Raw genomic sequence first — 144179 nt, 5'->3', positions numbered from 1 at the left:
AAGTTTTCATAAGAGTTTACTACGAAATAAAAATGTTTATTGGAACTTAAATATAATCATTTATTCCCGGTCCATATAAAGAATCTTCTTGGGTGAAATTTTTATCATTTGTTTGGTTTTTCGTCCAATGTTTATACCGATGGTAGGCATAACTCTGAGGAGTCCCATTGAGACTTCGTTAAATACGCAAACAGCCAGAAAAGTTTGGATGAATTTTGCGCTACTATTAGTGCTTTTTGGGCTATCCTCCAGATAATATTTTTTAAGCTTTCGTTTGCATTTTATGTATATCCACCAAGGCAACGTTCCAGCAATGTCTCATTGGAAAGATCCTGATAAATAGGGCGGATTGTATCTAATACGGTTTGCGGTAAGGGTTTGTATGATTGTTCGTATGCGTCCAGTGATTCATCTGCTTTCGCTTGTTGCCACTCACACCATGAACTAAATCTAAAACCTTGAAGGAAAGGTGATGTTGCGAGTTTTCTTTTGTAGAGCTATAATGGTAAAAAGTTGCCCATATCGCATCTCGCATTTTTCCACTGAATCGAAGTTTTCATCTGATAGCTAAGCCACAATATACTGTAAGCTCATCATTTTCATTTTCATATACTGTAATCTATCATTTTCGAGGTTAATTCACCCTTTCCACCAATGCCTCTCTTTTACATTTTCGCAACCGAGAACCCATACGCTTCTGAACTTGCCAAATGCATTCCTGTTTTAGTACTTCCATTTCGTCTCCGTATGAACTAGGGTTGGGAGTACCGCCAGGATTTTTGAGAACCGGTATTTCGGTACTGGAAGGATCAGTACCGGTAATACCGGTACTGGTACCGGTACCCAAAGTTTTAAAAAGAAAATCCTTGTTCTTTGAAAAATCTGCTAATACTTTCATTTGAGGTCCAATTCTTAAGTCACTTCACCTCACCTTGCAGTTACCATTTCATTTGTACTGTCACTTAGATAACAGGAGTCACCCAGGTACTTTCAAAATCGCTAATTGTATTCTCATCCAAGTTCTATGAGAATAGGGCCCTTGTAAAAATGAACAAAATGAACGATTGCAAAAATTGGAGTGATTCCAAACGACATCTGGCGAAAGTCGGGAGGCTGCGATGGGTCGGCAATGTCGCAAGGATGTTGGATAACTGTGCACCGAAATCTGTTCTTTTCAAAAAACCCGGCGGTACCATAAATAGAGGGGCCCAACGACCAGGTTGAAGCCGACTTCGAGAAGATCAATGAATTGGTGACAAGTAGCCTAGGACCAAGTACAGTGGAGATAAGTTTTTGATACAACACGACCCTCCGGTTGTATGCTGCTAGAGGAGAAGCTTGCAAAATTCAACTTTAAGATGCACAGAATATTCAATGCACTGTTCACCATGCGAAAACGAACCTGCCAGACGCTGAAAATACTTTCTCAGCATGTATCGCTGAAGGACAGGCTGTACTCAGGGTACCGAAAAGCATACTTGCTCTTCAATCCTTGAGTTACATCGAAGCGAATTCATTCCGCAGAGTGTTTTGGTGTACAGGTATAATCGAACTTCTTAAAGCTTGAACAGCTATAGGCGACTGAAGTCCGTTCTAATTTTTCCTTCATGATCAGCTAGCCATATTCATTCCAAAAACTAACGCTCAACAATTTCCTCAATCTCGTTACTGGTGTTAAATCGTTGTAGTTACTCATCCGCTTGCTTTATCAAACTATAGCGCGTAGGTTTAGAAATTATTTTAAAATTTTTATCTTCGATTTTACGGCCGAATGCTAGAAAACATGCATAATTGATCAGTACCGAAAGTACCGGTTTTCTCTTGGGCCAGTACCGGTATTTCGGTACTGGAAAATCAGCCGGTAGTACCGGTATTCCCGGTTCCGGTACTCCCGGTATCCCAACCCTAGTATGAACCTCATTCCACAAGCCCTTTGTACGATTTTGTATCACTGTCACCAATGTAGTATTTGTATCGTACTCCGTATTCTTCGATCGATCTCCTGAACATTTGTTTTACGGAGTCGATCTGCATTCCCCCGGCGGAAGCTTCGTGATTTGCTAGACAAGTTACCTTGCGATCAACTTCCCATTCCTTGCATTCTGCAGTGTTGTTTTTTCCTTTCCAAACCTCACAAGCTTTACAGTACAAAAACTTGACGTTAACGTCGATTATCTTCGGCGACAGAGTTCCGATGAGGCTGCACACGCCAAATAACAAAGAAAATCCTCATTTGTGCCATGTTCCGTCTATCGAAACAGCTATGTATATCCTTAGCATGCTCAATTTCCTCTTCCAATGAAACCCTCAGCAACTCTTCTTGTACCGCATCTTTCCTCAGAAGCTTAGCAACCGCGTTGGATGATGTAAGAATGTTGGATTGAATGAAGCGTTGTGTGTTTTGACGTAGGACTACGTCTTTCAGGAAGCTAGCTGGTATAGGGGGTCATTCCAAAAAATCTTTCTCGAAAAGTGGTCAGGTTTTGAACGCTAATAGCTTAGTGGTTTCCCGAACGATTTTCAATATTCACCAATCAATCGGAAAATCTTCTAAGAATTGGCCCAAATGAAGAAAAGTACGGATTCTTGATGTTGCACTATTGAAAAATTGAAAATAATGAACCTATGTTTTACCAGAATTCTCGCTTCGTGATTGGTTGGAAGATTTTTTACGATGATCTAAATCTATACCAATTTGATATCTGTGCTTGGGAAGTAACCCAAAACAAGTGACAAAGTTTCCTCATTTCAACAAAATTTCTTAACACCGCGATTAAACCTGGACCATTTTGATTTGCCGTTTCATTAGAAGTGTAATAAAAATATTTGTTTATTTGTTTATTTGTATAAAAAATATCAACAGGCCTACTGGCCCTACTGATACACTTAACCTAGAATCTACGTGCTAGTGCCAGGAAACGAGTTTTCAGTACCTCGCGGCTGATGTTTAAGTCGAAGCTATGTGTGAATCGATTGAAATGGCGTTGCAGACCGATGATTGTGCTAAATGTGCTATAGTTGGTTCGCCGATGCGGTACACGCAGAAATGGACCGTTGCGTAGAACACGACTTTGGGCGTATATGTTGAGGTTCGTGAGTAGACATGGGCAATCCACTCTCGAGGTCAGCATGTCGGCGACTGCCATTGCTCTGATCACGTCGCGACGAGTGTTCAACGGGTCAAGATCGATGAGTCTGCAGCGTTGTTCATAGCAGGGCAGCTGAAAGGGGTCGTTCCAGGGCAATCTTCGAAGTGCAAAACGTATGAATCGGCGCTGCACTGACTCGATTCGGTCAACTCCATTTTGGTAGTATGGACTCCACACAGGAGCACAGTACTCAAGGTTGGACCGGACAAGAGCACAGTAGAGAGCTTTGAGGCAGTAGATGTCGTTGAAGTTCTTGGCGATCCGCATGATAAATCCCAGATTCCTGCAGGCCTTATCGACAATATATGCGATGTGCTGTTTGAAGTCGAGCTTAGAGTCAAGCAGTATTCCCAAGCCCTTAACACAATTTTCGCGGCGTAGATGCACGTCTGATAGAATGTAGTCGAAAACGAGAGGGTTCAATTTCCTTGAGAATGTAATTATTTCACATTTGTCGGAATTTAGCAGCATGCGGTTGTCTGTGCACCATTTTGCAAAAATCAGCAGCTGCTCTTGCAGGAACGCGGCGTCGGACGGACTATCGACTTTAGCATACAGCTTCAGATCGTCGGCAAAAGAGAGTCGCGGGCATTTAAGCAGGAAGTTGACATCGTTGAAGTAGATGAGGAAAACCAAAGGTCCGAGATGGCTACCTTGTGGAATTCCAGAACTAGCAGTGAAAGGTCTGGAGGTGAACCCGTCGATACTAACTTCTAGGTGGCGATTGGAGAGGTAGGAATTAAACCATCGTAGCAACGAGCCTCCGATTCCGAGTTTGTCCAGTTTGGCGATGGCGATTCGATGGTTCAATTTGTCGAAAGCAGCGGAAAGGTCCGTGTAAATAACGTCCGTCTGCGACCGGAATATGTGCTGTTGATAAAATAGGATTGAATTGCTAAAATTCCTTCAACGTGGGGAACCATGGGTAATAAAAACAATCTTTAATTTCTGTAAGGTAGCAGGAAAGCAATAGTTTGTGTTCTTGATTTTGTTAAATTGTTTCCAAATGTACATAGAAATAACTCTGAAATCTTTTGAGGATTGAACGTATGCAATGTTACTACTTTCATAAATGTTACATACAACGCATGTAGCATGTATATATGTTGCATATAGCATGTATACATGAAGAATCGAATGACTACAAGCATGGATACATGCTACTATCACTACAAAGAGACTTACGTCGTTCTGCGTCACCTAAATGCGGTCGTGTCTTGTACACAACCTCTCTGATTTTTTTGACTAACGGCTGGGGGTAGATCCATGAGACCGCAAAAGCGTCTTTCTGAAGACGTTCCTTGCCCTAAGTAAAGCATTGTAAAACTGAATCGCCGGTTGATTGCATACGCTGATCCTATTTTAGGACAGGAAACAATGCCAATTGCCATTGGCTGGCAAATGTCACAAATAACAGCGAGTTTAACTCCAAGTCCTCTAGTACTATCTATTTGAAATTTCACGACTCCGTTGCATTTTGCATATTACCTGTGCTAGTTCAATAAATACCGAGAGAAAATTCAGAATTCTATAATCCAACGTTTCATTATCCGGCACGATCACTTCCTCCAATAACGTTGATTTTAATGTATTTGTTAAATGTTTTGTCATTTCTTTTTCTGTTACTTATCTATTACGTGGCCCTGGAGATTGGTCGCAATCTTTACGGAATATTCCAATTTTTTCGTGTATTTAGCAGAAGAAAAATGTCAACTTACTGATAGTTAAGCTCGGCTCCTAAAATCGACATTACGCAACCAATACTTTAACTTAATTCTATCACTAATACTTTTTTTTGTTCTATGCGTAACATTTTCGCAAATAGTCTTTCAGCATAGCGTGTATCAGACAATCGTTTCTTTCGCTTATTTTATTGTAAATACGGTAAAATTATATTTTTATAGAAAAATAATTAATAGACTAGCGATAAACCAAATAACAAGTAGGCATCAACCATCAAGAGGAGAAACTAAAAGCGCTGGGTAACGCTGTATGGTTTATGTCACGCTTGGTACAAACAGCTGTAGCTTAGCCAATTTTCAAAATTTCTTGAAACGGTTTGGATTACATATTCTCAAAATGTTATACTTTCAAAATAATCAATAAAAAAATCAAATTTTTTTAGTCAAAAAAGTACTATGTTACCTTAAGTACATACGAGATTTATAATTTACTTCATTTAACTCAATTTGTGGCAATACGTAGGTTGCTGGGTCAGCTAGTTCAATATACAAACAACATTAACTCTAGAATAGTCAATGCTGAATTTAGAAATCGTCACATTTTTTACATTACAGTGCAAATTGGATCATTAATACTTAAAATCTACCTTCTTTTGAAATAGGACTGTCTTACGGTAAAGTTGGCATTCAAAAATGTCTAAATACGAAAAGTATTCAGATTTTCAGCGTTAATAGTTCAGAGATTTTCCGGTCGATTTTCAATATTTTTACACCGATCGATCAGAAAACCTTCTACGCATTGATTCGAAAGGATAAATAGATCCCAATTAGCAAGTCACTAATGTAATAAGCAAATATCAAGCACTATCAAGAATTAACTAATTAACCTATCACATATAAGCATCGTTTTGCTTCCTATGATCGTAACGACAGATTTTAGAAAAAGCTAACAGAATCTCCCCGTCCAACATATCACAAATTATTCGTTTAGGTTGTACCTAGATCAAGGTCATGTCCTGAAAGTAAACAATTTTTTGAAAGTATAAAACATCATATCATTTTAGCTCAACCATTTTTTTTCGTTTGATGTCCTAGATCAACTTGAGGTCCTGAGGGTATATTGTGGTAAAATCCGTTTAAACCGGTGTGGCGCAAGCTTTTGGTCGAACCTAAAGTCCTCCATGAAAAAGTAGTTGACGGAATATTCGTGCATGTGACATAATACGGAAATTCTCCAGAATTAGCGAATTACTTATCCGAAAATAGATTTCATCAGTTAGTTGGTCAAAACGTCAAATAAAGTTTTTGCTGTTTTTGTTTTAGTTGAATCCAAAAAGCCACATCTTTCAGTGGCAAATTTAATATGAATAGGTAGTATTGCAGGATAAAGATTTCAAAATTTGGTAAAATATCAACTTTTTTGAAAACTATCTGACTCGGAAAATCAAGACACTTCTAGTTCTCACAAAAAAATTTATCTTGTTTTTACGAGTTCCTACGTTAGGCAAAAGATATCAATTTATAAGTTGGCCAACTGGCCTGTTGGTACACGAGGTATTTAAAATCAATTTTTCAACCAATTTTAAACAATCAAGAATAAAAATTTCATTATTGTTACAAATGTTATCCCCGTTTCAACGATAATCACATTTAAAAAATAATTCAATTCTGACGGAAAAATTAACAAATATTTTCGTAGATTTCCTTTGAAAAAGAGCGAAACGTGGGATTTCCAACAAACAATCGTTTTGATATTATTTTGAGGCTGCAAAAACCGAATATCCAATCCAAATACCATCCATAGTCGAAACCAATTCGATGAAAAGTCAAAAGTAACTTTTGGTTATTCCAAAGTAATTTTGTAATACGCTCATGTTTTATTCCGAACTACACAATAGAATTCGATCATCCCCACGCAGCCATCAGGTATTTCCTGTGCGGTTCGCCCGACCATTCAGTGGTTAGCTTCTGTGTTTATGTTCCGTTCGCAAAGTCAATCAATTTGCTGCTGAACCAAACAACCCATACATTCGTACCGATCTGTCTGTTTAGTTTTTCGTGTACCATCGCATCGTATCGCGCGCACTTCAACCAACCAACCAACCGCGGCCGCCTTTACCAGTGCGAGCGGCAGCGATCAATGTGTGTGGAATTTATAAATACGTCGCACTCGATCGGCTCGTCTCTCAGTTCTTGCTCGTTACCCGGTTGGTTGAAATCAACGCTGCTGCCTCGTTCCGTACGAATTGTTTCGCCTCGGCTTCTGATCATAACCGTCAAATTATTGTTGTAATAAGTGAAATCGAAGCCTGCAAGTTTGTCGCACTTTTGTGGAAAGTCAGTTAAAAATTACCCTTCGCTTGTTGTTTCTATGAAAAGCGAAAGTATAGTGAACACGGTACAAAGTGAGTGAGAAGCACTGTTTTAAAGCCAACAGAGAAATTAACTATTGATGAGTGAACTAAATAATTGAAAAGTGAACCAAATAAAATAAAGCAACTAAAACGCGTTACAATATTAATTAGTGCTGTGGACTTTAATTGAACATCAGTTGATTTTGTGACTGGAAATTACCGCAAGCTGATTGGAAGTCACCCATAGAAGAAGAGCATGTAAGTTTAAACAGATTACTTTTTTGATAAGACAGGTACAAGGTCCTTTTTCTATGGTGTGGAATTTGCCCCACTAGTACAGTGGCACTAGTTATTAAAATCCTTGGTTATCAACTAGCATTCAGGCCAACGAACGACTGTCTATTTATTTATTCTCCGTTGCCTTGTAAGATGTGAATGAAATTTCGCGTGACCGGCGATCAATGCCAACATCATAAAGCACGGTTGCACTAACGTTCAATGTTCACAGTCGGTGGATTTTAATGCAGAAAACATGCTAACCTCTAGTGTGCATGTAGGTACATAGCTTGAAATATCATTCGTATGTGTTTGCCGCGAAAATCAAAATAAACACCTGCCGCCGGGCTTACAGTTTTGCAACAATTGAATATAGACTAGTGCACAGAAAAGAATTCTGCATCAATGTTACCTCTAAATATACCCACCGAAGTCGATGACTTTCGAAATTAGACAACATTATCATTGTATCCGGTAGAGAACTTTTCATCGAATTAACTGCCCCGCGTTGCTATTATTAGTTGCATGGTGGTAGGAGATGTAATTATAGCCTGTATATCGTACTCGGGTAGTGTAATTGAATCGTCCATTCGAAATGTTGCTCGCCGCCTGTTGCAGCTGTGGCGTGAAATGTAGGCGCCTAAGCGCACAATTAGGCGCGCAGCGCGAGACGGCTGTTTGTCACAGATTTTCGCCTTCCTTTTGCTTGAAGGAAATTTTTACATGTAGAATACGCTGCTGTGAGGATTTAGCAAGTTTGTTGCACACGGCAGTGTTCCGGTGTTGTCCGTTGGAGGTCAACTGAGCTATTTTATTTTGATTTTTTTTTGGTTTTGTGTTGGTGCATACTGCATAGTCATTGAATGGTTCGAGTGTTTGTAAGACGCAATAGTTGAGCTGTTCGAATTTTCGGGTTTCCCCACCATATTGTAAACACGCTAGATTGTCGCCTAATGTGGCCGTTGTTGTGTGGTATTCACTCTTAAGGTGTGATTTCTTCGACACCAATTTGACCAAATTGAGTCATGTTTGAGGTTTCACAATGCCGCCAACAACGGCACCCTCTGCTCTGGCAACACTTTCCGGTGAAGAAGAATGCAAATCACGCGCTCAGACTGCTAAATATTTCTCTCGGTTCTGACGCACGAAACCAGCCTCTTGTTTTCGGATCTTTGTGAACAGCACAAAATCATGTGATCGAGCTAGTAGGTTTTTAACAAAAAAGGGGGTTTCCTTCCCCACTATTTTCGCAGCTGTTCAGTGAGACGACGAATACTAATACTTATGAGAGATTGTCCAGCACAGTACCGTATTCTTCCGGAACGAAGTGCTCTTAGAATACGCAATTGATAATTATTACACGCAATCAATTTGCGTTGTTGTCCGGTTAGAACCGGTTCGAACTTCTACTCGATCAACCGAATCCCACAGTACCCGCGAGCAGTTCGCATTGCCTTGTTCCAGTTTTCATCAAAAGGACTTCTTTATCTGGGCGCAGCATACAGCGGCAATACCATACCAACCGCAACCCATTGATTAATTTATTGTTTCATAATTGAGTTCCTGCCAGTTGACACTGGCCTAAACCGGTCAATTGCTGGTGCTAACTAACTCGATCCTGCTAAAAGTGCACTGCGCACTGGCGCAAGTTACTTTGTACAGAATGACACGGAACGGTGAATTCCCATATCTGCACCGTCCACAACTCCCAGAACCGGGGACAGCGGGACTGATTGGAATCAATTGCTGAATTGATGCCTTTTTCGTTGTGGCCGGGAGCCGTTTTCTCATTCTTGCCTCAGCTCTTGGTGGACTCTGCAGTGCGGGTTCTCCAACCTAGAAATTAAGTTTTCTTATACATTAATTGTTTACTTCAGTTTATTTATTTCGGTGAATCTTATTTTACTTTGTTTTTGCTGATCAGCAATTGTATCACTAATCAACTTTAGGATTTTCTATAAATTAAATGTATTCACGGAATAATGCAACTACTTTTCGCTATCGCTATCATGAAGGGTTGTTGCACAAGAAAAAAATTAATTGTTTTCCGTTCATGCTTTTCTTCTGTAAACTGCATGGGGAAGAGAAAGTGTTCGCCTCAAATTGATCAAGCCAACTGAAAGTTAATGAAAAAATGAAATGGACGATATTATAACTTATATGTTATTTAAACAATTCATAGCTTGAGCTGCCATTTTCTCTTATATAACAGAACTTGAAATTGTTATTTTAAGCTTTTTCAGCTTTTTTTGGGAACTACAGACGTTTAGCCAAACAAAGCAATACATGGATAACCGCTTTAATCAAATGTGAGCTGTAGCTCTAGCTTTTTACTAACTTTTAGACAACTGTTTGTCACGCAACCGTTTTGCCGGTTGAAACCGAGCATTGTTTATTTTCCATGTCATCGTTCCATGGCATTGTAACGGAATGGAATTTTTTCGCGACATGTTTATATACTAGTTGATTTAGCAGCTGTAGAACCTGTCTCGAAAAGATGCGCTTCCACCGGCGCTGTGCCAATGTGAATTACCGTAAAACGGAGCGAATAGAAACAAAATTTCTCGCGAAACTTTTCAATAGGACCTAAGTAACAATGAGAGATTCTTTTCGGGTCTCTTCTTTTTCGCTTATCCCGGCGATGCAAAGGTACTTTAAGGTGATACGGTACTGAATCCCAACATGGCCGAAAAAATGGCATCCTTGTGAGTATATAGGATGTCCAACCATGTTGGATTCAGTACCGTTTCACCTTAATACAACCGCTTCATGAATCGGTTTCTTCGAGAAAACTTCGGTTAAAATGCAATTATGTCGCCGCAATAATGAGAAGAGAGGGATACCAAAGAGAATCTCTCAATTTCCCACACAAAGAAATATTCACAAAGAAATATAAGTTCGTCTTTCGTAGGCTGCTTGAGTACTGTGGCAATACGTTATTTGAATAAGCAAACAGGAAAAAGGATTTTAATTGGTGACAATCTTGCATCGCATTTAACGCTAATAAAGTTATAAAGTTGTGCTCCGAGAACATTAGTGTAATTGTTCTCCCAGCAAACCTCTACCCACCTAACATAACCGTTAGATGTAGCATTTTGTGCTCTGAAAACTTTCCCAGGTCAAACATAAAGCATCTTTGCCCGAGAACAGATTTCTTAAGACTTTTAAGACGACTGATGAACGGCATCAAAGTTCACGTTCCAAAATATGCTGTTGGAGTGGGATTTAAAAGCTGAGGAATTGTACTTTTAGACAGATCCCTTGTTTCAGGAATGTTACCCTCGGTACCAAACCCAGCAGAAGATCAAGTTCGCAGTCTAAAAGTTCACAAAAGTTTGATTTCATTTTTGCGAAACGCTCCCGCTCGGTATGGGTCAACAATTGTTTTAACTAACAATTCAACAACAGATTTATTTAGTTTCTATCGACAATACCAGTGGTAAGTAATACCCAGCATTGAGAAACGCGACTAACACATTGACGAACAAACAGCATGTGCCTATACAGTTTCGTCGTCCCGTCAGTAAAACGAGTTAGATCAAACTTCTTAGTTAGTGGTTTGATTACAATGGACGTGGAGAAAGGCACAATTTATGTGTAAAATAACTAAACCCGCCAGTGTTGGATGTTTAAAATACGTCGCACACTTGATAAGGGGGTTGTAGCGTCTACTTTTTATCCAGTCCGCTATGGTTCAACGGTTCACTAATATCTGCGATCTGCAGGACCTGATGGGAAGAGAAGTGGGTTCGGTAAAAGAGAACGGTACGCAAACTTATTAAGTGCTGATGCAATGACCCTCCCTTGCCTACTTTTTTGCTCTTTGCCTTCATGCCTTGTCCCGTTCTGTTTAAATACTATCAACATCTACTTTCTAACGGGAAGGGACGGTAGACCCTCTTTCGATTGTAAAGAACTACCGTTATAAAAAATTAATGCCCATATTTTATCATTATTGAATTAACTCTAGAGACGAACATTTTCTTTGTACAGCCTAAGATATGTTGGAACTTGTTTCTATTCACCACATTTTACGGTACCCACCGCAGGGCCCAATGTATTGATTCTGAAACTGGTACGAACTAAAATTGCCGATAAATCAAGCGCTGGTTTCCTATTCTCCTGGCCAAATCCATGTAAACTTGTTTAAAACAAGGGCTCGATTGTGAGGAATATTGCTGCATGCTGCAAAAGAACACACACCAATGAATGCAAGCAGACCAAAAATGCGGCCGGCATTAGGGGCTTCTAGAGCGGAACCAAGCGGCATTTTTCCCAAAGCAGCACAATAATGTAGCAACTCATCTTAATCTGTGCTGAACTGTGCCAGTGATTTGTCAACCCCCCGACGTCTTTTCCGTTCGAAATGATGAGACCCAGCACCCAATGGTTACGGTTTTCATATGCATGTGTCGCTGTAATGTGGGTCAGTAGTTCGCATACAAACCAGAACTAAACTGTGAACAAAATGCAAATGCTATGGATTCATTTCTTAATGCCCACTCTCGCGCATGAACTAGTGTAGCCTAGCCGCGTTGTGGGACTGATTGGAATGCTGCGGAGTTGATTCATGATCTCGATTTCGCGCCGCTCAAAACCGTGAGAGCACATTAATCGAAACGAGTGAAACCAAGATGGCAATTAAGCTAATTGATACATTCTTCGGTTGCTTTTCTTTTTCTTTTTTTCGACGCAAAATCACCTCGATAAAGATGGGTATCAATTAGACCCCGCATGGGCGGGTTCAATGGCGCTAGTGACTTTGACACTTCAATAGTTGTGCTTTGTTTTGAAGCAACGCCTTTTAATTGATTTCGCCGCCTTACGATGGACGCGTGCGCTGGTCTCATACGCACGAGAATCCAATTAACCTGCCACGACCGTTGAGCATGCAAAAGGCAGGAAGTGTGGTACCGATCGTAAATACTTGCTGGTATGCCGCAATACGCGCAGACCTTTCGGCTAGGGCGGATAGAAGAATTCAACTGAAAAACGAAACCAAACTGGTTCACAGAGGTGTTTCCGGTCAAGGGAAAAAGCTTGCGCCGTGTAGGTTGCCTTGAGCTAATCTCGTAACTTCGGTTGCACTATATGATCAGTAATCAGTCAGTAATGTTCTTCCTGGATCAGAACTACACATTACATACTTACGAGGGTTGGTTTTGAGAACCTGAACTTGATTGTCAACAACAGGTTTTAACATAAATGTTACCTGTTTAAACTAGAAAAGTGAAACAACTTTAGGTACGACAATTTTATGCACATTATTGTGGCGAGAATAATACAATTTTAAACTCTCAAAATGTAACGAGAAATTTCTCGTAAAGCGACTGCAACGAGGGCCGGTGCAGATTGCACCCATTATCGAGTTAAAAGCGCGTCACTCACTCAACGGCTCGATTGCAGTATGAATCCCGTACTTTGTATGGATCTTCCTGAAACGAACTGCACCAGCAGCGCTGGCACATTGCAGTAAATGTGCCGCAGCTTATGAATGAGGTGAAAGTATACCCGTTGACGGGTACCATGATTATCGCACTACTAACTTTCATCTCGGAAGTTTTTTGTTTTGTTTTTGTATTGACCAGGAAAAAGTGCAGCATCACATCACGTTGTAAATCATTGCGGTGTTTCCGGATTGTTTTGCTCCAACTACTGCGGTGCGCGGTATAATCGCGCACATCAATTCCCGACGAAGGGCACAGTTGTCACAATATTTTCGAACCGCTCTTATTTTTAACCGTCGGAAGAGTAGAGCAATGTCGCGTGCTGTGTGTGTTTGATTGTTTAAATCAATTTAGTTCTGAATCTATTTTTACGAAATTAAAAATCAAAATCATTATTTTAAAACAGTGCTTGCACTGTAATACTGTAATTAGAGGTTAAATGGTTTTCCTAAATTGCCTCATGTTGACCCAGGAGAAATTCACTGCGCCACACGGGACACATCCGACAGCAGATTTGGTGCTTTACTAAATTCAACGCAGTTCAAACGATTACAATTATGAAATAACGTCCGCAAAAATGCACGATAACAACGCGATTGTTATCCATTTGACGTGACGATAAGCTGACTCTTTCCCAGATAGTCGTTTTTTGTTGTATAATTCTCCCGTTAAGTGTCAGATCATCAGATAAGATGGTATGACTGCAATTTCGTTTTAATCTGAAACACAAAAAGTAAACAAATCTAGCAAAAAGGTATTTCAAATTATTTGATCGATTCGTGAAAACGACAAATCATTCATGAAAATTGCAACACCTTTTGCTATAACTGATGAGTTTCTATTTTGTTGCTCAGATACATGTATTTTCGTCTTATTTAAAGGTACTTAACCTCAATTCTGAAGCTAAAGGTACAACCAAACGCAGTTTTGTGCTCAACTTATGGACCTAAATAGAATGCACATCACCAATCAGCACAAATCGCCTCTCATTAGCGTCGGCCTGTTTGCCTGCAACCGCATTTCACTGCCTTCCACCGTCCGGAGTCCGGACAGGGGCCGCACGCGACCCGAGAAGTAACTTGTCCGATCATCTCGCGCCCGTCTGTCATTGATAGTCTGCGAGCACGACAAAGCCGTCGACGACGATAGTAGAATCTCATACATTATGCGGCTTGTTTACATAAACAAATCAAACTGCTGCGAACGCCCCGTTTCACGTGGCCAAATCATGGACGTGATAGCGGCGTCTCATCATGACTCTGTCGCGCCGCCGCCGGTCACCGACACGAGGCCAGCACCGCCCAGTCACACCTTTCCCGATAACACACACTCGCGTCCCTTCTGGCGTGATCTTGCGGAGTTTTTCGTGCCACTGGGGCACGTCACCTTGAATTGATCTGCCACAATTTACCCATCCCTCGACAGTCAGTGCCGCCGCGTTCCAGTCGCGCGAAGTCAGCTCCAAAATGATGCAATGCCACGTGAAGGTTGAAGAAATCGGACTCAATGAAATGTGATTTATTTTCTATCTCACTAAGGCTGAAAGACAGCGCGATGAAATGCAATATATTGGTCTGTTGGTTGCATGGTCCGAAAGCACAGATAAGCAAGTCAGGTTTGGAACAGCTGATGAATCTCCTATCGCACTTCGTACCGGTTCAGTGAATGTGGACTAAAGCCAACGAATACACACCCCCTTCGGAATGGACAGGTCACAATGATACGATAGGAAAATCTTGTATCACTATTACGATGCAAAATTTACCCCAATTACAGCCTCCTAACCACAATCGCACACCTAAACTACGTGATTCATACCTGCTCAAACAAGCGTTTAATCTACCTATTATTAAACAGTTACCATCACCTTATTGTTGCCGTATGTAGGAAAAATCACGCCCAATTTACATGATTCTTCTAATCGCCATGAGTAGCGGCCGGGGCAGTACCAGGCAGCGGGGCGGGCATGTGTGTAAATTTTACATCATTCTAACAACAGCATCGTCGTCAGTGGATGGCCTTGTCTGCCGCAGGCTCCGGCGACTGTTTTATAAGTTCTCCGAGCGTTCCACGTGGCGCCGATAACGATGCGAAAAAAAGTGCGGCTTCTCGGTCAGACACAGCAGTGAGTGGCGTCGCTCGACGAACTTACACAGCTACAGCAACTACGGCGGAGAAAGGGTAATCTCGGTCGCGACGCGACAGATTTAATCGGTAGTTTCGTGATAGCTTTCTGCGTACATTCGAAGTAATGCTCGCATCGCAATAGTTCGAACTTTGTTGTTTGGTTAAACAAGTAGGTTTCCAATCGAGCATGGCGGTGCAATCAAGCGTCAAGTTTTATGATATTGATTACCTTTACATACCGATCCGTCAGTAATGTTACGCTCGTCAATATAGCCAATACCATTTTAGCACAACTCAGCCACCATTCGATTCGCTAACCACAACCTGGGTATTGTGTATCATTTAGAAGTTGAAGTACTCTATTAAATCTTTTATAGCCACTGTTGTATGTACCTAGCTGTCTACTAGACTGGCATCGATTACCTTGTCTCAAGTCTAATCTAGAGTTATAATTAACCTGGCCTCTTTTTTCTTTCTTTCTCTACCCGTATTCCAGTGCCATCCACAATGTCCGTTGCCAGCGTACAAGCTCCCCACATGACTGAACTGTGCAGTTCTCTGAGGTAAGTTTGCACCACTTATTACACTCGTCATGATATATCAGTTCATTGATCTTCATCTAGTTCTATCTCGTTTGCTACCGGCAGCAAAATTCATGGCTAAATCGTAAAACAGAAGAGAATAACCCTGGCGCTGGCGTCTCATCAAGTCGCAAGCAACAATCGTAAAACGGAGTGACATATTCACATGGTCACAAATCCTAGTTAAATGAGTCAAGGATCGTTGACGTTGGTTTTTCCGCGTTCTTGGGCAAAATTGTGAAAGAGAAAAAACAATTGGGTTTCCCAGTCTAAAATTTGCCATGATAATTGAAAAATCTTCAACTCGGTAATTTTTCCTTTGGGGAAAATCGAATCGAATATTCCGTATGGGAAGGAGACGTTTTAATACAATTGTATGTAAAGCTACGCCATCTCATCGTGAAATCATATTTCTTCCAGGGGGCGTAGCGTACCAGTACCATAGTGAATAGCTCCATGTTCTGAACAGATCGGATTACAAATAATTTTTAATTTTTGACACCGATTTTCACTCATAGACATAGGATTCTCGCACACGCTGCATGGAAAACTGAGAAGGCCCTTACGATAATTGAACAACGTGTTTTGATCAGAAATGCTACTTCTCTACATAGTTTTGCTGTCAGTCAGGTTTTACCTCCAACCAAACTAAATAAACCATCTGTGCATAATCATCCGGGCAAAACAATACTATTGGAGGAGGATGAGTATTGCAATACTCATACCTACAATATTTAATGAATCAATCCTGTAAAGTTGGTTTTCGCATCGACGCGAAACGTCCAAGAATATCCCTAGAGCAATACGTAAAGTTTTCTCGAAGAACAAATGCCATTTGGAACGGCCTACGGTGTTGTAAACGGACCTCTTTATTTTAAAACGTATTCAATCTGGATAAAACATGTGGCGCCAATAAAGAATTTGGTTTTGTCCAAATGTAGCGTGAGATCCGTGCATACATTAAACACCAAATCGAAATACGAGAGTTGGAGGGTTGCCTACACTAACTTGTCATGAATAAATTCTTATTTTTAATTTTCTAATATGAATTTTTTACTGTCCATAATTAGGAACACTTTTGTCCATAATTAGGAACCCGCTTTTTAAAGTATCCATTACAAGGAACATGAACCCGTTGTTGGTTTACAATTTTATGCATTAAGTCAGGCGTTCGGTGTAAATGATAAATGATAAAAACTATTTATTTAACTTAGTATATTTAGATTTGCTTAAGCGTACAGAATATGGTACATGCATGGCACTAGTTAAGAAATCGCTAAAGAAATTTATTTCTTGAGCAAAAGAGAGGTCAAGATCGTTTAATCTATTTCTTTTCAACCCCGGACTCCACTTCACGCAGAACATATCCTCCGCATTACAAGTTACTTGAGTGTACTATGTTGAAGTTTAAAATTATGAGAGATTTTTTAGAACTGAAACCAATGGTTTTCTTTTACGTAATGTTTTATATTACAACATCTTTTACGCAGAACGCCGGCATTTGCGCCGAATAGTTCGGCTATACGCACCAGTCTTCGAAAGGAACGGCAATTCTCAAAAGTAAAAAATAAACTTCAAAAACCTTTAGAACGCCTAAAAAGGCAAAACACGACCTGAAATAGCTGTAAAACCGAAAAACGACTGATGCGTTTCACACGAATTCGTCGTAAATACATTCGGAACGAACTGACCCGATTCGGCTGACAATGAATGTACCAACATAACCGACATATTTAAATCAAGCGCCAAAGACGTCATTTCGAGACATCAGTTCAACAGCATCAACAGTATGCGGTACTGCGCCTTATTTTAACAACGTCGTTTGAAAAACTGAAATGTATAAAGAAAGCTCCAATTTTGGTATCACACACGTTGATAGCTGTTTGTCGGAGTTAAAATCTGCCGTCGACAACGATGCAACGTTCAGTCTACCATTTTGAAACAAATAAACAACGCAATCGTTTTTAGTATCGAAACCTATCTCAGTTCACCAGAAGTACGGTATTGTTGATCGTTATGGTTTGAAAGTTATACAAAATAGAATCATGACTTTCAGATTGCATCTGCTCGAACCAGTTACTTGAGGATCCAAACAAGCTGGTTCTGCAAACTTTAGATAAAAAAAACTGCACGTAACAGGTCGTTAGTTCTACACCAATAATTCAAAAACAAAAAAATTACTCCATTGTGCAATTTTTACAACTGAAAATTAATAAAAGGATATTTTTGATTATTTTCATGATTTAAAACATATTAGATGCGCAACTAAGATCCCGCTGTTTGTCAAAAGATGGCTCCAGTAGTAAGTGCTGGTCGATTTCGACCTATTCAAAACGTCATTGAGCATATGATAAACATGCATAAATCAACGCGATGGCGAGACTGTCATCTCATACAATTTGAGTGAGCCCAAATTTTATTCCAGTGCTCCAGTTTGACAGCTTGTCTTTCAGCTAATTTCGCTAAAGCCCTATTCATGCTGAAACATCTGCTAGACTTGTACCAGGTAATTGAAATGTTCTCCGGTTTTCCGAAATATTTTGAGGGACACTAAACACGGCTTTGACGCATTAGTGAGCTGATTTCTGCGTTATATACTTTTGGCTTGCACGAGTACGGTTTTCCGGACAAACTGTCGCGGCTGGTCAAAGCTACTCTGGAACGAGTGATGTGCTCTCAAGTCCTTTCGAATCGCACAGAGGGTGACAGCAAGGGGATGAACTGTCCTGTATGTTATTCAATATCGCTATTGAAGGTGTGATCCGGCGATCGGGCATCGAAACGAAAAGAGCGATCTTCAGCAAGAGTAGCCAACTCCTAGCCTTTGCAGACGACCTCGACATCATTACTAGAAACCGTGGGACGGCGAAGGCAATCTACGCCAGACTAAAAACGGAGACTAGAGGGATAGGGTTACAAATTAATGCGTCGAAAACCAAATATATGGTAGGAAAAGGCTCCCGAGAAAGTAACGTTTGCCTCCCACGGACCGTGACTGTTGACGGCGATGAACTGGAAGTGGTTGGTGAGTTCGTATATTTGGGATCTCTGGTCACCGTCGACAATAATACGAGTAAAGAGATCCAACGACGCATTCAAGCTGGAAATCGGGCCTACTTTTCCCTCCGTAAGACGTTTCGATTTAGGAGCATACGCCACCGCACAAAGCTGACGCTGTACAAAACGCTAGTAAGACCGGTAGTCCTATACGGACTTGAGACAGTAACTTTGCTTACGGAACACATACGTGCACTTGCCGTTTTTGAACGAGAGGTGTGGCGGACTATTTTTGCGGAGTACAAACGAAAAGCGGAGAGTGGCGACGACGTATGGATTACGAGCTACAGGCACTTCTTGGAGAGATTCCCATCGTATACCTGGCGAAAGTTGGGAGACTACGGTTTGTCGGCCACGTCGCAAGGATGCCGGACGACTGTGTAGTGAAATCCGTTCTCTTCAAGAACCCCACCGGCACCAGGAATAGAGGGGCTCACCGTGCTAGATGGTTTGACCAGGTTGAAGCCGACTTGCGTGTGTCGAGACGCGCAACGAATTGGCGACGAGTAGCCCAGGACCGAGTACAATGGAGAGTTCTTGATACTGCAAGAACCCCCCGGACTCTCGGCTGAATTATGTAATGTAATATGGTTTTGGCTTGGTGAAAGAGATGATTTTCTTCGTTTTATCTCTCAGCCCATGAACATGACTACTGACTTTCTCAGTTTACTACCCTTCAAAACCATTCATTCATGAATTGTAGTGCTGAATGATTGCTTGACTAACCCGTCAGTAAATTTTCTTGCTCTTAACTGATATCTTAGATGTCAAAGTTTATTTATTTATACTGCCTGCTTTTTAAAATCAACCAAAACCTGACTGAAGGAAATTAATTAATACTTCGGAGCAATGTTTACGTTCACTGTGATTTCGTATGCCGCTCTCAGCAGTTTAAAATAAATTCATATTTGATTTCAGTGTGTGTCGAAAATGAATGAATGTAGAGAACAACACGAACATGAACGCAAGTAATTCGCTCGAATCGTTGGTTTCAGATTGGCAATGCTGAGTTCATTTCATCTGTACAAGAAACAGCAAACAATGAGCAGTATATCATATCATTTCAGGTGTATTGCAAAAATTGAATATGAGATCATAAATACAATCGAAAGTCGATTATTTGCGCGTGAATGATACGTCGCATTTGTGTAGGCTACGTACGCTAGCTAATTCAGATCATCAGCATACGCAAGTTTAGAGTTATATCACTGATGAACTGACATGACACATAGAAGAAAATCCTAGCACCCTCTGTTATGCATGTTGCGGAGTAGCTTGCATTTGCTGGGTTTTATACTGTAGGGTTTTTTTGTATGGTTTATGGTTTTATACTTTTGCATGGCGTTTGTATGGATTTATACTGAAAAATCGAAGCAACACTCGCGCGCCGCGGTGTGGTCATGTTACGAAACATGTTTTTTTGAAAAATGAGTGGTTTTTGATTGGACGATGGAATTAATGCGAGTGTCTCGTCTGTTTGTCTGTGGTTACATGATACCAGATATCGGTAAAAAGAGCCCAGGTTGCTTCCCTGTAGTACTCCTAAATTGTTAGTAAAGCTGTACGATCGACATGAACCAAGCGTGATACTTAATTTGCGATTCACCGAAATTCAACGAAATCTGTAGAAGCATCCTAGTCTGGTGATCAACACGGTTGAAGGCTACCTTACAGTTTGTGTAAATTGTGCCATGATTGTAACTGATGTTACGTCTATCTCCTTTTTTATATACAAGAAACATTACTGATTCTTTCCCATTTCATTACTGATCACATTACTGATTCTTTCCCATTTCCCGGGAAACTTCGCGTGAATTGGTGATGCATTGAATATTATGGTCAACGGAATTGCAATAGCCAAGTAACCAGTAAGCATCAACATAAGCAGTAAATCAGACGCTTATTGGCATATCTGGCATTTTATATTGCACGTTGCTGTTTATTAGCTTTTTGACTGCATCACTGTTTTAAATTGGCATCTAAAATTCTATTCAAATTCTTCTTGTCAGTAATCAGCTGTAAATAAGCATTGTTAGCACCATAAGAGGGTTAGCAGTTAAGCAGCCGCAAATTTTGCCAAAGCAGTTTTTAATTAGTATTTAAGGTGACTTAAATGCTTATTGACTTGCACTTGAAGTGCATGAATAATGTTTATTGGTTACCTAGGTTGAATCAGCAAATCTGTTCAGCACAATCGAAGGGATTTTAGAGTTCATATGGCAGATAGAACGTCTTCACCAGTAAAGTTGATAGCACTGACATCAATAGCGTCGATGGGCACATTAGACTCAATGCCAAATTTATAGGTTGCTCACAGGCAAAACCAGGCTTTAAATACCCCATAAAAGTGACCGGCAAACAAAATGCAGATCTCCTCGCGAGTCTGAGCTACCTTAGCATTTGCAAACAGTTATCGGGAGCTCACTTGTGTTACGTTTCTCGACTTGTCAAACGCTTTTTGGTTTATGCTTACGCCAGCTTCCTTTCGCTTAGCGTAGTTTGAATAAAGGTGGTAATTTAATAACGATGTTAAATTCCCCCTTTGAAACGAGTTGCGATGATTGTTGTATCTAAGTGAATGCCAAATAAGGGCACACAATATTAAAATACGTTTTCAGACAGCGTAAAAATGTTTAAACCATTGTCGAAGATTCACCTTACACACATCCCATGTTTACCTTAGTTTCAGGCAGACATTCCAGTAGACGTGGTAACATCCAGCAAAGTAAAAGAAAATATCTCAGGAATTTTGCGCTTCCTATTCCGCTTCTATCATTATAAACAACAATGAACAAAATGTAAACCAGCGGATCGATAAAACTGCTGTTGATCTAATGCTATCCTGCATCTGCACAAAAAAAATTACCGATACTACCGCGTGGGCTAAATGGTATGCACAACGCGGGCGGAAAGTGATTCACCGCCCGCCTGGTCTGCCGGCTCAAACGGACGATAAAACAGCTAAGCAATAATTTCAACTGTTTATAAAAAGCTGAAATTGCTCGTGCGTAAGATCGGTACCAACTACGTGCTTCGCCATTTGTTCAAATAGGAAACGACAAGAAACTCAGACGATATTATGTAAACCAATAATGGCACAACAAAAAGTTAATATTAATCACTCTACATTGCACAGTTGGGTAAAAGATCCAATATTGAAAAAGAAACCGATCACAGTTCGTTGAAGTGTTCCACTTTTCTTCCGATCTATTCTACCGAGATTGCACAATCAAGTCAATCTCTAGTTACCGTCACTAATTAACTTCACCCTGCGACGTAGGTACAAGGTTACTACGAGGAATATCTGACACGGGGACACGCTTACACACACAAATACAGTTTAATTTGCTGAACTTGACCTTGGCAATTCCTTACTACGGCAAGCCATACAGTTCATTCATTACGAACTATTACGACAATAAGCAACCATAGTACAAAGTGTCGCTTATGGCTTCGGAGATGGTGTAAAGAATCCCACGCGATAACCCCTAGGGTGGCTCCCGATAGCAAACGAAACAGTCCTGCGTTCAGTCACTCTCTTAACGCTTTGGAACCTCCCGAGTTTCATCCGTCCATTCAGTCAGCACACACGTGCGCGCCATTGGACATCTAAACGTTGTGGCGAGCTGAAACAGCTGATAACCAGTCTGTCATCCGCAGTTTCTCACTACCCGACGTGCGGGAGATGGGTGGTAAAACGAACCTTAATGTGAATGTTTGGAAAGTATTAGAATTTACGCAATATATACTATACTAGTATATTTAATATACCGCAAGTGGGTACACCAAAAAATCGAAAGACTTTTTATACCCCATTATGCCTCCTATAAGTTCCCCAAGTTGCAACTAATTCAAAATTTTCTAAGCTCGACAATAATGAGACATCTAGACGGAAAAAACGTTGACAGGTACCCTACTGTAACAGCGTTGACAGTCGGCGCGTGATAAAAATAACCAATCGACGCAAAATGCGCTGTTCCAACGACAATTTCGCAACGGTCGATTTTTTCCACTCTGTCGAAACAACTTTACTAAACCGGATGCATGTTTTATTGTTTTTCAATAAGCCCACTACACATTCCTACCATTCCGCAAACCGGATTCTGGGCCTCTTATCTCACCCGCCGATATCACGCCATCATTGTTTTGCCTCAATTTTTTCTACCAAACTGATCGTTAATTTTTTGCTTATCATCTTCTCGTCTTTTTTCCTCTTTTTAGCCGCACCAGTCTGAGCCTATCGTCTTCCCTGTCAGACCTAGTTGGCAGCCCGTCGCTGGCGATGGCCAGTTCCGCTGCCATGGCCGCCGCCGCCCTAGAGGTCAGCTCGGAAGCCGTGCTCACCATCGAAGAGCTGCGCGCCCAGTTGGGCTCCTGCTTTACCTGTGGCGTCTCTTGGATCGACGATCAGGTCTCGCTGGACTGCAGCGAGTGCGGCGGTTACAGTATGGAACGGCCCTGCATGCTCTGCGATGGCATCTGCGGACAAGCGTGGAAACGCGACTTCACCATGGTAGGTTCTTCACAACCGTATTACTCACCATCAAGCAGTGATTAATTGGATTCTTTTCTTTTTCAACAGAGCCGTGCTTGCAGTAAAGCACGCTGGCAGGGAGTTTGCACCAAGTTTACTACTCCCGTGATCCAACTGCAATCGGCCCCGCTCAGTAGCTGCACCAGTTTCAGCAGTCACCACCAGCTAATGCAGACGGCGCAACCGGTGTCCACCTGTCACGGTACCGCGATGAACCAGCAGTTACTGCAGCAGGAGCTGTGTGCACGCCTGGAAAAACTTTCCGCCAAAGCTCACAACTGAGAAACGGTCGTCTTCCAGCTATCTGCCGGAAACCGGTCCGGTGCCGGCGTTCGCGTTTAGGCTAGGGTCCTAGCAGTTAAGCAGCGTATCGATGTCGCGAGATATCCGAATAGTTACAGGTAACAGGTTTACTCCGAGAGCTTACAGGCCCTACTCAAATTAATGTGCTTAGTTATATGGACTATTGATTTTAAGTTCCTATTCGTTGATAAACTGATACACAAGATTCAGGCCACAATCCTCAAACAACAAGACATACAAAACACAAAAACACAGAACGCGTTCTGAAACCATTGCATTTGGAGAACTTTTGCGAAGCGGGTGTACCGCGCAAAGCACCCAGAGCTTCGAAAAGACAGGATCAACGTAGACTCATAATAACAATATTTAGATTATGTAAACTGTGTCTATAGAGGTAGATCTGAAAAAAAAGTATAGGATTTCTTAAGACGAAGTGCGAAGATTTAGCGCACATATTTATAAAAAAAATCGTGTGAAAATTGTATCTAATATTTAAATTCTAATCCGGAGGCACAATTCCGAGTATACCTGGCTAGAAATTTTGAGGTGGAAACTATTAATTTTTTGCAAAGTGACATGATGACATTAAAGCCTAAAATTATTTGTATATGTTTTTCTGTGAAAAGCATTTACTTTAGCTTTTAGCTTTTAGATATTATTATTATTGCCTTAGAAAATTTGAAAAAAAAAAAAAGAAAAAAAGAATTCGGCGCGCTAGCTTGTAAGTTTTTCTTTTCTATTGCGTTAATTCTTCGTGGTATGTAGTATTTCTTTTCTTATCAAACTTGTATTTGTACATTTTGTTTATTTAATAAAACTTGGAGAATCTTAACAATCATCTATGAAACTAAGTGTGAAAGCATCAAATTTGGATACGTCTTTTAGAAGAAAAATCTCATTTTCCTAGCACAATATTTTACTTTTTCAAGTATTGTATGAAGGTAGAAACTTTCCGTAGTAAAAACCCTCCAGTTGAGAAATCACAACGTGATTGCTTTATTGTAGTAGTAATAATTGCTACTCTACTGCTATGGAACCAAAGTGTTTTAATTTCCCCAGTTTCGTCTAGTGGACGCGTTTATTAATTGGTTATGAATCAGTTTTGCACGAAATGCTGTCAAATTGAAGCAAACAGTTTCACAGCATTTTAGAACAAACTCGGTAATGCACTAAAAATTTTCAGTGCAGTTTAACTTAGTAAAGAAACAAAAGTCAGAACTATTTTTGATTACATTCTTTAATAAATTGAATAAACTGTTTGTTTTATTCTGACAGATACGCAGTTCATCAGCGACTTGCATGCGGTAGATGAAATCAGTATCTGAATGAAATAAGTAGTAGAATATAATTATAATCACAAAAATTATCGACTTTTCTTTCTTTAATTTTTGTATTCTGCCAAATTGCTTCAGGCAGCAGAACAGCTTGAAACTCCATTAGTTCACATTCAATGGAGGTGCTTGGTATATCTGTTTAATAAATCTTTTTTTCAATATCATGTTTTGGAAAAAGTTATACATAGGTACTATGGCATAACATACAGCGAGTATTTTGTTGAATTTGAAGTATTTTTGTATTTAAATCTAACAAAATTATTCACATTGAAGAAAGCTCCAATGAAACCGCATGAAGCATGAACCAACGATAACTCAGACCAACCACCGGAGTGACAAACAGATGTCGCTTTAGTCAAAGGCAAAAGCTTCGTAAACCATTTGATACCGATTACGAGAATGTTCGTTGAAATATCGATTCAAATTATCGATATGTATTAAAAGCTTGAAAAAAAAATTTTTTCAGTTAGCTATTTATCAAACTAATGACTATTTTTTCATGAAAATACCGAAAATACACTCAAAAGTAGGTCAAGTTTTGATTTTCATACAAAAATAATGATCGAACGAGCATCGGGTAAAAAACTTTTTTATGTTTTTCATGTTCAATACTCTATACCCAAGTAACATTTTTGTTGTACATACCAAATGAGAGCTCTTGCTAATGCTAAACTTTACATTAAATTTTATTGAAAATAAACGAGCAGTTTCAAAGTTAGCCTTTAAAATCAATTTTGACTATGCCCAAATGATTGCCTGTTTCTCAGAGATTGCCATACCGATTTATGCGCTATTAGTCTCTTTTGAAAGGTAATATAGCCTCATAGATCATTATTGAATGACTTTTTGATTGGACGTTTAATTTGAAAGTTATGAGCAGTCGTGTACAACGTATCAAAATTAACAATAATTTACAATGATTTTAACCAGGATAATTTATCTAGTTTCAAATATTTTAGCATCAAACGAAGGGTTTCAATACTGCAAATATATTTGCGAAATTTCATAAGAATTAGTTTTGCCGGACCAAAGATATTTAAGAATAATTGGTGAAATGGAACATGAAATTTTTGACCTGGCATTTGCCCGAAGTCAGCCTTGACATAGGTTTCATCAGAAGACACGCGTCGAACTTGGTTAGCACCCGGTCGTATAGCTTTCGAGCACGGAATTTGGCCACACTATTCTGTTTTATGATTCGGTTTGGCTGTCTGCTAGCTCTATACGACTTGATTCCTTCCCGGAGTCGAATTTTCTTCACGGTACGATGTGCAGCACCGAATTTTCTGGCCAAATCACGGTCCGATAGATTGGGATTCCTCTTAATGGTCTTTAAAATCTTACCACGCAGTTTCCGGCCGACAGTTCCACTCCGATGATAAGTTTAAGGCTTCCGAATCGTCGTCAATGTTTCCTTATACCGTTTGATAACGCGCCATACGGAATTTCTGGGCAATTTCAACTGTTTAGCTAGCCTAGATGCAGACCACAATAGATTTTCCAAATAACTGTGCACAACTTTTTCCCTTCTTTCGGCTTCCATGTTGTTTGTTTACAAAATACAGTCGTTTTGCGGAATGTCAAAAATACATAGGAGAAGCCAACAAAATTTCCGACACGTGGGTGCCAAGAACTTCCAATTCCGTCTACCATGTAAAAAACCGTGTTATTTCGAGAAACCGTGCAAAAAAAGTCGAGCAAAAAAATTCCGCGTAAAAAAACCCGTGTGAAAAAAGAATTGAGTGTACAACTGTTCTTCGCGAAATTTTCGAAAAACCGTGTTATTTTGAGAAACCGTGCAAAAACAGTCGTGCAGAAAACATCCGTGTAAGAAAACTGTGCAAAAAAGAATTGGATGTACTCTTTTGGGGCAGATTTGGCGTATCTGAAAATAGTTTTTCTCGAAAATGTTTACGGTGATGGATAACTCCAAAAGAGGGGGAAAAATAAGTTCTAAATGATGAAAAGCTTTGCAGATTGTTGTTGCTCTTTGATCATGATCGGAAAACTCGATTTTCATAAATACCAACTTTCATGCCTCATAAACCAAGGATTATGGAGCAAAAATTTGTTATCTAAATGTAGGGTAGATGCTCCAGTAATAGGGGACTTATGTCGGAAGATAGTATTTAAAAACAAGACTAGAAAATTTCGGATTTGCCGATTTGTCGTTTATATTTTGGGTTTGAAAGACGGGCGAAAAACTCGCCAGTTTTTTGGCCATTACTCCGGAATTAACAAATAATAATAATAACAAATAATAATAATAATAATGGGTTGTGTGTGTCAAAAGATACTTTGCAATTTTTTTCAAATCATAGTGTACATTGTCAATCGGTTGCTAACGTTGCGTTGGTACAATAACGAATTTTTCCTCTAAGTAAGAAAAATGAAGTCCTCGAAGCAAGACGGAAAGTCTATGGAATCGTCACAAAAGGACGATGATTTCGTACGTTTCAATCATAAAGGCAAAATGTATGTTCTTCCTCGATGGATGTATGAAAAACCGCTGACAGATGAGGTATATTAACATTTTTAACATTTGCCAACTCGGCTACTAACAGTTTGTTAACCTTTCTAGGATCATGCAAGAACCGGATTGAATCGCGGGACGAAAACTACAACCGCAAATTGTTTTAACAAGTTTGGAACTCCAACTGCTACTGCTCAACAGCCCATAAAGAAAACCCCTCGGCAAAACTTGATCAGTAATGAAGAATCGTCTTCGCCTGAATGGAGAAAACAGATTGAAAAAAGTCAAGCCTATTTGGACCAACTAGCGAACAGTTTTTCAAAATCGATGGTGAACCAGAATGAGCCAACACACTCGCAGAAGCAGGACGCCGTCGTCGCTCCGGAAGAGGAAGAACACAAACTTGAACATATATACACGCTAGAAAATATGGTCGAGAGTCGAGAAACGGTTATCGAGCAACCCGTCAGGAAGCTACGTTCCTTGGAGAGCAAGATTGCGTTTGAAGATTTCCCAGAACCGAACACTTGTAAATCAACAGCCACCCTAGCAGCCAATTCTGCGGAGAGTCTTGATTCAAAGAAATGTCTCGAAGCAACTGAAAAACTCTGCGAGCTCAAAACAGCAGTGATTAGTCTAATCGATCAAGCGATTAACAAGCTCGATACTGAAGAACACCTGGGATATGATGCAGCCCTTCATCCTAGTGGCGACGGTTCGAAGCAAATTCATCGAGTTCAAAATTTACAAATATTGAAGACGGACTCATTTGCACATAACAGGATTGAAATCAAGAAAAAACTTTATGCAGAAATTGAACAATTAATCGGCCGTTTAAAAGACATTGATTTACTCGAAAAAAATTCTTAGATTTGTAAGGGCGTTAATTTATTTTATTTCATAATAAATTTTTCTGCTTCACTAGCCAAAATCATATTCATTATGGTAGCATGTAACCTATATAAAAATAGGGTGAATGTCCGAACGTAACACGAGTGGTCCGAATCAACAAATTTGATCAATTTGCTATCATGCAAGCATACACACACACCCTTCATAATAAGCACGTGACAAATAGATGAATGAGCGGAGGGGGTAAGCTTGAAAAATTGCACTGCTCCCCGTTCCAGTGATAATGCATGGTATTATGTATGCAAAACATAGGGGGAAACCCGACGACGACAAAAAATTGAGCCGGCAAAGGCGAAAATAATGGCACGATATGCCCAATCTAGTAGCGGGTGAAAGTGCTAGACCAACAAACCCTATAGGATATTATGGTTCAACCATATTCCTCAATGTTGCCGTAAAGAGGAGCACAGCCCATGTGAGAAATTTAATACTTTATGATATTAACATGAATGTTCTTTTTATTGCATGCACAACCACATATATAAGAGAATAGAAGAACGTAATTTGTGAAAGAACTTTTTCCTTGTCGTATGCTGATGTTCTGTGCGTCGGTATCTGACACACCGGCTGCGATACTACCGGAAAAATATGGAAATGTCTCATACGCAGTATCATAGTACTTAACTATAAAAGAGCTCAAAGAAATAGTTTTCCACACTATCATTGTAGAGTACATAATAATATAATACAGCATAATAACGCATTTACTTTTCTCTGTGGAGCAAAGAACATGAGATAGTGTGTGTTCCATATTTAACCCTTTATAAGGCAGTGGCAACCAGGGATGGTTCGATCACTTTGACAGTACCGTCTTAACGGGGCCAAATATGACAAAATTATATATGGGACATTTGTAGAACAGGTTATTATCTATAATTTTACTGAATAAAGTTTTGCTGTATCTTTTGTAGTTACGGCGCTACAATGCTAGTATGTTGTTAGTGACTAAATGAACGTTCATTTAGTCACTGATGAGTTACTAGCGTTGTAGCACCGTAACTACAAACGATACAGCAAAACTTTGTTCAGAGAAATTGTAGATTAGAACTAGTTCTACAAATGTACCATATATAACATTGTCATATTTGGCTCGGCTGAGACGGTACTGTCAAATGAATCAAAATTGAGTCAAAGTGATCGAACCATCCCTGGTGGCAACTATATTGCCACCAACAAAAAATTTTTATTTTGCTTCTATAATTATATTGATGTCATTATAGACGCAAAACAAACATTTTTCGTTGGTGGTAATATAATTGCCACGGCCTTATAAAGGGTTAAAGCAATAATAACGATGAAGGATTTTTTTATATTATTTTTAATATTCATTTATTTATTTTTGTAATAAGGCTTTCAACCGGTAGTTGGTTCGTCCCAATTATTTTCAAAAAAATGTTTTAAAATATAAAAATTGCACAAGATTATAAAACACAAATCAAGGATATCTTTCATCAGAAACCTACCACAAAACTCTGTAAACAACTCCCCGTTTTCACTCATCTCTCCTAGATTGTGGCGTCCCATGACGCGTTCAAGATCCGCGTTGTTTGAGAGTAGAATCAATATATATATATAGAATGCCAGTGTCGCTGCTTTTCTACATGACTCATGGTGGTTTGCAATTCGTGGCTATCCAGTTATTTTTGTACACCAAGGAACTCAAAATCCCGAAGAAATCTTTGATTTTTCGGGTCGTGGTTTTTGGATAAAATTTGGATCAAATGGGTATTCAGGAACGATTGTGTTTTTTTGGCGTAATGCGATGATGCTCTATCCAGTCAAAACACGTATTGTTCATCTACATGATGTTTTTGTAGAAACGCGATCGAAATTTTAATTGATAGCCAAACCAGAGGGCTTGTTGTTGAAGAAACGATATGGTAGACAGTCAAAGCCGCAACATATTTGCTTTTTAAATGTTGTACCGTATACTTTTTGCCGAGATCTTTGTGCAATTCGTAGAAGTGTACAACGCGCTCCCGAAATGCTTCTTGCTTCGACGCCATTTTTAGCGAAACTGGGCAAGCATAAACAAAGCAAAAAATATTAATAAAAAATATTAACAAAAAGAGGAGAGAGAGCTAACACATACACACTCTGATTTCTCTCTGAGCTCATTTGTTGTCGAGCATAAGGACTGCGAAAAAATTCCAAAATTTTAGTTGCCACCCGTTACCCTTCGGAATTTTCTCAACCACGTTGTTCAGCTGACTATAAAAACTCTCTTTCTACCCCAGGTCGACAGCATGACACTGGATTGCAGTAAGGTTTCTAACCCGTGTTCCAAATCTGGCAACGATTTTTCTTTTCTTTGTCGATTTTCACTTCATCAGAATCGCATTCGCCCCTGGTGTCTAAAAAATTTGATTCCCCTTTCTCTCTAGAGCTACATTTTTACTGGAGAGAGTTGAGTTTCTATCCGGTCAACGGACTAGTTTCAAGCGGCTAGCTTCCCTTATAAGTTGTGCCAGTGTACCCTGCTCGGCAAGGTTCATTACTTTTAAGCTAAAGGCTAATAATCCAGATCAATTTCTTCTTTCAATTTCTATAACTTGGTAAAGCTTCGGATACAGTAAGCTGTTTGTCTAAAGTCCCTAACCCGCCGATGGGGCTACAATCTTAGAACGAGCGAAAGTCGCTGTTTTGGAAGCACCTTCACCTGTTCACCGTTCACTCATAAACAGTTACAGCTAGAGCACAAATGAGCCAGGATATATGGAGTGTTTAGACGGGCTCTCCCTACCGAAGTAATACTTAACAGTGGTTCAAGAAGGTTTAGGGCCGAATTTTTAGTAAGTTGGCGGAACTTTTGAATTTTGCTCAATGCCGCAGACAGGTAGGTATTGTTTTTCGAAGATTTGCTCAAACCTGCTTCATAAAAAGGCATACCTCCTGCAGCGCTACGACGTCATACTTGCGTCGTACTTCAATACCTTCGCATTGGCGTAGCTAGAGGGGGTGCCAGGGGTACCAGGCCCCCACCAGAATTCTGCAGGCCCCCTCCAGAAATTTTCCTCATTGGAATTGGAAACCGGGAAAAAATTCAGTGTATATGTTCCCGCTGTGTAGATATTTTCTTTTTCACTGGGCATCGCAAAAGCGTAGTTGTCGTTGTCAGTAGCTTAGTAGCCATCCCGATTCATGCTGTTTCAAGCGTTCGTCTCCATTCAACTACATCTTGGGCCACTCGTCGCAAATTTCCCACTCACAGAAGTCGCAAATCACTTTCGACCTGGCCGAGCCATCACGTTGAGCCTTCCTGTTCCTGGCGCTGGTGCAGTTATTAAAGAGAACTATTTTCGTTGCACTGTAGCCTATTGACTTTCGCCAGATGACGATGGCAATCTCTCCAAATAGTGCTTGTAGCTTATGATTCATACGTCTTCGTTACTCTCCGCTTTCAGTTTGTACTCCTCCAAATATCGTCCGCATTATCTTCCGCTCGAAAATCACGTATGGCTAGCGTTTTGCGGAGGGCTAAGGAAGCCTAATTTCCCGCTTGAATGCGCAACTAGATCTTCTTACTAGTGTTGTTGTCCGTGTGCACCAGCAATACCAAATACACGAACCCGTCTGCCACTTCTACTTCGTTGCCATCAAAAGTTACCGTCCGCGAGAGGCACACATTTGTTTCCTTTGAGTATTTGGTCTTGGCCGCATTTACGTTTAGAACATTTGTCCTAGATTCCGATTTCGTCGAATCACCCCTTCAAGTGCAATGTTGAATAGCATGCAAAATAAGCCGTCACCTTGTCCCAACTTTCGCCGCGTCTCAAAATAACTCGAAAGTATCCCCGAGATGCACACGGAACACAACACTCTCTCCAATGTAGCTCTGCTCAGTTGCGTCAGTTTATTCAGAAAACCGTTTTCGTGCATTATCTGCCATAGCTGGTCTCAATCGACTGTATCGTATCTTGCTTTGAAATCAATAAAGATGTGATGCGCGGACAGGTTGTATTCACGACATATCTGGTAATTGCGCGGATCCTCATCAAGTTCGCCTGGTATTTTCCTACAAAACCTTGTGCTATCGGTGACAGCCAGAGTAACAAGATCATAATCAAAATTCAAATTTTTGGAAGGCACCCCCTAGGCCCCCTCCAGGGAAAGTTCCTAGCTACGCCAATGTACCTTCGTCGTACCTTGGAAGTTGAGTTATGGGCAGTCCGACTTCCTGAGTTTCCAATCCATCCATGTTTTGCAAGGCTCTAACATATTAAGTTAGATCATCGAAAAATGGGTGGGAAGTGGCCAAATATTCACGTTTGTCTCACGATGACAAACATCAACGTGATCATAATGTATGCAGGTTTAAATAAGAACAATCACGCCACCTATCTTGGTAGATCCTGCTCAACGGCTTTCAAATAATATGACACTTCTGTATAATGCAGGGGATTCTTCGGTCGCAAGTAGCAGCAAGGGTCGGATTTATATTTCTAAAATTAAAGTTAATGATCATTATAAACGATGGATTACCAGGAAATGCACAGTGAGAATAATTCTCTACTCCCGAGCATCACACTGATGGTTCTCTGCGTAATTTCATGATATTAAAATCTTAAGCAACACAAACTATCGCCGGAGGTTTTTGGCGTTTGTCCTCATGCACACCTTAATAGGATCTTTTATAATGCCAAGATGCGTATCACAAAATATTCTCTGTGCTAGAAAAACAATTGATTTTTTTTAAAATAGGTCATTCTAATTAGGAGCCCTATTTTAGAAAAAAAAAAGCCGATAGGTATTATTATTCCCAGCTCACCTCATTTTCACTCGAACATGACATAAATCCAGAAGAAAACCTAATAAGTTCACACACTGTTTGTCACTCGAGCTAGGCACATGATGGCCAACCACAAACAGTCGGATATCCGCAATTTTAAGAGTAACTGCCTCCATTTGCGTGCTCTATATTTCCATACCTACTGGCATTCGCATGCTTATCGCTGCTTATCACTTTGAAAAGCTAGCTAGAAGCTGGGAATACCTTCAACTGTCCGGAGGCTGTATCGATGCGCCGGCATTTCATCCTTGGAAGCATCATTTCATAAGTTAGCTTTTTTCTCGCTAGTTTAGTTAGCTAGATTCTTTGCAGAAAATTGTGCATAACTTGTGCTTCATAGTCATACGTACCTACATAGAAAATAATGGCATTTCTCGCTAGTGAGTGTGGGTTACGGAAGAAAAAAGAAAAACGATAGGATGCTAGTCGATAAGGAAAAACAACGCATAGGTCATGGCTTTCCGCACAAGCTTGTTGCATGCTGTTTTTCCTCTACACTGGTCTGCCATTCTATATTCATAGGTGACAGTAATAACGAGTACATATAACATTATGGTCGAATTTAGAACATTAAACGTTTTAATAATTGTGAAATGAGTACTTCAATAGGTAAACATACGAAATGGACTTCACATCTGGAAAAAAAATTTGCTTTGAAAATTGCTGGAGGCCGCATGCAAAGCAAAGTACGCGTTGTGACATAAGCTGACGGGCAAGAAATGAAGCGCACGCACGGTATCAAGTGGCGAATGGAAATTTTCCCTTTTGATGCATCGTCTTTTGTCTTTTGCTCCAGTTGTTGGATGATCTGCATGGCAGCAGTTAGATGCCGGAGGCAAATTTGTACTCCGATGGAGGAAGGCTACTAACAGCAAGACTATTTGAAAAATATTTCATACCCTCGGAACGTCCGGTGCATAATTATTTTCCTATTTCGCTTTGGTTGCATACTGCTTATGAGAATAAATGCAGTTTATGTCTTATATCGCTTCAATCCATACGTTTCCTATATGAGGAATTTGGATTTGAATTTCGTTTGATGTGGATTGACATTCTTAAATGAACTGAATAATATGGTAAATTTATCGTTTCGCTACAGTCAGTCACAGTTGCGGTACAGTTTTAGGCATGCAAAAACTTAACAGAATTCACTCGAGTACCACCTACACACTTAAAAAAAAGTACAGAGTTCGGTACAATTTAGTGTTTTTGAAATGCATAGAGACTACTGGACAAGACATAGGCGGGCAGCTGCGGAATGGGTCATTACACAATGTGCCAAAAGATTCGGTTCTACTTGCACTCCGATTGTTTACGGAAGCTTCGATGAATTGGGTACTCAGCTCTTTTGAACCAATAAAATCTTCGGGTCCGGATGGTATTCTACCCATTTTCATACAAGAAACGGACGGGGTTATAATGTCCGAGCTTATCAAAGATCGAACCAGTTTCACTTTGAGGTATATCCCGGAGAATTGGCGGAAAGTAAGGGTGTTCATACCTAAGGCTGGCAAAAAAGACAAAACCATGCATAAAGTTTTCAGACCGATAAGTCTGACTTCAACGCTTCTTAAACTGATTAAACGGAGAAAATCACGAATAACTATATCCGCAATTAGTTTTTAAAAAACTCTCTGTTACATGTAAATCAACATGCATATCAACACGGTAAATCGTCGGAAACCTCACTGCACTGCTTAGCGACGTTAATTGAGAAATCTCTCAAATATCAAGAGATCACTTTGTGTTTTTCTTGATATTGAAGGCGCCTACCAACTTCAGCTGGCGCTTGCTTGAAACATTCTGTTCAACAAATGAGACCAGTCTCTTCATGTATGATGCGAAGGTAAGAGAAGGTCAGCGTCTTTTCGACTATGCCGGGCCTTGGTTTAGAACGCAAGAAAATTTGCGGGGCTGGTTGAACGAACTTCGTCGTCGTCGTCAGCAGCTTACACCCGGGGTGGTTCGTGCTGTTTTAAGCTTCATTCAACTCGATCTTGGGTTATTCGTCGCCGCGTTTCTGAAGTTGTAGTCCACAAGGGCGCGTATAACCTCAGTGCGCATTGTCAAATCCCTAATCCTATCAGTCCAGAAGGGAGTTTATACATTGTCAGCTTCGTACGGCGGCTTATGCCTCTTGATCGTGCCGTTTTACGAAGTACGCTTGATGTCCTGCTTGAATACGTTGCTGGATTTCCTCATTTGTGTTGCTGTCCGTGGCCACCAGCGATCTCACATACACGAGCTCATCTACCACTTCTGGTTCGTCGCTGCCAACAATTGCCGTCCGCGAAAAGCGCAGGTTGCTCTCGTTTGAGCCTCTACCATACATGTATTTGGTCTTCGACACATTTATTAAACCCAATCCTCCTAGCCTCCGCTTTCAGTCTAGCGCAAATGGTCTCCGCCCTGACAAAGTTTCTGTTTTTAATATCAAAACGCGTAGCCTGCGCAGTTTGCTACATTTACTGAAAATCAAACTTCTTTTTTCGATATCCGCTCGTCAAATTACCCCCTCAAGAGCGATCTTGAAAAGCATGCAGGATAAATTGTTAGCTTGTTTCGACCCTGGCCGCGTCTCGAAGAGGCTCGACCCTATGGACATTTACAGCCTCTCCCAGCCGCGATTCGAACACACAACATACCTCTATGCCAACTGACAGGCAAAATTTTAACTTTGTCTGATTTTATTTCAATTCGGAGAAATAAAGAACACTGAATTGCAACCTAAATAGCTTTTAACTGAAATTAATTTCCCATTTCTTGAATAATTTCATTTCATTTCCCGTGCGGACCGGTCGCAACTGCGACGAATTCGCTGCCAAACACTGCCTCTTTGACCTCTGCAATTCAAAGCTTCGTTTTCTTCCGGTCTTTTTGCGGGTTTCAACAGATCCCGTCTCGACAAATCTTTTTACTGTATAGCATGCAAATCCTCTTTTTATGCCGAGATGTTTGAGGTCATAAAAGATTGTGCCACATGTAGCACCGTTTCGGTTTCGGTTTCGGTTTATTTATTATCAACGACTGTAATTCAAACATTGGTACGTTCATACCGAAAGATACACACTACGAAAATGAAACTACGTCAATTGAGACTTAAGTCATGATGACACACACACGGTATTAGTTTGATTGTGTTAATTGTATATGCCGTTGCAAGCATTGAATGATTTTTGTTTGAATATATATGTGTCACACTGTACAGCGCCGAGTATTAAGAAGCAGCAAATCTACGCAGTTTAACTTTTCAAGCTCTGCAATGAATTTGTTGGAGTCCTACCTCGATTAACGAATGCAAATTGTTTTCTGTGAAGACTCACAGTCTGAAGTAGGTTACTGCACCTCCGGTGCGCCACAAGGTTCCGTGATTGGCCCACTACTGGTTTGTTGCTACGTGAATGATTTGCCAACAATACCTCGGCACTGTTTCATTCAGCTTTTTCGGACGATGTACAGTTATATGTTAGCCGCCTTGCAGTTTGTTCACGAGATCTCGTCGATTTGGTGAATACAGATCTCACCAGAATTGCAGAATGGTCACTAAGAAATCAGTTGCACATTACCAAGCTAATAGTAAAGTTATGCTTATCCGAGGACGACGCAGGAATACTACGCAAATGGATTTGCTGCCGCCTGTTATATTGGACGGCCAAGCCATTAACTGGACGGATCGAGCGATGAACCTTGGTTTTTGTTTCAAGCAGATCTCCGATGGAATGGTCTTATCAACCAGCAATGCGGAAAAATCTACGCATGCCTTCGTTCGCCTCATAGTTGTGCACCTGCAGCTCCCATCGACATACGGCTCAAGCTGTTCAAGGCCTTGATACTGCCTCACTTCCTTTTCGGGGATATATTGCATGTCAATCCAAGTGTTAGTTCCAGGAGCCGATTACGTGTTGCCCTTAACTCTTGTGTACGCTTCGTGTATGGACTCAGCCGCTATGCTCATGTGAGTCACTTACTTACTTTTTACTTATGTGTCCATGTCCGCCGGTCCGGCAGAACAAAGGGATGAAATCAGAGATCTCCACTGCTGACGGTTACCCGCCATGGCTTTTACCAGTCTCCAGGACAGGTTCTCGTCTACAGCCCGGATGTCGTTGGCTAAGCTCCGTCGCCATGAGCCTCTGGGTCTGCCTCTTCTACGCTGTCCTTGTGGATTCCAGTCGAGTGCTGCTCTGCAAACCTCGTTCGCTCCTTTCCTCAAGGTGTGTCCGATCCACTTCCACCTACGTTCACGAATTTCTGTGGCTATCGGCCGTTGATGACACCGACGATGGAGTTCCTCATTGGATATCCAATTATCAGGCCACCAGGCACGAATAATGTATCGCAGGCACCGGTTAATGAATACCTGCAGTTTTTGCGTTGTCTCCGCTGAGACGCACCACGTTTCGCAGGCATACAGCAGTACGGATTTAACGTTTGAATTAAAGATTCGGGTTTTCGTACGTAGAGTGATCTGGTTTGAGCGCCAAATGTTTCGCAGACCTGCAAAGGCACCCCTGGCCTTCCTGATCCGTGTGGCTATATCAGTCTTGGTACCACCATCGGGCGTTGTTTGGCTACCAAGATATTGAAAGGCGGCTACCTGCTCAACTTGTTGTCCCGCTACTGTGAAGTTGGTGGCATTGTCAGTGTTCACTACCATAGACTTAGTTTTCGCTACATTGACTGTGAGACCTGCTGCTTGGGAGCTCTCGGAGAGGTCATCTAAATTGCTCTGCATATCGTTCGGCGTTGTGCGAGCAAGACAATGTCGTCGGCTAGGTCGAGGTCATTTAGCTGCTCCATCGTTAGAGGATTCCAAGGCAATCCTCGATTTGGTCTACTGTCAATTGTTCCAACTAATATCTCATCCATAACGATGAGAAACAGAAGCGGTGACAAAATGCAGCCCTGTCTCACGCCAGCAGTAACCCTTATGGGGTCGGACAAGACGCCGTCGTGCAAAACCTTGCACGAGAACGCCTCGTACTGAGCCTCGATGAGATGGACTAGCTTATCTGGAACTCCTCTACGCCTAAGTGCGCCCCAGATGTTTTCGTGATTGAGTCGGTCGAACGCCTTTTCGAAGTCAACGAACACCAGCAGAAGAGAGTCCTGGAATTCGTTGATCTGCTCCAATATAATGCGGAGCGTTGTAATATGGTCTACACATGATCGGCCAGCACGGAATCCAGCTTGCTGCCGCCGGAGAGTAGCGTCGATCTTCTCCTGGATCCGGTTGAGGATTACCTTACAGAGTACTTTGAGAGTAATACAGAGCAACGTGATGCCACGCCAGTTACCGCATTCCGTTAGGTCTCCTTTCTTAGGGACTTTGACCAATATGCCCTGCATCCAGTCCACCGGAAAAGTTGCGGTTTCCCAAATATTGCTGAAAAGCTGATGCATCATCTGGGCTGACAAAGATGGGTCAGCTTTGAGCATTCCGGCTGAAATACGATCTATCCCTGGCGCTCTATTGGATTTCATACTCTTGATGGCTGCTACAATTTCATCCAGCGATGGCACCTCCGAGTTCACGCGATTTATTCGACGAACTGTAGGCGTCGTACGCTGCTGGTTTTGATGGTCTCTGATATTTGAAACTCGGAAGAGTTGTTCAAAATGTTCAGTCCATCGCTTAAGCTGTTCTGTACGGTCAGTCAATAGCTGACCAGACTCCTTTAGCGGCATCTTTGTATTCATCCTGGCACCACTAAGGCGGCGAGAAATATCGTACAACAAACGGATATCACCATTGGCAGCGGCGGTTTCTCCTTGTTCGGCTAGGGAGTTAGTCCATGCTCTCTTGTCCCGCCTACAAGCACGTTTAACAGCCCTCTCCAGTTCGGCGTATCGTTGACGGGCAGCTGTCTTAGCCGATCTGGTCCTCGCTCGCTCAATGCCGGCTTTCGCCTCTCTCCGCTCGTCGATCTTCCTCCAAGTTTCATCCGAAATCCACTCCCTCCGCCCACTGCGCGCTTTGTCGAGGGTTTCATCACTGGTCGTGATGAAGGCGTTCTTGATGCCGGTCCATTGCTCTTCGACGGTTCCACCAGGTGGCAACTCCGAGGCTCGAGATTCAAGTTGTTCAACAAAGGCCCTTTTCACCTCAGGATTCTCCAATCGGCGGACGTCGTAGCGGCACCCAACTTTCTCCTCCCGTCGTTGGACACGTGCGACGCGCAGACGTATCTCAGCGATAACAAGATAATGGTCGGATGCAATGTCAGCGCTGCGTTTGTTGCGTACATCAAGAAGGCTCCTTCTCCATTTCCGGCTGATGCAGATGTGGTCGATTTGGTTTTCTGTTCGGCCGTCGCGGGAAACCTACGTGACTTTATGTACTGGTCTATGGGGGAAGAGCGATTCACCAATGACCATGTCGTTATTACCACAGAATTCTGTAAACAGCTCCCCGTTTTCGCTCATCTCTCCTAGGCCATGGCGTCCCATGACGCGTTCAAGGTCCGCGTTGTTTGAGCCAATCTTCGCGTTGAAGTCGCCCATGTGAATTTGGATGTCCCCCTTCGGGATTTTCTCAACCACGCTGTTCAGCTGGCTGTAAAAGCTCTCTTTCTCCTGCAGGTCGGCAGCATCTGTTGGCGCATAGCACTGGATTGCCGTAAGGTTCCTAACCCGTGTTCTGAATCTGGCAACGATTATTCGCTCATTTATTGGTTCCCACTTCATCAGGGCCGCATGTGCCCCTGGGCTCAGTAGGAATCCAACTCCTCTTTCTCGAGTAGCATTTTCACCTCGTATGCCAGAGTAGAGCAAGACTTGCCCGGATGATGTCCTGTGTTCGCCAGTACCCGGCCAGCGGACCTCGCTCAGCCCCAGGATTTCAAGCTTCAGACGGCTAGCTTCCCTTGCAAGTTGAACCAGCTTGCCCTGCTGGGCAAGGGTCAGTATATTCCATGTTCCGATTCGTGTCCGTGTTTTCATGCTAAAGGTCGTTGCCAATAATCCGGAGAGATTTCTTCTTTCATTTTCGGTAACTTTTTGTATGTTCTTGTACAGTAGGCTGTTAACCTAAGGTCCTTATCACATTGTGAATAAATTGTGTTCACCACAAATCAGGGATGGTTCGATCACTTTGACTCAATTTTGATTCATTTGACAGTACCGTCTCAGCGGATCCAAATATGACAAAGTTATGTATAGGACATTTGAACGTTCATTTAGTCACTGATGAGTTACTAGCATTGTAGCACCGTAACTACAAAAGATACAGCAATTTTTTTCAGCAAAATTATAGATAATAGCTAGCTCTACAAATGTCCTATACATAACTTTGTCATATTTGGATCCGCTGAGACGGAACTGTCAAATGAATCAAAGTTGAGTTAAAGTGATCGAACCAACGCTGCCGCAAATACTTTCCCAGAGGCTGATACCAGCTCAAGGACTTCGCCTCCAAAACCTGATTATTCCGCGCAATAACACGAACAGCTACTCTAATTCACTATTCGTACGAGGTGTTGCAATTTGGAATTCTTTACCCACTGTGATCAAACAATCGACAACGGAAGCAGATTTTAAGAGGGACTGTCTAGAGTTTTTTTAACCGTCGTTAAATTAAATATTTAGTATGTAATATATTGAGGATGTAATATATAAGAATTTATAAAGATGATCTACGAATTGTGACCTTCGGAGATAGCAAAGGTTTACCTTACGCTATCAGATACATAAATAACTAAACTATTGCATCTTGCAGCAATTTTACGAGTTCTACGCAAATTCATTTTTTAATGATAATTATCCTGTACTTACTAAATACATTGAAAATATGCTTGTCAAGCAAGCAGGGGTGCAGTGGAGAGGCAATAACAGAAAACTGATGGTTCAAATGCTAACTTGCAAACATGTGTGGTAAACGCAGAAAATAACCACGCTAATAATTTTTGCGTGGGACTCTAAATTGGTAGAAACTCTGCAATAACTAAATAACTAAACATATCTACCTCAGTGTCGCCCAATCGAAATTTTCTAAGGGAGTTTTAGCTCCTTGATATACAAAACTAACTGCAGAGCCACGAATTGCATTTGATTAGAATCAAGAGATGCATTCGCAAAGTTGATATGATGGCCGTACAATAACTCTTCTGTTCCGATATCATGTCCAATTTTGGTGACTGTTTGAATAAGGTAACTGACACTTCTTGGAATGTTTTTCGCCCCGTTATTATCTGTTCAACTAATACACTTTCGCGATAAATATATGATAAAAATCACAAAATACATAAATCAGTTTAAAGTAAAGTGCCTGCACTACGAATTTCATTTAAGAGCAATCATTTAAATTGAATTCATATAGAAACAGGATAAAGATTCACTCTGAATGCGTACTATAATGAATAAAGGTGCAGAATGAGAATGTTCCCGAATAGAGCAGTCCGAGTACGTTATATTCTTATATAGTAAACAAACCAACGAGCAGGAGCGTGCCACAGACCAATTTGCAACATAAACATGATCGAAAGGGGAGTTCTTATAGAATTTTATACTTTTTTCTAAGTTCTCTGCAGCGACAACGCAGCTAAATTTGATGACTCTATCATGACTCTCTTACGGCAAACCACATCCTGAGAGTACATTAAAGGTGGGTGTTGCACACTGATTCAACACGATGATTTTCAATATTATTATTATTATTATTGTTATAGAATAGTCTTAATTTTGTTTCTTGATTAAAACAAAATAGAGTGTAAATAAAAGTGTAAACCTTAAAATTATTTATTTTAACCATATATCGCATAATGCACAACCATGGTGCATTTGTTTAGATACGCACTACGTTAGGGTGAAAGTTTCAGCCAGCCACCCTTCGTTCGGATGCACGCTGTCGCTCTGCCGGAATCCAATCACGTATAAAAGGGTGCCGAAAATGGTCCACAGTTTGGCTATTTGATTAATTTGTTTTATATTGAGGCAAATAAAAAGCGTACTATATCATGTAGACACAGGAATGCAATCAACCAACTATCCTATAGATTAAAAAGTTTCCTAATGCATCCGATCCAATGTCCACAATTAGATATATGTTTTACCAATACAATGTAAAGGCTTCTATATCGCATAGATGGACATTCAAATTCCTTCACATAGTTGACATAATTTTCTTGTGCTTCAGGAAGAATACTTGATGCTACGTTTTGTTCTCCGAGTCGTCTCTGTTTCATTGCCCACATCAAGGCACAAAGCATAATGGGTCATATCCTTGCATAAAATTCCCACTACTCCGTACCGTAGTTCGAACTTACCCGTCCCGAGGCGTGCTTGTTATGCCCGGTGCCTTGTCGATAGAGAATTATCATTTTTCCTGCACAACCGAAGACGCCTCCGACAGAAGGCTGGTTGGACTTGTCCCATTGACATTCCTAACGGAAAGAATTTCACAAACTAGAGCCGATATTATTTACCCTACTGAAGCTTGAGCGTCGTAGGTCCATTGCGAATGGCCTTCTGAATCGTTCCAATTAATTATTCCACTCATGGCAATGATAATCTATCGTCAAGGTGATAATAAATCATGTCACGTATTATTGCTGGTGAACCCAAAGCGGAACATGTGTTAACACACATCCGAATGCGGTTCTTTGGTCCGGTCAAGTATGCTACGATATTACCCAAAACTGTTGATCATTCAACCATAATTACAATACATGATAATAATATTTCAAATAATCAAGTGATGAAGTATTAAATTGTGAAATAATACACAAATTAAAAACACAAATATGTAGTTCTTATAACCCTTTATATTACAAACTATTTATATATTCAAACTAAAATTACTGGACATTGGTATTCTGTAGGTCACACGAACAATCTTAAGTATTTTTTACAAAAACATTCACCTACGCAATTGTGTGAATGAGTGCTTAAACATGTTTTACGTAAGCCACAAATACTGAACGAACACAAATCAATAAGTTTCAAGAAAAAAAAACACAAATTTTCTATTGAAAACTGAAAAAGAGGCACCATATATCCAAAAACTATGAAAAAAATACACATTGTTTGTTTATTTATAATCCTTCTTAGAATTTTCGAAACACATTGTAATATATCCGTAGATGGAGAAGGTCCACTAATCAAAGGTCCACTAATGGCGACATTGCATTAATAACCGTATAATGGACTCTCACTTGTTGAAAATGTTGATTTTAAGGCATTATCAAAAGTAACTAAAATTTTATAACCTTCAATGTGTGTTATGTTCAGTACTTCCTATTTCATGTCATATATCCTCGAAAATAAGAAGTAAAAGCTGAAAAACTTCCCGATAGTACCCAAAGTCGATTATGGGTAAAGGGTCCACTGTAGGTTAACTTACCCCAATTTGGTTCTGCATTAAATACTAAAATATTTTAAGCAGTTTTTTATCGTCGAGGAGTTTTGGAATTTTAAAATGACATTGGATTTTTTTTGTTTGCACAAGGAATTTGTATAATTGCTATGATTGCACACAAAATGCTAATGTCTTAAGTTTAAATCTAATTATAATAAATAAATAATCGTATGCTTTATTTAAACCGTGGTTCAATGACCTCCAGCAAATAACATACGAGTTCACACGATCTCAATCAGTTGACTGTGGACAATGGCATTGACTTTACTAATTCCAAAATCGTCAACTAACTCCGACACTACTGGTATTACATTTGAATTATACCATACAATATCGCTTATCCAATTTGCTCTGAGAACAGCAAGGTCATTTGATTGGCGCATTGCCACGTTTCAACTGCTTGGTTCAAATTTAGTGCAACGAGGGCTTAGCTAACGTGATTGGCATACTAATTAAAGGACCGACCTGTGCTCATGATGATTAAGTGATATGCGATTCTCAGCACTTTCGGTTTCATTCAGCCACGTACGTGAGTTGGGTTACCGAGTTATCGAACCACCACCCAGTCGAATAGTAACAGGTGAATCAATTCTGCTGTATTAAGGTATAAATATTTATCCAAACAAACCTGAAAATATCATCAGTCCTTTAAGTTCTCTTCTAGTGTCAGCAAGCTACAGTAAGCAATACCAACTTTTAAAATGTTCACCAAAGTGGTAAGACCTAATCATTTCGAAAAACTCAAACATCCACTAACGAGAAATCATTTCAGATCGTCCTTGTTGCCGTTGCCATCGCTTGCGTTAACGGAAAGCCACTGGTTGCGGCTCCACTTGTTGCTGCTGCTCCAGCGGTAGTAACCGCCCAGAGTTCTCAGTACGTTGCACGCAACTATAACGGAATCGCTGCTGCTTATACCGCTCCAGTTGCTGCTGCCTATACTGCCCCTGTGGCTGCTGCCTATACCGCCCCAGTAGCTGCTGCATATACTGCTCCATTTGCCGCTGCTTACACTGCTCCAGTGGCTGCTGCATACACGGCTTCTCCGTACGCTGCCGCCTATACCACCTACGCTGCCTCCCCATACTATCCTTATGTTTTGTAACTTGCCACAAACCCTCTCCAATAAACACCGTTGTTGCATAATTTGAATCCCTTCTTTTCAATTTGCCCTTTCGAATAGTAAATTGGTGTAAATTGATGCCACGTGCCAAATGATGACATGCGAGTCACCCCTCGTCAATGTCCACCTCAGCAACGGCTGGCTAGGGTATGCAGGTAATCTGATAAATATTGCTCTATTAGGTATGAACTTCTTTTGTTCTATGCACCGAAGGGACGCGGTGGCGTTGACAACGAGACTCATGTAAACAGCACGCCCGGGGCAACGTATCGAGTTTCCAATTTAAAGACGGGCTGGGCAGAATGCATTAATCCCGAAGCCGGCCTAGTTAGCACGTTTAGACAGAAATTGATCTAACAAAACGATGATGCTTGACATACATCAACCAAGGTCCTATAAGATCTGTTCGATTCTTAGCTTCAATAGAATTGAAGGGATGCTTTTGCTGAAGAAATTCATCGAATGAATGAACTTATTTTTGTGCTTTCAAATAATGTAGAGCAACTACTATTTATAGCACTATATACTTATCGACATGTGCATATTAGTCTGTAGAGATAATTCCATCATACTATCCAGTATGATTGTATGTAGAGTTTGTCAGCCGTAAACATATAGTTTTAGTTCCTTAGTTTGTTTTGAAAGATCATGGACTCAATTAATGATAAAATTATATTTGATGAAAATCAGATCTTGTCAGATTTTGAAGTAGCTCAAACACATCGGCGTCAAAGAGAGCTTTAACGTCCGCGCCATAAAAAGATATGAAAATACGACTAAGTATAAAAGACACAGACCTCTACCCACGGTTCAGACCAAAACCGTGATAAAACGAGTTAAGGAGTGGAGTCGCCAAAACCCCGAAACATGTTTTCCGGCCGGCAGGAAGGATCTGCTTTAAAATTTCCCAAATTCGTTTAACTTGTAAATTTTCTTAGTACCAGATTTAGCTTTATTTTTATTAATTTTATTTCTTATCCCTTAGAGAATATCTCCGGTTTCTTGAAACAACGCGTCATCGAAAGAACTTCCATTCATAACTCTCAATCGTAATTTGAAAGTAATTCCTATTGCTTCGAGCACTGTATTTTTGTTCGACGACTAAAAACCCAGCGACCGGTTGTAGAAGTGTAAGTTATCTAATTCTAGATTCACCTGATATATTTCTCCATTGAATCTTATGTTCCAGAAGTCCTTTCGATACCCTCTCCGGACCCCCCCCCCCCCCCCCCCCCCCCCATTCGATTTGCGATTATCTGTCGAAATAAAATTAATAGTGGAATGTAATTTTGAAAATAGTTTTGACTTTTCTTTCATCCAACTTTCATATTCTAACTAAGAGGCTCAAAAACAAACTTCCTCCTAGTTTGTGTCAGTCTGCTCAGGTCTCGCCTAATTTTGTAATAAGTTATTGATTCTTCTTTGTGTGTCCGCAGGAGTTAATTAGTTAGCAACTTTCCGGATGCTCTATAAAACTTTTACCCAGGAAGCGATTTGAAGTCTACCTTAACGTAGGTTACGTCGTCCATCACCATGCAATCGAACTTCGTCAGCACCGTCGTGTACATCTTTCGGGATCGTGTTTTGGCAGTCTCGTTTTATCGTGATTTCAAGTTCAGTCAGTACTTACTTAAATGGTTATGGCTGGTAAATAGTTGGATAACGCGTAAAACAGACCCCATTGTGGTCCCTAGCCTCTTATGTAGCAACTCCTACCCCTACCTCCACGTGGTACCAGCTGGATTACGAACAACCTTAGCGGAGATCGGGTAACCAACCCCGGTGGAAACTAAGGTCGTATACCAACAGGGGAGGAGGCACAGTGTGTCTTGACACTGCAAGATGGCAGCCCCATCACGAGACTCGGTAGCGTAAGCCCTAGTACGGCTACCTATATAAACAACAAAAAACTTACAACAAGAGTCAAGAACTATCTTCTCGCAACATTCGGCATGGACCAAGGCGACGAAATAAGGACATGGAATAGAGACTTGGTACCTGGAACTGCAGATCGCTAAATTTCGTTCATGGCGACAGGGTGCTGCTCGATCAGCTAGAACCCCGAAAGTTTCGCAAGGGCGAGAAGGTGTGGAGGATCCGTGGAGGCAGAGCCCGATTTTTCCAGAGTGGTGGAGCTACCAACGAGCCGGGAACGGGCTTCGTAGTGTTGGGCAAAATGCAGGATCGCGTAATGGATTGGAAAGCGATCAACGAGAGGATGTGCGTGTTGAGGATAAAAGGCCGTTTCTTCAACTACACCATCATAAACGTGCATTGCCCACACGAAAATAGATCCGAGACGAGAAGGAAGGGTTCTATGCGCAGCTGGAGGCAACGTACGACAGCTGCTCACCACGGGACATCAAGATCGTCATCGGGGATATGAACGCCCAAATCGGCAGAGAAGCAACGTATAGACCGGTGATCGGGCCCCATAGCCTGCACACCGACACGAACGATAACGGCCAGCGATCCATCAATTTTGCGGCTTCCCGAGGCTTGGTGATCAAAAGCACCTTCTTTCCTCACAAAGATATCCACAAGGCTACCTGGAGATCACCTGACCAACGAACCTTGAACCAAATCGACCATATTCTCATCGAGGGCCGGTTTTTCTCGAACATCACCAACGTACGCTCCCTACGGAGTGCGGATATTGACTCGGACCACTACCTAGTAGCAGTACATGTGCGCTCAAAACTATCGACGGTTTATACCTCACGACAAAGTCGCCCTCCTCGGCTAAACATTCGGCAACTAGACAACCCGCGAACTACCGAAAACTACGCGTGCGTACTGGATGAAGCTCTGCCTTCTTTTGTGGAGCTAGATGCCTCGACCCTCAAAAACGGATGGAGTAGGATACGCTCGGCCGTTAACGAGGCCGCAACCGCGGTGCTAGGTGTGGAAACCTCGAGTGCACGAAATGATTGGTTTGCCGGGGAATGCCAAGAAGCGATAGAAAGGAAAAAAGAGCTTGGGAAAACTATCTGAGCATATCCACCAGAGAGAATTTGGCCAAGTATCGACGAGCGAGGAATGAGTTGACTACGATCCTGTGAAGGAAAAAGCGCCAGGAGGAGGACAGAGATCGTGAGGAGCTTGAACAACTATTCCGGGCTAATGATACCCGCAAGTTTTACGAGAAGGTGAACCAAACTCGCAAGGCCCAAACACCAATTCCTGACATGTGTAGGGACGAGGGAGGAGATCTTATCACAAACGAGCGGGAGGTGGTCGACAGGTGGAAGCAGTTCTTCGATGAACACCTCAACGGCGATATAGCAGCAGAATGCCAGTGTCGCTCTTTTTCTACAGGACCCATGGTGGTAAACATGATGCTAACAATCTGTATCAAGTCTGTGAATCGGGAGCTTCATTGTCAAAGTTGCTCATTGTTATTTATCTGTTCTTTATCTGTGCCCTGGTTGATGCTATCATCAGTGCGCTCATCGCTGGGTTGTTTTGCCAGCGAAATGTTTTTAAACGTTCTTTTTCTTTCGTCCGGATGAATTGAATCCCACAACTGCGCCCTTTTGCACCGATTTTTTCAGAAATTTGAAGCAAGCGAAGTTTCCAATCACATTACTTGGCAGCCATATTTGAAATTTTAAACTGGTTGTCAAAGTTTGACAATGAGATTCCCCTTTTGATGAATCTCAGGCACACACACATGCATATATAATGTATATACATTATCTGAGCATGTGTGATGTTTACCACGAGCACTGCAGCGACACTGGCATTCTATATATATATTGATTATACTAGCAGAAGACGCAATGGAAGTTAACCTCGGAGTATCTACAAACGACAACAGCGTACCGGCTCCCGATCTGGAAGAGATCCGACGACGTCTGTCCCATCTACAAAAAGGGCGACCGGCTAGACTGCTGTAACTACCGCGGCATTACGCTGGTCAACGCCGCCTACAAGGTGCTCTCCCAGATTTTGTTGCGTCGTCTATCCCCAATAGCAAGAGAATTCGTAGGGCAGTATCAGGCGGGTTTTATGGGGGCCCGTGTTACTACGGATCAAATTTTTACTCTCCGACAAATCCTTCAGAAATGTCGAGAGTACAACGTGCCCACGCATCATATTTTCGTGGATTTCAGAGCAGCATACGATACCGTTGAACGCGAACAGCTATGGCATATAATGCACGAGTACGGTTTTCCGGGCAAACTGACGCGGCTGATCAAAGCTACTATGGAACGAGTGGTGTGCTATGTGTGCGTTTCGTGAACACTCTCAAGCCCTTTCGAATCGCGCAGAGGGTTACGGCAAGGGGATGGACTGTCCTGTATGTTATTCAATATCGCTATTAAAGGTGTGATTCGGCGAGCGGGCATTGAAACGAAGGGAACGATCTTCAGTAAGAGTAGCCAACTCCTAGCCTTTGCAGATGACCCCGACATCACTACTAGAAACCGTGGGAAGGCGGAGGTAATCTACGCCAGACTAAAAACGGAGGCTAGGAGGATATGGTTACAAATTAATGCGTTGAAAACCAAATATATGGTAGGAAGAGGCTCCCGAGATAGTAACGTTTGCCTCCCACGGACAGTGACTATTGACGGCGATGAACTGGAAGTGGTTGATGAGTTCGTATATTTGGGATCTCTGGTCACTGCCGACAATAATACGAGTAAGGAGATCCAACGACGCATTCAAGCTGGAAACCGAGCCTACTTTTCTCTTCGCAAGACGTTTCGATCAAGGAGCATACGCCGCCGCACAAAGCTAACGATGTACAAAACGCTAATCAGACCGGTAGTCCTCTACGGACTTGAGACAGTAACTTTACTTACGGAAGACATACGTGCACTTGCCGTTTTCGAACGAAAGGTGTTGCGGACTATTTTTGCGGAGTACAGACGGAAAGCGGAGAGTGGCGGAGACGTATAAATCACGAGCTACAGGCACTGCTTGGAGAGATTCCCATCGTACACCTGGCAAAAGTTGAGAGACTACGGTGGGCCGGCCACGTCGCAAGGATGCCGGACGACTGTGTAGTGAAATCCGTTCTCTTCAAGAACCCCACCGGCACCAGGAATAGAGGGGCTCAACGTGCTAGATGGCTCGACCAGGTTGAAGCAGACTTGCGTGTGTCGAACCGCGCAACGAATTGGCGACGAGTAGCCCAGGACCGAGTACAATGGAGAGGAATTCTTGATACGGCAAGAGCCACCCCGGCTCTCGGCTGAATAAGTAAGTAAGTAAGCAGTACTTACTTGGAAGTCGATAATAAACGTGCCGGGTTATATGATTGTTAGCTGATGCACGGTTGGTAAACGGCTGGGTGGTACGCGGTACGCATCGGTGCCTTGCGCACTGGGTATAAATAAAATAAACCTCACAGTGCTCCACAGCCTCTTACCCAGCAACTCCTACCCCCTACCTCCTCGTGGTACCAGCCAGGATACGAGCAAGCTCGGTAGAGATCGGGTAACCAACCCCGGTGAAAACCAATGTCGTATGCTGACAGGGGAGGAGGGCTCCTTCGTTGGTCCTCCGGCGATACTGGGGGGTTGGTTGCGGGCTTTGCAAGCCTGAACCATCAAAAAAACAAAGCAATGGACTCCGTAAGTAATAATAACTGGAATGTGTCAGATTAAGAATCAAGAGCCGATTCTTTAATATTAACATAATTAACGTACACAGCCCTCAACTTGGAAGTACCGATAATGACAAAGACGAATTTTACGCGCAGTTGGAGCATGAATACGACCGCTGCCCAAGACATGATGTCAAAATTATCATCGGGGAATGTAATGCTCAGGTTGGTCAGGAGGAGAAATTCAAATCGGTGATTGGACGGTTCAGCGCACACTCACAAACGAACTGTCGACTTCGCCGCCTCCAAGAGCATGGCCATACGTAGTACCTTCTTCCAGCATAACCTCTACCATCGGTACACCTGGAGATCATCCAACCAGACAGAATTACAAATCGACCACGTTCTGATAGATGGTCGGCACTTCTCTGACATTATCGACGTCAAAACCTATCCGGACGCTAACATTGATTCGGAACGCTACCTAGTGATGGTAAGGATACGTCAAAAACTATCTGTTGTGAACAACATACGATACCGGCGCCTGCCACGGTATAATCTAGCGCGACTGATGCAACCGGATGTCGCTGAAAACTACGCGTTATCTCTCGAAACCGCGCTGCCGGAAGAGATTGAGCCGGATGAAGCCCCTCATAGGGACTGTTGGAATGCCGTGAAAACAGTCATTAACAGCGTAGCGGAGAACGTCCTAGGCCGTGTGTAACGTAACGTAGCGTCAGAATGTGGAGTGATACAAACAGAAGCGGAGACCGCAACCCAACGAACATTGCTGTTGAATAACAGCTAATCAAGCGCGTGTTACCCGGTAATTAGCTAGACAACGGTTGAATAAGCTACTATTCAAGAAAAATGTTTGTTGGGTAACCCGACTCTTCAAGGAGAAGAAGCGCCACCAAGAGGAGAAGGAGTGCGAAGAACTCGAGCAGCTGTACCGCTTTTGCGACGCACGGAAGTTCGATCAGAAACTCAACGAATCTCGCAAAGGCTTTGTGCCGCGGGCCGAAATGTGCAGAGATAAAGATGGAGGTATCTTGACTGACGACTGTGCGGTGATCGAAAAGTGGAAGCAGCACTACGATGAACACTTGAATGGCGTACAGGTGGAAGACCATGATAGTGGAGGAAGTGACCACATTAGCACAGAACAGAAGTGGAAGTAGGAATCCAAACACGTACATGCTACTGTCTACAGATATTAGCGAACCTGGCGGTAGCGAGTCACTTTTTTCCACGAAAACACACGAACGCATACGAATGCACACGAAAGCATGTGAAAGCTGCTATGCGATTGGCAGCGAGCGTTCTGCTTATATTGCTGTTATTCGCTTCTATGCGAAAACCTTCCCAAAGAAAAATAAAAACAAAAAAGACTCTGTTAGCAGTTTTGATCGCCGAATCGTTCGGACTTCCACTTCTGTTCTGTGACATTAGTGTAGCATGCAACGAAGATGTGCGTAAGGGTGGAGCGGAGGGCATATTTCGACTCAAATTGTTTAGGTTTAGTACTACAATACATTAAATGTATTGTAATGAATTTAAGTCGACCAAGTGTTGATCGTAACACCCCTAATTTTGGCATTGGCATAAATTAGTATAATGTCAGTTGAACAGTAAAATAATTTTTTTTCAAATATTGTCAATTGCAAGGAAAATTGTACCATCCAAAATGCGATATCGCTCATAAAAGTGCTATTTTAGCTAAAATCGTTTCGGTCTCTTCGGCGCACTTATTGCTTGGAAGATAACGAAAAAGTGCGCCGAAGATACCGAAACGATTTAAGCTAAAATAGCACTTTTATTAGCGATATCGCACTTTGGATGGTACAATTTTCCTTGCACATGACAATAAAAAGATCAGTCGGCATATTTATTTACAGAAAAGCTCATGTAAGTACTTTTTTATGCTTGCAGAACATAAGAGACAGCTTTTGTGTGAGAATGGGAGTGACAAACCCAAATACTCACAGAATAGATCCAATTTGAAAATGTTTAATTGTACATATATATGTGTCAACTTCATCAATGATAATTAGATTTTGGACCGGTTTCCAATCCGATTTCTTACATAAAACAAATCAATCATAAAATTGATTGAAATAAACAGCAATGTTTACAATGGAAATGTATTGGATAGATAAAAACTTTCTTTTGTGCGCGCATCGCAAAAGTGCAACACATTTTACAGGTGTACAGCAAACAACCGATACAGATTCAAATTTTCATATGAAGTTGAAGCGTGTTTTTTTCTGAGCGACAGAACAGTATAAAAATAAAGATATAGTATTCATACATATACATTCATACATACAACAAATAATAGATTATTATTATTTAATATGTATTGGATAATTATATGTATATTGCTTGAAGATGGTAGAAGATCCAAGCCTTTTTTTTTTTTTTTTTTTTTTTTTACGAGTTGGGAAATCTGCTGAGCACCTTAGAAGATACGGTACTATCAGACACCTGAAAAGATACCTCAGGGAGTGGGGTTTAGGTATCCCGACCCCCCTAATGGGGCGTGAGGATCCCGACCCACTAAAACCCTACTCGAGTCTCCAGCCTCAATCCCCCCTGGCACCACCTTATCGGTATTACTTCAGGGAGGGGCTATTGTGCTTAATGCACTCGCTTAGATAACTACTGGACTATGGTAGTTAGGCTGTTTATTTGGCGTTGATCGGCTCTCCAGTGGTTTTGTAGCTCGAGTACAATCTGGGTAGCAGCCGCATTGACCGCTCCCCAGATGTCCGAGCTGGAACACATCTTTTGGACTAGGTTATCCGGGGTAGTGTCCTGTCCGCTCACTGCCATCATGCTGCTTCTCGCGCCCGCGAAACGAGGGCATATGAAGAAAGCATGTTCTGCCGTTTCCTCAACATCCACGCATTCGGGACACGCGGGGGACTCCGCATGCCCAAACTTATGCAGATACTGTCTGAAGCAACCATGCCCTGACAGAATCTGTGTCAGGTGGAAGTTGACTTCGCCGTGGCGCCTGTTGACCCACCCAGATAGTTCCGGGATAAGTCGATGTGTCCACCGACCTTTTGTGGAATTAGACCATGCCCGCTGCCATGTGGTCATCGAGGCCGATCTTGTGGTACTCCGTATGCCTCTAGTTCCACGTTGGTTGAAGCACTCTACGTCTTCGCTGATGATAATGCCAATAGGCATCATACCTGCTAAGACGCAGATTGCGTCATGTGAAACTGTGCGATACGCACTCGCCACTCTCAAGCACAAGAGACGATAGGTGCTTTCCAGCTTGGCTAGATAGCTTTTGGTACCTAACGCCGATGACCACACCGGTCCGCCATACCTAAGTATAGACTGGACCACGTTGGCTAATAGCCTTCGCTTGCTGCCATATACCGCAGAGCTATTAGACATCATACGAGACAATGCCGAAATAGCTGTGGAAGCCTTCTTGCAGGCATAGTCGACGTGGCTCCCGAACTTGAGCTTGTCGTCGACCATGACTCCCAGAAGTTTTAAGGACCGCGTTGACGAAATAGTGCAGTCCCCGACGCTGATCTTTGCTTGCTGTACCGACTTGCGGTTGTTCACCACGATAACCTCCGTTTTATGATGCGCTAGCTCCAGTTTCCTGGATCGCATCCAATCTTCAACAATGCTTATAGAGTGGGCAGCCGTCAACTCAACCTCTCTGATAGATTCACCATAGACTTCCAGGGTGATATCATCCGCAAAGCCGACAATCACCACCCCTACCGGGAACTTTAGCTTCAACACCTCGTCATACATGACGTTCCACAACACCGGGCCCAGTATGGAACCTTGCGGAACCCCTGCGGTGATTGGAACGCACTTCTGACCCTCCTCCGTGTTGTAGCATAGCACACGATTCTGGAAATAATTTTCCAGGATCCTGTACAGCGACACCGGCACTTGGACGTTCCGAAGCGAGTTGGCTATGGAGTCCCAGCTAGCGCTATTAAACGCATTTCTCACGTCAAGCGTGACAACTGCGCAATAGCGGATACCTGTCCTCTTGCGCTGGATTGCCACCTCGGCTGTCTTAGTGACAGACAAGATTGCATCCACCGTAGATTTGCCTTTTCGGAAGCCGAATTGATTCCTTGACAGACCGTTTGTACCCTCCGTGTACTGTACGAGTCTGTTAAGGATAACCTTCTCCAGCACCTTACCGGCAGTATCGAGCAGACAGATCGGCCTATATGACGAGGGAACACCCGGAGGTTTTCCCGGCTTCGGCAACAGCACGAGGTTCTGTCGCTTCCATCTGTCCGGGAAGTGGCCAGCTTCCAGGCATCTCCTCATTACTGCTCCAAATAACTCGGGAGCCTCTAACATAGCCGCTTTAATGGCCATATTCGGGATTCCGTCTGGCCCCGGTGCCTTGCTCACCTTTAGGGATTTAGCGATCTCAATGAGCTCCTCATTCGTAACCGTCACTTCGTCCCCGACCGCCAAACCGCCGTCGCCCACGTTACTTTGGATGTTCGGCTGGGAGGCCGACCATCCTACGCTATGGTCTGAGATACTGGAACGTCGGCCGTGGGACGACTCAGCGGCTTGGGGCCAGGGCCTTGGCTCGTGGCGCGGAAAGAGGCCCTCGATGATCCGCTCCAGCATCTCTGGCGATTGCTCTGAGGGCGCCATCACTCCCTTGGTCTTTGCCATTACGACCCTGTAGGCATCACCCCACGGGTTCGCATTGGCACTAGCACATAACCTTTCAAAGCAGGCTCGTTTACTAGCTTTTATCCCACTCTTAAGCGCTGCGCGTGCAGCAGCAAGTGCTACTCGACATTCAGCCCTGCCTTCGTCCGAACGAGCTCTTTGCATAATTCTCCTCGCACGAAAGCAGGCTCCGCGGAGTTCCGCAATTTCATCTGTCCACCAGTAAGCCGGTGACCTGCCATACCTAGGTCGACCTTTCCTAGGCATGGTAGCGTCACATGCTCGCGACAGTACCTCAACCAAATGATCAGCGTTCGGATCGGGCATACCACGATCACCGCACTCTCTTCGGATTGCTTCCACAAATACTTCGGGATCGAAGTATGAAGTCTTCCATCCACGGGTGGTTGGAGTGTCGGCTCTACTCGCCGCCTGCCGTCTCGTTATCTGACCGACACCATAGCGGACCGCCTGATGGTCGCTGTGAGTGTAGCCATTGTCTACCCTCCAGTCTCCTATCAGACCAGGACTGCCGAATGTCACGTCGATGATAGACTCCGCACCGCTCCTACTGAAGGTACTTGTGGTGCCGACGTTGACCAGATCTACGTTGAGCTTTGCCAGAGCTTCAAGCAGAATCCGGCCCCTGTGGTTCGTGCGACGACTTCCCCACTCTACCGCCCAAGCGTTAAAGTCGCCCGCCACAACCAACGGCCTTAGACCAGTCAGCACAACTGATACTCGGTCTACCATCCGCGTGAACTGCTCGATAGACCAACTCGGCGGAGCATAGCAGCTGCAGTAGAACACTCCACCCACTTTGGCAACCACGAATCCCTCGTCTGCAGTTGACACAACATCTTGAACCGGGAACCTGCTTGTCGTCCATATAGCCGCCGTCCCGGACCTATCCGACACCCAGTTACCGTTTCCGGCAGGGATGCGGTATGGGTCCGAGATGATTGCAATGTCCGTCAACGACTCAGTAACTGCTTGGTACAACAGCTGCTGAGCCGCGTGGCAGTGGTTCAAGTTCAGTTGCGTTACCTGCACTACGCCCGGGTTTTAGTCGCCAGCGCGCCTGCCGGGCACTTCGGGCCTCCTGTTGTGTGCTTAGCGTCCCGTTGGCCGGTACATATCAGGCACTTGGGTGGCGCAGTACAGTCCCTCGCTATATGACCCGTACCGCCACATCTCCTACACAAGTGGCTTCGGTCTGGCCCCTTACAGCTCCAGGACCTGTGCCCTCTCTCAAAGCACCGGAAGCAGGCCTCCGGCTGCTGGAACACGCTCAGTGGGCACACGGACCATCCCACCTTCAGCTTAGCCACTTTCAGGGCTGCATTTCCGTCTTCCAGTGGAAGTCTTATAGTTGCTACCTGGGTTCCCGCCGGTCCCTTACGCAGACGAACTGCCTCGGTAGTCACCACCACTTTGCATTGCTCGTTGAGAGCTCGTGCTAGTTCGCCCGCTTGGGTGATCTCGTCCAGGTTTTTAAGCTGGAGAGTCATCTCGGGCGTTAGTGCGCGGATCTGCACGCTATCGCCAAGGACCTTTTCTGCCAGCACTTTGTAAGCGGAACCCTTTTCAGTGGCGTTCTTTTTGAGTTCAAGAATCATGTCGCCTGTGCGAGAGCGGCGGATACTCCGCACATCCGCGCCAAGACCCTTCAACTGATCATGCCCTCTCATGGCCTTTAAAACTTCCGCATATTTCGGCCCCTCAGTTTTGAGGATAAGGGCATCGCCTTTGCTCCTTTTTTTCCTAGCCACTTTCGGTGGAGCTCGATCCTCCTCTTTCTTCCTGGCCTTCTTCTTTTTGACCAACTCCCACTGGTTGTCGGACGCTAACAGCGTCTTGTTACCCTCAGTAGGTTCTTCAGTTGGCTTACGACCCTCTGCTATCATGCGCTTCTTTGGACCCGTGGGGGTTTCTTCCCCTGGGGACTGCCTTGCGCGTTTGGCGGATGCCTTGTCGTTAGACTGCTCCGTAGTCGCGAGTGCCACGGAATGGTCGGTCATTGACGGGCAGGCATCTGTTTGTGCAGACCTTGATACAAGCGTCTTCACTTTCTCTGCAACTTTTACTCGCGCTTCGAGTTCGCTGTGCTCCTTCGTCGCAGCACGCATGGTGCTCCGAAGCATGAGCAGACTTTGTTTCAGGTCCTTCGCTAAGGTGCTGCGACCTGCCACGAACTCGATAATGGCATCGAGTTGATGAGACGCCGCTACCACTCTTGGTAGCATGTCTCTCTTGCCTGCCACTGCTTTTATTAGCGACGGGCCGTTCATTGCTGCGTCCGGCGTAGATGCAGTTGGAGCGACAGGTGTGCCGTTTCCTTTTCCGCTTACGCTGGCGCTTCTACTGGTATCCATCGGCGGAGACCTCTGGATACCACTTCTTGCGAACGGATTGTCTAATCCGTCCGCGCTCACTGAAGTTATTATTTTATTTTGATTGCTCATATAGAATCCCACGAGTTGAGGGGAAAGAAGAGTCCGCCGCATCAGAGCCCCTCATGATGCGGTAAGGGCTGTTTACTGTGGAGGGCGCTCTGGTACTCCACAGGCTCCGTTTGAGGCTGAGTATTTATGAAACCCCCCCCACCATTCATCCCTCGGCACGGGTCGCATGACACCTTGGATTAGGGGTTTATCCATTCTTGTTTTTACTTTTAGCCATGGATAACAGCTATTAAAACCATCCTCCTTTGGGGGCTTTGGACCCTCTGCTCAGGTTCTCAGTATTTTCAGGTTCATCGAACATGCTTCTACTGAGATCCGTCATTTGCAGGCGGAGAGTTTACACTCAGCCTTCGCGTGAGTGCCCCCTTCTCTGTCCGCATACGACCCTAGTTTCCACCGGTTGTCCGATTTCCACTAAGGAACGTATCCCGGATGGTACCACGGGGAGGTAGAGAGAGGAGTTGCTAAATAAGAGGCTGTGGAACTTCGTGGTAGTTCTGGAGCGCATTATTCAACCATTTACCATCCAGAAGATCCAAGCCTGCCAACAGCCAACATTACAATGTATCTAGCTTGCAGCAATAAAGCTAGTGAGAAACTATTATAAAAGAGGAATATCCAGTAAGATTCTATCGGCATAATAAATAATAAAAAAATTATAAAAAAAAACATTCGAATAAAAGCATAATCACAGTTTTTAACATACCGCGTGAGCTTGAAACCACCCATCATCAACCGGCGGCATTGCAAATTCAAAGAGACCGCATTATCGAAAGCTCTCTCTCTAATCATTACATTATTTTGTCCTGACGATGACGAAAGAGAAATGTAGAGAGAAAGCCAGAAACACATTAGCAGGACGCAGCCATCCTCTTGATAAAACTGAATACGTTAGAAAGAGAGCGAAATAAAGCTAGCCGCAAAAACCGACTCGGGACGGGACTCGGGAGTAAACGAAACGTGTGTCATCAAAACATCAATTTTGCCAAAAGAAGAGTAAAGCACATTGCCGCTGCCGACTGGATAACAGACTTGCGGACGCAAAAGCATCATACAGTTGTCTTTTATCACTCGTCGGGTACGGTGTTGAACGAAGTTTTCGCGAGTAGTGTTGTATTGTTTTACGTTTGGAAAAAAGATTACCATTTTAAATTTGATACAAAAGTGTTCCGTTGAAAATTCATGGTTGACGTTTCCTTGCGTGAGAACTAGAACCTAGTCAGCAACCACGGATACAGGTGTTGTTCGTCCAGGAAATTTTATGCAAGTGCTCTGATTACATTGTGTTTGACTGCAATTGGGATTTAACTCGTAGTCTAATTGGATTCTGTGTTTATTCGGGAGAACACTACAGTGATTTTCATGAATGAAAACCAATACAATCGTAAGTATAACGGCTTTTCCCAGTGAACCTCGTGGTTTCTTTGGTGGCAAATTTATGATTTTTTGTGTATTGTGGAGAAAATTTATGAATGGATAGAATGCCGCACCAATGATTGGTGTAATTTTTCATGAAATGAAAACGGAATTGGTTAATTTTACGTTCGAGTTGTTTTTGGTCATAAAATTAGATTCTGCGGCGTGAAACAGGAGCTTAAATATTTGCATCGGATAACCGTGAGCTTATCTATCATGAGACAAATTTGTTTATTTTAATTTGTCTGTTACCATGTGACACTACTACTACTAGTAAATGAAGCGGTTCTGATTTCTCTTGTCTAATGTACAGTTATTTATAACGGAATTAAACCGTTAGAAAATATTTTCCTATGCGAACTACAATTAGCGTTAATAAATTATTTCATGCAAATTTCGACACTATTTGAAACAATAAAAGTAGTACAAGGCTCGTTTTAAAACAAAAAAGATATTTAAAAAATAACTAAGCGTCATACAATTTACTTATGTTATATGTTCATACACAGACTTCAAATTTGGGTTTTTAACGGCGTAATTGCACTGATATTAATGGTCGCTCGTTTACAGAAATATCTACACTCTTAAATGATTCTACCTGTAAATAGGTCAGATTTAGTTAAAGCTAGGTTGAAACTACTCAAAATGCCCTTAAAGTGTACAAACTCAAACTTTGGGTAAAAATTTCAACCAATTTTGGCTACTTGCTACCGATAATTGAATTATTCTCTATGACAAATAACGCACTTGTAAGTTCCTACTACCAATTTTTTGGTTAAAAAACTACTCAAAATCTGAGTTTGTACACTTTAAGGGCATTTTGAGTAGTTTCAACCTAGCTTTAACTAAATCCGACCAATTTACAGGTAGAATCATTTAAGAGTGTAGGTTAGTGAAGCAGCGTTTTTTCAATGAATAGTAGGTTCAATCTACGACATTAAATTATTTTTCTACTCCGAGTGATCTGACTTAATCGTTTACTGCGATTACTGATATTAGTCGGTACATGCATATAGAGACGACTAATCATCTGGATTATAAAAAGATTAACATTTCGAATTTCGAAAACTAAGTCGTAATTTCGATTTGATTTACAGACAGCAATGGTTAGCCTGTGAACATGGCCCCCAACAATATTTATAAACGCTATAACTTTGTTACTATCAAGCAATCGGTTTGTGGTTTTCCCAGAAGTATTCTTAATTTGCAATCTTTGCAGTCAAATATTTAAATTAACAAAATTCGTGTTGTAACGAAAATTTTATTGGCAACTACCAAAAGGCCAAATATTCCCCTACTTTCGAGGAACATATCGGCCCCAGCTTTTCAAAAGCGCCAATCTGCAAGATGTAAACAAACCGAGTGAGGGTTTCTTTCCCTATGCTAGTCCAGCAGAAAATAGCCGTCACTCGGTTAGTTTACATTTTGCAGATTGGCCCTTTTGAAAAGTTGGTGCCGATATGGTCGGTGTTAAGTCAGATCGGACCGAGTCGCAATTTTAAAACAATGAATTAATGACGAGCAAACGAGCAAGGAATTCCTAAGCTACATTTTACTCTAATCAGCTTACATAGATGTGGCAAACCACCATTGATATGAGATGATTTCGAACGATTGATAGCTACTGTAGTATAGGACACAGGGAGCAAAGGACCACAGGAACGAAATACTCTTGCTTCTGTGTCGGTCGGCCTCTGATATACTAATGAGATATATTTTCAGTTTGTATAATATAACAATGTTGCGATAGATACCATGCTGCTAATATTGCGATGGTTACGACGCTACTAGTATTGCGATGGTTACGATACTACAATTACTTCCTTTTTAATTTTTTTTTTTTTAACTAGTTTATACTACACATAATCTTGCAAGTACGATGGTTGACGAACTACACGCTTAGTTCTGGATTCATGGTCAGATTCATCATCACGTTCAGCTTGCCACCACATTTATTACAGCTTTTTCCCCTCGCTGGACATTTCTCATCTCGAGCCAGATGACCAAAAAATCCACACCGGTGGCATTCCGCACGTGTTGTAGAAACAAATTGATTGTTCGATTGTTGTCGATTCGTTGATACTTCAATTTTATTAACTTCGTCGATCACCCCATTTGGTTTGTTGTCAATTAATTCCGTTACGAAAGATTTCTCCTGCAAAGCGACAGTTTCAAAAGCCTTTGCCACCCGTAGAGTTTTTTCAAGATTGATGTCTCCTTTCTTGAGAAACTCTCTGCGCAAAATAGCTGACTCACAAGTCTGTATAATTTGATCCTTAACATTTTCTTCGATCTTGCCACCAAATCCACATCGTTCAGCCTGCAAGCGAAGTCGAATGGCAAAGGAATCGACGTTTTCGCCAGATTTCTGCTTCATTTGTCGTAGCAAATGTCGATCATAGGTTGAATTCCCTTTCGGAAGAAAAAACATGTTGAGTTTCGCGTTGAGATGGCCTCTTCGTAACTTGTCATGTTTGGGGTGTAGTTTTCCACATTTACTAACGGCCCTCGTAAATGACTTGCAGGTACGTCTGGCAGTGCCTCAAACAACTGTTGTACATCAGGTCCAGCGTAGTGAAGTAACAAATCTTTCTTCCATTCTTCGTCGTTCATTCTACTTGCACGTATCATAGTTTGAAATGATCGCAACCACTTACTCCATTCAAATGTACAATTTTCCTTTCTAACAAAAGGTTCAATCCAATTTCCAACCATTTTTCTCTTTTAAACCGGATTTTTTTTTTTTTGGAATCCCTCAAATTTCCTTTTTCCTTTCTGCATTTAAGCATCTGATCTATTTCTAATTTTTTTTTTCATTTTTCAGCCCTGCTCTAAGCAGAATAGAATCAGTCCATTTTCTTCCTCAACCTGCTCTTAGCAGAATAGAATCAGTCAAATCAAATACCACATTTAAGTGTCTGATCTATTTCATTACTTTTTCTACTGTATTTTAATTTATATTTTTTTTTTCAATAAGGTAAAATACTTGTTTTTTTTTTCTTACCCAATGATTTTTCCATTTTATTCCTCGTCGCCAATGTAGTATAGGACACAGGGAGCAAAGGACCACAGGAACGAAATACTCTTGCTTCTGTGTCGGTCGGCCTCTGATATACTAATGAGATATATTTTCAGTTTGTATAATATAACAATGTTGCGATAGATACCATGCTGCTAATATTGCGATGGTTACGACGCTACTAGTATTGCGATGGTTACGATACTACAGCTACAAATATCGCAGAGTATCTAGGAAACTTTTTACTTCGTTTTTCTCGAATTCAGAATGTTGTCACTTGGTTTGGTCCTATACTTACTATGGTAAGAACTAAAGAGCGCCCAGCGAAAAAAAAGGATTTTTGAAAAATTAGTAAGTAATGGAAGCGCATGGTGTTTTTTTTTCTAAACTGCAAGAAAACGGAGATTTCTATCAAGGAAACATTGAACATTAGGTACTGGTTAATTAAACTATAGACCTTGTTGCGGGACGTATCCTTTGACCTGTGTTACAAAAGTCAAGATTCGAATGATAGTTCTGCTTCGCTTCAAAAAAATGTCAACTTTATCCATTAGAATTATTATTTGAAGTGAGAATCGATACAGTAAGGTCAGGTTCGAGATTTTTGAAAGAATGCTATGAAAATTCCTTCCATTTTTTCCTTCCACGAAATTGATTCGGGAAACAACACGGGTGAGCGATTTCTATTACGACAGTACACGTGGGTATACCATGCGAAAAAGATTTACACAAATAAAATCTACAGCGACGACCTTTCCACTGAAAACTGTTGTTTGTGTAATTTATATTTCAACTATCTGACCCGACAAACTTCGTATTGCCACAAATTAAACTGTGTTGTACATAAATCGTGAATCTCGGATGACCTTTGTCACAATCTTGAGTTTTGCAAGTTTCTGGGGAGTTCATGGGTGTTTTAATATACAAATTTTCCACACAGTAAAGTAGAAAACAACTCCCCCTATTGCTTAGCCTGATAAAATAAAGCGGATAGCATTTAAATATTCGCCATCATTACAAACCATTTCTCCGAATACCATTTTGCGGAACACCAATCCTCGGTTGATCATAATGCGGAATATACAGTTTCGCAGGGTACCATTTCGCGAAAAACCTTACGCGGGATGTACCATTTCACGGAAAATCTTTTCGTAGAAAGTACCATTTCGCAGGGGTGACCCAGCTGAAGGAAAGTAATAGAGGTCAGTAGATCTAAAAAAAAAAGAAGATCTAGGAAAATAAATAAACCCAGATAGAGGTGATCTCTACGGGGGATTGCCCCCCGCAGTGGCCGGTGCTTCCGACGGCAGGTCGCCTGCAATACTCGCGGCTTGTGGCCGTCTCGCACTGAATTGTCTAATGTTACTATTGATAGTTTTTGGTGGTCTTGTTATTGATTAATGTTTTATGAAAGAGTCTCAAATATCTCGAGCTCGATTAGTTTTTGAGTTACGCAAAAAATTCTGTTTTATTTGTATGAGAGTCCTTATCTCCCTGGGGGGAGGGGTCTCTAACCATCATAAGAACCTTCCTGGCCCCAAAAACCCCTATATGCCAATTTTCACCTCGATCGGTTCAGTAGTTTTCGATTCTATAAGGAACATAGGGACCGACAGACAGGCAGAAATCCATTTTTATAGGTATAGATAAGTATTATCGCATGAATGTACAATACAGATCGATCAGGAATTAGAGAGTAGGTGTGTGACGGAATAAAAAGGGGTAATTTAAAAAAGGGTTTAATGAGAATATTACATAAAATGATATTTAAATTTTTTTAGGAAATGTTTAGTTTATTTTTTTCATATAGTATGGCAAGTAAATATAAATTTTAATAATTTTAAGAAATCAACTGCAGCTGTAAAGCGATCTGTGACACTTCGTATGGTGACGCTCGAAAGGCTTCGAGTGTTTATAGACGCGATCGCAATTGGGCTCCGGACACTTGAATTTTTTATTAGCGCGAACATAATTGGGTGTTGCCTTCAGTATCGAAGCCACCGTAGGAAAGGTCTTTCCGCACATGCCGCAACGGTGGGAACGCGGCTTACCATGGTGAATCTGGATATGCTGTATGAGCTTGCCTTTCTTTCCAAACTCCTCGCTACACAATTTGCAAATCACGTTCGTACCGAAATGGATGTAAATTTTGCATGGTTTTTCTCTGCTCGTTTTGGACGCGATTTGGTTGGCCCCAGTTGTTGACAATGTGGATTTCGTGGAGTTATCCAAGACTGGCTCTTTAGTGGGTTTTCCTTTATTCATCCTAGCATTATTCGAGCATAAAGCAAACGTAGACACGCATTCCGCTGGGCTATGCTCTGAAGAAGCTTCTGAACTTGACGTATTATTAATTTCAGACATTGTTAATGGTTACAATTAGCTGTGCCTTGGAATACCTAACTATCGGAATGATCGTTTTATTAAATTAGATAAAATGTCGTGAGCTTGAACTGAGCTAAATGAGTCTTCTCGGTGACTATAGCAGACTGATGCTCTGCCATGTTTCGGAAAGCTCATTTAAGTATAGACAGAATTGTATACCTAGGAAGCTCTATGCTAGGTACTAAGTTAGGTACCTTGCTTTAAGTACCGAAAATCCAGTGTGCCATTTGGATTCACCAGTTACCTATTTTTTCATTTTACCTAAGCGGCAATAATGATTCCTAGAATTCTAAAGTTTACTACATTCTTAAATGAGTTTACCTGTAAATTGGTTGGATTTAGCTAAAACTACTCAGAATGCCTTAAAGTGTACTAACTCAGATTTTGAGTAGTTTTTCAACCAAAAAATTGGCAGTAGATAAAAAGTGCGTTATTTGTCAAAAAATAATTCAATAATTGGTACCAAAAAGCAAAGCCTAGGTGCTACATTCTGTTATCGAAACTTGATCTTCTGTTTTTATACGACAGACTTCGCAGCCGGCTGTTAGAGTACAGGACAATTGCAGAACCAGTTGCTACGAACCTATTGACTCTAACAGATTCTCCCAGTCGAGATTCGAACATACGACGACCGGCTTATTAGGCCAGCATCATACTTCGAAATCAACTGACTGGGAGGCTCAATAGAGCTTGCTAATCTGCAGTTGTGTTGGTGGTTTGTTTTCCCCCAGTTTGAAAAACGTCATGTAAAAACCAACAGCAGCAGCAACAAATCGCGTGTATGTATACGCGGCATAGTGTGCGTCAAGTGAATCAAAATTGAGTCAAAGTGGTTGGACCATCCACGTTCAGAGCATATATTACAATACAGTAAATCAAAAATTTTCCAATTTTCCAAATTTTATTTCTTCGGAAGAGTGGCCTGCCTCTTCGCCTGATTTGAATCCTCTTGGTTTGCGGTTTTTTCCTTATTGGAGACCTTGAACCGCTCTGACCAGCGGTCTTTGATCTATTGTGGTGTGTCCTCTTTTGCTGTATGCCTTTACTTATGAACAACTACTATGTCATTTAATAATTGTGATTTTAATTGAAGGTATCAACTCAACATGGTAGTATGTTGAGAATAAATTTTACTGCTAGCCCATATTTACGAAGGAAATTTGCGCCTTTCAATTTTGCGACATCTATCATTAAGCTTTCCTATTACCTTCAGATTATATTTACTTGGATAATGACCAGTCCGCTAAAAGTACTCAAACCTTTCTTTGAAAGATTCAATAGCTTTTGCGTGATTGAGGCATTTTGCATGACGGACTGTTAGAGTACTTATTATTCCAGTTCAACATGACCTGATTTTCTTCCCATTTTTTTAGTTCCATCTTGCACGTACCCAGATACCCCACAAAAAGGGTCGGTTTCTAGAAATTCCAAATCAGATCCAGATCTGGCTAACTCGTCTGCTCTTTCACAGTGCTATACAACAGTGCCCGGGAACCCAAAAGAGGTTCATCACCCTATTGTGTGTAGATAGACGTTGAAGAAGTTTTACACAGTCTAATAATGTTTAGTTAGTGAAAATTGCCGGTCGTCATATGTTCGAACCTCGGCTGGGCGGTGCTTGCTAGAGAGAGTTAGTAGGATCGCTGCACTAGCCCCGTAATTATCGTTAATAATAAATACAACAAACAGCCGGCTGCGAAGTCTGTCGATAAAGAAAGATCAAATCTTAGAAAGACGATTAAGCCCAATGTTTTGCTTTGCTTTTGGGATGAGATAGCAGCTGAAATCAGTGTCATTCAGACGGAATTCTGAATAAAGTACTGAAAATTTGGAAATCAGGCTCCCCTGCATACTTTATTCAATAAATCCCTGCAACATGGATATTTCCCCGGCTGCTGGAAAATTTCTCATATTGTTCCTATTCACAAAAAGGGCAACAAATTGAACGCAGAAAACTATCGTGGAATAGCCATTTTATCAGCCATTCTAAAATCATTTGAACCCCTCGTTAATGATCACCTTTATCTATGGTTGGAATCAAAGATTAAAGATCATCAACACAATTTCTTAAAGAAACGATTAATTGTAACTAATCTTTCAGAATTGTGTCAAGAAACAAGATCTGGATGGTAAACGGTTATCAAGTCGATACGGTATATACCGACATGTCAAAGGTTTTTGACGCTGTCAGCATCTTGCTCAGTTTTCTATGTAAATTCTGGAGTTCCGCAAGGGAGTCACCTTGGGCCCATGTTTTATTGTTTTAATGAACGATTAACCTGAGTACATCGATGATGCGTCCTTGTACGCCGATGACGTGAAAATGTTTTACCCGGAGTAGAACAATATTGAATGCTGCAAGCTCCAGGCTGATTTGGACAACTTCAAGACATTTTGCGACATATTTGGTTTGATGTTAAACACTTCGAAATGTAGCGTTTTGACTTTTTCACACATGCTATCTAATGTCATACATTACTACCACATAGGAAATTTCGATTTATAACGATCGGACACAGTTCGCGACCTGGGAGTTATTATGGACAACAAACTGTCTTTCCACGCACATTTCGATGGAGTGATTTCGAAAGCCTTTTCAATGTTAGTAAAACGTTATACAAAAGATTTTGATGATCCGTATACAATTGTGACAGTGTACACAGCTCTGGTACGATCAAGTATGGAATACGCAAGAATTGTTTGTAAACCTCAGTATAATATTCACAAACAGCGGTTGGAACCATGGTAGCGTTGGAACCAGCGATCGGTATAGTCTGCTTGCTTGCTTTTCGCAGACGAATTCTCCCGACCTGGCTTTTGCTGGGATTTGCAATCAATAATATTATCCCAAAATTCAAGCTACCCATTGCTGATCGTCTTTAAACTTTCTAGAAAGAAACAATTGACTTTTGCGTTTGCAAAAGGGAGTAACATTAAGGTTTGAACAAGGAAAGTGGAATTGCGTTGTTATGATTTTAATTGTTGATTCATCTTCAAATTTATGCCACCTAATAATAAAACATGACACGTCGATTTTGCGGAAAATCACAATTGCACCAGCTATGGATGGCTACAAAGATAGGAAACCAGTCAATTACCAGCTTTCACTGATTTTGTTTTACATATGGCTCACTCGGCAATGCTCATTACTTTATCTACATAAATAACAACTTTATAGCCCTATAATTCCATTGCTTTCGGAAGTAGATAACACCACAAAAAAAGTTCAAGATAGCCATTTTACTGGCTTCGACGACCTTTGCTGAGCGCAATGTACAATTTGAAAATGCGAAAAATGATGCTTAAATTGGTATATTGCATGTTACTTACTTTACTGAAACCCAGCAACTATAATCAAAACAAGCAAAATGTACAATGAGTATCAACTAGTACTTTTATGGTTCTAACTATCGCTAAGTATTCAAAGAATGATTTATTATGCACTATCCCAAAAAGCTCGCCGTTTTGTGAAACCGTTATTAACCAAATGGTTTCTCTAGTTAATACACGATCCATCACCGCTGCTGGGGCAATCTGTCTCATAGAAAGTTAACACTCTGTTGGTTATCGGGCGACTCCCGCACGCTTTTACGAGACTTTGTCTTCTGATAACACGATTTGCTAATTTATTGCACTGACAAAACGAGCAGTATGAGTAACTGTAGGTAATAGAGCATGGTTGGTGCTGGATATACATCTCCATTTGTGATGATTAGCTGTCCGTAATAAGCTCAACAGTGCGTACACTTTGAGTGAGATAAGGGAAAGACAGGTACAGACAAAACACGGCAAGCGAACGATAGATAGATCGGTGCTGAACAGAACCGAAAGCAAAGTGGCAAAGATGTCACCTCGTGAACTGTGAAACTGATAAAGCGAACCGTAATTTCTTTTGCGGGAATCCATGCGCGGTCATTGTTTTGAAATGGTTCAGCATTCGGTTTGAACTTTAGACTGTTAAGCACGGTTACGTTACCCGTTATTGTCTTTTATCAGTTCCGAGTTCGAAACAAAATGAAACTACGGATTACCGCAAAAGTGTGACGCACTGATTGGATGTGTGGCCTTAAACACGTGCAGATGATGACAGTGAGTGGCATTTAATTACGGAACGTTACACAAGCTTCAGAAGAGCGGGAATTTAAGTTCATTGTTTCAAATGCTTACTTGGTAGGTTCAATCGTGCACAAATTAAAATGGCTTGGTTCGACCCATGCACCTTCCAGCATTGGACAAAAGGTATGAGTCACAACGACAACTTGTTAAGCGTAGCTACCTATTACCCCCCTTCCTTTCCACTCTTTCCCCTCCTTTCCCAAAAAAATTTTCATTACTTTCCCCTACCGTCCCTCCATCAATTGTAGAACCATCGTTTCAAAAAAAATCACCTAATTGTAAACAAATACTGGGCTTAAAATATTGCAATTTCTATCTCGTGTTTTTCCTCTTCATGAATTGGAAGATAAAAATATAGGGCACGAACCTTATTATAGTTTTTAATACCGCAGAAAAAGGACATTCGCTTCAGACAATCACATCTAAAAATAATGAACAATGTTGAACCATCCTATCTGAGGACCAGAGAAATGGAAATTAATTGTTACATGTTTTACGTACGTATATGACTACTAGTGAGAATGGAAACTGAATAATACATCAACCGCAAGTTCAATTCTTCTGAGTGCAAACTTTCTAAACACTTTATTCACGGAGCCTGAACTAATACAAATATTACATTTTTAGCAAAATTGTAGCAAAAAAAGCTTTTGAAATCATGCTTGTAAATTCTGTTTTAGTAACTTATCAAATTATTCATGACATTACATCTATTGGTGTTTGTTTGTAGGTATTGGTTTTAGCTGAGCCATTCATAAATTTCAAATATCCTATAGTGACCGGTAATATTCTTTTCAACACCACTCTGATTCAACCAGCGTTACGACAAAATCCCACAACAATTGGTCCACTTCTCGCTGTACTCGAAACAAAATACTATCAATCTCATTCGCCACCCGAAGGGATAAGTACAGCCATCGAGCCACATCGATGAAGTGTTTATTAGCTCTACAAATCAGAGTTCAAATAATCCCTATCGCCATCGGAGTCCCGCGGTGACTCTGTTGCAGACGGTCACCATAATGAGATTTCATCCCTCTTTATGCTCTTATCTGTTTTCAGGTCGCACGAGCAACAGCGTGGAAAACTGCGGCTCACGAGGAGCTTATCTATCAGTTTGACTAGATTTAAATTGAATAGATTTAATTGCTTTTGCCTTTCGGGGTTCAAGTACCTTCCGGGTTGCATTTCGCGCCGATCCTCGACAGCCGCCTGTGATGTGACTAATTGTGCCTCCGTGGGTTCGTCCGCTTTAGTGTCTGGTAGAGAAGAAATAAAAAAGTAGTTGCAAACGGAAGAAAATTATTCCCTCAGTTGGCGCGCCGCGAAGTGATTGCGTGTGTGCGTGGATAGCGCGACAAAATCATCACTCATCTAGGTCGCAGATAAAACGAAGAGGAAAAAACGGCAAACAGCCCGCAAGTGCAGAGGATAGCTTATTTTTCCTGCCAACGGATAATGCAGTCCTTGCCACCGGGGACGGCACCGCTAGCGGCAACGGTGACAGAACGAAAGGTTCTGAATTGCAGCGTCCCGATGTCGTCATCTGGCAGAGAGGCCGGAAGCACTCGAGGTGATGCTGCGTCATTTCAGCTCCCGGTTCTGTGGCTGATGCTGGCGCTGCTATTCGGCACGTTTGGCGTGACTCAGTGCAATGGTAAGTAATTTGAAGATGGCATTTTATCGCCAGTTCGTTCATTCGTCCTGGAGTCCTGTATGTATGATTTTCATATCAGTGGGTTGCCGTGCTGCACATAATGGTCCGAAGAAGTGTATAGCAACAGAGCACTTGCGAGGTACACTTTATTAATTTCCACGCAGTGGGAAACTATGGTGTGGAATTAATTTTACATGTATTACATTCTGATGCTTGCAAATAAATAATTTTTTATTTAGTCTATGTTGATCTGCTACAGAGAAAATTTAAAAGAAGAGCATTGTCTTTTGCATTGAAAATTAGTAGAAAAAAACTGACTGTAACTTGCATGAATCGCATTGTCAGTTTTACGGTTTTTTTGCATCACACGTTTTGATAATAAAATTCATTCAGTGTGCACCGTTAAATATTTTTCGCTAAAATATTTTACATCTATTTATCACGACTCATTCGATGATTGTTTTACTTCATCCAGACTTTGCTGACGTATCATTTCTCGATGAAGTCCAAGCAAACCCACAATGATGTTTACCGAAGCAAAGGGTGGGCTCCGGGCAGTCTTTTTATTCAACTGGAGCCGGTAGCAGTTTTCGTTATCAAAGCGTAGCACCGACGAAAAAACGAGCACACGTCACCTTAAATAAACCAACGTAAAGGTTCTTCGCTCACATTATTATCGGAGTTTAGGCTTTTCTTCTGCGAAATCAAGCCCGGGTCGATAGTGTTGAACTTTATGAAAACATAAACAACAACTCACGCTTATCCTTCTTCGGTCCTCGGTTCGTTCTCGTGGCAACGCAATGTCGTTGAAAAAGTAATTAATAAATATTATAGGTAGAGCGATTCACGATACAAACAGACCGTATCGTTTTGATATTTTTTTGCAAGTTCGACAATCGAAACGAAAGCAAACTCGCATGGGTGGTATGTGTTCAGCAAGGGACTCCGGGAAATCATTTTTTTTCACGCTAATTGAATTTTATTTATTAGAAAAATATCATGCATAGATTATTAGTGGGTATTAGCTCTCATCGATGTTGGTTTTGGTTTACATAATGTTACCGAAGTTTTGAATGTTTATTGTTACTCCAGTAAAATGGAAAAGCGGTGATTTTCTTCGATTCTTTACCACATAAGATGCGTTTACACAATATTCATTTATGAATTTCAATTCTCAATTAATTTTTCATATAATAATAACGCACAAAGATAGTAATTTAGGTACTACGTAAAGCACCATGACCACACGTAACCGAAACGAGCGACATTTCCCATTTTCCGCCTTATTCTTATCTGCATTCAGCTTCCACTGCTGAAAACTACCATAAATCTACGGATGATTCAGGATGCTCTCCGAGTAAGAGAATGTGCTGAAATAATCTGTGCCGGTCGCTACCCTTTTTAGAGAGATTCCACTATTGTTCGCATGTTTTTTTTTCGCTGGGTACACCCAGTAGGTCGCGTACGCGTATTTTCATTCTATCTTTCAATAGTATATAGATGTTATGTATATTACAAAATTTCCGACTGAAACACCATTCCGTTGCATATCGCAAAGACTGTATTTGCTACTTTAACTATCGTGTCATAGGGACAAACACATTGAGAGGTTTTTCCAAGTAAAAGATAATTTGGCCACGAAAATCCCTGCTGCTTGAGGATAAGCAAATAACAATCTTCTTTTAGAGGAGAACATTTCTTTCTGGTTGGTGAATCATGCGGAGTATATATCCTGCAGTGTGTGCACTGATCAACTTGTAGGAAAAATAGATGAAATAACGAGGGATGATAGTAGACAACGACAAAGATGAATCATTTTCGATTTTGTTTAGATTTCTCATTTAGAAATAAAATTTTGAGAAACGAAAAATTATGATTTTACAACATTTGTAACCGTAGGTATATTAAGTCATTCTTCTAGATGCGGTTATCCAAGATGCACTACAATGAAGCTTCTTAATCCAAACAGCTTACTTCCCACAAAGCAGAAAACTCAACGAAATGCTTCAACTTATTGCTGCAACTTTAACGAAACCTTCAACTAATGGATATTTTAACTATAACAGAAAAAGCAATCTAAGTCGCTGTGACTAGTCGGTCGATTGCTTTGAATCGATCAACTTCAACATTTCCGGCGCGCTGCTGCAAGTTGGGAATAACTTTCATTGCTAAAGTTTTATTTGCTTCCTTCACTGTTTTGTTCTCGTAGCAATTCATCCACTGGTGCTGATTTTTGTTTCCATTGCATGATCTTGATTTTACGTCCGCCCAGCCACCCAAAACCATCCATTCGGATAGACGCCCATTCATGCCATGTGTCAATGGCGGAACGTAGTGTCTGCCAATTTGATAGTAATCCTGTTTGCTTCGAACCTTAGAGAAGCAACGGTGGGGGGAGGTGGCACCAGTCATTCAAGTGTTGCAAAGCAACAATCATTCTATCGCAATTTAACGCATTGCCAGACGTTCCACTTTTTCATGCAGTTCCTTTTTTGTGTCATTTTTAACGAGTAGATAAAGTGAGAAACTAAAAGCATATAATATTTTCGTTTATGGACGTGAATCTTAAAAAAAGGATTGGATTTTTTTTTTTCAACAAAAGAGTTTGTTCGTGTTATTGCGCATAAAATGAAATAATAAAAAAGAACTTGGTTCATATAAATGTATTGTCTCATATAGCAAGGCACAGGGATATAGAATTCTTCAATAATAATACTTACACGTAACAGATAGCCGGTATTGTTTCGGAGTATACAAAAAACCCACAATTACTTCTTGATTACCGCAAATGCACGCATTCAGGCATGCTAAACAACACGATTCAGAGTTATCAATCAAGTTCCAATTCTAGGGATTGATATTGGCAGCAGCACACAGTAATTGACCAATTGGCTAAACTGGGAAAAACTGCCACTCAGATCGATTTGCAACTCTCACATCATGGCACAAGTGTTCGATATTGTTTCGATGCCTGTGTCTCTGCTGCCCTGTTATCGCTTGATATGTTGTACATGTTAAATGAATTAGACTATCTCTGACACTCGCAAAATAAACCAATCACTCGACTTCAGATGCAACTATGTATGGGGCAGTACAGTCTAATGAAATGTTTGTTGAATAAAAGTTTCTATTTTAAGTGAATTTAATTTAATAAAATGAAGTTTTTTATGTTGGCTGTACTGAATAATAATTATTGCTATTATTTATGGAATTATATGATTCCGTTTTTGTGGTTGCTTCGGCTAATATCGCCGTAGCACTGTCATATCCTAATCATATGTGGATTGTTCATACATGGATATTTCATGGTACCTCACCGAAATAAATTTAACGACAGTTTGAGGGCGTCCAACCAACTGAGATCGCCAAAAGTAAACGATCGTTAAATTTCAATTTTCTAGTCAATTAGACGTAGTAGACCACTCAGTACTAGCATATATGATTGAGTTGAGTCAGATAATTGTTTGTATTGCATCTACCACAAAAAACTTTACGTGCCTACAGATGATTTGTTAATTTTGTTGCTAGTTAATGTTAACAATGTTAACAGGCTTTAGAAATTTATTGCCGCAATCGCAAAATATAAAACACGCCGTGGTTGTACCATCGACTGTAGCTTCTCTTTATCTTTTCGAATCGACATGAAACTTGTGCTAAATTAATTCGAAATCAGATGATTTTTTCAATGAATGAATGATAAACTGTAGCTCGAAACCCTAAGCAATCTTCAGTGATATTATGAAAAGGTAGATGGTGCTCTCATTCGATAACACAGCTTGGATTACACGTTGTAAACTAACTCAATGGCACAATCCGGTGAACGTGTCCTTTCTATGTAGGGTACAGTCGAGGCAAGCTTCTATACACTGTTGTTCGCATATCCTCAAGGAATTTAAATTATGCACATATTTTATTAACTGGAGGCTAACGGCGGAGTTATTGCATGCACCTTTTCATTTGAAACAACACATAATACTACTACCTAATGTTCTGATTTTATGCTTATCAGTTCACTAACAAAAGCAATACAATTTTCGAAACTTGACCTTTTGTTTTTGTTCAACAGACTTCACAGCCAGCTGCTAGAGTACAAGACAATTGCGGAAATGGTGCTACGATCTTGTTGTCTATAACAGTCTCTCTCAGCCGAGGATCGAACATACGACGGCTGACTTGTTTCACAGTGTCATACTTCGAAGCCAAATAGGGGGCTTTACTAAAAGTTTACTGACACATTCCTTTTATTTAGTCCTTGAGATTGTGATTTTTTAAATTCAAAACTTTTTGAGCAAGCAAAGCAAAGCAAAGCCTAGGTGCTACATTCCGTTATCGAAACTTGACCTTGTGTTTTTATACGACAGACTTCGCAGCCAGCTGTTAGAGTGCAGGACAATTGCAGGGCCAGTTGTTACGATCCTATCCCAACTTTTTGAGCACCGATTTTAATTAAGGCAAATTAACTAAGCGCACACAACGGGTTGCACCCGTATCCAGATGAATTTAATGAATGCTGAAAAGAAATCTCGCTTAACTTTTCAAAGGACTTAAGCATCATTGAGCAACATTTTCTTTGTCTACCCTCTGGACTTAATACGGCGATGCACTTGAACGGATCTGGTTTGCATGAATCGGTTGCTGGCGTTTTCATCTAATTAATCGTTAAGAAAACTTGCGCTGAAGAGAGTTTCTCAGGTCATTTTGAAAAATTAAGGGATCATACTGCCCATAGATTCATAGCTGACGTAAAAGCCATAATGACCAAAATGTGCTTTTTCGGACCTATATATCCTTAGTTGTGTAATATACATACCCAAAACTCAAACAACATATGGGTCATTCCACGGGAAATTTACAGTCAAAATTTTTTTTCTCTCCGGAACATTTTTTTTACGTTCTTTGTTCGAAAAAAATCGACACGTATTTTTGTATTTCGATGTTACTGTTGGAATTCGCAAGATATGATTTTTTAAAGTATTGTAATTCGAAAAAATTATTATTTTTTAAATGCTGATTGTAAACATAGTTTGTAATATCAAAAAATGACTTTCTACCAGATGTGTTCACTATTCCACAAGCTTTCAAAATTGGTTTATCATACCTCCTCTCGATTGTTTTTCAATAGTTAATTTTTTTTCTCGATTTTTTTAATTTTAATATATTTGTTGATCTTTCCTGAAGAAGCATGCAAAATTTGGAAATGGAGAAATGAAAACTCTAGAAGCTATGAATTTTTATATCGAAGCGCGCACGTTAATGCAAACGAGCGGACGAACACGCGCGCTTCAACGACACGGTACCGTAATAGCATCAAAGGCGGCCTCGTTATGAAGCTGCCCGTGGGTTAGAACATCGATTGAGCAAAACCGCTCGTTTCACATTAACACACGCATTGAGACATAAAAAGTCATAACTTCCAGAGTTTTCATTTCTCCATTTCCAAATTTTGCATGCTTCTTCGAGAAAGATCAACAAATATTTTAAAATAAAAAAAAATCAAGAAAAAGTTCCAACTTTGAAAAAATTGCAATTGTTTATAAAAATACACTATTTAACTATTGAAAAACAATCGAGAGGAGGTATGGTATACCAATTTCGAAAGCTTGTGGAATAGTGAACACATCTGGTGGAAAGTCATTTTTTGATATTACAAACTATGTTTACAATCAACATTTAAAAAATAATATTTTTTTCGAATTACAATACTTTAAAAAATCATATCTTGCGAATTCCAACAGTAACATCGAAATACGAAAATACGTGTCGATTTTTTTCGAACAAAGAACGTAAAAAAAATATTCTGAAGAGAAAAAAAATTTTGACTGTAAATTTCCCGTGGAATGGCCCATATGTTTGTTCGAAAATATTCGAAAAATTTGGGAAAATAGAACTACTCTGCTAATGGTCTCATAGTTGACGTAACTCCCCGCATAATCAACCAGCACAGTAACCTGTTTTTCAATAGCTTTACGCCAAATTATGAGAATAAACGTCAACAAACAGTCTGTTTATTCGCATAAACTGGCGTAAGGTACCCCTGGGCAAGTGGGACCTAAAAATGGCATAGTTAGAGTTTATTGAAAACCTATTATTATGGAACTAAACAGTATCTGGAGAAATACTCGAAGAAGTAACAGTAACTAAAGACTTGGGCGTATGACTAGACTTACAACTCTCTTTTAAGCATCATTATACATCACCTACGGTCGTTGTACTTTTCACTAGTCCGTTCCACTTTGGAGACATCAGCTGTAATTTGGAGTCCGTATACTAAAATTTGAACCAACCGTATTAAAGCAGTACAAGCTAGGTTTCTACGTTACGCTCTCAGGTTTCTGCCGTGACGAGATCCTAACCATCTGCCATCCAATGTTGACCGTTGTCGATTATTGGCAATTGACACACTTGAAAAAAGGCAAAATATAGTCAAAGCTGTTTTCGTAGGAAAACTTTTAGTTGGTGAAATAGATGCTCCAAATATACTTTCACAAATCAATTTAAATGTGCCTTCTAGAACACTAAGATTACGAAATTTTCTGCCCCTTGCATTTCACCGAACCGATTATGGCCAAAACGAACCCGTTAGGGCGATGAGTGACATCTTTCTTTAACCACGCGTTTGAACTATTTGACTTTAATTTATCCAGTATTACTTTTAAGAATCGACTTAAGCGAATGTTGTAATGTGTTTTTGTTTGTTAAATATGTATTAATGGTAAACTGAGCTTTTTATATAAGTTACTAAAAATGTACGGATGTACTACGGATCAAATTTTTACTCTTCGACAAATCCTTCAGAAATGTTGAGAGTACAACTTGCCCACACGGGTCATTCCCGGTGTAGTGGTTAGCATTCACGCCTCTCACGCTGAGGACCCGGGTTCAAATCCCAACCCCGCAGAAGTCACGTATGACCCAAGCTGTTAAATTGACTATAATCTAACAAAAAAAAACAACGTGTCCACGCATTATATTTTCATGGATTTCAGAGCAGCATACGATACAGTTGAACGCGAACAGCTATGGCAGATAATGCACGAGTACGGTTTTCCGAAATTAATTTTTTCAAATTTGTTATCCCCTTAATATCTAATTATATAAAAATGTCATTAGATGCAGCATACTTTTTGTGGAACTTCTCTTAAGACACCTAACCTCGAAAACGTCAGGAAAAGCGAGAAAATACTTTTGACCGACTTTTTCCAGCATGGTCCCACTGTGTGACGTCGGCGAATGAACCAGAATTCTCTTTGTACACAGTTTGTGGTGACAGTTGGGAGGATCGACTTCGACCAGGTTGAGGCCGACTTGCCTGCACTGAGTAACCCAGGACCAAGAGGAATTATTGGAACGGCAATCGTCCTGCTCTATGCTACTAGAAGACCGTTGTTATTCCCTCTCGAACACAATAAAATTTGATATAATATGCAAAGGCTTGTTAATAAATAAATAGGGCAGTTTGATAATATTAGATCATGTATTCGATAGCATTATTCCTCATTTTTTTACTCTTATCTTGGGGTTTTCTAAATTTCCGCAAATGGTTACAATAGCAATTCTAATGTTTAAAATTTTATATTCTTATCTTAAGTCACTCTTTACTTATTTAATTAGCCGTAGCTGGTTACAGTAGTAATTCTAATGTTGACGATTACCGTTTCCTGTTGTCGATTCATTCGGTTGAAATCCACAGTAACATCTTAAGTCTTGCAGTTCTTCAGCCGTCGCAGCTCTCTTTAACCATAATGATTCTAACTTCAATACATTAATCACCAACTTAGTTTGCAAGGCATGCAGGCGTGCATTCTCTGTATGCATGAATTGCACCTCTGTTTCGGCGATCTTCATCGAAAACTGTCCTAAATCCGAATCCTTACGGCCAGCAGCAGCCTGTTGAGGCGACATCCGATCGGCGAAAAATTTCTCCCTTCGTGAAGCCGATCTATGTAAAACTCGGTCCATCTCTGGTTGGAACCGTTTAGTAAAACTTGACTCTATTAACTTTTGATCCAAACCTTTCGAAAACACAGGATGTGCGATCCTGGAATTTCCGGAATCAGTACTGCCACATTCGGCGCGGTTACCGGTCAACCTTTCTATTGGAATTAGGCTTATTCGCTTCGATGCAGTCGACGAATGCGATCCTCCAGGAAGGTGCGGCATTGTTTTCTGGTTGCTTAACTTCAAGTGTTCAAGAGTCAGTACCAGCTCTGACTCCCAACGACTGAGCAACGCAAAATTACCGTTGATTTTTTTTCCTTGATTCATCTCCATACTTTGTATCCAGAAGCTAACAGCACGAACTTTAAATTCTTTAATTTTAGCAAGTTGAAAAACTATGCTAAATCGCTGTGAACGATAACGGTTTATAGGCACTCAATCCGAACAGAAGAGGATACATTTTTTTACCTACATAAGAGTGCACAATTCACACCTATGATATTGGTGGTATGGTATTGGTAATCTACCTAACGATGTTACCTGACCTTTCTACTACAACAATAATTATTTGATAATTTCTCAGTATATGTATGTCTAGAGTAAATGTATTATATTTCGCTCCCTAGAACCCAATTTCCAATGAATTTTGAGAGTTTAGCTAGCTTAGTTTGGATTTGGAGTCTCATTATTGGAATTAAGCGTTTGAAATCTTCAGAAATAATTTAATCTTCGCCCCCCGTAAGTATGTACTATATTTTCGCCCCCAGGCGGAAAGATGCGTCGTTAGCCGTTTTTACATAGAAATGTTCAAATTTGATTATATTGTAGATTTCAGGACTTTAGTATGAATAGCCGCTTCCTAACATGTATGTCCATGTTCGCCAGGTACTTTTTCACTGTTTGGTCGGTTGCACCGACCTCCCGGACAAGCCCACGCAGTGATGTAACCACTTTTCTCTCGGTCTTCCTCTTCAGCATCCTTTGGAGCTTCTTGTCGCTCAAGGCCGTCGGCCGTTCGGAACCGAGCTTTCTTTCGATGCTCTGATTGTTGTCCAATAGTGCCAGGATGTTGTCGATGCCGGAACGGGCGTACCCGACATCCACAAAGTGTCGCATGATGTCCGTTTTCGACGCGGCGGGGTACCATTCTTTGAACGCGCACACGTCTGAACGGAGTAGCTCCTCTGTTTTCGCCATCACGGTTAGAGTTCGACTGATAGAGCTGTAGAATTTTTTTTACAAGTAAGCTAATATAATTACCTTCCATCAGAAATTTATCAAACTTAATTAGCTGTCTTAGTTTTTTATCCCCATCTGAAAAAAGTCAATTTTTTTAATGGATACGTTAGCCGTCGATTTTTTTGACCACCTTTTTAGTTTCTTTTTCTCAGCTCAGGCTGCGTTTCGTTTACAGAACTTAAAAGTTAATGAAAGTCTTCTTCAAACAACAAACCCTGCAACAGAGCAAAAAATGTTAATTCTAAGACGTTGTTTAGTTTCTGCGAAAACCCCAATACGTTGCACAATAGTCGGAAAATTGCGATTTTTGGCCAAAATTATTTTTTAGTTTCAAATTGATTCTAGATTATATTTGTAACAAAAGAAATGATTTAAACATATAAGAACTCATATTTAGGGTGATTTGGGGAAAAATGATCAAATGTTACCGATATAAATATTTGCTTGACAAAAAAAAATTTTCTTTCTCGCGGGGATTCTCCCATTTTCTCATTGAAACTCTCTTCAGGTACTAAATAAATTTACTAACAAAGATAATCAAATTTGTTGAAAGAGTACTTAAAATTTCAAAGACTTGCGAAAAATATGACAATTTTAAAATTATTTTTTTTCGGAAAACGTCAAATTATAGCAAACTTTTAATTCAGGTTTTGATACAACATACTTCAAGCTTTCAGACGCACTGTTAGAAACTGCGGCGACAAGAGGCGACAAGAGTTGTTTTTTTGATTAAAGTTTGTGAAAATTTCATTTTTATTATAAGTAGCCTATGGCGCACCACATTGAGTTTAAATTTGTTTTCATTTCATTTTTTAATAGGCTAAAATATCAGTTTTAAAATGATATATAACAATAATATTTACATCCGCGACAACTATTTAATTTTTTGACTTTTTCAAAATGACTCATTTTTCAAACTTTTGAAATGGGCAACTTTGACGGCTTATTTCTACATGATATTTTTTTTCTTTCAAAATTTTATTCACGGATCACAAAAATATAGACAATTTACTACAAAACCGCGTTTAAGCACATGCTAAAATGTGAAATTTTACATTCGGCAATTTTGGCCGCTACTTTATATAGAGCCCTTCTTATGTGCGTTGTTCAGAATCTTATAAATTTTAAAAACGGTATAAAATTAGTAAGGTACACCGGGGCAAGCTGAAATGCGGGGTAACTTGAAACGGAAGCGACAATGTTAATCGGTGATGATAAATTGCTCCGGATTTTTTTTTCGCTAAACACATCTTAACGCACCTTCTGACTTGACTGTTATAAACGGAAGATCGAAGTGCTTTTGTTTATTTTTTACCATTCAGAAATTTAACACTTTGAAACGAGGCATTGAAAACAATAATTTAATTCTCTAACTCCTGAATGTAAGTTATTCCCTTAAAAATTACATCAACTTTATGTGTTGATGATTTAATGCCACATGAAACCGTCTCCCATTCGCGATGCTGGTTAAGGCAATAAATTCGACGTAATATTAGGTATGGGAATTGCAATACTGTTAATCACTTTGAATAGGCGCTACCATGGTCATAAATAATACTGAGTAGAAAAATGATCCAATTTTTGCTTTCAAATGCTATTATATATACATTGAAATAAATTGTATGTGTTACGAAAGGAATTTATTTTAATTTGGACATAAATAAGTTTACTATGGAGGAAAGTCAGAGAGTTACATGTAAATATGTAACGAAAGCTGAACGAACGTAATTTGAATACGTTGAATTAGCCTCCTGTTTTTCAGAAATAGTCAAATCCAATTTTAGAGCTATTTATTTTGCTTCCAAGTGATAGACAGTTGAATTTTGTTGAATCGTTTCGTATTTTGACAAGATTGCGTTTAATTCGAAGTTGAAGATTTGCGTTTAAATTGTAAGTAAATATGCAAAAACCATACATTTAATTTGTTATAACGATTTTCTTTCCGGTGGGAACGGTAGATGACAGTAATGAAATCAAAGGTGTTTTATAGTATCCAACAGAGCGGGACTAGTCGTAAAGGGGAAAGTGCGGAAAATTAGATAAGGTCAGATGCAAATTTGCATCTTATTTACCTTACTAGGTTCGTAGTTCGCTTCCCTTTGCCAAGCTATGGCATCCGCGAATTGGAACAAGGTAAATAAAAGCATGTTATACACACATGAATACATTGGATGGATATTAATGATATTGATTACCTAAAGGTCGTTTCAATAGGATGTTGCATCACATTTCAAAATAGGGTCGGAAAACTTTTTTCTGCTCTAGAAAGGGATAATTACCAACAAAAAAATAGTTCTAAAAATTTGTGTGGGTAGCGAAACCATCCCCATGTTGTCGGTATGACGACATTGGAAATAGCTAAAAACGTTGACATTATGCCATCACATTCGTTTATCTCACATGCAGCCCGGGAAAGTTAGCTCGCTTGATTTCAGTCACGACAGCCTAGGGAGTGGTTGCTTTGACAATATCCGTTGGAACCTCGGCTCTAGCTGCTGCAAAGGGTGCCATTATCTTTTCCTATACAGGATGTACGTACCTTGTGAAGGTGGGTTTGTTTTGACGGGCGCTAAAACTTGATTTAATTATCCTTGCACCACGTACGCCCTAATGCTGTTTGAGTATAGCGTTTTGTGTACTTTACAGTGTCTGATATCATGCAGGTGCCAAGCGTTTCGCTTTCACTTTGTCGATCTTATTTTTACGTTCTATCGTTGGATGCCATCTAGAAGTATGCGACTAGGTTTATGTAGTTTTTTGTGTGTTTAAACACAGTGTGTGCTAGCAACCATCATTGTGCTAGAAATAACTCATTTCGCTACCTTGATGAGGCGCTTCCATACTCGTATTCAATAAACTCCTCTAGCGTTTCTTTCGGTAGAACAGGTCGTAAACTTGATAGTTGTTTGCCTATATCGATATATTGTAGTGTTTTCTATCTGCAGTATCTACTAGTATCGCTGAATGTCGGATCACATTCGAAGAATTCACCAACATATTAGCTGTCAACAATTCCATTAGCCAAACTGACTGTATGAGATCACGAGCATAATACTGGTTAGCTCTATGTTTGAGCTTCAGAACAACGCAACAATGCTTCGGACTGACGAAAAAACATTAAGGTATTAATTTACTGGAAATGATTCGATACCTTACCTACATGTTAACGAAAGGTTGTTTGTCGTGAAAAGTAAAGAAAAGCTCTGCGCACTTCCTCAGTGAGATGATGATAATGAAATTCTCATGCCTTAACTAGGATAGAACCATTGTTCAAGCTTTAATTCAGCTTAATCAAGCATCATATTTGATAGGGTAAGGGATCTAGTTTTCGACCCTGTGCTAGTTTTTGCACCATTGCTGAAACATTCATCAAATAAATTCCTAAGGAAAAGGTAGAGTAAAGCTGTTCTTTAGAATATTGTCAAGGTTGTTATATTGCCAGAGATTTTTCAATACCCCTCCAAAATTTGGGTATGTATGTCCAAATCATCAAGTTTTTTAAGCTGGAACTGGAGTTCGAGTGTTTTCTTTTCGTCTAGTGAAAACGGATACGGAATTAAAAATTAAATAAATTGTGTATAGATAGACACTGAACTCTTGCAATATGTTATTATACAAAGAAAAGGCAATATTTCTGTCAAATTTTCTTTTGCTGCAGTGTGTATGTACATATTTGTTTTTATGCTGTAATTAAAGATGTTTACAAACGTTCGAAAATTGAATCGCGAAACTGTTTGTGTTCTAGATTTCGACCGGTCGGAACAGCCTTCTGTATGCTTTCAAATGCGCTTGTTTCATTTTTGACCCATCGTTCAAAAGCCATGGAAGTGAAAAGTAGCCAGATCCGAAAGTAATTGTATGATTTCAGGCGTTTCCCGGCATTTCATTTCAAACATTTTCCATTTATTCATTCAAAGGAGATGGGTAATCGAAATAGTTTACAAAAAAGGTTTACGGTTTAGTTTTTAAAACATAATACCAATGATATAGTACCACAGATATTACAGAAATGTTGTAGTTATTCTCTTGCACTAAATTCATCAATTTAAACGACCCTCAACTTTGAAAATACATTACTTTGTATTTAGGTCGAATATTAGAACACGCAAGGGTCGAAATTAGCCCAATGGGATATTGAATTGAAACGAGAAAATGAGTAAAAAATATACATCGTACACTTATTTCCTTTTGAATGTTAACTGAATACACATCCTTTTCTACTATTCTATCATATTTTCGAAAAAACAGCGCTATTTGGACGATATATTGCAATTTGTTAGCCATGGGTTGATTTCATAGGTCGGATTATAGTGCCCTTACCCTATTTATTTATTTATTCGTCAAAGAAATAGACACTAGCAATGCACGTAGCAACGTCAACATGATTGTTTCTTTAAGAATTTTTCAAAAATCCTTTTTTGAATTCTTATATTACAGCCAAGGGGCTTATAGTCTTAATTGATATAAATTTCGTTTTTGTAATGTTCTTAAAGTACTTTTATTTGAATCACCTTGCAATGCGGTTCATAGGATGGCAAAGGAAATACAATGCAATTAAGTTTTCGAAGCGCGTAGAGAAGAAATTGTTTCTAGAAATTCAATGTATTCTTTATGTAAGGCATTACAAAGGTTCCATACTAAACTACAATACTCCAGAATTCTTAATAGTCCTTAATATGTATAAGATTTTCAAATCGTTTGATTATTTCACTTGCACGAATATATCACAACTGAACGTTTAAGCTGCCAAAGGTGCTACATAGAATTTCAACACAATAATAAGACTAGAAGAAATAATTAGTTAGAATATTTATAAATTATTTTAGAGCGTCTTCAGGAACTAAATGGAATTTTTCCAAATTTTTTCTTGTTTAAAATTTAGTTAAATTTAATTTAGTTAACTCTTAGCTCTTTTAGCTCTTCATCGGTGTCAGTCAGTGAATTGATTCTAATGATTTCACCATAAATTAAAAATAATTTAATTTGCTATCAATGATAACCATATTTGCGAACAGATTAGGGTTATGGGTTTTGTTTATCATTCCTAACCGAAAACCGGTTTTCCCCCCGCAAAGATAAAAAGCAGCTTGCTTGTGGCTTCCCAAATTTAAAAACAAACTGCTTGGTGACTCATATTATACCCATGGGTTTAGTTAATTAACCCTTCAACGTTACAAAGAGGAATATAAAAAAAATCGAGCAGTTTTTTCCGGCACAAAAATTGTATGTTGGAAACTCTTTGTTGAAAAATTTTAACAATTTGTTGCAGTAATTGTTAAAAGCTCAAAAATTGTTTCTGAAAAGCCTTTTTTAGAATTCCATGCTCAATTTATCATGCTGTGACATTATCATAATCTTCATGGTTTATATTTTTTTTTTGTCATTTGGTTGTTAAGTAAAGTGTAGTTCATATAAAAAATAATGAATTGAGGTAGGTAACCTAACACATCTTATCTTAACCCACCTTTCTCACATATCTCATCTGTCATATCTGTCATAATAAATTCAGCTGAATGCTCGCGATAAATAATTGGCAAAAAAGTAGAATTTCTGGGACATTTGGGATGGATTCTGGAACACTTATAAAACTCAAAGTGTTCCGAAAATTTTTCCGCTATGGTATTGCTGCAGGAATATATGGCGTCCGCCTTTAGAATTCCATCTGGATCAAGATTAGAGCATTACTGGGTATGCCACAAGGAGGCGCTAGCTAAAAAACCAGAGCTGTGTTGGGCGCCTCCTCTCAGTTTATTTATGTCATTTCCTTCTTTTGCAGTATGTAATTGTATTGCTGTTTCTCTTACTGTCTTTCTCACCTTCTTCCACTCTCTTACGCTCTGGGGAACTTGATTTATGATTGTCGGAATGGTACAATTTTCTTAATTAATCAAAACTCCATATCCTTAATTATTATTATTTTCCAATTACCCTAAATTGATGCAAATTTGAAATAATACTCTGTCATAACGTATACACAACTAAGACAATAGTAAATTAATAATAATAGACTGAAACAAAGTCAATAAATTAGATAATTATTGGTTGCTAGTATTTCAAATAAACTAATCGACGGTTGACAATTTTAGACAAAAAGAATGAATTTTGTTCACTTTAAAACAAAGTTAAACTGGAAACCTTGTTCTTCAAATGTGAAAAATGACGAGAATATTGGTAGGATGCAATGTTTATTTAGATTATATAAAAAATGTAGATGCAATACTTTCTAGCACCATTGCTGCAGTACCTCCCACTAGGGTCACATATTGTTCCTCATACCATTCATTTTCTCTCCTTTTCAGATCATGACATTTATTACCCAACATCTCGACTTCATCTCAGCATCCCGACTTCCAGAGAATCCTACATCATGTTACGTGCACATCCGCTGCTGAACTTGTCCCCGCCACAGAAATATCGAACCGAACGATACAGCTATTCAATCGAAAGTCCAACCGAACACTATCTGAAAATCGATGCGGATTCCGGAGACGTTTGGATTGATTCTCAATTTTTCAATCAACAAACAAATGTCACAGAATTTATCATTTCCGCTAAAAGTCGTCAAAACAAATTGCGACTCAGTTTGACCATTACGCCCGTATCGCTAGCCGAAGGCCAACTGCCAAGCTTCTGCGAGGACCATTTAGACAATATTTGTTTCTGGGAATCTGCTACATACAAAATCCGAGAAAATGAACCGATTGGATTCGAAATCGGTTCGCTTGGGCCAGCACTGTATCAACAGCTATGTCGCACGCAATCGGTCACTTACAGTCTGAGTAACGCCACCGACTATCTGTCCGAAAGCAACGGGTCCATCTATAGCAACGCATTACTCGACCACGATTCACCTCTGCCGGGCCCTCTGCTGCGTGTCGGCGTTCAGTGTTCGATTCAGATGAACGAAAATGCCACTTCGCAGCAATTGAACCGAACCATCGAAATTGTCGTACTGGATGAGAACGATAATCGGCCGCGTGTTGAACATACATTCGATAGACATATCGAGCTGAATTTAGATGATCCTCACATTGTTAAGGTTAGTGAATTCTTTTTCCTATACAAATTTTACAAATAAAAATTAGTGTTTGAATGTTTGTGCCTCCCGGTTGGCCTCGAGGTATGATGATGCAGTCGTCATGTGTTCGAATCTCGGCTGGGCGAGGCTGTTAGAGTCAATAGGATCGTAGCAACTGGCCCTGCGATTGTCCTGTACTCTAACAGCTGGCAGCGAAGTCTGTCGTACAAAAACCAAAGGGCAAGTTTTGATAACGAAATGTAGCACCTAGGCATTGCTTTTTTTGTTTGAATGTTTAATTTAAAGTGCAATTTAAAACATAGAGACAAAGTTAGCTAGGTATAAAATCGAATGGCCAACTTTCCATTGTTGGTTCTAGGAAGGAAAGTCGATGAAACTAATTAGTCTAATATTTGTTGGCGGGTAATAAACCTTCCGTACGTGGGACAAAGCGGAACGCCTGGCAGGCAAAAGTCGATCTAAAGCGGAAAACCGTAGAGAATTAATTTCTCATTATACGAACGGACGCGTCTAACACGGCGGGAAATGACTACTCCTGCCGAAGGTGGTGGTGACGTCAATTTCATAGTGGCACAGGCAAAGCAACAAACGCACATAAATGCCACACGTGTAGGTTAGGCGTATCATGAAATTCAGCATAAGTCCGTTACACGAGCCAAAATGAAAATGCCGCTGGGGAAATACGCTGTGGATTCTGTCAGTCATTTGCAGGGCTATAGACCGTAATCGGTTTCGGTCACAAGTCACAATAACAGAACATTTTTGTAATTAGAAAACTTTTTTCAATAACGTTGAGCCTAGATCCTTGCTTTGAAAATTTTTTGGACAATAACTGCCGTTTAGTTGCGAAACTATGAATCGTCAGTTTATCGGTATTTCGGTTGAATGTCTCGCAACAAATTATTTCAATTCAGTGCCGTTGGTTCCGTATGTGTCGTTTCGATTGAACTTATAGATGCGTTCGATGACATGTGAAACACCTTTTAATCCGATACTATTCAATTAAGGAAATGAAAGGATTACCTGCAATTTAAAATGAACGCAGCGTACATTAGACTGGTTCATCCTTCTAAATTTAGATGCGTTTACCGGAAATAAAACAAACATCTAGAAACGCTCTTAAAATATAATCTGTTATAGTTTAGCAAAAACGTTCTGAGTGTCTGTTAAACATAAATTAATTATAAATTAGTCTCACTAGTTATCAACCGTAATCTCCGATTTACCTGTGCATCGGGCAATTGTTGCGGCTTTGAAATGCTTAAATTGTATTGTAGCTAATCGTTTGAACCACCGTAATTCGCGAACCTCGATGTCATATTCCCGTCCAGCTATCAAAAGCAACATATATCTATTTGCAGTAAAAGTTGATGAGTGCCCACAGTGATATGTACAGTGTAGGTACAACATGTACGGCTTAGTTGCTAACATAAATATTATTAATTTGCCTCGTTCGCTGAATGGTTGGAGTGGAAACAGTGTCGATAAGTGGAAATATAAAGGCTCAATAAGGTATAATACAGAGTACTATACCGAGAGTTTCGCTTGTTATTGCGGCAACGCTATATGAAAAATCAACAGGCGGAAGAAACACGACACAATTACAATGTGTTTTCAATAATCATATGCATATATATTTAACTCTGCATAATAAACATTTATATGTACCCATTAAATCTCCCAGTTGGCCTCGAGGTATGACACTGGTATAATAAGCCAGAAGTCACATGTTCGAATCTCGTTTGAGGGATACTGTTTGAAACAATAGGATCGTATTGCTAGCACCGCAATTGTTCTGTCTGTCGCAGCTCCGCTGACAGCGAAGTCTGGCGAATAAAAAACAGAAGGTGTTTTCAAGAACAAAATAAGGAAAATGTAAATTAATAACAGTATCGCAATCATTTTGTATACTTCGTGGTGTAAACTGGACGGGTTCAACCAACAAGATGCAGGTCAAGTGGGTGCATCATGTAGTCTGTGTTGTACAAATAACCATGCACCCGCTTGAACAAGTTACGAGAAAAAGTTGAAACGGAAAACTTTTATCTCAACCGAAAGCGTTGGCCCTTTATGTTATTATCTAGCGTATTAGTACGCCACACAATTCAGAGGTTAGTAAATTTCAGCAGACTGCGATTTATTTTCTTTAAATAAGGCAAAACACATGACAAAGAATATAAATGAATAAAATTATAGAGGTAATTTCAACCCAAATCATCATCATCGACATAATATAAAAAAGAATCGGTTACCTTCGTCCACAAGTTCATTTCTTTCTTCGACCGAGGAATGTCTTAATCCTTTCTGCGATAATAAACAATGCCAGTGCTGGCCATCAAGCAACGTTCGCAATTAAGTTTCCTATCCTGCCAGTTTGCTTGCTCACATAGTAAAAGAAGTGATCAACAGAACGAATAAACAGTAACGCGTTTCTTCTGTAGGTGGCACTCTCCTGTCCAGCGTCACACTGCCTTCCGCTATATAGATTGCTCCTTAGATATATGTTACAAGATTCTTCTTGTATAACTGCATCGCTAGGCCCGTTTAGCCCGAAATAGTTTATCCCCAATGCCCCCGTATCACCTATTGATATAAATCAGTCCCAAATGAGCCCACTACCGACCGGCAAGGCAACCACAGGTCATCACAGCGCAGCGGGGGCGCCCACCCTTTATTTTGGTGCTAATACAATGTGTGACATCATTGCGTACCCACTCAGTCTCCTATAGAGCAATATTGAAACATTAAGTTTATTAGCTTTCATGGTGTCCTCTATCATAGGGGAGGACGTTCGTCTAATGTGTTACAGTCACACTCTTTATCGATAGTGCATAAAGCCACAGAGTTATTCGAACGGGAAATATTAATTCCTTAATTAACTGCTTCAAATTACTTATTACTTGCGCAATTACGTTTCAGTTATTTTGTTAAATTTGATGGTTTTCATAGTTTATTATTCTTTGAGAAGGAAAAAGTCTTGCTTAATTTTTAAGATGCAAAAGAGCAAAGCTTTGAGCTTAAACGTCTCTCTAAGACTTGACCCTTCTTTATCGACTGACTTCGCAACCGGCTGTACTGCAAAGTACAGGACAATTACGGGGCTAGTGAAACGATCCTACGGACTCTATCTAACAGCACCACCCAACCGAGCGAAAGAAACTGTATCCCGAGCGGAAGAAAAGCCCATTTATCCTTCTAATTTCTTCCATCATTTTTTCAAACTTTGAATAAATTCCAAAATAATAACTGTAAAACTAAAAGCATAAAGCAAACCTAGGTGCTACATTTCGTTTTGACGTAGAACTACGTCTTACCGCAGAGTGTCATTTCATAATTTAGATTCTAGTTACCGTCACGAAAATATGAAAGATTTTGAACGCTAATAGCTCTGCCAATTACGAATGGATTTTCATGGTTTAGATACCGATCAACTCATAATATATGTAGGAATTATGTGGTTTCTATTATAATTTTCTTTTTCAATCACGAATGAGTGAAAATTAACGAAAAGTTTCAAGGTCAAATATCCTCAAACATGGTCGGTGTTATAGTGACAAAAGTGGCAAGTGACAAAACTTTGATTTCGAAAAAACACATTCAAAGTTTGCTGCTTTGTATGGTTTATAGCTATCAATCGTTCGAAATCATCCCATAACTCTGGTTGTTTACAACATTTATGTAGTCTGATTAGAGTAAAACGTAGCTTAGAAATTTCTTGATCGTTTGCTGTCATTAACTAATTTTTTTAAATTTTGCGACTTGGTCCGGTTTGATTTAACACCGACCACATTTTATTCGTGATAACCTTGCTTCACGCTAAACACACCATCTGTTTACTGTAATTTCGATTTTTTTATTTTTAGAAAAAAGTGACAACCCCTCGTCCCAACATGTCGAAGATTCTTTACGATGTTTAGACTTATACTAGTTTGATATCTGTGCTTGGGAAGTACGCCAGAAAAAGTGATATGTCTCCTCATCTCAACAAGATTTCTTAGGACCGCGACAAACTTAGTCCAATTTCATGTGCTAAAAGTGAACAGTTATAAAAAAGTGAGCGACCTATCCTGTCTTTCGCCATATTGTATTCCAGAAGAAAAGCTGTAGAAAATTACCCACTGAGTATTTTCTCTTGAAAATTTGAATAGAAGTAGTTTAAAGTGTATTGTGTACATTCTATTTTTATCGTGATCAGTTTCTCAAAAATTGGAAAAAATGGCGTCACCCGAAAAGCAACGTCGCGAATTTATTTTGCGCAAACGCCTGGAAAATCCTCAATTCTCTCATCATAAATGATGAGACTCACGTCAAGGCGGACTTCCGGCAGCTTCCGGGGCAACTGTACTTCACCGGCCAGCACAAGTTTGATGTTCCGGCGGAAGTAAGGATGCAGAAACTTACATAGTTTGCCAAGAAGTACATGATTTGGCCAAGAAATACATCATGTGGCAAACGGAGTCCACCGTTCGTGACTACCGGGACTGTAAACAGGCCGATCCATCTCAAGGAGTGTTTACAGAAGCATCTGCCTTCTCTGTCGAAGCAACACGAGGGCCCTACGATCTTCTGGCCGGATCTATCTTCGTGCCAATATTCAAAGCTCAAAGGATGTATTAAAGTGGTACAAAGCCAACGGAGTCACTCAAATCAAATCGCCTGTCTTGTTACTTTTGGGACCTTTACGTTATTTTCTATCCGATCCGAAAAATCTTTTCTAAATGTCGAAAAAGAAAACAAAAGTTTCTTCAGATACGGTCTTTAGTTCCCAGGACCCAAGTAAAAAGTCCATGAAGCTGAAAAAAACCGTGCACGCATGGACTTATATTTACTAGCGATTTTACATGCAGTTACCGTGCCACTTGGTGGAGAATCCACATATGCGTCGCCAATCGTAGCAACCCTGCTGTGTGCAGAAAAAAATTGACAGTGCTATCAGTTGATTTACAGCAGCCATGCCGAAAATAGCCAAACAATTACGCTCGATGCTTTGTTCGTACTGGCAGCTCCACCCCGGAGTAAAGTAGTTGGATATCATGAGGTACTTCGTATCCACCGGATATAGCCGATCTGGCATTTACAACATCCTCTTCCTTGAGAAAAGCGAGAGCGTCGAACGCAACCCTGGTTACGACCGCCCGACGGTGCGGCGTGACCATATAGTCTTGAAAGTTGCCATCTTCATCAATAGGTATCACAAGAAGGATGCAGTCTTTCGGTCGGACCTGGCCTCAACCCACGATGCCAAGAAATCACTGGAGGAGATGAATCGGTTGAAGATTAACGTTATGTCGAAGACCACTAACCCTCCCAACGCCCCCAGTTGCGACCGATAAAATTTTTTTGAGCGAACCTCAAATGGAGGATGAATTCAATGGACGGAGGATAATAATTCAATGAACTTTGTTGGCGAATGAATGAATGTCATTTGCTAATGACAAAGTTAGAGCTTAAATACAAAAAGTAAATACGAAAAATGCAGCAGAGGACAGTAGTCAACAGTGAAACAGCAGGAACAGTGAGTCAACGGAAATTGCTTCGTCGTAAAACATTCAAGATCTCCAAAAGAAAATAACTTTTGTTTTAGAAGACAATTCTATACTTGCTCCATGTTTAGAAAATATTTAAAATAGATAGAAGATAACCATTCTTACAATAGGAGTTTTAGACCCCGTTATATAATATTATATAAACAATACAAAATTTACTTATAAAAGCACTATATAAAATCTAATATTAAATCATTTTAATGCAATCGAGAACGTTTAAATAGGTCCATTATCTGCAAAGAAAAACTTAAGAGTAAAGAATAGACACAAATACACATACACGCCTACATCAACAGAAACATATTCAACACATTAGAACAGTAATTGGATACATATAAAGTTTATTCGAAGTTTTCTGCAGGTTTTGCTTTTGAAATTCGAATTTTTTTATAACATAATAATCGCTAATCTAAATGTTTAACTTTTAGACACATCCGCTTCGTTCCTTATTTATTTGCCTTTGTATTCACTATCACAATTCAACCGTTCTGCTTCACATCAATTTGATTCTCAGAATTTAAACGGAAAAGCGTGGTAAAATTTAGCATATCGCTTCACATATCGCGTAAAAGAAACCTTTCTGACTTTTTTTCGCTTTTAACTTTCCATGCACTCAGCGGTATATGATTGCATGTCAACGACCAAATGCCTAAATTCATCATTTGCACTTTCAAGGCAAACGCTAAACGCATCCAAGCGACTGTTCAAAAATTTGTTCAGTTCACTAATAGTAACGGAATAATCAAATGCAACACTAGCTGTCGCCATAATGAGCTCATCCATAGCATCACTTATCGATTGTGGATTGGAAATAATGTTTCGTTGAAGGAAAACTTCCAGTAGGTCGTATTTTTGTATATTTTGTAAAACGTCTTGAAAGCTGGAATAAATGTTCCCTACAATATCCATTATCTCTTTGTCCACTTTTTTAACACAATCACTATAACCGTTTCCTACCCAACCAATAGATCCTTCTAGCAACGGTACATTATTTTCCCAACACCATTTATCATCAATCGTTTCTCCGAACTGTAACATCAACTCCTCCTCACCAATAGCCAGTTCCAGTGAGTTCGCCTTAATGAAAATCGAGCTGTAATAAAAATTTCTCAAAGATTCTTTCACTGCTTGCCGAGCACTTGCAACATCCTGAATAATAGCACTCTGATTTTGCTGTAAGCTGGAAATTGCATTATTCACTTTTCTCAGCACTTCCAACGAAGCCTGCCTATGCGTTGCTGTAATCTGATAAAAACAAAGACAGAATTAGTAAATCTACGAAACATTGCGGCGCAACGAAACATTCTGTGTTTCTTACAATATTGACGAAAAGCCAACAAAGCACAACGGTAAGGCGAACTGTCTTCATGATAGACAACTACTTACTACCGCAGCCGTTAGGAAGTCAATCGTCAATCGACAGTCAATATTTCCGTCTTTTATGATCACCAATTAGGTCTTTTATGTTCCCTCATTGGGGAATTATAGAGCTTTTATGTTATCTTATCTTATTATGCACAATTCACAATTTGTGTTATAATTCTTTTTCTTTCCGATGCATGCGTCAGCGAACAAATTAATTCACTGTAATCTTCCACTGTTTTTCACACAAAAATAGTTGTGTTTTAAATTACTAACGTCATAATGTTATGTAGAGTATTGAGATTATTATGATGGACAATTTTTTGGAAATTACATTTTTCCACTATAAATTCGTGAACTTTTTACCAACTTTTCCTTTGTATAGTGTTTATTAAAGAGAATTAAATTATTAAATATTCATTTTTTGCAGATAAATATTTGGTTTTCGACATGGGCATTTCACTACTCATCAATTGCTCAGAGTTACTAATATGATACGAGGTGATAAAGCCGACAGTTATTCTACTGGAGTTGCTCTTCTAGACATAGAAAAAGTGTTCGACAGTGTTTGGCATAAAGGTTTAATCGCGAAATTGCTAAATTTTAAATTTTCAATTTACATTGTAAAAATTTTGTAAAATTATTTAACTGGTCGGTTTTTACAGGTTGACTATCAGATTTCGAAATCTGATAAATTTCCTGTTAAAGCTCGATCTTGGGCCCAATCCTGTATAACATATACACATCTGATCTTCCTGAATTACCGGCTGGCTGCACTAAGTCGTTATTCTGCGACTATACAAGCATTTCCGTAGAAGGAAAAAGTCTTCGTGTCATATGTAGTCGACTGCAGAAAAGCAGAAAAGCTTCCATTTGCTCGATTAGTTCTCTAGTTATGCAGAAATTTGTGTTTCATTTGTATGGCAGCCCACCCTCTTAATGGGGAAGGGGTCTCTTACCATCATAAGAACTTTCCCCGGCCCCAAAAATCCCTACATGCTCATTTTCACGCCGATCGGTTCAGTAGTTTTAGATTCTATAAGGAACATACGGACAGACAGGCAGAAATTTGTGTTTCATTTGTATTGCAGCCCCCCTTCTTAGAGGGAGGAAAGTTGTCTAACCATCATAAGAACCTTCCTCGGCCCCAAAAACCCCTACACGCCGATCGGTTCAGTAGTTTTCGATTCTATAAGGAACATACGGGCAGACAGACAGAAATTGCTTTTATAGGTGTAGGTTTGTATGGGAGCACCTCCTCTTGTTGGGGGGAGAGGTCTCGAACCATCATAAGAACCTTCCCTGGCCCAGAAAACCCATACATGCATGTTGGAATGATATTTGTATTAATTTCAAATAAATGTAGTGTATGATATTTTACTAAAAGTTTAAATTTATTAGCTAAATGATACTTAAATATTCAAAAATATTTGTAATTGGAAAATACTAAAACTTCTCAAATATAATATTTCATTAAATTGTTGAAATGCATCCAACACGAATGTTGAGGAAGCGCTCAAGTTACATTGAATAACCCTTTTGAACAGACATCAAAACCGATTAATATACGGCAAACTGCTGTATCGTACCAAATTAAAGCAACAACTAGTTGGAATCACACAGACAGTTAGTTGCATGGAACCTGTTAGGATATTGCTTTCCGAGAATAGAAAGCATTTCATTATAAAAAATGAAAAAGCTGATCATAAAATTGTTTACATCTATGATCACATTAACCAAGTGGAATCGCAATCAGAGCTCATCCCCGCTGCGGATAGAAAACAAAGACTACACAGTTTACTGCATCCTGGTAGCGGAATTCGTCGGTCATCGCCTGGCTATGTTATGTATATTCTGTCTGGATAGTGGATAGTACACATATGCAAAATTTCATTTCATCCGTCGGTTTTACCGCGTGTACAGTACGCGTTCGTATGTGGTCTAAATCCACGACCACCCATCGGTGAACCCGCCCGGAAATGAAAACTCGGTCTCGAATATATGCAAATTCATGGTAATAACAATGCTTCTCCCGTAAAAGGGACGACTTTGATACCAACGCAGTCAGGGCATCAGGGCAGAGACCTGTAGGGATGAGACAAATTTAGCGCGACTGCGAGAGTTTCATTATGTTCGAACAGTATAAAAAGCTCTGCTTTGTAGTATTTTTTTCGTACGTTCTATTCACTTGATTTTGTTTTTGTTCAATATTATATTTAGTTTAAAAATCCAATTTGTTTCATTGTAATATTTCTTCTCCCGATTTTTAAATTCAAATCAAAATCACTAAGAACCTTAACCTTAAAAGACACATAAGATCTAAAGGCGGCTCAATATACTTCCATGGCTACGATGGAATTCATCAACATCATAGCTTCCACAAATAAATAACAATGCTAGCTGTTTTAGTAACTCAAATCCTTTTGCCTAACAAAATCAATAAATCAAAACGGATGTATAAATATTATTCCAAAAGTTTGGAATGTATCCTTTTTTCGTTCAATGTGTACCAAGTACCATCCCTCATCAGATGCCAACCAACCACCAGTCACAGCAACAGTTTAGACAGACTATCCATGGAAGCTTATAGTCACATAAATAATAATTCTCTGTCTGTCCAAAATACTAGGTTTCAGAATGGTGCCGAAGATTACATTCTAGTTTGTCGCTCACGAACACGACTCGGAAGGACCGCCTGTACAAGTTCAAGATTACAACAATGTTCAGGTTCACGGTTGAAGGGGCAAAAAGCCGCCACTGCCAGGGTATCTAGGCAAAGTAAACGAGCGTGGGAGATATAAATGAGTATTTTCACGACCATAGTAGAGTGGTGGTTCCTTTTCTGTGCATTTGCACAGTGAAGGGTATACAATAGTCCAATTAGTTTAAGTTTATTTGATCATTTATTGGATTGCTTATTGTAAATGGTTAGCATCACTGTACTTTATTGGAGATTTTTTTTTTGGAAAATATGGACATAATCGTGAACTGCATATTCAGTTCAGCATTGTGTTTGTGGTGCGCTTAACGAACCATGGAGTGGCTAGACTTTGTTTTTCTTCGAATCTATGTTAGTTGTAACCGACACCAGTCGCCAGGCAATTAATTTGCGTGATCTTTTCCAATTAATCAAAAGAATGAGAGCACAAAATCAAGTTGAAGCAGAATCAAAACTTTGATTCACGAAACTGGATAAAGAATTGGGGTTTAAAGCTATTCGTACTGAACACACTAATCAAAATTTAATTTTCAATGAAATATTACGCCATGAATCACTAGTCTGTGATTCTAGTGATAATTTATTATTTATTTTAAGGATACGTATGCACCAGGATTTGTATGATTTGTATGAGAAAAAATGTAAAGTAGACTGCTGTAGATTAAAACTAGCTGCAGGATGAGAAAATTCGATTATTTATAACTCACAAACATCATAACCAAATCTACCAAAGTTGATTTAGAAAAAACTTTATGAATCGAGTGGGTCATACAAAATTGATAAAAATATTGGAAAACCGGCCGATATTTTTTTGGTTTTCCTCCAACGATTGGCTACAGCTTGTAAATGGTCATTCCACGTCAGGTGTCCGAGTTTCATGCCCGTCGACCTTCTCAGATTTGAACCAAATTTTGTCAAATTGTTCGTGTTAGGTCGGCAAGACAAAACTCTAAGTTTGGTGCCGATTGGACGTCCCCTCGACCAATAAGAGTACCATTTTTAAAGAAAACTCAACTTCTCTTATTTTCTTTTGCTTATATCTTTGAAAATATTAGGTTTAGAAAGACAATATTTTCATATATCCATAGGAAATTGCCCAGGGAATCGTAAACAAAATTTTAGCGGCGGTGCTGCCAAATATTTCTAAATTCGATTTAAAAACTAAATCTACATTTTTTCAAAAATTCCAACTCCATCGTATTTCTCAGATTTTTTTTACATAAGAAGAACCACTTATCACCACGAGATGTTCTTTGCCGATCTAGAGTTATACCGATTTGAAGCAAGCAACCACCTATTTTTCATAAATAATCAAGAGTAAAATTACATTTTCTTGAAGCACTGACTCTTTTTGCAATGTAAAAACACTTTGTGTTATCATGACAGCATGTATATCTCATATAATAAAGTTTTTTTTCTTAACAGTGTTCAATATCCGATCGCGTAATCCGATTAATAATTTCAAATAAGTCAAGAAATAAGAATCAGCTACGCATCTACCATCGTAGAATGTAAAATCGATTGTGATTGTCAATAAGTCGATAGAATACTTCCTCGCGTTTGATCTTTCGTTCACTGTAACATTTCTTTTATCTTTAAAATACGGTGAACTGTGTCCGTTCTTTTAGTTGGAGATACTACCGCATAAGTGTGGTTGCAAAAGTGCGGTTATTTGAAAGTATAACCGCAAGTAAGAGAGGTGCTACATGACGTACGCCGTGGCCTTAAATAGATGTATTAAGGTTCAAACACGCGTCATTGATTTCTGGGATTTCAAAAGCAGATTTAAGCTCATAGTTTATTTATCATTGTGTTCTGAGAGACGCAAAGAACACAATGATAAATTTTCGTGAACATATCTTTTGTTTTGAACATAAAAACTGCTTTTGAAATCCCAAAAATGTATGACAAGTGTTTGAACCTTAATCTGTTATTATCGAGCTACAGCGTTCGAGGACGGAAAATTTATTTATGTACCTTGTTCCACCAACAATACACTAAAGTCTTTTTTTACACAGTTTGTTTTTTCCGATTACTCAAGAACGATGCAACTTAGGCATCATTTACAAACTACGTGACGAATGTCCGGCCTCCTCCCAAATGCATTGAGTAATAAGGAAATGGTCCCTAAGTTGCCCCATTCTTAAAAATCGAAAAACCAAACCGTGTAAAAAAAGTACTCGAGTGTAGCAAATATTTAAATTGAAATCGTTGCACTGCACTAGTGCACCAACATGCATTAACTAACAACATATAGGAAGATACAAGAGTTCGTTAATGTACTGTAAACAGTACTGTCAAACCGAAAAATATTAATTATACACCCCAGAGCGGATGGTGCTCTCATAGAGATGAATTTAACTAAACAATTAACGCAGCGTTTTTTTTAATTCGCAATTCATCTTACAGTAATGAAAATTATACATCTCCTGCATCCTATATTCCTATATCAAATGTTGCAACGATGCATGTTTTTCACCTCGTTACGTAGTCAGATTTATGGCCCGGCAATTTCAATTCAATTGAAAGTTGTTACGCGACTATGAAGCAATGAACTTCCAACTTCGTTTAGAGTAATTTTCTCCACTTCATGAGAAAATAGTTACCATGCTACATTGCAATAATCCAGGATATTTCTGTCTAAAGTTGTCAACAGAAAATATTATGTGGTGACACTAGAAAACTACATCAGTCACTCGAATAAGATTGTGGTGGGTAGTGCTGTACACTCACTACCATTTCCAGCTTCCTTCAAATCAATTTAGCTTATTTTCAGTAGTTATCAAGCTCATAATAGGTTTTAACAATAAATAAAAAACAGCTTTATTGGTTAATGAATAGCTGCGAACCTGCGAAAGGGCCACAGCCTCCCCAATTCTGCATAGCATAGCATAGAACACTTTTTAAACCACAGCATGTTACTAGCAGTAAAAATAAATAGTCTTGTGGCGAACCAACCACTGGTTGAAAGCCCCATTAAAAAAAAGTTAATAAATAAATAAATAATAAATAGTTGTAGGATAATATCGTTATCGTCGGGACACTGTTATGGTCGGGCCATCTCAATTTTTACAGTTGTAGTAACTCATAATATCTATGTACAAGCAATGTACCAATACTTCTTACTGTGACAGCTAACTTTTTACAATATTGTGAGTTTCAATCGTTTGTTCAAAACACGCGTATTGAATTCAGTCACTAAATCTGACAAAAAAAAAGTTTTGCATGCGCAGTAAACTTTTCTTCGAGAAACGATTCATGAAATGCAATTTTCGAGATATACGTTGAAAATGTATTAAGTGTGTTGTGCTTCACACGAAGACTATAGAAAAATCCCCTCCAGTGAGGTGTTTGGTTAGGATAAGGTGAAATATTACAAAAGCGCTTATTGTAAAGGTCGGGCCACTTGAGTAGTCATGGTTGGGCCACCATAATTTTAAGCGTAGAAACACCTTATTCGCTAGAGAATGTCTGTCACGTAAAATGTGATGAAATAAGGCTAAATTAATACGATAAAAACCTAGATTGTTGTCGTTTTTTTTCATTGTAGTAGTACACTTCGGTAAAGGCGATTGTAGCAATATTGATTTTACAAGATCGCCAAAATTTCGCAAAAATGTAATTAAAATAAGGATATTTTCACTTATATGGGCCGTTGTGTACGAAAATCATTCTTTTCATGTTTCTATATTAAATTTCAATACGTAATTCTTGGATTTCGAACAGTGGCCCAACCTGTACAAGGTGGCCCGACTATGACAACATTTTTTGTCTTCACGTAAATGCCTGTAACTTAATTATTTTCCAAGCAACCGGTTTAGGATTTTGCAGAAATATACCTTATTCATGGACCTTTGCAACAATGTATTTAGATTTTCGAAATTCTGTTTGAAACGAAAGTTATGGGCGAATGCCAAAAGGTGGCCCAACCACGACGACATTCCCCTATTTTTAAATTGAGAGCTAATACAATATTTTAGTAATAAACAATGTGGTCGCCCAGCTCTTCAATTTCTCGGACACTCGCTACGCTCCTGGTCGTCTTGTTCTCACCGGATCTTAGCAAATATGGTATTCGCAGGGTAATTTTCCGGCATTTTTGCAACATACCAAGCTCATCATATACAACTTTAGCCACCATTTTTAGCCACTGGGTTTGTCGTATTGTCACGCGAGTTCATAGTTCATCCTCCGCCTCCATATTCCATTCTTCTGTACGCTACCGAAGATCGTTTTTAGCGTTCTTACCAACATGCTTTGAAAAACTCTGAGCACGCACAGGTGCTCTTCGAGCATTGTCCATGTTTCATACCCGTAGAGAATAAAGGGTCCGATAAAGAGTATTGTACGCCGCTACCAGTGAACCAAGGTAAACAAGCTACCTCGAACTGATCGTCGCGCTGCGCCGTCGAACGTTACACTATAGCCCAAGCGACGTCAGTCTGCCTCGGGTATGTAATGTAATGTATGTAATGTAATTTACTTTTAACAAAATCGTCTCTACTTCATCACATATTAATAGGAGCCATAAAGCCTGAAGATTACGTAACCAGCATACAATGATCCAGCACGCCCACGTTCTCATAGATGCATAGGTTCTTCTCTAACATCACGAAGATACGTTCCCTGTTACGTTACGTTCACCCAGTAGTAGCAGTATATGTGCGCTAGAAACTACCGTATGCATGATACGGCAAAGTTGTCTTCCTCGGTTGAACCTTAGGTAGCTAGATAACCCGCAATCTGACGAGGACTACACGCGAATACTGAATGAAACACTACCTTCTTCCGAGGAGTACTTCAACCCTCGAAAACAGTTGTGGAAGAATACACTCGGTCATCGGAGAGGCCACTACCCCGGTACTAGATGACGAGTCTCAGAGTATACGAAATGATTGGAAAAACCTCAAGCGGTGGAGAGAAAAAAATTGGTTGGAAAAATTATCTAAGCATAAGCTAAGCATCAGTTAACCTCGATGCTAAATATCGTGAGGGCTACACACTGAAACATGACAGGTGCAGGAACGAGGGATGGAATCTGATCCAAAACGAATGCGAGGTGGTCGACAAGTGGAAGCAGTTCTTCGATGAACACGTCAATGGCGCAGTTGCAGAAAGGGGCTGAACGAAAGTTAACGGAGGTGTCCCAGCACCTGATCCCCAAGAAGTAAAACGGAATCTTAGGTTGCTGGAGACAAACAAAACCGCCGGTAAGGATCGCCTATCTTTATAAAAATGTCAAAGAGACACAGGCAACGCTTCTACACTGGGTTGTTTGTAAGATTTAGAAAGAAGAGAAGCTACTGGAGGAATTAATGTAAGGAGTTGTTTTCCCATCTCTACAAAAGGTGATCTGCTCGACTGTTGCTACTATCGCGGCATCACACTGCTAGACGCCGCCCAGAAACTGTTACGCCGATTGTCATCAATAGCACAAGTTTTCATAGGGAACTGTCATGGCAGCTCAATGGTCTACTACGGACCAAATTTTTACCATCCGACAGAATTTACAGAAATGCCGGAAATATACGTAGGATGTGTGAGAATTTGTTGTCCAACGTTGTAACAACGCAAGCAAAAGTTTCGCTTGTGTCGGACGATGTCTGTCTGACGTCGTGCGACAAATTCTTACTCGGCACGCATCACATTTTTGTTGACTTCAAAACAAGATTCGATACAGTCGATCGAGACCTGCTATGGTAGATAATAAACGGCTTTCCGGCCAACTGTAAACACAACCTGTAAACTGTTTGATGGACGCATAAGGCACGACAAATTTGAAAAATAAAGTCAGTGACGTAATTTCAATAGAATGCTTATAATGGTCGGTATGAATAGTAGAGTTCGTTTTTCTTTTTTCATAAGGTTTACATGGAAAAAGCAAAGCAAACTGTTTTATTCATACGGGCTTTGAAATATAAAAATAATCAGTAAATCAATACAATAACTTTTGGATTAGTCGTTAAATCCATCCATGAAATGATGAAAATGCGACTGAATCAGTTTCCGCTTTTTCACGTTTCTTTACTTTGAACGCATTTCTTCAGCAGTAATCTTTAGCAATCGACTTTATTAGTTGCATACCATTCCAGAGGCTGGCAAAGGGTGAACATGTGCATTCCATAACCTCTGTTCATTAACTCCTATTCCTACCTCCACGAGGTGCCGGCTGGGGTACGCAACTTCGGTTGTCGTATGCTAACAGGAAAGGGGGCACAGTGGCTCCCGCCCACATAAAGATGGCAGCCCCATCAGCGGGATAAGGACCTTAGGTTAACAGCCTACTGTACCAGAACACACAAAAAGTTAATGAAAATGAAAGAAGAAATCTCTCCGGATTATTGGCAACGACCTTTAGCATGAAAACACGGACACGAATCGGAACATGGAATATACTGACCCTTGCCCAGCAGGGCAAGCTGGCTCAACTTGCAAGGGAAGCTAGCCGCCTGAAGCTTGAAATCCTGGGGCTGAGCGAGGTCCGCTGGCCGGGTACTGGCGAACACAGGACATCATCCGGGCAAGTCTTGCTCTACTCTGGCATACGAGGTGAAAATGCTACTCGAGAAAGAGGAGTTGGATTCCTACTGAGCCCAGGGGCACGTGCGGCCCTGATGAAGTGGGAACCAATAAATGAGCGAATAATCGTTGCCAGATTTAGAACACGGGTTAGGAACCTTACGGCAATCCAGTGCTATGCGCCAACAGATGCTGCCGACCTGCAGGAGAAAGAGAGCTTTTACAGCCAGCTGAACAGCGTGGTTGAGAAAATCCCGAAGGGGGACATCCAAATTCACAGAGCTGGTCAGCTATTGACTGACCGTACAGAACAGCTTAAGCGATGGACTGAACATTTCGAATAACTCTTCCGAGTTTCAAATGTCAGAGACCAACAAAACCAGCATCGTACGACGCCTACAGTTCGTCGAATAAATCGCGTGAACTCGGAGGCGCCATCGCTGGATGAAATTGTAGCAGCCATCAAGAATATGAAATCCAATAGAGCGCCAGGGATAGATCGTATTTCAGCCGAAATGCTCAAAGCTGACCCATCTTTGTCAGCCCAGATGATGCATCAGCTTTTCAACAATTTTTGGGAAACCGCAACTTTTCCGGTGGACTGGATGCAGGGCATATTGGTCAAAGTCCCTAAGAAAGGAGACCTAACGGAATGCGGTAACTGGCGTGGCATCACGTTGCTCTGTATTACTCTCAAAGTACTCTGTAAGGTAATCCTCAACCGGATCCAGGAGAAGATCGACGCTACACTCCGGCGGCAGCAAGCTGGATTCCGTGCTGGCCGATCATGTGTAGACCATATCACAACGCTCCGCATTATATTGGAGCAGATCAACGAATTCCAGGACCCTCTTCTGCTGGTGTTCGTTGACTTCGAAAAGGCGTTCGACCGACTCAATCACGAAAACATCTGGGGCGCACTTAGGCGTAGAGGAGTTCCAGATAAGCTAGTCCATCTCATCGAGGCTCAGTACGAGGCGTTCTCGTGCAAGATTTGGCACGACGGCGTCTTGTCCGACCCCATAAGGGTTACTGCTGGCGTGAGACAGGGCTGCATTTTATCACCGCTTCTGTTTCTCATCGTTATGGATGAGATATTAGTTGGAGCAATTGACAGTAGACCAAATCGAGGATTGCCTTGGAATCCTCTAACGATGGAGCAGCTAAATGACCTCGACCTAGCCGACGACATTGTCTTGCTCGCACAACGCCGAAACGATATGCAGAGCAAGTTAGACGACCTCTCCGAGAGCTCCCAGGCAGCAGGTCTCACAGTCAATGTAGCGAAAACTAAGTCAATGGTAGTGAACACTGACAATTCCACCAACTTTACAGTAGCGGGACAACAAGTTGAGCAGGTAGCCGTCTTTCAATATCTTGGTAGCCAAACAACGCCCGATGGTGGTACCAAGACTGATATAGCCACACGGATCAGGAAGGCCAGGGGTGCCTTTGCAGGTCTGCGAAACATTTGGCGCTCAAACCAGATCACTCTACGTACGAAAACCCGAATCTTTAATTCAAACGTTAAATCCGTACTGCTGTATGCCTGCGAAACGTGGTGCGTCTCAGCGGAGACAACGCAAAAACTGCAGGTATTCATTAACCGGTGCCTGCGATATATTATTCGTGCCTGGTGGCCTGATAATTGGATATCCAATGAGGAACTCCATCGTCGGTGTCATCAACGCCACAGCCACAGAAATTCGTGAGCGTAGGTGGAAGTGGATCGGACACACCTTGAGGAAAGGAGCGAACGAGGTTTGCAGAGCAGCACTCGACTGGAATCCACAAGGACAGCGTAGAAGAGGCAGACCCAGAGGCTCATGGAGACGGAGCTTAGCCAACGACATCCGGGCTGTAGACGAGAACCTGTCCTGGCGACAGGTAAAAGCCATGGCGGGTAACCGTCAGCAGTGGAGATCTCTGATTTCATCCCTTTGTTCTGCCGGACCGGCGGACATGGACACATAAGTAAAGTATACCATTCCAGAACCACTTCGGAGTAGTGATAGCTAGCTAAATTGGGCCACAATTTAACGTCACTTTTATGTTTACGAATAAATGGCCAAATCCGTTTCTTCAAAGATTCTTCCGTGCATACATTCAAGGATGGTTCGATCACTTTGACTCAATTTTGATTCATTTAACAGTACCGTCTGAGCGGTGCAAAATTTAACAATGTGATGTATGAATCATTTAAAGAACAAGTTATTATCTACAATTTTGATGAATAAAGTTTCGCTGTATCTTTTATATTTACGGTGCTACAATGCTAGTACCTCTTTATTAACTAAATGAACGTTCATTTAGTCACTAAAGAGTTAGAGTAGATAATAACTTGTTCTATAAATACCTCATATATCACTTTATCAAATTTTGCTCGGCTGAGACGGTACTCTTAAATGAATCAAAATTGAGTCAAAGTGATCGAACCATCCCTGCATACATTTGATGTTATTGTTGAGGAAGTGATGAAAGGCTCAGTATTCAGTTCGCAGCTACATACTCCTTGCCAGGTGACGGCCTTCTTTGCGAATGTATCAGCAAACACGAAGTTATATCTAATTTGTCTGTCTCGTCGCCACACCCAGTTGAAACGTAAAACTTTTGGAGGCTGCTGGAAATTTTCACGTGAATTTCGTCTATCAAAATACATCCATTAAATCTCGTGAAAACTTGTTCGTACAAATGCCTGGCACGCTTCTTGGCTACAAAAGTCTGCTTCAAGTGCCGATTCAGCACTATAAGACCTGTAAGCCTTCTCGTGTTAGGATATTCCGTGTGGTTTGATAGTTGGTATGATATCGCAGATGGAGATGCCAGAATTGGATCTAATGGATGTAGATACTGGATCTCTTCAGCTCCCGGGCCCTAGTTCCGGGTTTCTTGAAAGTTCTTTAAAGCCTTTCCATACCTAAGTTCTCCTTATAACCCAACAGAACGTTACACACTGTCAATGTTGACATTTTTCCATTATGTACTGCTCCGCAACGTGGTGGAATGTTTTGACGAAACTTGTACCAGTTGTTCAGAAACTTTTAAACAAAGTTATATCAAATGGTTCAGATTTACAACGAACAAGCAAGCAAACAATCTTGAATATTTTCATATTCGTCACCCTCCTTAAACTGTCCACGTGGTATACGGATGGTGTGTTATAAAATTGTGGTTCTACGATTTTTGATTCCTAAGAAAGCGATACCCTGGAAAAATTGGTTATTTTTACCTAGAAGGTTTTAAATATTACTTTCGTTGTTAAATCCATAATCAATGCCCGTGTATAAAATTTCATATTTGGAAAAAATATCTGAATTCACCATGCGTCTCCATATAAATATAAAATACTAGGTTGATGGAATCTTTGTAAAGATTTCAATTGGCTTGCTGCCCGTCTGCTCTATCTTTAGTACCTACATATGTATTTCGTTTGACTAGTTAAATTTATTGACAAAGAATCAGCTAGTGACGCTAAACCCTAATGACGGTATTATGTCAGATTAAACTCTAAGTTTCAATTGCTGTTTCAATTGTACTTGTAATTGTTCATTTATGTTTATATTTTAGCATCCTTGATAAAGATTGAATAAAGTAACCGAAACATTAAATATAGTAGGAAAACGTTGTTTTTACTTTTTGAGGGTTGAGCTGCTCGTGGACAGTACCACCTTTCGACCCCGCTAACGTGGAGCAAATAAACAATAAATTATCTCTACTCATCTTTTTTCTGTTTTTACAGGATCATCCACTGACACATTTAAAGGTGGTATTCGTGGATAATGATACAATCGCCGTAAACAATCACGTTCATTATCAGCTGATAAACGATACATACAAACTGTTTCAACCGAATTGTACCATGTATGAAATTACTCGCGTGCCCAGCATCAAACAAACCATTTATGCCTGTGGTAAGTATAAGCAAATAAAGTGACCCCAACACTTTTTTGCTAGATTATGCAATTAATCCGAAGCTCTTTTTTGTTACCAGCTTGATTATTCCATGTAACGTTTTGTTTTGGTAGCTTTTTGTTTTAAAGATAATTTGGCTGGCAATGATTTTAAATTTAAAGCAGTACTTTGAGAGTATATTTAGAGATAGAGATAGAGACGTAACGTATGTAAATTAAATAGGTACCTGTTGAGGTTTCAATAGCTTTCAAGCTTCAAATTACCCATGTTCTACGATGAAAAAAGTCCGTAATCTACTCTTATCCCATTTATTTTCGAAACACTTTAACAGCACTTATCGCCCAGCAGTCCGGACTACTACCCAAGGGACAGTACTGTATCACATTGCGGGCGATGGATGAGACTGTTTCGCGGGAAGTCACTCACAACTCGCTAGAAAACGTTACAATTTGTATCAATCCCAACCATGAGAAAATCCAGCTTCCTCGACCGGAAGCGCTGATCAGTGGGGAAAACTCGGCTGCTGTAGCGCAGCCTTCACGTTCCGGCGGGAAAAAAATTCGCTCCAGCATTAAACTTGCGACCAATCTTGCCAACTGTAGCTACAGCGATCAGGTTTTTCTGTATAATACATCGACGCGATACGCACGCGTTGCGGTACCAGATAACTTTTACGATCAAGTGAAGCAGAATAGAATCAATCTGGAGTGAGCAGTAGCCTAGTTTATTCAGAATTAAGAACTAACCGATATACTTCTCGTTTCAGATACCGCATTGTAAACAATCCTCTAGATGCTTTCGGTATTACTGAAATAGCAGGAATAATATACCTTAAAAACGCCACTAGTATCAGAAAGCAACTCGCTGGAGTGGTGCTGCCACTGACGGTTTCCTGGTTGAATCATAACGCTACTATCAGAATTATCGTACAGCATAACTCGACTAACTCGTGTGATGCGTTAACAGATGACTTCTGTTCTGCTCACTCGAAGCCATCCGTATGTAACTCTAGCTGTGGTATAGGCAGCCAACTCGGAAATTGTCACTTTCGAAATCCGGCACCCTTGGTTAACGGTGCCAGCAAATTCGTAGAAGACTATCCCACCTGTTCCCCAGATTTGACGTACTGTCCGGATAATGTTTGTGATCCACTCGAAGATATGGCATTCAAGCTCAAATATCAAATTTGTCCACAAGATTGTACACCATCGAACGATGTGATTGGATTACACCATATTGATTCAACCCGTGCTCGAGGAATTCATATGTCGGCTACGCCGTGTACCTGTCGTGCTTCGGGGCAATGTGAATGCACCGTTGCCATTGGTATTAAGCCAGAGCATCGGAAGAACAGAACTAAAACCACACAAAGTACTACAACCACTACGGAGTCACCCACTATAGTTAATAACCAAACCGGGGAATCATCTCCAGCAGCCGTAAGGGATGGAAGTACGATCTATCAAACCGGACTGATCAACGGTCCACACGCGCCAGTTTATCTATTGGCTATCGTACTTGTACCGATGATAGTAGCGATTTTAATTGTATCCTACTGCTTCACGCGTAAAGTAAACCTGAAGAAAAAATTGGCGGAAGGAAATAGTATCCCGATGCACATGGTCAGCAACGATACCGAAGTTTTCAACATGGACCTACCACTGAACTCCCGAATGAACGAAATCAATTTTAAAATTGACGTGAGTATTAAATATCTGACTTCGTTAACAACTAAAAAATGTTTGGTTTTTCTTTAAGTTTGACTCTAAATGGGAATTTCCACGAGCTAATCTAATACTGGACGTAACCCTTGGCGAAGGTGAGTTCGGCAAAGTCTTGAAAGGATACGCTACCGATTTACCAGAGCGGCCCGGAATTACTACAGTAGCGGTAAAAATGCTGAAAACAGGTGCCAATTCGGTAGAGTTACTTGCGCTGTTGTCCGAGTATCAATTACTCCAGGAAGTAACCCATCCAAATGTTATTCGACTGCTTGGTGCGTGTACGAAAGGTGACTCTCCACTGCTTATTATAGAATATTGTCAGTATGGATCATTAAAGTGAGTGCCAATTAATTCAACAACGTCAAATACGCCCTCTCTGATTATCATTTTGCACATTTCAGAAACTATCTTCGTCTCAGCAGAAAATTAGATGGCCTTGAAGCAGCGAATTACGAAAACTCAATCGAACCAATCACCGTCAAAGATATTCTTTCGTTCGCGTGGCAAATCAGCAAAGGAATGGCCTATCTGACAGAAATAAAACTCGTGCACCGCGATTTGGCAGCCCGCAATGTACTGCTGGCAGAGGGCAAAGTGTGTAAAATATCTGATTTCGGGCTGACACGGGACGTGTACGAAGACGATGCCTATCTGAAGAAAAGTAAAGATCGAGTGCCCGTCAAATGGATGGCCCCGGAATCGTTGGCCGATCACATCTACACGACCAAAAGCGATGTGTGGGCTTTCGGTGTGCTGTGCTGGGAACTAATTACGCTTGGTGCTTCCCCGTATCCGGGAATACCACCACAGAATCTTTATAATCTGCTAAAGCAAGGCTACCGAATGGAGTGCCCGAAAAATTGTTCTGAAGAAATGTAAGTATTCTGGCGAACAAATTGATAATAACGAAAAGATACTAAAATTACAACGTTAACTTTAGTTACAACATTGTACGTTCTTGCTGGGCCGATGATCCTAAGCTTCGTCCATCGTTCAAATATCTGGCTGGCCAATTTGAACAACTCCTGGGTCGTAGTGCGAAATACGTAGATATGGAACAGAACTCAATTTCTAATCCTGTATACTGCGATAATAACGATGGTAAGTAAACATTGCATTCTCAGTCACTAATTCTTTTTACGAAGTGCATGAAGCGTGTGTACGTTGTACGACCGACACTTCTAGAGGTTTTGTCGGAGTATGAAAAATTGATCCGTAATAGCACGTGCCCCCTTTAAACCCGCCTGATACTGCCCTATGAAATCGTTTCCTATTGGGGATAGACGACGTAACAAGATCGAGCCGATCGCCCTTTTTGTAGATGGTACAAACCACAGCTTCCTTTGGTACAATCCTCCGGGGACAAACCACCAATGGATTCTCCGGTAGTTTCTCTTCCTGCCAAATTCTTGAAATTATCCAGTGAAGTGCCATTGCTAGTAGTTGCTTATCATTTTTGTAGAGCTACCTGCAGAACTGAAATCGGTCCTTTCCGGGGGCTCTAGTAGTCTTCAGCTATCCGATTTTTCAGACGTTATCGATTGAAGACATTTCTAGGTCAACTTTTGATTCTCCTCCTTGTGTTATATTCCCACTGAAGTGCCCATCTAAGAGCTGCTTTCACCTGTCGACCACCTCGCGGTCGCTTGTTATCTGGTTTCCCTTCTTGGCCCTACTCATGTCAGTCTTCGGTGTGCATCGTCTCCGGGATTGGTTCACCTTCTTATGGAACTTACGCGTGCCATTAGCCCAGAATAGATTTAGCTAGCAGTGTCGCATGAATAAGCGTAACTAGTTTCGTCTTAAAATCATGTTCTATTATTATCTACCACAGCTCATTTCGTTTGACTGAATCATACACCACCTCATAGTCCACAAACAGATGATGAGTCTACATGTTATATTCCCGGAACTTGTCTAGTAGCTGACACAGGGTAAACATATGATCCGTCGTATAGCGGTCCTCATGAAAAGCAGCTTGGTACTCGCCGACGGAGGACTCCGCTAACGTTCTTAGTCTACAGAACAGGATACGGGAGAGCACCTTACAGCTATAATTGAGCAATGTAATGCCTCGATTGTTTTAACACTCGAGTCGATGTCCTTTTTTAAAAATGGAGCAAATGAGGTCATCCTACCAGTCCTCCGACATTTATTCTTCCTCTCAGATCCTGACAACGATCCGGTAGATTGCTTTGTACAACCGCTCACTATCTGCTTTTAGAAGTTCAGCCGGGATACCATCCTTCCTAGCAGCCTTACTGTTTTTCAGCTCACTGATTACCTTTATAACCTCCCCCTATGTTGGTGGCTCCACAGCTTGACTGAATTCTCAACACACAAATACGGTCATTTACGGGCCGTCACCGGATAACTCGTTGCTTTTGGTTTCACAACGCTACGAAACCGACTTCATGTTCTGCTTTTGTACCACAACTGCAGTAGATATGGCGATTGAAAAAAGTGCCGACAATAAGGTACACTGCCCGGAACTCCGGAATTTGGCCACCAAACTTTTTTGAATCGCAGTTATCTCCAATACGAGTCGATGTAGCTCTCGAGCAAGCAAGCCAGCATTCAAGGTACCTACCAAGTTTCCAATAATCGTTGCTGTGTCCTACACCGATTGATCCGCTCCGTATTTCCGCGTATTCTGACGCGTTATTCTGACGCTGACGAATGTGTTGACGCAGCATTCTGGCCCTTAAATGAAAGTTTCGGCATACTACTTAACTGGAGTATCGATACCTACATCCCGCTGATGGGTGTCCCATCTTAGGTGTAATTGGCCGGAGACAGCATTTCATCTTCACTCACTCCGAGACAGACGCTGCTTGAGCTGCCCATCACCTGGGAACAGGCGCTCAAGTTCGCACCTCCTAGCTTAGCTGCTCCAGTATGTACATGGATCATTTCCAAGTATGGTCATCGATCGTCATCGTTCGACTTAAATCTTTGAGGAGGTGCTAAGTAGGGGATTTTGAGAGCCCGAGCTATGTTTGACGCTCCTTCAAAGTAACTCTTCTCATTTCATAAACAAAAAAGTTGTATGCATTTGACTTATTGGCGCTCATTGCTAGGGCGGCTATAGCCGGCATACTAAAATTAAATGCACATTAATACATGGGATCTTATAATTGTATTGCAAATAAAAGTTACTCTATAGTTTTTATTTCCTCCAGTTATCAACTATAGTTTCTTACAAATTAAAAAAACAGGTCACTTTCATGGGAGGGCTACATCACTCCTGTGAAGACCCCCTAGCCCCATTGTTTACGCCAAAGTAAAAAAACAACGTAGAACTAAAAGAAAAGTTTTTTTTGCAGGTAGAATAACTATAAAAATTGCGGAAACCATAATTTTGTTTCTGTAGTTATAAGTTTTAATACAATCGCAATCGCACGCAATTACCTCTCCTATTTCAGAAACAGACTGCGCAAAGATTTCCTTCGTAAAGGAGGAGCAGGCACGACTGGAGAGCCTCTGGAGTACACCTCAATACGAACCCGCCACGGATGGCAGCAGCACCGTTGACAGTTTCCGCTACCTGTCGCCGCTCGCGGACAAGAAGGCTCTGCTGCTGCAAAGTTACGACACACCACGGCCACTAATCGAAACAGCAACCATCGAGCAAAAATTGCGCTATGAAAACGACGTGCGGCTACGGCCGAAAAAGGTTTTCCTAAATGGTGTCTATCCACCGTCGTCAACGCCAACGACAGCCACTGTCTACATTAATTCGTCCAGCCATCCGAACCTATTTTCCAACCTTGCAATAGACGAAACATCCTTCATTTCGGGTAGGTCTCCAACCGAGTACGATTCACCCAGCAAAAAACCCAGACGTGTGTCCTACCTGGACATGAACAAGAATAGCGTAAATCTAAACTTAGAGATTAACAACATCGTCGACAAAAAGCAATCGAAAGACATTGCTTTTCGATTTTCTAGCTCTAGCGAAAACAATCTGCAAGCGATTGTCACTTCTCATCCAGATTCCGTCAATGACTCAGTCATTAGGAGTGAGCAAACGGACGCTGATGATCGTGGCGGTAGAGATGAAGTAGACTTTCCCTGTAAGAAGATCAACAGTCACGAACTGCTGGGTACGCTGACCGTCACATCGACTGTTTAGATTAATACTGTCATTTCCTCTTTGTTGAAGTTTTTGAAATCCTTTACCAATCTTGAAGCATCGTAGCATTGTAAATGAAACCAAAAGTCAGTAATAAGTCAAAAAGTTATTACTAATAGGTCTTATGTGAGTGGAACCAAAATGTAGTAAGAACTATTCTAGCTTATAGAGTAAATATTTGATATCAATATTAAAATAGTTATACAGAAGAAAAACCGAACGTTACGCTGAGCTTAACGAAGTCAGGTTATTGTACTTGTTTGTTTTTATATACGTATTTATTTTTGTTCCGTTTGACCTATGTTTGTTAGGCGTAATCAATTGATCTCATTTTCAATGTAACTGAATACCAAAAAATCACGTGTGTTTCCCACCTAAACGGGTACCGTTTGCTCTAAACAAATATATTTATTTTTTAAGTTCTAGATGCAAAAACAAAATAAGACGTGCCATATATTGTTGTGCTTATAACACTCGTTCATTTCTTAGTTATTTATAAACAGTTATATACGTTCAAACGGTTCGCTGGTAAACTATGAGCTATGTCAGGAACATTACCGAATCTATCTATGCGCAAGGGTTATTCCCAATGCGATGAGCTGTAATCAATATGTAAGAAATGCAGCCATGTAAACAAGATTTAGCACCCAATAAATTGAAACAGGAAGCGAATAAATGTGTGATAAAGATCGACTGTAAATTAATTGTCAGCCTGTATCTGAGAAATCCGAAGTATGTCATCGTTTAATTGCCACTGAACTTTTGGCAATCCATGTGGTTCAATTGCCCGACTGCACGTGTTATCTGATTCCTGGAATTTAGCTAAGATTATCATATTAGTACTATATGACTTCCGAAGAGCACATATTTCACCGATAATGGTTTTAAATGTCTATCCGAATTTTTGAGGCCACAGATAACGTTTGCTAGAAAATAGATATGGATTTAAATCTACTCACTAACTGCCTCTGCACAATTAATGGTCATGCAGTTTTTACTATCATGGCTTTTTCGGAACGTAGTTGGTACCTCATCGCTCCTATTAGCTTTTTTCTGTAGATCAATGATAAACAACCCACGCTGCTTGTGTTCTGCAGCTTGAAAAGTTTTTAAGGTAATAAAAATGGTGGTCAACTGATACGGGTAATAATTTTCACGCGCTTGGTCTTTGGCATTCCATATCAATACTTTGCACTTATTTAGGTTAATAGCAGTTTGCGATTCAGAATTGAATGCTTATGGTTTAGTAAACTGGCATTTAAATAATTTTTAACTTTTGAGTTTTGCAAATAAAACGCTGCCCGTGCAAAAAAAAAAAACAGAAAAAAGCTGACAAAAAAATTAAATTTGGTCTTCTGTTAAGTTGAAGCTGTTAAGCAGAATCAACATACTAAATTCAGAAGCAGCTTCCACATCTCTCTGGCCCTACCGCTCTCCAATCACGCCGAAAATCTGTTAACAAATTCTGCTTGTGGAGCCTCCCAATCCATCGGGGTTGACTACACTGGTTGAGTTATTTTTAGACACGAATTGTGCCTCTTGCTTCGTCTGATGTAGTCAATCTCCCGAATAAGATTCAAATATTCACCAATATCTACGATTCACAGGTCCTGGGAGGAGAAGTGGGTTCGAATCCGGTTATAATTGGTTCCGATTATAACATAGTTCGATCCGTGAATCCCCCAGCTTGGGTAAAGCAGAATGGCACACAACTTTCTAAGCGTTGCTTCAATAACTCCCGTATCTAATTTTCCGTTCATTCCCCTTCACGTCTTGCCTCGCCTGAGGTATTATAAACACCTTTGTTTCATTACTTTCTCCTACCGTCTCTTACGTCGATTGTAAAAACTAACGTTATAAAAATTAATTAAATGCCGGATTGAAGGTCAAGACAAAACACGAGGTCAGTCAACACTCAAATACTTTTTTACTCGGTTTGTTTTTTCGAATATTAAGGACGACGCAACTTAGGGACCATTCATTTATTTCTTAATACATTTGGGAGAGCACGGCTGGTATCACTGTCCGCCGATACCGGTGAGCCAAGGTAGATAAATTCGTCGCCTACCTCAAACTCATCGCCGTTGATCGTTATATTACTGCCCAAACAGCGTCGGTCGGCCTCGGTTCCGCTGGCCAGTATGTACTTTGTTTTAGACGTATTTACCTTTAACCCAATCTTTTCTGCTTCGCGCTTTAGTCTGGTGTACAGTTCAGCCACAGATATTCTGCCGATAATATCCATGTCATCGTTTGCACACGAATTGACAAGATTTGTTGAAGATCGTGCCCTGCGTGTTAATATCCGCTCGGTTCATAACACCTTGTAGCGCTATGTTGAGCGGTAGGCATGAGAGACCTTCACTTTGACGAAGCCCTCTGTGTGAATCGAATGAACTTGACAATCCACCCGAAATCCGAACACAGCACTGTGTACCATCCATCGTAGATTTAATCAGTTTGCTGAGCTTCCTGTGAAAGCTGTTCTCGTCCATGATTTTCTATAGCTCTTTCCGGTCGATGGTATCATATGCGGCTTTCAAGTCAACGAACAAATGGTGCGTGGGAACTCTGTATTCACGACCCTCTTGGAGGATCTGCCGCAGTGTAATATTTGATCCGTTGTAGACCGACCTTCGACGAAGCCGGCTTAAAAAGTTCCCACAAATCTGTTCGCAATAGGTGGTAGTCGGCGGAAAATGATTTGAGACAGCACTTTTCGCCCTTTTAATAGCCATGGTTCTCCACCTGGACGCCATTCAGGTTTTCATCGAAGGGCTGCTTCCACCTATCGGTCACCTCACGATCGTCGGTCGGAAAAATGTCGATACCGAATGTTGTTCGCAACGGACAGTTTTGGACCCATCACTAGGTAGTGGTCCTAGTCAACTTTAGGGCTTCGATAGAATCTGGTATCAGGTACCAGTACTTGGGGCTTGAGCAGCACGTTCTCCTCATCCTCATTTGATAGGATCTGACGTCGATAATGTCTGAAAAGTGCCGACTGTCGATCAACACGTGGTCGATCTGTGATTCTGTCTGATTTGATGAACTCCAGGTGTACTTGTGTTGTGTAAGATTTTGTGCTGGAAAAAGGTACTACGTCCAGAACATGGCCGTTCTAGAGGGCGGCAAAGTCGATAAGTCTTAGACCCATATCATTGGTCTGCCCATGTGCGCTGAACCCTCCAATCACCAATTTGTATTCCCCCTCCTGGCCGACCTGAACATTGAAATACCCGATGATGATCTTGATATCATGTTTTGGGCAGCGGTCGTATTCACTCTCCAACTGCGCGCAGAATTCATCTTTGTCGTGGTCGGTACTTCTGAGGTGAGGACTGTGCGCGTTGATGATGCTCATATTGAAGAACCGACTCTTGATTCTCAACCTGCACATTTGAGGATTAATTGGCCACCACCCAATCACCCGTTTCCGCATCTCGCCCATCACTATGAAAGCTGTACTCAGCCCGTGTGTGTTGCCGCAGCTCTGGTAGCTGGTAAGTCCATCTCTAAAAGTACGTATCGTTGAGTTCTTCCACCACACCTCCTGCAGCGCTACGACGTCGAACTTGCGGCTCTTCAATACGTCGAAGAGTAGTCGAGTGCACCCTTGAAAGTTGAGAGATCGGCAGTTCCACGTCCCGAGTTTCCAATACATCGTCCTTTTTCGTCGCGTAGGTTTATTCCGATTGTTCGAGTCCGAATCCAGTCCGTTCTTCGTTCCGTGCTAGAGTATTTTTCGTGGTGGCGGCTTTGCAAAGCCTGCTACACCAATGCATTATTCAGCCGTTTACCAACCCAATGTATTGTTTAGTTTGCTGTAATCGTACGCACGAAAGTCAGGAATGAGACCATCGTCTCGATCATCAACTGAGATAAAATTGTCAGTGTTCTCATTCAGTAGTAAAATAAACGGTGCGTGTTAACCACTGATAACAGCGCAGATGGCGAAGTGATGAGATATATACGGTCGGGATGGTTGACAAAAGCGAGATCAAAAAGTCTGACGTTCAAATTGACGAAATTCCACACTTGTCATAATCCCGCAATAAGCAAGCATGATAATCTGAATACAACAATAGAGATTGAAAATAATGAAACCCACAAAATAAAATAAATACTATTTACATATGTATTTTTCTTTTTACTTATCTAAACGTTTATTAAGCAAAAATTGTTCCTTGGGATAACATTTAACATTACAAACAAAACCAGCTGTCACACAGTCTTGTCCACAAAATAGTTGCTGCTCGTATGGAATCAACTGAAGGTTGGTTACTATGACTGGATATGGGGAGATTCGCCAATCTACGCGATTAACTCTAGTGTATCCAACGTTGGATTGGCTATCATTTTTCTTGGTGAACAGAAGCAGAACTTTGACCTTCGTAGCCCTCTCTCTTTTTACTTAAAGAATAATCCAGAATTTAGACTTCAAATTCAAATTGATCAAACATCAAACATATAAAATTGGACTTAATTTTACACCAAATTGTACTAGAAGCTTTACTTCCTATTGAACTGGAAGTTGGACTATAAATTGAACCATTGAACTCGAAGTTGGACTCAAATTTAGATTTCAAATTGGACTTGAAATTACTCATGAAAAAGGAATTCAAATAGGACATAAAATTGGACTTGAAATTTCATTAAATTCTATTTAAAATTGGACTTTTACTTGAAATTAGCATGAAATTGGACTTAAATTTAAACGAATTAGACTAGAAGCAAGATAAGTTGGACTTTATATGGATCTTGAAATTATAGTTAAATTGGACACGAAAATTGAACTTGAAATTCGGTACACACATGACTTGAGATGGGACATAAAATTAGACTTAAAATAATATCCAAAATGTAAATTGAATTTTTTCTTGAAATCAGACATGAAATTCGACTTGAAATAGAATTAAAATTGAAATTAAAAATGAAATTGAATTTCTAGTTGAAGATGGACTTAAAATTAAATCTAAAAGGGAGAAATCTGGGAGGGTTCGCATACGTTTAAATTTGGCTCCCATTATTGCGTGATTCGCAGCGGATTTTCAATTCTTTAGGCTGTAGAACTCCAATTGATTTTATGCACTAGTTTTTAAAGAAAGTTTTAAAGGGGGAGGGGGTGACAAAAGCTTCAAAAATAATTTGCAATTGAGTTGTAAGGTCGAATGTTAAACATGATACGTTCCTGTTATAACCACAGTTGGAAACATATGATACATTAAAAAAGTAAATAAATAAATAAAATATGATACATAAACGATGACAATGCTATTATAAAATGAGTTACAATTATATTAAAGAAACCGCAACGATACTTCAACAATTCCGAAATTGATGATTCGATGGACAAAATGTCATAAAAATTCGCTACTGATAAGCTAATCGCTCTTTTATAACGGAGATCTAATGATTTTCGACTATATAAGCACTTGAAATCTATCATTACATCAAGCCATTCGGATAGACCACCAAGCACAATACCAAGCACAAAAAATGAAGATCCTCGCAATCCTACTGTTTGTGGCTTTTGCTGTAAGTATAAAATTATTTGCCTAAAGTAATCTCCCTTAATAGCATCAAATATTTCCCTGCAGAACGCCAACCTATCTGTTCAGCGGCAGAACTCTTTGAGTGCTCTGGAAAAATTGCGTGCTACGATACCGGACTTTCAGTACGCACAGGACTCAGCAATTTTGAAAATTTCCGAGGCCAAACAAAAAGCTTCCAACACTTTGAACGATTTCTATCACAGCGTGTTCGAGGTTAAAACTAAGTCTCTACAGATCATTCTCGATGAGGAATTGGAAACGTTAGCCTACGCAGAATCGGTGCATCCATGGTGCTGGGATAACAATGCCCTTATGCTCGAAGGTATTATGGGTTGGACCGGAAACGATTTTAGCGATTGCATTAAGGTTCTGGACGAATCGCTGAATGATGTAATTGCAACGGTGTATGGTCGCTTCCATGAGGATGAAACAGCGATCAACAAGTACAGTCTACTGGAAGTTTTCAAGCAGAGAAACATCATCAGCAATCCGCAGTCAATCGTCGATGCCATTGGAACTTTGAAATACCACGTCAATGATGCCGTTCCGGAATTCGATGATGCACTGGTTGACTTCAGGACGGCACTGGAAAGTAAAAAACTAACCTATACCACTTGCCTTGACGATAAGCTTACGAATCGCAAGAAACTAATTGATGATATCAAGGCCGAAACAGAAAGATGTCTTGCGAATTTGTAAAAAGTAAAACTAGCATACTCAAATCTTACTATGAATACAGTTTTGAAATATTCAACTATTGGTAGTAATAATTTATTTAAATAAAAAATCAACCATTTCATTTTATAAAGAATTCATGTTGATCTGGATAAATTTTGGAAAAAGTAAGTGAGAAATCCACGGGAACGACACTAACAGGATAGACTCCATCTTGAGCTTAAGCAGCTTGTGCAGGACTGAGTGGAGAAGAGGAAGCGCGTATACCGAGTATTTGGTGTTTAACGAAAAAGAAGAAGAAAAGATGCCTGAAAAATTGAATTTTGTTTTCTTTTTCTTTTTTCTCTGGCTGTGTTTCGTTTACAAACCTCAAAAGTTATAAAAGTCTTTGCCAAGCTAATACCAACAAAACAAAAAAAAAGTTTGTTCCAATATGTTGTGCAGTTTCTGAGAAAAAGGAACATAAAGTTTGAAAATCGTGGTTTTTCAGGAGCGGCGTTTTATTCCGCCGAAGCTGTTCCACGCCGCACTGGAATGCTTATATGTATGATCGTTTTTCGGCCACTTCCCGTGGTCGGATCGTTACAAATTTAGTATCAAAATAAACGAAAAAGATTGCAGAATCAAAATCTGTAATAAAAAAATAATGATTTTCTCAAAATTTTTAGTCGTTTATGTCCTCTTAATATTATTAGTATTACTTTTACTGCAAACAACTTCAGCGATGTCCCCACCTAGGACTGTCTTGCTCTTTGTGCTCCAATTTTTACTTATTTGGCCGTATCATGCTAAATTTGAAAAAGTTTTTTATGGGGCACTTAGAGCTTATAATTATCTCAAAATTGTTGAATTGGGTATTGCTCTCCTCTATCATTTGAAATTACGACACACACGCGGTCTAGAGTGATACACAACCTAACAAACATTTTTGTTTAAGAGTGGCTTATTCAACTATTTTGTGGCTAAACCAATGAAACAAGCGCTTGATAAGCTGCTATACAACAACAATGTTTCTTGGCAAAGAACGCTCTTTGTACACCAACGAGTATAAACCGGTAGTATGCCGTAAATACAAAAGATAGAGCAATACTTAGTTTAGCAACTTGAAAGATAATAATTAGCTCTATAAATACTTCATAGAAAACTTTATCAAATTTTCTTCTGGCTGTGGCGGTACTATTAAATAAGTAAAATTGGTGCAAAATGAGCAGAACAGCCTTGCACTCCAGCTTATGTCAATATTTTTCGTCGTGTGTGAGATTTACCCTAGTATGTTGTAAAATCTTGACGCTATATTCCAACGGAATTTTACCTCGACAGACTTCGCAGCGAACTCTTCAGTGCACAGGGCCTAGTGCTGCGGTGCTATTGACACTAAGTTGTTCCCAGTCTAGATTCGAACATGCGGCAACTGGCATGTTAGAACAGTGCTGTATCTCGAGACCAACTGCCTAAAAATCTAGTATACAAAATAACTTTTTTAGACAAAGTCTTTACATCCACCAAGTTTCACAGAATTCTGGTAACACTGAACAGTAACAGCTGAAGATTAATAGAGCCGCCGGAGAGGACCTACTCCCAGTAGAACTATGCTTTAGAACTTTAGGGCAGCGGCAAGAGGATGGACTGTCCTGCTTGTTATTTAACATCGCTGTTGAGAGTGTGATCGGACGATCTGGCATCGAAACGAGAGGAACGATCTTCGGTAAAAGTAGCTTTCTCAAACGACCTTGAAATCATTTACTAGAAAGTTTGGGACAGCGGAGGTTATTCACACCAGACCTAAAGCGGAGGATTGGGTACAAATCAATACGCCAAAAACCAAATACAAGGTACGTAGAGGCTTTAGAGAAAACAACGTTCGGTTGCCATGGACAGTGGCTATTGATGGCAATGAACAGTTCAGTTACTAAAAGTGGTTACCCAACAAATATTTTTGTTGAACTAATTTATCAGTTGTTTAACTAATTACCGGATATCAAGCGCTTTTTACTATTTTTTGGTTTGTACTTGTCACTGACTGTACGCAGTCGAACGTAAAACTCATTTTTTGAGAAGTGAAGAAGCGTATGGTGCGAAGAACGATAAATTGAATGAACTGGAAAATTTCGATATATAGACCAAAAATATATCGGGTGTGCAATGACGGGTGGGCTTTCAATTCACAATCTTTCGATTGGTACCTGAAAACTTTTTGCATTGAACTACCGTCCGTTCCCGCTTATATTAGATAGATGGGGGCGCCATTATTAGTCCTAATGCCTATATTGGTTCCTTTTTTCGCTACAACCATCCTTATCTCCAATGAATGGCTATATCAACCAAATTTTTAGCGCATTTCGATTGAAGCATGGATGAAACGATCCAATTTGGTTCTCCTAATTCTATCCTTCCATATAAGTACCACACGCTTCCTCACCGACGGTAAATATTTTTAGATAACTGTCCTTTGTTTCTACCGCCGAGCAGATAGTCAGTTATCGTTCTCAGGTTAGAGTGCTATAGAACGGCCGTCTACGCCAAGCTTTTTGGCCGTACCATCATGAAATGAATAAAAGGAATGATAGGATTGGGAGAACAAAATTGAATATATAGCATCTAATATAGGCGGGAACGGACGGAAGCCTAATGCAAAAATCCTTCGGGTACCAACCGAAAGATTATGGGTTAAAATCCCACCTGTCATTGCTCTCCCTATATTTTTGGTCTATATATCAAAATTTCAATGAAACCGTAAGCCTTATTTCAACGAAAGGTGTTGCGGATTATTTTTGACGGAATGCAAACGGAAAGCAGAGAGTGGCGTAGACGTGTGAACCACGAGCTGCAGGTACTGCTTGGAGACATGATCATCATACACCTGGGGAAAGTTGGGAAACTATGGTGGCCTACCCAGGTCGCAAGGATGCCAGGCGACTATGCAATGAAGTACGTTCTTTTCAAGAAACCAACCGGCACCAGGAATAGAGGGGCCCAACGTGCTAGATGGCTCGACTAGGTTGAAGCCGTCTTGTGTGTGTTGAACTGTCGAGACGCTCAACGAATTGGCGACGAGTAACCCAGAACCGGCTCTATGCGACTAAAAATAAGTGCTGCGAATCCCATAGACGAATGAAGTAATTTGCGGTTTCGTCACTAACGAGAATGACATTAGTTGGGGCTCGTTTATGTATAGGAATGAGAAGGGAGGAATGAGAAGGGAGCAAAGAATGGAGGAGAGCATCCGGGAGTTTGAAATTTGATGTTGTTGATATTTTTCCTACTGCAAACAGCCTCAGCGAGGACCCCAGCTAAGGTCAAAAAATCTTTATATGTGAGCGTGGTGGAATACTTCATGGCGCGCAATACATCATGTCTTCCGTATTAGAGCAATTCCATGCGAAATCGTCCTAAAAACCTGAAGGCTGAAATGACGTGTACAAAGTTTGGAATGCATCGAACTGGAGTGACAAACAGAACACGGTGGCTAAAACTCATGGAAGGAAGCTGTACAGGAAGTGGCTCACAACAACGTTCTGCATTGTGAAGAATGATGAAACCTACATCAAGGCCGACATCAGACCAATGCCAGGACAGGAAGTCGCCTCCAAATTTGCAGTTCCTGAAAATGAACGGATTCTTCCGTTACTAAAAATACGTTGTCTGGCAAGCGATCTGTGATGGGGCGGAATGAGTCAGCCGTTCGTTGCATTCTTACCAATCTTGATACATTTAATAGGAGGCAGTTACCATCCTGGCCTTCTTCTGTGGTCTGTGGTACCGCGTTTCCTGCATCTGGCTTCCTTCTGCCACATCAGAAAGGTTCAAATTTTGTTAATTACCTATTTCACGTGGAACTGTTCATTACGTTTACTACTATCAGCAATTCAAAGTAAGATATCCTAATATGTTCTTTCGGAGAGCTAATTTCTGCATGTTAATTTCTACAGAACAATTAATACTTTGTGAATTTGATGCTTCATGACATTTCCGAATATAAAATATTACTGTTTATTGTGCCGAACTGCTATCAAAACGCCGTTGTACATATTAGCCTAATAAACCTTTGCACGGTGCCTAACCTCAACTCTGGTTTGAAGTTTTTGTGTGGTTTGTTTTGATTCCCTTTGTAACCTAAATTTATTGCTAGTGGGTTTATTACTTGTAATTCGTACCACTTGTTTGTGGAAATCGGAAATGCCCGACTTTTCCGAAGCAGAAAAATGATAGCAGTTCTGCATAACATCTATTTTTGTCATTTTTGCTTCTGGGTCTTGCGAATAAGTAATCAAAACAAACCCCACAACACCGTCAAACATGGGACGAAAAAAACGCACTGACATCTGCGTGCAATGCTTTATTACGCTTCATGTGTTGATCCGACAAAGTCTGAAATCACTTATTAACAGGGCTGGTTCGTTCACTTTGACTCAATTTTGATTCATTTGACAGTACCGTCTCAGCCGAGCAAAATTTGACAAAGTTATATATGGGACATTTGTAGAACTAGTTAGGTATTATCTACAATTTTGCTGAACAAAGTTTTACAGTATCTTTTGTATTTACGGTGCTATAATGCTAGTACCTTATTAGTGACTAAATGAACGTTCATTTGCTGAGCAAACCAGCCTGCTTATTATTTTCAGTTTCGAGTTATCCCGAACTTAACTAATTCGTTTCGGATATTCGATATTTACGTCGCTGCCTCCTTAAATTTGATCGAAATATATCAACTTTAGAAATTCTCAAAGAAGGTTCTCCTAAATAGAGACAAACAATATTTAGTTGTTGCTAAATGAGATAAAAATAAGTTAGAATCGTATCCTACAAAAACCTTCAAAAACGATAAACATGTTGTTGTTGTAATGTTGTTTGTCTATTTTATTTAACGACCGTGACCTTGTCAGGGAAAATTTTTCAGCACTACATTTTCTATACAGTATCCTAACCTATTGTCTATTTATTTGATTTACGCATGGCATGCTTTATTTTACATCAATTGAATTATGAGATTTAAGAAAAAACGAAAATTGCGATTTCTAAACGAGCTATATTTTCTCACACATAAAAAATGCTTTGCTCACAATTCACAAAATTCATGCACAGCTTAGAGAAGATAATTTATTCCTTCTTCAGCGCTTCAATAGCCTGCCTATGACGGGCAATCGCTTCTTCGTGATGCTTGATGGATTCGGCATGAAAATCTTTCTTTCCAATTAGTTTTTCCTTCAACTTGTGCAATTGTTCTTGACGCTAAAACACGTATTCAAGCAATACAATTTTAGGGAAAAATATTAGGCTGGGTAAATTTTACCTGTTTATAGAAAAATTCTTCCTCGTGAGCAACTTCCATTTTACCAAAGGAACCACCAGCTTCGCGAATAGAGCCGCCACCACCGCCTCCCTTTCCAGCTCCGGAACCCAGCTCTCCCGAGCACATGCGAGCAAATCTATAATGCATCAAATGTCATTGTGTACGTTGCATTAGAGACGATTTGGTTTTATATTCTGTAAATTCAAACATCCGAATATCTTTTTGATACCAAACTGATTGTGCTGCTTTAAAACAAATTGAATAGAAAAATTGGGTGTTGCCACACAACAGACAGTTTACTTTTGCTTTTAACTGGTTTTCATTTTTATTAGTTTTTTTGGCGATAAATTTCTGTTTGTTCAAAAACGGATATCTATTGGTAATTTTTGTTTATTAACTGTGACTATTTCGACGTGACGTGATTTCGACTGTGACGTTTGAGTACCCACTGTGATTAACCCAGTATGTCTCCGCGTATAAGGTTTAATTCGTGATTTCAATGTTCCCCGGATTATAATGACTTAAGATCTCTGATATATAGAGATCCCCCAATTTGGATCCAAAGATAAAACGAAGGAACCATAGCTGCTCTTTTACATGTTGCATTTATATTTTCTTATTTTCCTATCACGTGACAGAAAAATCGATTAATATGTTCGACACTTTCTTATTAGTTTCTTGAATCTCCCAATAAATTTAATATATTTCTAACGTAACTAAGATTGTAGAAAACTCTTACAATTCTATTTATGGAAATAATTGGGCATTGCTATTGCCTTGTCTACAATGCTAATTTCAATTTTTAACATAATCCCACATCATAAAAATTATTAAAAAAAAAGAATTGTAAAAACCATTTAAAAATTCTAGACAAAAAAAAGTATGGTAACCTGCACAGTTATGCAAACATTTGAGGTTGTGAGTTACGTAATTGAAGTTTACATATATGACAGGTTCTTTAGTGGTTAAAACGAATGATAATTTTTTTAAAGTTTTCCAGGTTTCAATACTTATTTGAAACAAAAATTTGTTACATATTTGCTCATTAATTCTGAAACATGCCGCAAAAATAGCGACGTAACCAAGGACTGATAAGATAACCTTGGAAATATAATTATTGTCAATTTTTTAACAAAAAACTTGTCCGATTTTTTAACAATTTTGAAGTCTCAATCTCAATATTAAGTACTTTTAAAATAACGGAATTACAGTTTAGTATCACGTTTTCGAGGAAATAAAAGCTCTAATGTATTCTTGAACTACGGAATTAGCTTTACGTTCAAACGATATCTTAATAGATAAGTTATACTTACCGAATGGCTGGCGGTGCAATCGATGTAATTCTACGGATAGGCAACATGTTTCCGGTTTTCACGAACAATACCAGTCAGTCATAAAACTGATATGTAATCGGTGACTGCAGCACAAATGCAGCTCAGCTCAATCAGTTCAACGAACAATCAAAATTTTCAGAATTTTGGATCTTGGCCAACGTTTTACGGTGTGCACGTACAAAAATCTATAGCTCTAATAAATAATAACTACACAGGCTACACAATATGGAATATTCTACGAATAAAGGCTACGCACATAAACAAGAAAGCAAGACAGCGTTGAACAAGTGGTTGTAAGACCATTCGGTTTTTGCCGGTTGCGTGGTTTGCGTGTTACTGCACAAAGCCAAACATTAGAAAGGTGCGGAAAACATGCATCAATTTCATAGTACAGCAAGGGGTTTCCAACAATTATGATTACAACGCACTTTTGCAAAAAGTTACTTTTGATTATTGATTACCTGAGCGAAAGAGAAGCCACAATTGAATCAATATAATTATACAGAATGCCAGTGTCGCTGATCGCTGCAGTGCTAGTGATAAACATCACACATTTGAAAATTATGTATTTACATTTTATGCGCATATGTGTGAGTGATCGATTCGAAACGGGAATCTGATTGTCAAACTAAAAAGGCATCCCAAAAAAAATCCTTCTGCTTTTCCGTAAACCACGTAGGATAAATCACCTGATTTGGTCGTTTTGGGGTGTTTCGTCGGCTGGAAAATTTACTATTGGGCAATTTGACAATGTTGTTCCCGTATCCAAGACGCGCAAGCCAATAAGCATTTAAGTTGCCCTAAATCACAGAGAACAGACTACCAGGTAATTGACTAAAAGTGTGTAAAAGGTTTTTATGTAATCTACGAGTAATACTTCAATAGAGCACCCCTCGCGCAGTAAATGGCAAACTAAACCTTGATGTCGCTGCCAACGCTGCTATGTAACTCCAGCACAAAGAAATATTGATAAAGGTACATGGATATTTTTGATGCGTTTGGCAAACTATTTCTGGAGGGCGCTACCGACAGATTTTACACACAAAAAATCGATTACTTCCTTCGAGCCTGTTAATCTGTTCTCTGTGCTAAAAGTGTGTAAAAGGTTTTTATGTAATCTACGAGTAATCCTTCAATAGAGCACCCCTCGCGCAGTAAGTGGCAAACTATAAACCTTGATGTCGCTGCCAACGCTGCTATGTAACTCCAGCACAAAGAAATATTGATAAAGGTACATGGATATTTTTTGATGCGTTTGGTAAACTATTTCTGGAGGGCGCTACCGACAGATTTTACAGTAGAATCAATATATATAGAATGCCAGTGTCGCTGCAGTGCTCGTGGTAAACATCACACATTTGAAAATTATGTATTTACATTGTATGCGCATATGTGTGAGTGATCGATTCGAAACGGGAATCTGATTGTCAAACTAAAAAGGCAACCCAATAAAAAATCGTTCTGCTTTTCCGTGAATCATGTAGGATAAACCACCAGATTTGATCGTTTTGGGGTATTTCATCGGCAGGAAAATTTTCTATTGGGCCATTTGACAATGTAGTTCCCGCATTCAAGAAACGAACCAGCAACATGTTTGCCACCAAAATATCCATGAAACACCAGCGACACTGGCATTCTATATATATTGATTATACTGATTTTACACACAAAAAATCGATTACTTCCTTCGAGCCTGTTAATCTGTTCTCTGTGCCTAAATGCTACTTAAATGCCATTTTGGCAAAATAACCCAAGTAACAATTTCAGGGCGGAGTTGTGGGATTCAATTAATCCGGACGAAAGAAAAAGAACGTTTAAAAACATTTCGCTGGCATGAAAACACAGCGATGAGCGCACTGATGACAGCATCAACCAGCTCACAGATAAAGAACAGATAAATAACAATGAGCAACTTTGACAATGAAGCTCCCGATTCACAGACTTGATACAGATTGTTAGCATCATGTTTACCACAATGAGTCCTGTAGAAAAACAGCGACACTGGCATTCTATATATATTGATTCTACTGATCAAACGCTTTTATAGCTGATTTTATTCAACCTGTGGCTGAACTATGGTTTAGGTTTAGATATAAAAACCTTTTTTCAGCTCTTAAACATCTAAATCTGGTGATTTTATCAAGCTTCACTTAATTCACTTAATTGTTGTTTATGCGCGCTTTTAAATAGCCAAATTGCGCAATGCTGTCAATTCTATTTTTAGAACGAGAAATAGTTTTGCAATATGCTCTTCCAGCCGCTTAATCAACGTCTCATCAACCTTTATGCAGCCAAAAGAAAATCTATTTTTAAATTAAAAAAATGGAACGCGCGACGCGACATTTTTATTTTGCCGTGAACATTGTCGAACGCGATATTTTTTATTTCGAATAACTTTAATTCTTATAAGTAAAGCAGCTAATTAAAAATGCATGTCTTTTTTTCCGGGAATTGAACCCGCCATCTTTTGATCCATAAGCACTCACCGTATGATCCGCCCCATTTGCATCTGCAGAACAGACAGTGAGAATATCTTTACGCCTGAAGCCTGGCCCGCCTAGCGTGAAGCAGTCGATAATGTCGATAACTGACAAACTTTAGCTGTCAGCCGGACTGCGAAATTCTATGATCTGGCATTATGTGTGCTGTGAGCCGAAAGAAAACTTGATAGAAGCTTGTAAAGCCACTTTAACACTCTTAAGCAGCCTTAAAGTAGTTGAAAGCTGTGAGTCTAATGAAATCTTCCACTCTACACTTTAACACCTTTAAGCAGCTGTGAAACAGTTTGATGTTTATGGCTGTTTAGAAGCAGATTGTTTAGCAGAAAAATCTGCTATTAAGCTTGTTTATCCGATTTTGGGAGAGAACTGGTTTGAAAAACTTAAAGTAGCTTAAACATCGCTTATTTAAATACCATTTGAGCGCTTACTTTATGCAGCTTTGATCGCCTTAACCAACTCGTAAACAGCCATTGCTCTTACAATTCAGCTACGGTTGTTACTTGGGAAGCGGTTACTTTACTGCTAGACCTCTTATAGTGCTGATAATGCTTATTTGCAGCTTGTTACCGACAAGAAGAATTTAAATAGAATTGTGGATGCCAATTTACAACAGTTATGCAGTCAAAAGGCTGATAAACAGCAACCTGCAGTATAAAACGCCAGGGATGCTAATAGACGATTGATTTACTGCTTATACTAATGCTTATTGATTACCAGGGCATGGGCAGCTCAGCTCGGTGACACATTGATTATTTTCGTTTTCTTCTTCTTATATTTAATACAGCTAATTCAAAAAGTACCGTTTAATTAAGTCAAGTTTGCGAAGGGTTTGAAATTTCGTCGCAAATAAATACTACCCCCGTTTCATTATTCAATCAAGCTAGCCCGGTTTCCACTGACAGTTCGACTCACAAAAACAATCTCAGTTGGCTCCTCTCTCTCAGTTGATTAGCATTAATTTTTGCTAATCATACACTCGTGATTACTAAAAATTCAATATGATCACCCCAAGTAACAACGGTAGCTGAATTGCAAGAGCAATGGCTGTTTACGGATTGGTTTAAGGCGATCAAATCTGCATAAAGTAAGCATTCAAATGGTGTTTAAATAAGCGATGTTTAAGCTGCTTTAAGTTTTTCAAACCAGTTCTATCCCAAAAGCTGATAAAAAAGATTAGTAGCGGATGTTTCTGCTAAACAATCTGCTTCTAGACAGCCATAAACATCAAACCGTTTTACGGCTGCTTAAAGGTGTTAAAATGTAGAGTGGAAGCTTTCATTAAGCTCACAGCTTTCAAACTACTTTAAGTCTGCTTAAGGGTGTTAAAGTGGCTTTACAAATTTCTACCAAGTTTTCTTTCGGCTCACAGCACACATATTGTCAAATCATAGAATTTCGCAAATCGGCTGACAGCAAAAGTTTGTTGTTGTGTTATGGGTACCGCCAGAGTAAACGCGACAGCGACGCGTCGCGACTTCGCTCACATTCATTTAAATACACAGCACTTTTTCGCCGGAAGCGGGGCTGCGTATTTAAACAAATGTGAGCGAAGTCGTGTCGCGTTTACTCTGTATGGAGCCTATGTAACTCCAGCACAAAGTATAGTATAGAGTCGCTATTTTTATTTTTAATCGCTATTTTTCGGTTTGTTCCTCCAGCATCAGCTGTTCCCCAAAATGAGGTAAACATCATGTATATACACGCGTATTTCGTGTTCGCTAGTGTGGGTGCTTGAGCTGTCAGAAAGCTCTATTGCAATAATCTATCCAGCTTTCCACGAGCGATAATGGCGGATATTGAGCACAAGTGGGCACAATCTTTTGACATTCATTGGAGGAGCGTCGAGTTCGCCCTGACGGAGTTACTATGGATACATTCATGATTGTTTGTTGTTCGAGTGTAAAAATGTAAACATTGTTTCATTTTGCAGATCAGCAGAAGTGGAACATTACCGAACTGATTCAAACGTTTGTAGTGGTTTATGGCCATAATTTTCTGGATGCACCGGCTCAGGATACTTTTTACAATCGTGCGAATTAAACATTCGAAACATTACACATTAACGCAAACATTAACTTAATGTTGGTCGAGCCGTTGTCAAGTTTGCTCTCGAACAGCGTCTCGACTTGATAAGAAACTTTCCGTTGCATATTTGGACATCCCTGAAATTTGCGAAAACTGCAAAGCCACAATCCATAAAACTTGTCCTTTCAATTATGTTCTCATTAGCTGATCTGCAAAATTGAACAATGTTTACATTTTCACATTCGAACAACAAACAATCATGAATGTATCCATAGTAATTCCGTCAGGGCGAACTCGACGCTCCTCCAATGCATGTCAAAAGATTGTGGCCACTTGTGCTCAATATCCGCCATTATCGCTCGTGGAAAGCTGGATATGTGGGACAAATAGAAACTATACGAAAAGTTTTCTCAGTGTGTGTTATTCACTCGTAAGAAATTACAAAGTAATCTCTGATTACTATGCACTTGTACGCCTTACTGAAGACCCCTTGGTAAATTCCTAAAATTTGCCTGTAATTGGACCCATTTACCACGCCACTGGAAAATGCTTACCTGATAATCTAAAGTATTGGATTACTTCAATGTGCTGCAGTGTGCATTTTTGGAGCATGCAAATTATTTAGTTTGTCTTGTTATTCTGCACTTTTTGTAGTAAAAGACGTATGTAGTTCCGCGTCCGTGTTTTGCTAGAGCAATAGAAGCTTGTGTTTTCTTCAGTTGATCCATAAGTTTCGATATTCCAGCCTAGTTTGTACAGAAAGTGTTTTACCCCTACTCGTGTAAAAGATAAGTGTTGTGAGAAGAAATCTTGGCCGGAAGTTGATAAATCGCTTGCGAAATCTTCTCTTGAATCATCGCTAGAAGTGGTTTAACAATTAAAAAGGTAATACAGCTATTTGCTGTGATAATTGGCAATTTTTTCTGCACGAAGCAAGTCGATTCATTCGGGCTAACCTAACAGAGTCGAACTTGGAATATTTATTTTGTCAGCATTAAAACTGAGGGATAGGAAAGTATGCGAAATATTTCCAATTGAGGTTTCGGCTGGGATTGATGCACAAACTGTTTAATAAATAATTTTTTAATACTGCACAAATTTCAAAAAATGATTTGAATACATTTTCTGAATAGCTTGTCAGTTGTGCCAATAATAATAATAATAATAAATAATATTTTATGTTTTGGTTTTTAATAAAACCTGCAAAATTTTGTTCACTCTATAATGACCTTTAAGGTGCAAAAGTTGCAAAACGGTTTCCGTATATTGGACTATTGCATTTAAACATGCTCGGCTGTGTGCAAACCGTGCAAACGCGTCGAATCAAATTGGCAAAAGGTATTGGGCGCAGCTCTCGGCTCGAATGACGCGCCCTAACTATGCGTACATGTATGGGGGTTGTAATCTACGATAACGAATTAATCGAGTCGCTACTCAGCGAGGATGGTTCGGTCACTTTGACTCAATTTTGATTCATTTGTACAGAACCATCTCAGCCGAGCAAAATTTGACGATGTGATATATGAGACATTTGTAGAACTACATTTTTGCTGAATAATATTTTGCTGTATCTTTCGTATTTACGGTGCTACAATGCTAGTACCTCTATTAACTAAATGAACGTTCATTTAGTCACTAAAGAGCTACTAGCATTGTAGCGCTGTAACTACAAAAGATACAGCAAAACTTAATTTGGTAAAATTGTAGATATTAACTTGTTCTATAAATGTCTCATATATATCTATGTCAAATTTTGCTCGGCTAAGACGGTACTCTTAAATGAATCAAAATTGAGTCAAAGTGATCGAGCCATCCCTGCTACTCAGCATCGCATTTCTTTGTTGCAATTCTAAAATATGTACACAAATTTTGTATAATTAGCATAGGAATTCATGTTGGAAATTTATTAGGATAGATTAACATTTAATCACCGATGAAAATTGCCGGTTTTTGACAGTTTTTATTCCTGTGTGAGTAAAAGTTAGATGACATGCAAATATGTCACACTATACACACACAAGAATCTATGGACTGTCTGAAATAGAGTGTGTAACCAACCAAAAAAGATAAAGCGGCGAGGAAAACAACTGTAGCAGCATAGAAGATAGATTTGGATCCGGCCTCAAAGGCAGTGCTGAGGTTTATTTCTGACGCATTTTGAATTCAATTATATACTGAAATTTCCAATTTAGTGGAAAAATAAAAACTGTTGCTTCAAGCGAGAGTTCATGCAAACAGTGAATAATAGATTGAGTTGATTGTTGAGTCAGTGTCCACAGGAGTTTCCCGTACTTGAGCAATTTTCTTTGCAAAAGTTATTACCAAGAACTAATAAATACGTGTGGTGATCTGCAACCCGTAGTGAGCCTTGAACGGATCTCACGGCTGTGGATGTTCTTGCGCTTTTTCTTTCGTGTAATTATGAATTCCACCGTTTTTGCTGATTGAAACAGTGTTCGGACTCCTGCATAGAAAATCACATAATCTTATTTCTATATGGCTGCAGTCTAAATGAATCATGAACTCCACCTGCATAATATAAATGTGGTTTGATTGTTTCTCAAAACAAAAGGTTATCCCCTGTGCTGGAATTTAAATGGCCGCAAATGTTTAATTTTTTAGTTTGTATTATATATGAGAATCTGGATAGACTTACGAGTAATTTGAAAATTGCTAGATAGCTTATTAAAAGAGCCTGATGACGTCTTTGTATCGAAGAATATTTTCTGTAAGGCAGGCACAGCTATGGCTTTTTCCTATATTTGTTGATAAGATGTGATTGAAATCAAAACAGCTGCAGCGGTTGTGCAATCAAACTAATAATTTCTTTAATTGATATTTTTCTGCCAGTGTTGCAACAACCAAGAGATGAGTACGCTAAATAAATCGGCTGGCCCGTCAGAGAATGGCGCAATACATGGAGAGCGAGTGGTAATCTTGGATGCCGGAGCACAGTATGGAAAGGTAAATTTATTTAAAATATTTAAATAATCCCAAATTTAATCAACTTCATGTTTCAGGTAATCGACCGTAAAGTACGAGAGCTGCAGATAAGGTCCGAAATTTTGCCCTTGGATACATCCGCTCAACAATTAAAAGACTCTGGCTGTCGCGCCATCATTATCTCTGGAGGGCCCAATTCAATCTACGATGATGATGCACCTGTTTACGACCCGGATATTTTCAAAATTGGCTTGCCTATTCTAGGTATAGTACTTCCATTATTGTTCATTTGCTGCTTAGAATAAAAGTTGTTATTTTGATTGCAGGTATTTGCTATGGAATGCAAATCATCAATAAAGAGTTTGGAGGTACTGTGCAAAAGAAGGATATTCGAGAAGATGGCGAACACACCGTGGAAGTGGAGACATCATGCCCTTTGTTCAAGTGAGTTGTGAAACTCGCTCCGGTAAAATTTAAATATATCCCAGGAGGTATAAGAAAAGGATTACCATGTAAAGTATGCGGTAACTCTTGATACAAACCTCCAAAAGCAACAAAGTTACTACGAACATCTTCTAATGCATAAAGTGTCAGTTTGGAAGCTACACGTTGTAACACATTTTCTGCCTATACAAACAGTTGTTGATCACTGCTTCCTATTAGATTGACAATATCGTACGTTTTGAGTCGGTGGGCTTCTTGTGACGATCTCTATCAATAAATTATTGTTATTCAGAGACTCTCAATATCATTTAATGACAAATGTTTCCACATTTTGCGTAAAAAGCAGGTTTAGACAGCATTAAATCTGGTTTTTCAGAGAGTTGCTTGGTTTTAACCGAATTAAATACTACTCGACCGAATCAACGATACGAAATACCTTCCAATAAAGTAAAAGGAGTGGCATTACAGAATTGATCATATACGGATTTTGGCCGCATGAAATTTGTCTGATACAAATACATGTCAACATTTCGTATTAATATGGCTGAGAGTGCAATTCATAATTCAGTATATTTTCTGTATTCCTTTAGCGGTCTTCAACAAGTGCAAACGGTTCTTCTAACACATAGTGATAGCATCGATAGACTTGGAGCCAAATTGAAAGTGAGCGCGTATTCTTCCAACAGGATTGTTGCCGCTATCTATAATGAACAATTGCGGATTTATGGTGTTCAGTTTCATCCCGAGGTATGCGTATTGATCCAATTTGAAGGCACGGTATGAACATTTGCTTCGTTCCTTCGCAGGTGGATCTAACATTGAATGGCAAGCAGATGCTGTCCAACTTTCTAGTAAATATTTGTGGATTATCACCGAATTTCACTATTCGAAGCCGACGGGAAGATTGCATTCAGTACATCAAAGAACGCGTTGGGACCAATAAAGTTTTGGTAAGCAAATGATACCGAAAATGATGAAAAGATAAGAATTGAGTTAATTAAGATATTTTGATTCGAAGCTGAGATTGCCCATTGACAAAGAGATATGTTGCTTGTTTTTTTTTGCAGATGCTGGTAAGTGGTGGTGTAGATTCGACAGTTTGTGCAGCGCTTCTTCGACATGCCTTGAAGCCTGAACAAGTACTAGCGGTTCATATCGATAATGGTAGGTGGTGCGTTAAAGTTGTCTGATGATCAACTGATTCAATTGATTATTTCAGGTTTTATGCGCAAGAATGAGAGCGCTGCTGTCGAAAAGTCCCTTCGCGAAGTCGGTGTTGATTTGCTAGTGAAGGATGCATTTTTCCAATTCTCGCGTGGTTCAACTACAATCAAGGTCCCCGGATCGCTTTACAATCAAGATACACCGATGCTTTGTCAGACTATAAACCCGGAGGATAAGCGCAAAATAATCGGTGATGTGTTCGTTAAAGTTTCGAGCGAAATATTGAAGGATATGAACCTGAATGCCGAGGAAGTGTTTCTCGCCCAGGGCACCCTTCGCCCAGATTTGATTGAATCAGCGTCAGCTATGGTTAGCTCAACAGCAGACACGATTAAAACACACCACAACGACACAGAATTGATTCGACAGCTTCGAAACGCCGGGCGAGTTATTGAACCGCTGCAGGACTTTCATAAGGACGAAGTTCGACAGCTGGGTTACGAGTTGGGGCTACCGGCACACTTAATCGAAAGGCACCCATTTCCTGGCCCTGGTCTCGCAATTCGAGTACTTTGTGCGGAAGAAGCTTATATGAAAGACTATTCTGAAACACAGGTACATCTTTTTTACTTTCAGTGCTCCTCACACTAATATTTATATCATTTTAGGTTATAGCTAAAGTAATAGTAGATTACAAAAACAAGCTGGAACAAACACATGCGCTTTTAAATCGTGTTTCTGGCACGACAACCAGAGAGGAACAAAAAACCCTCTACCGTATATCCAGCAACATGAATTTGAACGCAACTTTACTGCCTATTCGAAGCGTTGGAGTCCAAGGTACGTGACACTAGCATTGTGTCTGTTACCAAGCGGCCATTTTTTTTTCTTTTTTCGAATTGTTTTGTAGGTGACAGGCGATCTTATAGTTATGCGGTAGGACTCAGCAGTAAAGACCAACCAAACTGGCAGGATATGATGTTCCTAGCAAAACTGATTCCGCGAATACTGCATAACGTAAATAGGGTGTGCTATATCTTTGGCGATGCGGTGAAATACCCTGTACAAGATATCACCCACACGCTGCTGACGCAAAATGTAGTAGCGCAAATCCGACAAGCTGATAGTATCGCGAATAGGGTAAACTGGACACAGCCTTTATCTGCATTGAAAGATTTAATTAATTTTTTATAAAATGCTTCTCTTGTAGATTTTGCTGGAAAATGAATGCACCCGGAAAATATCGCAAATGCCAGTTGTTTTGATTCCCGTGCATTTTGATCGTGATCCTGCGCCAAAAACGCCATCCTGCCAGCGGTCTGTTGTTTTAAGACCTTTTATAACGAACGACTTTATGACGGGTGTACCCGCGGTACCGGGTTCGGACCGATTGCCGTTACCGGTATGTTAAAAAAAAAGTCAAGTCATTCTTTTAGTCAGTAAAATTAATTTTTATTAACATTTCTTTTTAAGGTTCTACAAAAAATGGTTGATGAAATCAGCAATCTAAGCGGTATTTCTCGAGTGTTGCTCGACTTAACCTCCAAACCACCGGGTACGACCGAATGGGAATGATTCCTCATAGCTGTGGTAACCATCGTCTATATAATTCGTGTATTTGTTAAAGCCATGTTGCCCGCTAACCTTCGTCGTCCGTCACCTTTTTTTTCGTCCCAACTCCAAAGTGGCACTAATCCTGACGCATATTGATGGCAACTTCACTCAAGTCGATAACTTTAAATCATGCGATTGAGAAAATGTTTTAGTTTTTCAGAGAAAATGCAAATTCAATAGACTATAACCAAGTTATAATTGTGAATTCCGAAGGTAAAGCGCTATTTCTGGTTTGAACATAATTTCTACTAGTTTAAAAATGTGGTGAGAAATCAAGCCTTAGTGGATTTATTGCTAATTATTGCAAATGAATGCATTACCGCGCTGAAGTCAAAACTGAATGATTAGTTAGTGTTTAAAACAATCCGAATCGTTTGCTTTTGATGTAAATTTAATAGTCCATACGAGTAGAATCGCAAGTTGCAAAATATAATGATTGAAAAAATCATTGAATCTCACATGAAGTCATTTACTTCGATGCTTCCGAAAAAATGCTATTGTCCTAAGAGGTATTTAAAATCTTATGAGGTGTCGTCCTATTCAAGATTTCATATTTAGCTATCGAATTATTGATCTAAGGTTAAATGTCCGAACTGGAACAATTTACAACTATGTATGTATGTAAATTAACTAAAGCTTGTGGTTTGGCTCGTTCGAGACGCGAGTTTTGATTTACCCAGGGCAGCTACCCAAGGCTGGCAAAGAATGAACATGAAACAGCGTGAAAATACGGACACAAATCGAAACATGGCAAGCTGGCTTAACTTACAAGGGAACCCAGCCAACTGAAGCTTTAAATCCAGGCTGATAAACGCTGAGCGAGGTTCGTTGACCAGCTACTGACGAACACAAGACCTTGTCCAGGAAAGTTTTGCTCTACTCTGGCTAACGAGGTGAAAATGTTACTCGAGAGAGGAAAAGAAAGAGGAGTTAGATTATTTCTGAACCCAGGGACACGTGCAGCCCTGGGAATCGATAAACGAAAGAAAAACCGCGGCCAAGCAACAGCGCGAGATGCCAATAATTCATCGTATTAATTTTGTCAACACTGAGACGCCATCGTTGGACGAAATATAAGTCGCAATCAAAAGTATGAAGTTCAACAGAGCGACAGAGATAGATTTCATTTCAACCGAGATGCTCAAAACGGACCCATATTTGTCAGCCTAGACGATGCCTCAGCTGTTCAGCAATATATGGGAAACCGCCGTCCGGGAGAAAATCGACGGTACTCTTCGGCGGCAACAAGTTGGATTGCGTGCTAGCCATCCTGTGCAGAATATATCGCAACGCTCCGCAATATATTGCATGACTCTATTCTACTGGTGTTTGTTTACTTTGTAAAAGCGTTTGACCGACTCTTAGGCGCACTTGGGCGTAGAGGAGTTCCAGATAAACTAGTCCATCTCATCAAGCCTCAGTGTGGGCCGTTCTCGTGCAAGATGTGGCACAACGGCGTTTTGTTCCACGCTGGTTTACTTCTGGTGTAAAACAGGACTGCATATTATTACCGCTGCTGTTTCTCATCGTTATGGATGAGTTACTAGTTGGAGCTATTGACAGTTAGAATGACTTCGACCTAGCCGATGACATTAGACCGTATAAATAAAACAGTTTCCTTTGTTTTCCCGTGAAATTTTATGGAAGAAGTAAAGCAAACTTTTATTCATACGGCCTATTGTCTTGCTCACACAATACCGAATCGATAAGCAGAGCAAATTAGATGAACTCTTCAAAAGTTCCCAATTAGCAGGTCTCACAGTCAAGGCAGCAAAAGTAAGTTTATGGTAGTCGTAGTGAACACTGACAATCTTTCCAACTTCACAGTAGCGAGATAACAGGTTGCACAAGTGGAAACCTTTTAATATCTTGGTAGCCAGATAACACCCGATATCCTATCCTATCCTATCCATTTCAAGTCTAATTTCAGCTTCGATTTCAAGTCCAACTTCAAGTATAATTTCAAGTCCGATATCAAATCCAATTTCAAGTTAAGTGGTGGCGTGGAAAACCATTGATGGAACTAGGGGGGCTAAGCCCCCTAGGAGAGATTTAGAAAAATGGAGTTGGCCGACCAAATAAAAAGTCAAAAAACCATGTTCTGTCACATGGAATTTTTTATAGTATGTTTTCTTGTTTGTAACTTTCTAATCTTTTAATGATAAAATTTTCATGATTACATTATTTGTTGTTCCTGAGTTTATGGCTGAAAATTCGGTTTTCCTGAATATGTATTTTATTATATTCAAATATTCATGTCTCATTAATAAAAACAGTCAGCATATTCACAGATGGATTACCGATGAAACTAGAGATGGTCCTAGTTCCGTCGGTAATCCGTCTCCTGCTGCTTTCCAGAAAAAGAAGCAGAAAAGGAAAAATGAGACTGAAGGAGAAAGAACGGAAAAGAGCACGAAGGAAAGCGTGACCGCAAAAAGGAAAAAAATCGAAACTGATAAGAAAACGACAAAAAACGACATAGGTATACAGAAGAAACGGGGAAAAACGGGAAAAAAGACAAAACCGGAACAGAAGAAATTCAGGACACAAAAAAAAGGGAGAAAACTGAGACTGAGAAAAAACGAGAACAAGATCTGGAATAAAAAACAAGAGAAACCAAAAGGGAAAAAATAAGAGAGAAAATAGAAAACCGACACAGGACACGAGAAAAACAGGGAGGAGAGGTCACACGGGAAAAATGAGAAATATAGACCAAAACCGGGAAAATATGACAGAAAATGGAGAAAACAAAAACTGGAAAAATTAACTATGGAAAAAGGCAAAATGGGAGAGAAAATGACGAAAATCGAAAGACAAAAAAGAAAAACGGCGAGGAAAGAGAAAAAGCGGGTCAAAAATATAATAAAAATACGGAAGAACAGAACGTCAAAACGAGAAAAACATTATAGACGAGGACGGAAAACTAAAGGGAAAGGAGAAAAAGGGTTAGAAAAATATGAAAAATGGAAATGGGAAAAATAGACGAGAAAAGACTGGAAGCGGGAAAGAAAATAACAAAAAAACGACAAGAGCATGTGGAGAAACAGGACTGAAAATAAGAAAAAAATGGAATGAGAAACGAACAAATTCTAAACAATTGCATAGAAAACACGAGACGGAAAAAAGGAACACGAGAGAAAAAAGCATGTGAAGTGAGAGTAAAAACCAAGGTAACGTAACAGGAAAGCAAAAAACGGAAAAAGGTGAAAAACAGATCTGGATACGGGAAAATGCAGCACAGGAAAGTGGTAAAACATGTGAGAATAAGACCTAGATTCTCAGAATGTTAATTTTATTTATAAGTAAAACTTCGTGTCCATGTCAGGTTTGAATTGAAATTTCAAGTTTAAATTAGTACAAATTCAACTGTATGCTGTGTGGCCTTGCCAGGTAGCGCAGAGAGTCTATCAATTCACGTCTTACCTCGTTGGTGGCCCAGTACAGAAAGAGGGCGATTCTACGAGGAGATTTCTCTGCATGCTTTGATCCGTGTATTTTACAGCGCATGCTATGATCGGCAGATCTTCGTGTCGGAGTTGCTGTTATGCAACGTGCATAGAGTACGCACCCCTTTGTTGATGCATATATTGTTGCCTGGTATTTTCCACCAGCCACACATCCTCCTTCCACTCCATTAAAAAGTGAAGTTATTATAAATTCATATAACTAACGGTTTTCACTGTTATTTCCCGCTAAAATAATTCAGGATTGTATAATTCACTCCTATTTAAATAGCAATGAAATAGCATGTCTAACCTCGGGCCCATGACATTCGCCCGCTGTCATTTACTGCCTAGGGGTTCACACATTTCCCATGCACTACCCGTCGATTCAAACTTTTGACTCTTTCACTCATTATGGAAAACTCCGCTTACCCGGGAATGATCTGAGAAGCACTCTCCTTACTTCCACATGTTGAAGAGGCTGCACAATACCAAGTCCTTGTTCGCTGCAGCTCAACACGAAGACGTCAATAAGGTGGACCATAAGGAAATAGTTCTGAAAATCATTCATTAGGACGTCACTTAGTCATACGGAAAACGGTCTCTCTGATCGTTTGAACTTTGCGTTCAAAGACTTTTAACATTTCTACGAATTCATCATAGCAAAGCGCAGGAATATCCTTCTATTCGTTGGATGACTTCAACATCATTCTAATAATGTACCCACTCCCCGACCGGATGTGGAAAAACTGCTGTTTGATTCTGAATTAGTCACACGCGTTTTTTTACATATGAAGAATAAGACAAACCACTCATACGACCTTTACATTCAACAATTGTTTTTTGATGAGAATTTTCTAGTCGTTATTGCCGTTGGCTGTCGGGAATATTTAGTATCGCAAATTAACTGAACACATCCGATATTCTTGCAATAACAAATCCAGTCAGATTTCTATTATTTATAAGTTTACTCGGGCATTGTTTCGAATATCCGTCGGGTAGCATTCGTAAATTTAAATCGTAAATAAACGGCGAAACGCTTAACGACCCAGCGACTCAGCTAAATATTGCCGTACAGACATCCAACACGACACTGTTAAATTTAAGGAGGAATCTCCCTAATACAGTAACGGCCAAACTGTGGCACGCGGAATTCACGGGGCGATCTGATTTGGCCTGCACCATGCCTATGCCTTGGCACCACTGTCCTAATATAAGGAAGCTTTCATTCTCGACTTTGTTGAATCGTTGGCACAGTGCCGTTACTCGAATATTCCGAAAGACACCGTTGCATTAGAGAGCGCAAACAAATCATTAGTTAGTGGAACCAAATTCAATATGCGCCGAAACGCTACATCGTGTTTAGCACTATCAACCACATCCTCCAACGAATCCATGGCCGCTTCCATTAGTTCCCTGTTCTGCCCAGATCGCTCAAGCATTCCTAAATGTCGGCTAAATACAAGCGTTCCGTATCAAACCAGTCAAGCCAACAGCATTCGTCGATTCCTACGCCACGCAATCAAACAGCAAACCAATCAATTTAAGCTGCATAATCAACACGCAGTATCAACTTTTCGGACTCTCCTGAACCGAGTTCTTTTCATGCGTAGTTTGATTTTGCATCTAACAGTAATCCAGTGGATTTTCGAGATTCATCTCGACTGCAATTAACGTGTCCAATTGCATTCACAAAGTTCTTTACATCTCACTTTGACTCTAAGATGCTCCAATGAACGTCTCGCTCCATCACTTCTCTACTGTTTCTGATGAACAGTATTTTGATGGACGTCTCGTTATATGAAGTCTTTTTTTATTAATTGATTACTCGAATGTCTCGCCCCACCGAGCTATTGGTTCCTCCTTTTTTGAACCCAATACTACTCCGATGAGCGTCTCATTCGATCATAGTCGGAACCAACGGTTCATGGATGGACGTCTCGTAACACCGGGCCATCTTCCAGTATCGGTGATACTGCGGTGTACGTCTCGTCACATCTCTTTGCAGTAAAAATCGTTGACTGCAATTGAACAGAATCAGTGCAAATCGCCGGTGTCGTTTTTCTTCTAAACACAGAAGGCGTTGCATGAACAACGCAATCACCGTTAGTGAAGGAAACTTCACTTTGAAGAAAATTAAATGTGTTTGATAAAACTCCCTGCATATTTTTATTTCTTTTCTTCATATGCATCTTGAAATAAGTTGCACAGAAGATAAGATACCTAACAGGATCGCCATTGTGTGGCCTTGCCAGGTAGCGCAGAGAGTCTATCAATTCACGTCTTACCTCGTTGGTGGCCCAGTACAGAAAGAGGGCGATTCTACGAGGAGATTTCTCTGCATGCTTTGATCCGTGTATTTTACAGCGCATGCTATGATCGGCAGATCTTCGTGTCGGAGTTGCTGTTATGCAACGTGCATAGAGTACGCACCCCTTTGTTGATGCATATATTGTTGCTTGGTATTTTCCACCAGCCACACATATGCTAAGCTCAATTTCAAGTGCAACTGCATGTCCGATTTGAAACCCAAATTTAAGTCTGATTTAATTCCAATTTTAGGTTCAATTTAAGTCAAATTTAAGCTTTGATTTCAAATCCAATTTCAATTAATTTGAGGTCCAATTTCAAATGAGTTCCTAGTCTAATCTAAAGTCCAGTTTTAATCTAATTTATGACCAGCTTCAAGTACAATTTAACCAACAATTTTAAGTTCAATTCCGATCTTAATTTCAAATTCCGCACTTACAGAGTGTTCAATAAGTTCGAATACAACTTTTCATCGTTGTGTCCGTTGTGCAAGTGCGCATCATGTGCATTTGTGTATATTGCTGTATAGGCTAACCGATGCGCAAGGTATCGACTTGATGTCATTTGTTATTTGTTTACCGCGCGCGATGAAGGAGTACCGCAACGTCGTAGTAAAGTTATTTGCGAGAAGTGAGTAACCCGGCGACATATTTCGGTCCTTGAAATCCCATGGGGTGACGCGGAATTTCATCTATAACACCATCCGTCGGTACCGGGAGACGGGCTCGGCCAAGGACCGTGCTAGATCCGGGCACCCGCGTTCGACGAGGATGCCAGCAGCTATCAAGGTGGTGAGGGAGCGGAAGCGTCGAAAAATGAACCGCTCGGTCCGGATGACCGCTGTTGACCTGGATGTGTCAATCGGGACTGCCCACACCGTCATGGCGACGGACCTGGGATGCAAACCGTACAAGAAACGCTGAAACGTACGAAAAAGACGCTGGACAGAGCAAAACTGATACTTTCGCGGCACGCTGGGCAGGAGTTCGTGTTTTCAGATGAGAAACTCTTCATCTTGCAGCAGCCGCACAATGTCCAAAATGACCGGCTGTGGGCGCCGACGTTGGCCAGCATCCCCCCGTCTCACATAAACATCCCGCGGTTTCAGAGCGCCGCGTCGGTGATGGTTTGGGGGACCGTATCCAAGCGTGGGAAGCTTCCACTAGTGTTTATCGAGAAAAACGTGAAAATCAACGCTGCATACTATAAGACCGAGGTTCTGGAAAAGGTTGTGGGGTGTTCCCGGCACTTCGTGATCTCTACGGGAATAATCATTACGCCTCTCAACAGGACGGCGCACCGGCCCACACGGCGAATATCGTCCAAGCGTGGTGTCGGGAGAATATAACTGATTTTCTCGATAAGACTTTGTGGTCTTCCAGCTCCCCGGATCTTAATCCCCTGGACTTTTATGTATGGTCGTACATGCTGGCAAAGCAGAGCGACCATAAAGTGAGCACTATGGGCCGATTTAAGAAGCTCATTTCCAAGATTTGGGACGAGATGCCAATGCACCAGGTGCGTACCGCGTGTGATTCTTTTGAGAAACGTCTCAAGCTCGTCATAAAACGCTAAAAGGGGGGGGGGGGTGCTTGCACCAAATATGTCGTAAAGGTTCTCAATAAACACTGCTTCAATAAAAATTGATTCAGAAAAGAACATCTTGTATTTTCATTTTTTAAACACATTGTTAAAGTGTATTCGAACTTATTGAACCCTGTAGTTGGTCTCGAGGTAAGATGCTGGTTTAACAGTTGTCGTATGTTCGAATATCGGCTAAACGGTGCTACTAGATAGAGTCAGTAGGATTGTTGCACTAGTCCTGTAACTGTCCTGTACTCTAATAGCCGGTTGAGAAGTCTGTCGATAAAGAAGGATCAAGTCTTAGAAAAGCTGTTTAAGCCTAATACTTTGCTTTTTTTAATCCAATTTCAAGCTAAATTTATACTTCCTCGGTACCCAGTGCCGCCTTTTGAAATTTCATGAAAACTAAGAAAAAACTTGGGCAAGAGGGTTAATTTCATATCTAATTCCAAGTCTAATACATATCCAATTCAAATGAAAATTTCAAATTCTGTTTTAAATCCGATTTCAATTCTAATTGCAAGTAAAACTTCCTGGCAAAATTACTGCAAATCTAACTCTAATATCAAATTCAATATAATAAGCCCAATTTCCAGTTCAATTTGAAGTAAAACTTTAAGCCCAAATTAGTTCAAATACAAGCATAACTAAATACCCCGTACGCCTGTGAAATGGTGCGTCTCAGCGGAGACAACGAAAAGCTGCAAGTATTTATCAATCGTTGCCTGCGTTAGCTCTTTAGCCGCCCAGTTAGCTTCGGGGTACGATGCTGGCCTTATAAGCCAGCGTCGTATGTTCGAAACTCGGCTGGGAGGTGCTGGTACAGAGTCAATAGGATCGTTGCTCTAACCCCGTAATTGTCCTGTACTGTAATAGCCGGCTGCGAAGTCTGTCGATAAACAAGAGTCAAATTCTCAACAGGACGTTTATACCCATGGCTTTGCTTTTTTTGCCTGCGTTATAGCATGCGTGCCTGGTAGCGTGACAACTGCATATCCAAAGGGGAACTCCATCGTTGATGTCATTAACGGCCGATAGCAACAGAAATTCGAGAGCGTAGATGGCAGTGAGTCGGAAATACCTTGTGCAGACAGACATGAACTTACTTAATTGGTATCTAGTATCCAATTCCGTGGGAACCCAGTGATCGTAAGATCTTCCTTTACCTGGTCTAGGCATTTAATCGCCGCGCCCCCATTAGTCTTGTTCTAACCGAATTCGATGCGGACAGCTGTTTTGCAGAATGGTCATTCTAGCAACTTGTTCTACCTAGCGTATCCATCTAGCTCTAGCCATTTTTTGAATACTGGGTTCATCGTAGAAACTTGTGAGTTTGTGGTTAATCTTTACTCTCTGTATATC

At 40.3% G+C, this 144179-nt stretch overlaps 5 protein-coding genes across 7 annotated transcripts; 4 read left to right on the top strand and 1 right to left on the bottom strand.

Annotated features, from left to right (window-relative positions):
- The first annotated feature begins 7030 nt into the window (after positions 1-7030).
- LOC128742650 (protein pinocchio) lies at positions 7031-24350 on the top strand. The gene is made up of 4 exons (XM_053839075.1): positions 7031-7443; positions 15532-15598; positions 22895-23186; positions 23256-24350. The coding sequence occupies exons 2-4, from the start codon at positions 15543-15545 to the stop codon at positions 23487-23489; spliced, it is 582 nt and encodes a 193-aa protein (XP_053695050.1). The 5' UTR covers positions 7031-7443; positions 15532-15542; the 3' UTR covers positions 23490-24350.
- A 19674-nt stretch (positions 24351-44024) lies between these two features.
- LOC128743588 (vitelline membrane protein Vm26Ab-like) lies at positions 44025-44477 on the top strand. Its single transcript, XM_053840190.1, has 2 exons — positions 44025-44088; positions 44145-44477. Exons 1-2 carry the CDS (start codon positions 44074-44076, stop codon positions 44475-44477), a joined length of 348 nt encoding a protein of 115 aa, XP_053696165.1. The 5' UTR covers positions 44025-44073.
- Positions 44478-69600: 25123 nt separating this feature from the next.
- On the top strand, positions 69601-111932 carry LOC128740361 (uncharacterized). The gene is made up of 9 exons (XM_053835899.1): positions 69601-69799; positions 85276-86015; positions 105901-106072; positions 106405-106780; positions 106840-107773; positions 107832-108133; positions 108199-108672; positions 108738-108898; positions 111223-111932. The coding sequence occupies exons 1-9, from the start codon at positions 69601-69603 to the stop codon at positions 111930-111932; spliced, it is 4068 nt and encodes a 1355-aa protein (XP_053691874.1).
- Positions 111933-123177: 11245 nt separating this feature from the next.
- Positions 123178-125052, bottom strand: LOC128743367 (ATPase inhibitor mai-1, mitochondrial-like). The gene is made up of 3 exons (XM_053839923.1): positions 124769-125052; positions 123456-123591; positions 123178-123394 (listed from the first exon to the last, which is right to left on the bottom strand). Exons 1-3 carry the CDS (start codon positions 124813-124815, stop codon positions 123263-123265), a joined length of 315 nt encoding a protein of 104 aa, XP_053695898.1. The 5' UTR covers positions 124816-125052; the 3' UTR covers positions 123178-123262.
- Positions 125053-129896: 4844 nt separating this feature from the next.
- Positions 129897-135898, top strand: LOC128739874 (GMP synthase [glutamine-hydrolyzing]). 3 transcript variants are annotated; one of them, XM_053835376.1, is made up of 12 exons: positions 129897-130200; positions 132166-132279; positions 132336-132522; positions 132585-132702; positions 133293-133449; positions 133509-133652; positions 133770-133866; positions 133922-134481; positions 134535-134706; positions 134777-135006; positions 135077-135268; positions 135340-135898. In XM_053835376.1, the coding sequence occupies exons 2-12, from the start codon at positions 132184-132186 to the stop codon at positions 135439-135441; spliced, it is 2055 nt and encodes a 684-aa protein (XP_053691351.1). In that variant the 5' UTR covers positions 129897-130200; positions 132166-132183; the 3' UTR covers positions 135442-135898. The 3 variants fall into 3 exon arrangements, with proteins under 3 accessions (XP_053691351.1, XP_053691352.1, XP_053691350.1); XM_053835377.1 differs by lacking the exon at positions 129897-130200 and adding an exon at positions 131375-131454; XM_053835375.1 differs by lacking the exon at positions 129897-130200 and adding an exon at positions 131477-131730.
- The last annotated feature ends 8281 nt before the right edge of the window (positions 135899-144179 follow it).

Source organism: Sabethes cyaneus, chromosome 3 (genome assembly GCF_943734655.1).
Source record: "Sabethes cyaneus chromosome 3, idSabCyanKW18_F2, whole genome shotgun sequence".
NCBI lineage: Eukaryota > Metazoa > Arthropoda > Insecta > Diptera > Culicidae > Sabethes > Sabethes cyaneus.
The sequence above is the reverse complement of the archived record's forward strand: the minus strand, read 5'-3'. Positions and strand labels throughout refer to the sequence as shown.

Excerpts from the sequence above, each read along its gene's own strand:
- LOC128739874 (XM_053835375.1), top strand. The coding sequence starts at position 131,707 with ATGTTCTTGCGCTTTTTCTTTCGT. Across the intron at positions 133,450-133,508 it reads GTGTTCAGTTTCATCCCGAG|GTGGATCTAACATTGAATGG; the intron begins GTATGCGTATTG and ends GTTCCTTCGCAG. Across the intron at positions 133,653-133,769 it reads TTGGGACCAATAAAGTTTTG|ATGCTGGTAAGTGGTGGTGT; the intron begins GTAAGCAAATGA and ends TTTTTTTTGCAG.
- LOC128742650 (XM_053839075.1), top strand. The coding sequence starts at position 15,543 with ATGTCCGTTGCCAGCGTACAAGCTCCCCACATGACTGAACTGTGCAGT. Across the intron at positions 15,599-22,894 it reads GAACTGTGCAGTTCTCTGAG|CCGCACCAGTCTGAGCCTAT; the intron begins GTAAGTTTGCAC and ends TCCTCTTTTTAG. Across the intron at positions 23,187-23,255 it reads GGAAACGCGACTTCACCATG|AGCCGTGCTTGCAGTAAAGC; the intron begins GTAGGTTCTTCA and ends CTTTTTCAACAG.
- LOC128743367 (XM_053839923.1), bottom strand. The coding sequence starts at position 124,815 with ATGTTGCCTATCCGTAGAATTACATCGATTGCACCGCCAGCCATTCG. Across the intron at positions 123,592-124,768 it reads ATTGCACCGCCAGCCATTCG|ATTTGCTCGCATGTGCTCGG; the intron begins GTAAGTATAACT and ends GATGCATTATAG. Across the intron at positions 123,395-123,455 it reads AAGAATTTTTCTATAAACAG|CGTCAAGAACAATTGCACAA; the intron begins GTAAAATTTACC and ends TACGTGTTTTAG.
- LOC128740361 (XM_053835899.1), top strand. The coding sequence starts at position 69,601 with ATGCAGTCCTTGCCACCGGGGACGGCACCGCTAGCGGCAACGGTGACA. Across the intron at positions 106,781-106,839 it reads CAGAATAGAATCAATCTGGA|ATACCGCATTGTAAACAATC; the intron begins GTGAGCAGTAGC and ends TTCTCGTTTCAG. Across the intron at positions 108,673-108,737 it reads AAAAATTGTTCTGAAGAAAT|TTACAACATTGTACGTTCTT; the intron begins GTAAGTATTCTG and ends CGTTAACTTTAG.